Source organism: Tauraco erythrolophus, chromosome 7, assembly GCF_009769465.1.
Source record: "Tauraco erythrolophus isolate bTauEry1 chromosome 7, bTauEry1.pri, whole genome shotgun sequence".
Classification (NCBI taxonomy): Eukaryota; Metazoa; Chordata; class Aves; order Musophagiformes; family Musophagidae; genus Tauraco; species Tauraco erythrolophus.
The window spans coordinates 49,588,629-49,713,390 of record NC_141471.1 but is presented as its reverse complement, the minus strand read 5'-3'; the positions used below and the strand labels follow the sequence as shown (position 1 = coordinate 49,713,390).

General features: G+C 42.4%; 4 protein-coding genes across 4 annotated transcripts in view; 3 read left to right on the top strand and 1 right to left on the bottom strand.

Annotated features, from left to right (window-relative positions):
- Positions 1-43,353: 43,353 nt before the first annotated feature.
- KIAA1143 (KIAA1143 ortholog) lies at positions 43,354-59,703 on the bottom strand. The gene is made up of 3 exons (XM_086614684.1): positions 59,590-59,703; positions 57,488-57,647; positions 43,354-44,048 (listed from the first exon to the last, which is right to left on the bottom strand). Exons 1-3 carry the CDS (start codon positions 59,695-59,697, stop codon positions 43,837-43,839), a joined length of 480 nt encoding a protein of 159 aa, XP_086470810.1. The 5' UTR covers positions 59,698-59,703; the 3' UTR covers positions 43,354-43,836.
- Positions 59,704-60,021: 318 nt separating this feature from the next.
- On the top strand, positions 60,022-96,280 carry KIF15 (kinesin family member 15). The gene is made up of 35 exons (XM_086614609.1): positions 60,022-60,055; positions 61,713-61,755; positions 63,048-63,231; positions 64,338-64,414; positions 65,542-65,579; positions 66,548-66,645; positions 67,035-67,214; positions 67,790-67,999; positions 68,101-68,226; positions 69,480-69,602; positions 70,323-70,446; positions 72,144-72,235; positions 72,973-73,182; positions 74,285-74,462; positions 74,891-75,032; positions 77,372-77,513; positions 77,845-78,042; positions 78,948-79,055; positions 79,820-79,925; positions 80,455-80,620; positions 81,978-82,128; positions 83,133-83,218; positions 83,652-83,727; positions 83,991-84,077; positions 85,434-85,538; positions 86,414-86,536; positions 87,978-88,124; positions 89,090-89,194; positions 89,473-89,637; positions 90,089-90,195; positions 92,788-92,860; positions 93,464-93,501; positions 95,176-95,341; positions 95,765-95,896; positions 96,197-96,280. The coding sequence occupies exons 1-35, from the start codon at positions 60,037-60,039 to the stop codon at positions 96,278-96,280; spliced, it is 4,209 nt and encodes a 1,402-aa protein (XP_086470735.1). The 5' UTR covers positions 60,022-60,036.
- A 1,687-nt stretch (positions 96,281-97,967) lies between these two features.
- Positions 97,968-104,155, top strand: TMEM42 (transmembrane protein 42). The gene is made up of 3 exons (XM_086615022.1): positions 97,968-98,075; positions 102,669-102,815; positions 103,553-104,155. The coding sequence occupies exons 1-3, from the start codon at positions 97,968-97,970 to the stop codon at positions 103,694-103,696; spliced, it is 399 nt and encodes a 132-aa protein (XP_086471148.1). The 3' UTR covers positions 103,697-104,155.
- A 5,153-nt stretch (positions 104,156-109,308) lies between these two features.
- TGM4 (transglutaminase 4) overlaps positions 109,309-124,762 on the top strand; it is a 20,871-nt gene continuing 5,417 nt past the window's right edge. The window contains exons 1-9 of the mRNA XM_086615167.1: positions 109,309-109,385; positions 110,042-110,204; positions 114,955-115,153; positions 120,320-120,565; positions 120,705-120,811; positions 121,120-121,249; positions 121,906-122,024; positions 123,443-123,550; positions 124,084-124,258. Of these exons, the coding sequence (XP_086471293.1) occupies positions 109,309-109,385; positions 110,042-110,204; positions 114,955-115,153; positions 120,320-120,565; positions 120,705-120,811; positions 121,120-121,249; positions 121,906-122,024; positions 123,443-123,550; positions 124,084-124,258 (1,324 nt within the window). The remainder of the gene's footprint in view (positions 109,386-110,041; positions 110,205-114,954; positions 115,154-120,319; positions 120,566-120,704; positions 120,812-121,119; positions 121,250-121,905; positions 122,025-123,442; positions 123,551-124,083; positions 124,259-124,762) is intronic.

Here is a 124,762-nt window from a genome sequence, read left to right as displayed (position 1 = left end):
CTTCCTGCTAGCCACCTGCCAGCCATACCAAGCTGTGCAGCGCTGTGTCTAGCCAGTAGCACTGCATGCACCCCCAGAGACCTAATTTGCAGAGGCTGCAAATAATGAAGAATACCTCAAGGAAAGGAAAAAAAAATCCTATTAAAAATTTCTCTTTTTAAAAGCACTTCTGCAGTCATCCTGATTCACATCTTCAACCATGACCTAAGGGTAAGAGCCAGTTTCACTGCACAGGCATCCCCTTGCAGTAGTTGCAGTGTGCCAGAACTTCCACCTCTCTTCTCCTGCTTCTCCCTCGTGTCAGTAAATCCTCTGCAGACTTTCCCTGAACTGCCTCTGTCTGCGGCTCCTGCACAGCACAAGCAGATCTTGACATTCATCAACAAATCCACCAGACCTCACTCCTGCTATCATCCCCAAGACTTCATCTGCCACCCTCCTCCACCAACAGCCACCTGCCTTTGCCACGAGACACCATCCCATGTCACTCGGCAGGATGGATTTCTTTAGCTGGGAAGAGTCTGCCATTCCATGCAGTCTTTTCCCCAATCCTTGGCAAGTAGCAGGCAAGGTCTCTAAGTGCCTCTGAGAGGGGACAACCAGAGAAAGAAACAAAGGAGCCACTGAGACAGTTCTTCGTCTGTTGCAGGACCCAGAGGGATTTGGGGACATGCACAAGTTGAAGGGAAAGCCTGTGCTGGCACTCGTGTGCTAGTACCAAAACGACTGCCTGCTCCTCCTGAACACAACTCTACGTGCCCAGCTTTGGTAACATAGCAGGCACCTCTACAGTGGTCATGAAGACGGGCACTGACTCTGAAGCCAGGGCTCTTCCAGGCTTGGACCTGCCACACAGGTTTGCGGGGGAGTGAACCACAGGACCTTCCCAAACTTCCCTGCCTCTCCACTGCTGACTCAAGGCAGACAGTGTGCAATGCACTGTGTCAGGCACCAGGCTCCAGCGCTCTGAGCACTCGGAGACATAAACCCGGAGAGACTTCCAGCTGAAAACACACAAGGAGCGGGGTAAGCATGCCACAGATACTCCTTTTTTTCCCCACCATGCCTTTCCTACCTCTGTATATGACACATGCAGCTAGTCATGATCACTCCCTTTGACAGCCAGTTAGTGATTTGCATCCTTTTGGTAATTATCCGATCACCTGCACAGAGCAGATAATTCAGTGGGTTTGCCAGTGCCGTTCTGCAGCCACGTCCCCAGGTTATAAAGTGAAGTGCTGAGTGGAAAATTTTAATGACTGGAGGCTGGTGAAATCTTAAATTAATGGCAATATATGGTGAAGTCTCTTAAATAATGTGAAATGCCCTTTTGGCTGGAAAGGGCTGGATGAACCTGTGGTTGATAAGTTGTTAAATTACATCCCATGGCTGGCTGCTTGTCTTGGGAAGGTACCAAATGATAAGTGCACAAATTATCATTACTGCACAGAGCGAAACTATTTCCAGCAGAGATGATCTGATAAAAGAGAAGTTATTTATCATGATTAAAAAGGGTACATTTGTACTTCTCCACGTTGAACAGATCCTGAACTGGCAATCATCTTCCGAAAAGGTACCTGAGCCTGATTTAAAGAGCTTTATGACTGTTCTAATGGATGGGTTTTCCTTTCATGGAGAAAGAAGATTTTAATATCTAAATAGCTATGTTTCTCGGAATTATTTTCCCATTCATTGCAGATAGCTTGATTTCTTTTTTTTTTTTTTCACACTCTGTTGTCATGTTTGACTTTTCCTAAAAATACCAAAGAAACTTTCTTTCACAAACAAGGAGGAAACAGGCTGCTGTGTGCAATAGTAGAGGAGAGCTTTGTCTTCTACACCTTCACTTTGGGCCATGCAGAGACAGATAAGGCTTAAATTAATTTCCAGTGGTTGGCTGTTCAGTGATAGGGGGGATTAGGTGGTAGAGTCAGTTTTGTTGCAAGAGACAGAGTGACTTGAGTTAGCTTTAACTACCACAGCTGGTAACTAACCATTAGCCACTGCCTGGTGACCTTTTGAATCCCTCAGGGTACAGCTCAAATGAACTTGATACGAGCTCATATGAACAATTATTTGAAATACGAGCTTTCCATACGGCTCTACAGGGGACCAAAACCACACTGGGCAAGGTGAAGCTGGAAACGTTCAGCAGGTTTAATGGATAAACAAAGGGTGTTATTCTCCAGTACCATTACTGCAGGCTTCTTTAGCACAGGTCAGTTAAATTAAATAGATGGGACTACCTATAGAGTACCATGACTGCCATAGGAGCTGGTGAGAGCCGTCACTAGCACCATTACAGAGCAGCCCTTACATGTGGAAGAGCCCAATCGTATTCCCAAACCATTCCCTTTCCCTTCCCCCGGGTCACAAGGGATTTGGCCATTTTTCCTTCCCTGAAACAGAATGGAAAACCCCACTTCATGATAACGTTAAGCTTATAGTCCAGCAAGGTAGCTAAAGATGTCTGGGCCAAAAGACAAGAATAAATCCTACAACGTCAGTGGGACTGCCTCATGTGCATAGAGTATGTGAAGTCTAGTCTGCGGAACTAAAAACTCTTTCCAGTATTTCTTGAGGTCTTCTGAGGAAGACGTCATTGTTGACATTTTGGCATTAACTTACAAGCCTGCTACCTTCCATTGATGCAGTAGTAGCTCGTTTAGGTTTGATTATCAAATTACCTAATCTGACTTTCCATCTAAGATGGGCCAAGGGCTAATACAGGGTGTGATATTTACCCTCATGCAGTTCAGTCAAGCTCCCCTGCATCTGACTACAGTGCCCCTTTCAACACAGTCTTAGCCTTGACCTGAAGTCTTCCACAGAGACGATTCAAAACCACTGCGGACATTTCAAACAAAAGTACCTTTGAAAAAGGGGAAATCCCACCCATAACTATATAACAATAATTCTGCAGTACTTAGAGCACCAGTGCTTTCCAGAGCCACACTAGTGCCATCACCAAAGGGAAGAAAATGACACCTTGCACTGACATGACCCCTTCATGCAAGATCCACATCCAAGGACTTTGTAAAGTTTTTCCTCTTCTTGTATTGCAGGAGCTTCAGTGCTATTCCAGATTACTCCTTTCAGTACTTTTTCCTCTCTTTCTCTGTTCATTTATTTATTTATATTTCAGTAATACTCTGTGCCCATGAAAGTTAGACGTTCTTTGAGATTTTTCTGATGCTCGGAACAGGTAAAGCCCCAATAAGAGTTTATTCATAGGGAGTGTGTTCAACAAGACAAGCTTAAAAGAAGAGAGATGGAATTAAAGATCAATTGGAGAATCAAAACATTGTACTTTAAATCTGCATGCTTGCCAGTCAAACAAGGACAGGGTAGCGGTAGGATTTCATAATTAGGTTCTCACAGGACTCCTTACGCAGCCCTGACAGGAGACAGAATGGAATATTTTTCTACAGCTGCATCTTGGTATCAAACTCAGCTTCATCACGCCTCAGTAGAGTTGTGTCTTCTCAAACAAGGGGCAAATTTGGCCAAGAAGCTTCAGTGGGAGCAGTACATAGATAGCCCTGAGCAAAACTCGGTCCTGTCGAAATGTCTGTTCTCCATCTCCATTAAAAAACATGTCCCAGCGTATAATCACGCGACTGGCAGAATGTGGATCTCCTTTAGCATGCAATTCATCACAGACCCATTTCTTCAGTCCTGACCTCTTTTATTTGCAGTGAGAGACCAGATCTCTCAGCTCAGCCGTGGCACACCTGGGGCTTGTGCAGGAGTGGGACCTTGTCCCCGGGAGCTTTCTATGCCACACGGACTGAAGGACAAAGTGGTACCTGGGCCCTTGTTGCCCTTGCTGACATCAGTGAGAAAGGAGGCAGATGCTAAGAGCAGAAATTGCCAAAGGGACATTTTTGGTGACTCCTCTGCTTTACTGAAGTCGAAACGCTTTAAGGCAAATTACCTTCCATGAGAAAAGTTTCATGAGAGAGAAAATACTGGGGTGCTGTCATGACTAAAATAACTCCTGGTGTGCAACAAAGATCATCGGGTGGCAGCGAATTAAAAAAGCACCTGTTCGGTGTACATCAAAACAGGGCAAATTCTATATTCCCTAAATCGGGTGTGGAGCAACACTGCTTACCTTCAGCTATGCCCCTGGGAAGGAAAACCCAGGGTCATCCACAGCTCCAGACAGGAGTCAACAACCCAATAACCTGGCTGTCCTTCTGTGTCCCAGCTGGGCACCTCCTCATGCACCATCGTCACCATGTTGGATGGGAAGAACAAAAACAAATGGCAAAACTCAGAAGCTGCTCCAAAATTGGAATTATCCACCTCCATCTGATTTCATTAACCAGCACTTTATCAGACTCTGGATTCCTTACAAAGACATAACAGTCTCAGAAATATTAAAGTAATTCCAGCTGTTTAATTTCTAACAGTGCTTGGAAAATTCACTCAGGCCCGGTTGAGTAAAATACTCCCCTACTTGCTTAGCTTGAGGTGCACCTAGAGGAGTGGGCCTGGATTAAAGCACATGCTTAAAATAACACATGTGAATAATTAGTCTGTTAATTTGTTAATTTGTGGTCTTAAAGTTGAAAAAGTCCTTTTGTAAATTCAGGGAGGAGATATGTTTCTGATTTCCAACGGCATCGCTAAATGTAATTGCTGTTAGATGTTTCTGTATGGTGAATATATGTGCAGCAGATGATAACCTTAAACTGCATTGACTCAAACTATACACCATGAGTAACAGTTTCAATGCTCATGGATGAAAAAATCCCACGCTCCATTTATGCTTCTGCTCCCGTGTCTCCCTTGTAGTAACCCAGGGCAGTGATAGAAAACAACTTAACACCCACCCCATTTTGCTAGGATTCCCTTTTCAAGACCCCGGAGGAAGAGGGCAAGCTCTTGGTGGCACTCTACATTAGTAATTCTGCCCCTGCGGGGGACAAAATGAATTTCCATCGTCTTGACTCACAGAGATGGAGAGCAAGGGCCTTGACCTCTGCCCAGGCGTCTGCAGTGCTACCTGCAGCAGAGGGAATGCTGCAAAGCCAGAAGCATTGAGTATACTCTAAAATGGATTAAGAAGGCCACATCGCATCAAAACAAAGGTTCATTTAGCCCAGCAGCCTCTCTCTGACAGTGGTCAGAGCCAGATGTTTAGAAAGTACAGAAATAGGGTTTGCATACAAAGCTCTTTTCCTGATGTACCCTCTCAGCTGCTGCCTGTCAGCAGCTTAGGCACTCTCTGGGTCTCAGGTTGTAATTTAGTTATCAGTAGATCCATCCTCCCCATTTCTACTGAAAACTTGGCTAAAACTATTTACACTTTGGGCAGCCACGACAATCTGGCTGTAGCTCCACAAGCCGTTTCTGTTGTCAGTGAGTTACTGGCATGCAAAACTGAGGACTTGTTCTGCCATTTCAGGGAATCCAAAACAGACTGATGCAGCTGATCAAGAACAAGATAAACAAAAGATGCTTGTTACTTATCCTGTTGATTTGTTACCTCTCTGTTCTGCCAACAGACCTTTGCCAAGCAGCCATGTTCTCATGCTGATGCCCATGTTCCTTCCCTTCCCCTACAGCATCTGGTGTCAGCTCACAAGGTCCTGAGGGTGGAGAGCAACGTAGTTGTCCCCTGAGGGGTCTAACAAGCTCTCAGTAACTGGAAAATATAAGTGCCGATAGCACTATTTAGTCTATACTATTAAAGTATATACAGCTGGCTAAAACTCACCCATATTCTGCTAGGCAATTTACTTGAGATGGTTGACAACCAGCACGTAAATGACAAAGTTACTTTGCTGTAGAGGAAAAGCATGTGGGTACTTAAGATATTGATGAACCAGACTATAAGCGGATTATCACAACACTATGAGTAGAGACTAATTTCCCAGTAGAAAAAGCCTTTTGAAATACAAGACAAAATGTCAATTCATTTACTAGTCACACATATTTAAAGCATTTCTCTTATTTTGCTCCCTGCTACCAACTCCCAGCCTTCAAATGATACAGAACTGAGAGGAACATCCAGCATTTAAATGCCACATAACTTTCAGACAATCCGGATCTCAAGATTTGGAAGTTTGGAATTTAGTGGAAAGGTTAAAGGTTCGTACAGTTCCACAGTCTATCCAAACTCCCTCTGGAGTCTAAAAACACAAACACACAGATTTTCCTTGGAGATAACTGCTTCAGGGCAGGAGGATTTCTCCTGTGGACTGGTGGGGGAATCCAGGACCTTCTAGCTATACCTTGAGGGCCTCTTCCAGTACCTTGTTTTAGTCACAAGCAAAATTTCCTTTGATTTTTGTGTGACGCAGAGAACATACAGCATGAAACCCTCACTGGAGGGACCCCATTATTTTCAGTGGAAGTACAATGGCCAAAAGAAAAAAAAACATAAAACTGGAAGGAAGCTGTGGAGAAACCCTGGTGCATATTGTAGACATGCAGAAGTCTCTATAAGAAAAGATCTCTCATTAAGGCTTAGCGGAGAATTAAGAGGGACTACCTCTTCTTTGGGCAAACCACAGCTCACGCTCAGCAATCTGCAGCTGGATCACCTAAGCCATGGATTCAGCATCTCTTAGGGTGCATGAGCTCAGTGCCACGCCATTTGTGAGGCCGCGCGTTCGCCCCTCGGACTGGGCTTTACACCTCCTGAAACCCTGCTGCTGGGCAAAGAAAACTTGAGGGTTCGGGGCCAAAGAGAGTGCACGGCTCTGTCATCTCCAATTGCAATTTCTGCCTGGAAGGAGGGAGACCTGGGAAGAAGTTCCTGGTGTTAGGACTGGTTCTTTGTTTTAGCAAGTACACCTTTAACTTAAAAAAATAGGTCCATGAGCAGGACCCGCGATACCATGCTCTGTGATGGTGGCCCAGCCACTGGTGAGCAGGAGCCAGGCACCCTGGGGCTGCCATCAGCCAAGAGCCAGTAGATGCGGGGAAGGGGCTAGAATCATACAGGGAGGGCTGAGCTGTGAAAAGTCCGACCCGGGGGGGTTTTAATGGCACAGCTCAAAGGGGCGGCTCCAAAATTAAGCGAAGACACGGGGAGTATTTCCACCCATGTCTTTGGGTCAGATTTGGGGGTCATTTCAGGAAAATGCATCAGCACATGATAAATCCAACTGAAGATGATGACACTTAATCACATCCTTAATTCTGACCTCACACTTACAGGCATACCTGTATAGGAGGCTGACAGCAGCGCTCCCATTAACTTCCACTTTTCAGACCTTCCAGCTGATCAGATCCTTACGTCACCAGGGTCATTTTAATCCCAACTCAGCTGGAACAATACACAGGTTGCCTGTCTAGACATAAAACTATTTCTGAAAAAAAAAAAAAAAAAAAAGAGAGGGAGAGGGAAGAGTGAAATTCTTTTAAGCCATTTTCAAATCCCAGACCTTCAAACAATGCAATTTCACAGCCAATTTTGGGTTCTGGTTTTGGTTTTGCCGACAAAAGCAGATATATGATTTTTAAAGTAATGTAAAGGGTCCCACTGAGGCAAAACTCAAACTCCTGTGCCTGGCTGCTATGGCGAAGGATGGGGCCCGCCAGCGGAGCAGGTGGCATGTGGGTCACTTGCGCCTGGGTGACAAACTGTGATAATTGGATTGTTTGGGGAGCGGGGGAGGGACGCGACCGCTGTGCGCAAACCTCAGAAGGGAATTAAAAGCGAGCCTGCATCCCACCTAATAGCACTCTATAAAAATGCAAAATATCTAATGATAAGCAAAGGAAGTTCCATTAAACCATGCGCCTGGCGTGAAGGGGCATCATTGACCCCACGAAGGATATTTGCTGGGAACGGTCAGATGGCAGAAACAGGTGCAGAAATAAAAGCAAAAAACCATCTCACTTTAAATTCCTCGATCTGCAATGTTAATGAACACAAGGGCCAGGGACAGCCAAAGAGACTGATGTGGCCAGAGCGCAATTTTTTTGTATCCATTAAAGTCCCAGGCGTGCTCAAAACCAGAGGGAAATCGGGAAACAACTTTCCTAGTGCTGGCCATCCACTGGTCCTGCACTACGATGCACCAAGAGCTTGCCGGGGTTATTCGGGGTGGGGTGGGATGAAGGGCAGGGAAGGAGCAGGGGGAAAAGTTCCCCTCAGCCCCAAGCACTCGCCAAGCTGCGATGCGGTCAGTGGGGAAAGGGACTCTCATCAGGCCGATAATGAGCTGTCCTCATTATAAGATTAGATGCCGGCGTGAACAACACCCTCTTAATAATGCACACATCACTATGACAACCACAGAGTTTGATACCCGAGGACAACTTTATCGTGCTTGTGAAATATCCTTATTTTAAACCCACTATTTATAGTTATCAGCCATTGTTTCACCCATATCCACCCTCCTCCTCCTCGCCTCTTCACCCTCCTTGGTTCCAAGGCAGGATCGGCCAAAGTGTGTAAGCACCGCTCCTAAGGTCAGCAAACTGCTGTCAAGTACCAGCGCCAGAGCCTGCTGACGTAATTATCCTGCTAGCCCCTACATAATTAGTAAAGCTAAGCCCAAACAATATTAATACCAGGATTAATTACGGTGGAAGCATAAACAAGGATATTAACGCTATGAAAGTAGCAGTAGGGATATTCGCGAGCCCATATGCTTGTCTGTGGGACCGCAAGGGATTGTGTTGAATCGGGAGCTGCGCGGTGCCCTGACTGTAATGAGAAATGAGAAAACTGCTGAAAAATTGATGCCGCCTGCAGATTGCACAATCCGCTGAACAGCAGGGGGTCGGCTTCTTACATCTCCCACTCTCGGTACAATATGCTAATTTCTGCATGCATACGAGTGTAAAAGGGAAGAAGAAAAGATTTCACAAAAGGAAAAAAATGCAAATGACAACCACAAAGATCACTGCAGAGAAATCCATGAGCTTTATATGGATTAACTGTGTTGGAGCTAGTGCTCGTCTGAGTTTAACCCTTTCTGTCCTAGACCCTTTGGCAGGTCCTTTTTGTGGTGCAGAGGAATACTTATGGCTCCTTTGTGGGGAGGGAAGGAGGGAGGGAGGGAGGGGAGGGCAGTGGAGAGCCAAAAGGATGGAAAGGATCTTTTTTGCTCTTTTCCATGGCTGTATTCCTTTTGCTTTAACATTGACAAGGAAGCAAGTGTCTTGAATGGGGGATAAAAAGGGGACTGGGAGGGGAGTTTAGAAAACGAGGCTTCCCAAATTTTGGTAGCGTTTGAGAGAAGACCACCCCGGCCCAGCCTGGTCCAGCTTTAACTGGAGGGGACTGGCAACAGAGACCCTCCCTTGTCCTGCAGGAGCTCCCCCGGCACCTTTGCCCTTTACAGCATGTGGCCAGCAATGTCCTCCTAATAACATGCTACAAAATCCTCATCAAGAAGACAATTATCCCGTGATTATTTTCTACTCCCAATTCACCACCGCCTCCTCCCAGGCGAAAGAAGCAGATGCACTGGCTTGATGACAGGCCCATCTCTTCACTGGAGACAGCCAATGCGCCGGCGGTCCTGTGGTTCCCCGGCGTGCCCAGAACATGCAGCACGCCTGCAGACAAGCGGGCTCCAGCAGTTTCCAGACAATCCTGCTGCCATTTGCATTCGCCTTGCTCCCAGAAAGAGCCTAACCCTGCCCTCAGCCTGTCCCCCTCTGCCGCCCATGGGATCCGGGAGAATTGCTCCCACTACAGCTCCAGGGAGCATATCAGCCCCTCTGCCTTGCACATTGTGCTGCCACTCTGGGATAAAACCCATGTGTGCCGACTCCCGTATAGATAATGGAGAGGTGGGCATCCATACAACCTCGCTTTTCCTTCGGGGCCACCCACCCAACAGTTTAAGCCCCTCTTGCAGCAGATCAGGAAGGCAAAGAGCATCTCCTCCCCAACTTGCAGGGAGGAAATACCTACATTTCTGCAATAAGACAAATCAAAGCCCTAATTCTTCTCCAATAATTAAACAGATTAGTTGCTCTCTCTTTAGTAGCAGCAGGAGCAGCAGCAGGTGCTGTTATGCTCAGTCCGATGTATGCATAATGTGGCTTCTGTATGCAATTGCTGTGACCAAGCGTGAACGGAAACCTTAGGAAATATTTGTCATTAACAAGTTGCCGCTGGGCCTATGTGATACAGTAAGTGCTTAGCAAAAAGAAATTGTTTCCTTGTTTGTTTTAAACAGTTTTGGAAAGAATTTAGCACTCCTGGAAAAAATATTACTGCTCTGGCAGCCCAGAGCACGCAGACCGGAATGCCTATCTCACACTTAACAGGGGGAGAGACGTGCACCATAGGAAGCCCCAAGCTGGACACACACTTGCAGTGAACAGGAGAGGTGGCAGAGGAGAAAAATATGAAGAAGTTCATCATGCCTCCCTATCTGAATGTGGCAGAGACTGTGAGAAAGGAAGAGGACAAACATTTTGGGTTTTTTTGTGGCATAAATTTACCACCAGAAATTGGGACAATATCAATGACCACCCTACAGATTTCACGAACCTATAGGAATCTTCAACCCACAAGTGAAAAAATATTTGTATCTCACTGGAAAGTCTCCTATCACCTTCTGAGTGTCCTCCCATTCACCAGCCTTCTCCTTCAATATACCATCTTCTCTCCTCCTCCAAGCCTCTTTTACCCTCTGCGCTCCTTTCACTAATTGCTGGGTTTTAAGGGATTTTTTTTCTTGATTATGACTTATCAATTTGATTTTAACCTTTATATCTGTGATCACTTGTATTCGTTCTTCTTCTCTAACTGAGTATTTTTCTCACCAAACAATATCGAGTCTCTTCCCTGGTCTGATACTAGAACCTGTAAAAGTAGGTGAGATCTCACCTGGGAGATCTTCACAGCAGACCTTTCTTCCCATATGCTTGTATAATGCCTTATAGATCCCAATTCAGAGCATCACCTAACTCAGCAAGTCGGAATGGCTCTGACCCAGGTGACACATGCAGGGATCATACCCTATCTGAAACCTTCTGACTCCATAACAATAGCAGCAACAGCAGCAATGGACGAAGAAGAGCAGCTGGCAAACAATGAGGAACATGTGTGTCTTGCCTCTCATCAAAGACTTTTGCTTGCAGGTGACCAGGGCATTGGTACAAAGAACAGCCATTCCTCTAATATTCGTGCAAGAAAAGCCCCTTAAGGTAGATGAGCAAATCACAAGCAAATAAGTAAATGAAGTATGAGTTCCTGTTGAGTAGAGTCATTATTTGGAATAGCAATGAAAATTCGAAAACAATCCTTCTACCATATTTGATCAGCTCTGCTGTTACAATAATCTTTCTGAAGTTACAGGGGAAGCCTAGGGCGGCATGAAAATTTCCTCTTTTTCTATTGCTCTGTTTGCACCAGCCTGACAGACTAAAAATATGAATGCCGTGCTTTACCCTTGTTGGAGTCAAAAGGTGTTTGGGGGAAGGGGGAAGCAGTGTGTTTATAACAGAAAGGCTGTCCCCCTACATGATGGAGTGGCACAAGAGGACACTGTTATGAACCCACAACTCAGGTGCAAAAATATCTTGTTGGTAGTAACTTAGAGGTACTATGTTTCAGGAATAAGCTGCCCACTCCTGAAACCCCTCTGTCCAAAGCTGTTAGCCAGAGCCAGCCAGCTGGAGAAAACATGGTGAATGGAGAAAGCAGAGAAAATCACCAAGTCAAATGGGGCAAGTGAGAACCCCCTCCATCCAGGTATCCTTGCAGCGACTGCAGGGCACGCACCCACACAAGACACCAGCACCCAGGGGTGCACAGGTGCTGCGGTGGGGTACAGCACCCTGCCAGATCTGGTCCCCCAGGCAGCGCGGTAACACCCGTGCCAAGTCCATCACAATCGGTCAAACTACGTCAGATTAAACCAGCTCATTAAAGTGGCCTCTCAGATGTATAATGAAGGCTTCCCCTTTATATAAGCCAAACTGGCACCCCTGGCCTATACATGCATTTGAAACAGAAACGACGTCTAATTCTCCCAGTCTGTGCCAGCTTGGCTGATGAGCAGTTTAATTTTGACTCCCACTGCAATTTAACACTGTGGTGGTAAATTTCAGTTTAAATCATTTTTACCCCTCTTCTTTTCGCTTTTTTGCATCCCTGCATCATCTCCGGGTAAAACTGTTCGCACTGTAAAACCAAACTGCCTGATTTATTACTTAAACCTGGATCAGCTCATTCAAAAGCCCAGTGCCACAAGCAACCAGATCAGCTCTACTGAAGGAGAAGCACAGAGGCAGGGACAAAAGCCTTTACACCAGGATGGTCACTGAGAAGAAAGTCAGAGGAGCCGCACACCATCAGAGTCTTCTAGAAACAACAAATGCTGTTTCCACCAGAGAAACCAGTGTTTTGAAATCTGTGGCAGGGCAACACGGGACATATTTCATCAGAGCATGTCCATCTGCATTTGTGCTAAGCTCAGGAGGACCAGGTGAGTTTGCATAATTAACAACCTGACCTTGCAAACCGAATGCAAACGCAACTCTCAGTGAAGTCAACAGGAGATTGCCGTGTGTGAAGAACGCAACGCTCATATATGAGCTTCATACACAGCAGTGATGAACTCAGCCATAGAAATGTTTATATCGTGGCAATATTTCTTTGCTTTTTTTTTTTTTTCAGAGACCTTCTAAGGGATTGGCGGTGGCAGTGAAGTACAGAAAGGCTGTGACCATTCCTGTGACAACACCTTGCTGCTGGTGCAAAATTCCCATGTAAATCAGGCTTTGCAGAGCGCTCACGGCAGAGCATCTGACTGCCGCAAGCCCCACCAAAGACTTTGAAGAGGACGACAGCCAAGGAGAAAAAGCAGCGAAGCACCAGCGAGATCCCCTTCCGGAGGCTGTGGCAAACAGCTCGAGCTGTGTGGAGACACATCAGCCCTACCTCAGATGTGCTAATGCTCTGGCTCCCGTCCAGGGAAGCCACGGCACCACTGAGACTCCCCTACCCTCCCTCTTGCCCGGAGAGCCATGTAGTGCCGCCGCACGCGCGCTGTTGGACGGATGCTCCTCGCTGCTCCGGCCCAGGGGATCGCCGCGCGGCATGGGGACGCGTAGATGTGCACAATATGCTTCTGCCTGTCGCGTGGCTGTGGCGGAGCTTTGAGTATGTGGGTTGTTTGGTTTTTTTTCTGGATAAAAGGGGCTGCATGAACATAAGTCCTGATCGCTACCCTGGGTTGCGTGCAAGCCCTCTGAGTGGGACTGATCTGTCACAGTGGGCAGGTCTCTGTCTGGTGTGACCTGAAGTAATTAAAAGCAGCCCAGCAGGCTGATGCTTCCCTCCGCCATCTCTCCTCTTGCTCCGTTTTCTGGCGTTTACCCAAAACAACAGCGACTGATGGCTCTGAGAGGGCTGTCGCTGCTTTCCCTGCCATGATACGGCCATTGATCCAGCAGCATCTGCCAACTCATCAGCACTTACTCTAATTCCCTGCCTCCAGGTTTGGTGTGGGATTTTTTTCCCCCCCAGGCGATAATTGCGGGGAAAGAAGAACTCCCTTTTGACCAGCCTGATGAGATCTGCCAATTACCACTGTGTCAGTGCTCAATTCTGGCAATGCTCATGACCACGCACTGACCATAATCGAGTATGTTCATCTGGTTGTGAGGGCAGAGGGCTGATGTAAGAGCAGAGGGTCAGTGACATAGCTCAGCCCCTGATGGCCACTTTGGGTCCATCACTGTCCCTCTGCTTTGGGTCCATCAGCTAGGAACCTGCCTCGATGTTAATTCATGGTATGGGCCTAAATAGAGAGCCTGTTCCATGCTTCTCCTCTTTTTCCCCACCTCTCCCATCTACAAGACATGGAGAAACGACATTAACCACCAAGGTGGAGTTATACTCTGGAATTGCAATAATCGCACCAAAAGTCTATTATCAAGAGCCTGGACAGGCCCTTTTTGCAAGGCATGAATAAAGTCCAGAGTAAGGAGCATCTGCTGTAGCTTCAGAGATGTGAAGGAGGTCTGCTCTAGGTCAGTCCAGGGTGTGCAAGTCAGTGTGAGCAACTGCCTGCGAATTTCCCAGTAGCAAAACAATCTTTGTCATCGAAGCTGAAAGAACCACGACCATCGATACGCTGCCTTTCATGTGGAGGGTTCATTATAAATTGGCCTGGCTCCAAAGGACTCAACACAGCCTCATGGGAATCATTGCAGCTTCTGAGGACCAACAACACCTGAGGGATGCAAGACCCAGAGACAACACCAGTAGAGATGTCAGTCTCTTTTCAATGGTGTTCAGGACGACCTTTTCCCTCTCTTCCCTGTTAATCCACAATATAACTATTACTACCCACAAATAATGAATATTTCACCATGGTTTTAAATTCAGCACAGGGCCACACTAACCAGAAACCTCATAGCACTTTCTGGTTTCCCTTTTTTTCATCCTTTTTTTTTTTTGTCCTGGCTTCTATTTTCAGATAGAGGTGCACACGCACAAAGCAAGTGATACCTTGTCATGGTTTGAAGTGGGGGGGAGGTCCGGGTGGCAGAAGCTGCCCATCAGACCAGACTCCCGTCCCCCTCGGGGCTTGAGCCAATCGACGCCTCTGCGAATTGCCCTATTTACGTCGGACAAAGGAACCGGAAAGATGTGCCTTTGCCCAGGAGCAAGGAGACGGGAGGGGGGCACGGCCCCCGCTCCCGGCGGGGCCGGCGGCCCGGGCCGGGCCGATGTCGGCCCCGTCGAGGATGGCGGCGGCGGAGCTTCTTGGGGAATTCTGGGAGAGCTCCGCTCCTGGGGCGCCCACCGGGCCGAGTTCACCCAGAAAGGACTGAAATCTAAGAGAAACGGCCACACAGATAAGAGGTCAGTGAAGATGGAACGGGACAACGTGTGCTGCAGCTGAGTCCCCCTTGCCAGCAGCCCCTTTGCAACAAGTCCTCGGTGGAGCAAGCAGAGACCCACTCACAGCCCGTGGAGGATCCACGTCGAGAAGAGATGCCAGAGCCTGAGCACGGTACGCATCTAGAGTCCGTGGGATGACCCTCGCCGATGGGGAGGTGTTTCATTAAAGGAGATGCCTGAGCCTGAGACTGTTGTGAATCATGGGCACAGGTCGAGGCACATTTACGCATTTTGCATTCACGCATCTAAGTCTGTACGGAGACACATTTCAGGTCGGTATGACGACCCACGCCGGAGCGCATTTGAAGTCTGTATGATGACCCACGCCAGAGCGAGTGGCTACAGCTCCTTAAAAGTCCAGGACTGGTAAAGCCCGCACTGGGGGCAAATCCGATGGGGTAAGGATTTGCCTCCTGGTGGGCAGGATTCACGCTTTCGCCGTGAGTAGGGGAACCACTGGAGCAAGGGACAATGGTGTAAGGACTCCTTTTCCTTTAAGAGAAGCGGCAGTAACAACTTGGAATGAACTGATCTGCACTCCCCCATTCCCTGCCCCCTGCGCTGCTGGGGGGAGGATGTAGAGCCGGGAAGAAGAGGCAAAGGGGCGGAGTGGTGTTGTTTTAAAGATCTGGCCTTGTTTTCTTATTATCCTCTCAAGTAACTGTTTTTGTTTGCTTTTTCTCTTTCTAGATAGCTGTTAATAAATAGTTTTGCTTTAAGAAAACAGCCTCTTTTGCCCGGGACCGTGGTTGGTGGGTGCTCCTCTGTTCCTGTCTCAACCCTCAGCTCTTTTATTACATTTTTCTCCTCTCCATTTTACTGGGGTGGGAGAGCTGCGTGGGGTTTAGTTGCCGGATCGGCCTAACCCACGACATACCTCTTTCACGTCATGTAGGTACATGGGTGACTGCTCCACCAGGCACCTCGCTGGCCACTCACACGTCCTGGGATGCAACCCGCAGCCTCGCTGGCAGGCTGATCTTCTTTACACACTGCAGTATGCCAGCCTGCCCAAACTGGGCTAATACACTGTCACACACTCACCACTGGCAACCGTGTTCATGAGCTCCTCTGCCACAGGGAGAGGGAAAGACCTTAAAGCAAGACCATAAAACACTTTTGGTCCAGGTCTTTCTTTGCTCAGACTCCGCTCATCCGTATGATCAGCCTATCAACTTCAGCTGAAAACATCTGACCTTTCCGACCACAGGCATTCAAATATCATCAACCGGATACTCAATCATCTCGAGAGCACCTTAAACATGCTGGGATTTGAGAGGAATACTGCAACGCTAGTTTGCTACCTTTTGGCACCTCCTTTTTTCCAGCAGGGAGGAGAATCGGGGTGCCGGCGCTGTCTCCTCTGCTGCTTTCGGCCATCCCTCCTGCCCCATGGTACCGTACGGAGTGGAGGGAAGGAGGCGAGGGCACATCTGGCTGCTGCACTTCAGCCTCGCTGGGGGTTTTCACCGAGCGCACGTGCGGCGGCACCAGATGCACTCGGGAGCCGCGTGTGGCCCCTTGGCTGCCCTTTCATCCTCCAGCACCACAGCTCGTGTTGAAAGGAAACGTCAGCCGTGCCATTTCATCTCAGGCTCAAGAACGCCCCACGGAATCAGAAACTCATGTTTCATCCAGATGCACGGCTGGCGCGACTGCGGCAGGGGTGGCGGAGGCAGCCCTGGGAGGCTGACGCGACCCCGCAGGCATCCCGCCCGGCTCCAGCTCCACAGACCTCAGCCTTCTGGGGCCGGGCAGCGGGCTGAGCACACAGGAGTCGGCAAGGCAGACTGCTCTTCAAGTGCAACACGGAGGTCTAGGGCAGCAGGCAGGAGGAACCCTAACCGGCACTGCCCTCTGATGAGCTTTTTGATGAAACTTTGAATTTGGAAGCAAGTAGAGAGAGATACACTTAAAGGAGATGCAGGAGAGAAATGTATTTCCTTGCCCACTTTCGCTGCAGAATGAGACACGAAAAAGCCTTTCTTCTGCTTGCAGGTTGTTTTTCTATCCAAATGTCAGGGCAGTCCAACATGCTGCCACACTGGCAGGACTTTTGAAGGGCTAGGAAGCACCATGCTGTCAGGTTCATCAGCCTTCGGTCAAAGCATTGACCAAATTTTGTTGAACCTGTATGACCATTTTCTCCTGGCAGTGTGTTCTGGCTGTTAGACTAATCTGACCTAAACGCAGACAGCCTCCAAAAGAGGTGGAGGGTCCTGCCCTAATCCTGGTGTCCATGTTTCCTCCCTTCTGCTAGTGCGTGTGGCAGCAAGGTCACCTGGAGCGAGGAGCACTACACCTACCAAAAAAAAAAATAGCGATGGCTTTTCAACCAGATCAGTCCTCCCCTGGGCAGACTGTGCAGCCACTCTTACACTGCTTTCAACTGGCTGTGAAAGCACGCGCAGCCCATCTCTCAGCTGTCGGGGCAAAGTACACCATGACATCGGCAGCGATCTCCGTGTCACGTTCACGAAGGAAAACTACATGTGCTGGGAAATGAAGTCAGAGTGAGCAGTCTGGCAGCAACACTTCTTCCTCATCCCAAATGACTGTTGCTACAGAGGTGCAGAGACACGGAGTGGGTGGCAAAATCTCCCACATGCACAACTTGGAAATAGGAGAAGCAAAGACCTTTTAAAGAAGTCTGGGCTTCCACATGCACAACTTGGATATAGGGGAAGCAAAGACCTTTTAAAGAAGTCTGGGCCTATTTACCCAATTTTCTTTTTAATTAGCACCCTTTCGCAATCTAACTACTCAAGCGATAAACGCACTTGTTAGGATTATGTGTTTAAGTCCCTTATTCAGGGATCACCAGTGTCCAAAGATGGTATCAGTTTCACTTGGGGAAAAAAAATATTCAATTTATTTTCTGTCGCTGGGGCAGAGGCTGCATTTTTCATAAAGTTCCCAAAGACTATTCGAAGACATCCCCAGGCTGGTGAGATTACAAGGCAAACACTTTGTTCAGAGCTGCAAGAAGAACTCTGCTGACTCCCAAAAAATAACTTGGTAATAATGAATAGCAAATGTGGGTCAGATGCTCAGCTAAGAAAAACGGGCATCGCTCGTCAGCGTTCAGCAGAGCTCAGGTGATTTACACCAGTGAAGGACCAGGGTTTCTCGCTCTACCTCAGGATATCTGTAGAGGATTCCTTATTTGCTGGGGTGGCATAAAGCTGTTATTGACAAGAGTTTGGGATGCCTGCTCCACTCATGATTAATGAGGCCACAAGTGAGTTATACTAGTCACCCTGGCAAGACTGACACTTGGATTTTTACTGTGCCACACCACTGCCTCTTGTTTATGCCAAAGGATTTAGACGCAAGCCCTAACTCTGAGACTTTATTAACGGCTGCTTTCTTAATCCCTCTACCTATACTGCTAATTTGCCTTCGCAGAGACCTAGGAGGGAAAATAAACACAAATGGTGCATTTCAAAATGTCTAAGCAGCTCCCTAAAAGAACAGTCCTGTCAGTCAGTGTCACGATTTTAAAATCTTGTGTTTCCAATCTGCCATGGTTGGAAACACTTGCTGTATTCCTCTGGAAAGGAGGATTTCTCAGCCATCCGGAAGCAGAAGGCCTGCCTTTCAAGCACTCATAATGATACACATTGGTATTTGTTTCTCACAACTGCTACCATTTGAGGGACTGTGTATCGTACATATAGCAAAACCAGCTGGCAGACTAATTGATTGATTGGTTGGTTGATTTTTGAGTGGGAGCAGAATTTTGTATTTGAAAAGGAAATTTTTGCTGTTGGAGAAGCTTAAAGTAAATTGGCTGAAGTATGAAATGCCAGATATATGTTCTTATTTACAAACGGATACGTTTGTTTTAATTGGAGTTGAGATTTCCAGCTACATAATCCCAGGGGAATTTGCAACCAAGATGTTGTTCTCAAGGAAAAGTTGTCTTAAGCAACCAAGGCCAAAGACTGAGGTGATCAAAGATGAAAGTTAGATTAAGTACAATTTAGCACTTGCTTTGGCACCTTACCACATGGATATATGATCACCTCATAGGGTATAAATACGTGCATGTGTGTGTATTAAATACAGATATAAATCTTGGAATAAATCCACTGTAATATTTAAAAGCTTGGCTCTACAGAAGAATTACACTGCTACAAACCCTAAGTGTGAATCTAAACTCATATAACTACTCGGGCACTGTCCTCTGCGGATATCCTTACTCCAGAGTTGGCCATGTACTGTGGTGCAAGCAGCTGGTAAGACTTTCTGCCACAGTCAGTTCCTAACTCTCTACCTCAGCTGTAAAAGACAGCTTAAGTAATCCAAGCCACAGGCACAAAACATCTATTTATTTACACTGGCTGCATCATTTCCACCACTACATGGAGTTAGTTGAGGCTGAATTGAAAAAGCGACGACTGGTATCTATGGAGATGATAGTTCGATAAACGTATATTGCACCCACAGCCACAAACCCATTTTCACTCAGGAGGTGAACGCGCCCAGGCGAGTGGGTCTAAGAGCAGTCTTGACATTTTCATTATGTTCAGTAAAGGGAAAGGCTGAAGAGAGAGGTCGAAAAGCCTGAGGAGGTGGAAGTCATGTAAAAGCCACTTCCAACCGTGTGTAAAATGGTTAGCGACTCCGGTGTCGTAACAGTTCGACACCGAGTTGGCGGCATATGCTCTCCTGTATGCCAGTTTCTCATGGGGCAAAGGACAGCTTTCCTTGAATTGCCAAGCCTGCTCCAATGATCGGATATTATTGAAGGGGTGACAGGGGCTGGGACTGGCAGGGCTTGTTTGTTTTCAGAGGTATTAGAGGTATTATATTCAGTTCCAAGTTAGTGACATCTGCTTGGACTCAGATCCTCATGAGGCTCCTACTCCTGTATATTATTTACAGCGTACTTCTTTTCCAGGGGCAAATGTCTAAAGATTTTGTAGTTGGCTTTTTTGTAGAGAAACAGCTGTAGCATATAGAATGATCTCAGTGAAATGAAGGATGGAAATAGAGGCAGGAAGGGTTAGAAGAAGAGCAGCTAGCAAAATATCAAACTTAGCTAACATTAAAACAAAGTGTCCAAATGATTTCTTTTCTTTCTATCACTGACACCTTTTGCCAACAGTTAAACATCAAAAGAGGAAATGGACCAAAACCTGTGATATGAACAGTTCCTCCCTGCTCCTCTACTAAACTTCAGGGAAGTTCACCTCCAAACTTTGTAGCTTTCTCCTGTTTGATATTAAATAAAAAATCCCAGCATTTGCCAATGATTACATTCCTCAGCAAATCCATCCTCTACTGTGCTGTTTCCATGGAGGAAAAGGTCTCATCAGCTTTTGCACTGTTTTGATGCTCATGCATGTTTTCAGCCAACTGGAAGGCATACCTGAAAAACCCAAAGGCCCCTTTTTGGGAAATCTTTCATAGCTTGATACCTGCAACCTACAGAGCTCGTTGCAAGGCTGAGTCCCAAATGAGTAACTTCAGCTAGAGAAGAAGAAGGGGCATGCCAGGGCGGAAAGAGTTTAGGTAAGGAACCCACCCTTTGTTAACATGCAAGCGCATCAATGAACTTGGGAATGAAATTCTAAATCGGTAAACTCCCCACCTACTCTCATTACCAGAAGAGGACAAAAGTCTCAAGATGCCAAAAAAGTGATGTGAGCTGTCCCTCCCCAGGTTCATTTATTGTGTGCTTTAGGGAATGGTCAGCCTGCTGTCCTGGCTACTGGCACCCCGTGCTGCCTCGCTCAGCCCCCTCCAGAGCTCACTTCCCCCTCAATTTTGTCAGCATAATTGCACATGAAAGGGCTCTCTAACCCAACTGTTGAAGTGATGAGAGCTACAAAAATAGATGTAGTACTGGAAGTGTTGAGGTTGACCCAGATTACTGTGACAGAATTGGGTTAGGGAGCACCTCCAACCTGCAGTTACAGATACGAAGCGGGGATAATGTTTAGCAGGGTGGAAAAGGACAGCTGGGGCATGGGGGTGCTCTGAAACTGGGTTCATCTGAGGCCAGGAGATCACATTAACCCCTGCTTTAAACAGCACCTGCTGCCAAGAGAGCATCTCATTTCTTAGCCGTGTGAACTCTTCCCTATGGTGCAAGAATTCAGGAGCCTTTGCAGTGACGACGGGGGTGAAGCTAAAAGCAGCAATGAAGACAAAGAGGGACAGGGTGAGAAGCTGGTAAGAGGCAAAGGTTGTCCTTGATTTAGAGTCTAGGCAAAAGACTCTTCTGAATTACACACAAGTAACAGAAACGCCCTCTTCTGTCACCAAAACTTTAGAAGGGGATGGTTTATTTCCAAACGAACAGAAGCTCCAGGCTAGAGATGAACTCTGCCGTCTCAGCAAACACCTCTGAACTGAAGTCCATCCCTCACTCAACATTAGCATTTCCCCCTCTCTTAGCACTTGCTACAGCAGCCACTTGAGTCAGTGAACGTCAGACCCTTGCACGTCCCTGCAGCCTGACTCTGGTCATGTGTTACAAAAGATTATTATGAAGATATGAACAATTATTACAAAGCAAATATGTTTCAGTTTCTTGGAAGCCCTCTTCTACAGGTTGTTAATCAAATGGTATCAGAAGTAAACTTTTTTTCACAGAAGTGGAGAAAAGGACAAAGCCTCTGTCTGTCTTATTTGGGATAGGGCTGGGTGAAGAGCAGGAAAACTGAGAGTGAAGAGTAACCACCCATTCCCCTCAGTAAAACTCTACGTCTTTGTAGAGAGGGCATATGTCAGACCCATCCCAGAAGGTCAAGCTTAGGAAAGGGAGAGAAGGTATGGAACAAAAGGCAGAAACACTAGCTCTGTTTTTCAAGACTACCTGTTGCTTTTCTGGCAGGGTGCCTCTGGTGAGAGAGGTGTCCTGCTCAGAAAGCCCCATTCAAAGGAAGTCACCACAGGCAGGAGATGTGGCCAGGGAAAAATCTTCCTCAGCACTGGAATGGAATTAAGATATGATATTGAGTGGAAGCTATTTGTATTTGGTAAAGAAGTTTTATTAGCTTAATAAAACCCTGCAATTATGCTATATATTCTGGACATCACCTACTGATGACCTCTCTGCAGTTCCTCATGAATAATGTGTATATTTGGTGATACAAAGCACTCCTTTAATAGCAACTTGAGATCAGTTTGAAGGTGTTGGTTTTGTAGTAACCCCTGGGGAGACTGGGCTCTGGGTCATATCGCAACAGGGCCACTACCCTGTAACTGATTAAAAGCACCTCTTATTCTTAGCAGCACTCCCTCAGGTCTCAACTTCACAACACGAATCGGGTAATGAGAGCAAGGTGATCAGAGATATTAATAGACATCACATTGAGATGGAAGCTGGGAAGCTGAGTGTGAAAGTGAACGCCTCCCTTAAGTCAGTTTTGTCTGTGAGCTTGGTGAAAGAATTGAAGTGCAAGGGAGAGAGTCATTCTCATTTCCAGTAATATTTTATCGATTTACTTCACATAATGCAGTTCAATAACTCATCCCCCAAATAGATGAAACTTCAGCTCCATCTAAATAGGTATTAATCTCAAGTAAATTACTGACGAGTCTTAATTAAGCAATAAGATGGAACAGCCCATATAGTTGGGCTGATTAATGGCACACCTTGGACATGCACCGAGGCACAGGGAGGCACAGGGCAAAGTAAAGCGCTTCCAGTACAACCATGGCGTGAAATAAATCAGTAGAATGGTAACTTCAAACCCACCCTCAGGATATTGGCATAGTCAAGGGTTTGGCTGTTGCTCCAGCCACGACCATGCAACTTCCAACTGCTTGTTTAAAGGAAAATATGGCAGAAAACGAGTCCCTCAGATTCTTCCAAAGCAGTAGACCATGGGATTGCATCACTGTTTGCTTCTCTCTCATACATCCAAATAAAACACACCAGTAAGAGCAGCAGAAGCATGGGAGAAGGTGTACAATGCAAGAAACTCATCAAGTAGAGAGATGCCTTTGCAAATCCCTGGAATACGCTGCGTTCATTGGTGTAAGCCGAAAACAATTCTGCACATTTCAGAGGGCATCATTCCAATTTTGTTTATGGTGCTGTAAATTAGGAGAGACTCCATGGAGGTCAACAGAACTAAAGGAGTGTGAAATTGATGTGAGAGAGAGATGAGGAGGGAAAAAAGCTCTGTATGTGTCTCTCCTTGCACACTAGCATCAGAGTCTGCTTCCTGGTTTATCGAAGCATGCTATAGCCCTTTCTATTTCCCGCTAGACAAGTAGACCATTAGCATACAGCTGCACCTCTTAGGAGAGCAAAACAGAAAGAACTGGAGTTTTGGGGGAGTGTTTTTCTGGGTGGTGTGTTTTTTTCACAACAGGCAATATAAAACAGAAGAGGGAGACACGACAAAGCAGGTTCTCAGCTACAGTAATTCAGTGGACCTCATTGTAGTCAGTGGAGTTATACAGATTTACACTAGGTGGTTAATTTACATCAGTCTCCTCCCACCCCCTCTCTCCCCCTGGGTCCAGAGAGGTTGAAAGCAAGCACTGAAAACAACATGTAAGGCCAAAGAAATTCAAGTGGCAGAGAACCTGATGGAATGAGAAAGCATCAATGTTTAACAATGCAAAGACTATGGGCCAGAGAGGGAAAAGGGAGACAGAGGACGTTCCCAGGAAACTGGGAAAAGTTTCCAGTGGAAAAGGCATTGCAGCTGGACAGTCCTGAACTGCTAGCACCACCCCTAAGCCTCTGCTGAGAACGGGGAAAAGTGTGTTTAAGAAGTGAGTAAATGAAGGACTCCCACTCTACTCTACACGCAGAGATTATGGGTTGGTAATTATGGGAGCCCACTGATTACAGATTCCCCTTCCCTCCTTGCTCAGGGTCTTCCTACTCTCTTGTATCCTGGGGCTCTGCATCCCCCCATTCCCACTGTCCTCTCTCTGCCTCACCAGGATCCCTCCCTCGCACCACCACAGGACCTGCCTGGCATCTCCTCTTGGCATTTTTTCTCCTTTCCTCCTATGTCCCTTCACGACCGATTTTGTGGGCTCTGCATTCATTAAAGTGGGATGTAGGTGATTAAAAGAGCCATTGGCCACTGATTATTAGCACTAAGGACTTCAGCCCCAAGGATAACTGTCCTTGCTGATTAAAGTGCTGACTGTGACTATCGAATCACTTTCTAGCTTAATAGTACTTTTCCTGTATGCTCTGTCCACCCTTCCAATCCAACTGGAAAAGTCCAGAGCAGGCTGGAAGCTTTGGTAATGAAAATCTTATCTTTTACAGGACTGTTACGAATAAAGCCTTTGTTAGGAACAATCTCTTTGAACCAAATTAATACAGTAGATTGTTACCTAGGGCAGCTGAGGAACAACCAGGTCAGTTGTCTACCGTGGCCTGCTTCTGACAGCAATAAGCTCTGGCTGAGGTGAGGTGGGCTGGCAGAAGTCAGCAACCTCTTCAGCCACCTCCACTGAACCCAACAGACAGCGTGAGTCAGCCGGTCTTCAACGTGTCAGGATGCTCTGCTAATTTTTCTCCAAACTTCAGCACTTCGGGGGTTTTCACCCAAACACCGGAATAACAGATTGCGTATTTGAACTCCTTTTTTCTTTCACTATTCACCCTGCACTTCAGCTACCCTCCGTGCACACATGCACAGACACACACACCCCATCCGAGCTACTGGCAGCATAGCTATATCCGTCCTAGCAAAGCCCCATAGGGCAGATGTAAGTAATATCAGCCAAAAGTGCTTCGGGCTAGTGCACCTTTTAGTTTGGTTCACTGATGTAAATGAACTCTGCCAGGGAACAAAAAAAACACATTTGTTTTTATGCTTGATGTTGGTTTAACTGCAGCTGCCATAAAAATATAGCTGGAAATGTCACAGCAGAATCACACCCTGACTGACAATGAAATACCAGCCAATGTTTCTAGCATAAATCTTGCACAAAGAAAGTACCAAAGTTTAATTTCTAGGGCAAAGGGAAGCGGGCAGACCCAGCAGGCAAGAATTTAAAAGAAAAGAAAGAAGAAAGGCACCTGAGGAGAAAACAATTCTATTGTTAAATAGATATTCATTCATGTGCATTAGCAGATAGTGCTGCATCCCATTAGCAGTCACTCTTACAACAGCAAGAATTTTTCTGTCTGTTTAAGGCCTCTGGATAAAGCTGCCAATTGTTGAATGGAAAAAGCTCCAATGAAAATATTTAGTTTTGGCGGAGACAAGGCCACCTACGAGGCTTTCCATTTCCCTTTTTTCTCTTCGTTCTCCCTCTCCCAGCCCCCTTGCAGCCATTAATTTACTAGCAGCAGCTGTGATTGTCTGAGATAAGCACAAGACGACCATCCTGTGCCTCATGCCAATGCTGTTAGTTCAGGAATATTACGGGATTATTTTTTAAGATGTGCCTCCTGTTGTACACAAGGCTGGAATTGAAAAAAAAAAAAAAGGAACTTAAGAGGATTTTCATGCAGTGTGTTTGTTATTCATTTTGTTGTTGCCACAGCATGTGGGATTTGTGTGCATTTAAGATACCAACTTAACTATGTTCCCTTCACTTCATTACTTGTGTTTGCCAGCTGATGGGATGCCAAGGTGAAGTAACTGAATCAAAGAAGATTTAAAGTAAATACCATTTAGAATACGAGGCAAACATTGTAATACTAGCGAGGTGGCTAGAGAAGGGGGGAAGTGGAGGGGAGGAAAGAGAGTATCATGTGCTGTTTTAATAGAGGATGCCTCTCCAAAAGACTAATGAGAGGAGAAACCAGCTGTCCTGACAAAAATCATCTCAAATGTTGCCAGAGACTTCTGTTGTCATCAGTCCCTGCTGCACTCAGGTTTTATTTGGTAATGTCTTTTACTGTGTTCTGAAAGGCATTCTACTCATTAGTTATCCTTAGGAGGATAACTACAAATAAACTACTGCATTGTGCAGTAGATTGATTTTGTCCCATTTGCACTGTTTCTTCACCAGACAGGGCCTTATCAGTGTACACCCAACAGATTTTGCCTTCCATCTTCTCAATCCCTGATTTTTGCCTTCCATCTTCTCAATCCCTGATTTTTTCTTTACAGGTACCAAGAAGGTAAAGATTAAAAACTAGATGCTTGGAGTATAAGCACTGGCTACATACTCCTTGCCCTACCTCCTTTTTTCGGAGAGCCCTATTAAGTTAGATCCTGTGATATTCACACAGTAGAGCTCTATCCAAGGGCAAGCATGTGAATTACTTTCCTTGTTTTTTAGTAGGGAAAGTGGAATCTACTGTCACGCACCTATCTAAAATTTCACTTGTCGAGGAGACTGACAGTGGTCAGTAGTTAATGTTTTAGAGAAAGGAATGAAACATGCTGTTCTTGAAAATAAAGAACGACCGACTTCTATCAGGAACTCTCATTACCTGCACTTAAAGCACTTCAAGGTTAGGATCACCTATTTTCAATCTTTTAAACAACAAAACAATAGTTTGTCAAGGAAACATGCTAGTGTGGAAAATTCAAAAAAAAATTGCTGCATGTACCTCTCTCTCCTCCACCTGGATTTTGGAAAGCAGAATATTTACAGTGGCAAATGGGAAAAGATATGGCCCAGTGAAGGGGAAAAGTCATTGTTACTCCTTGCGAAAACCTTTTTCCAGCAGCTTCAAAGTGCATGGTCCTGCCAAGACAGCCTTCATTTGAAAGGAAACAGTAGTAACAGAGGCACAGCTGCTGTCACCCACACTACTGAGAGTGATGCAGGACATGATACAATCATAGAATGGTTGGGGTTGGAAGGGACCTTAAAGATCATCTAGTTCCAACCCCCCTGCAGTGGGTAGGGACATCTTCCGCTAGACCAGGTTGCTCAAAGCCTCATCGAACCTGGCCTTGAACACCTCCAGGGATGGAGCATCCACACTTTTGTTCTTCTCTGAGGCTTTTGGTCATTGCTCTTGAGTCACAGCGGATGAGATGTTAGAAAACCTGACTACACATGGCTTGAGACAGGTCATTCCACTTCTGTGGCTCTACTTCTCAAGGTTTTACAGCCCTAATGATTATTCCTACATTATCATTGAATCTTTTCGTTCTCCAGTTTACAGTACAGCTTACAAGGACGCCATGTACCGCTCTTACTTTTTCAACCTCTACTGTTTACAAAACTCCACTTAAAAGGCTGAAAATAAAATTTCTCTATTGATTTCTCTACTTTTTCCATTTGGTGAACATTGATTTTTTTTCCTTGTGTTTTTAATGGAGCTTGAAATTAACATGAATCTGTTTGTTCAGATCCCTGTTTGAATTAGTGCAGTTTTAGTAATAAAGTTAGGTAGCTGTTACCTTGGCAACAGAGCTCTGTTTTAGCAAACATTTTAATAAACATTAGGGCCTACACAAACAGGAGTAAAACCAAATTCCTCAATAAGAGATTGGTAGATTTCGGTATCAGCCAGCACCTTCAGCCCAGAACATGCTGCCTGTCTGGCAGCGATCGTATAAAAATTGCGTTAACTCGGGGGCTTTGGCTATTTCACAATGTTCAAGTTTTTGCAAGTGCTTCTTTTTTTTTCCTTTGCATCGAGTAGTGCCATGTTGTCAGTCAGCATTAAGGATTCGCTGCCTTTCGCTATCCCTTAATTGCCAAGCTAATCTGAACTACTCGGCTTAGCTGTGTGATCCTGTAAAGGTGCAGACGTACTGTGCATACCTCTGATTCCACAGCAGTATCACATCCAAGGTACTGGGCACGATTGTCACGGCAAGATGGCCACAGGGAGCGGACAATTAGTTGCAGGGATATACTATGCTGCTACAAATACACAGGTTTGAACAGTAGCCCACACACTCAGAAATGTATTAGGCCTTATCTTCTGCAGAAGTGCAGGAGAGAGTCTCGAGACAAAAATACTGAAATGCATGTGACAATTCAGAGAGTGGTGGCACAAACACAGAAGTAGACTATATTCCACAGCCGAAATTGGAAAGCGGTTGTCCATATACAATGACTTCACTGGACAGAACAAGAGACAGAACAGCCTGAGCCAGCTGTGTTAAGCTTTATCACCTGAAAACTGCTATTTATACCAGTTAGCTAAGGTTCCTTTTTCCCAATTTCCAGTAACATTCAACTGGTGCACCAGGATAGGACCGCTCCCTCTCTTTCTCGACCCTGAAAGAGGAAGCATTTAACAAAGACCAAAAAACCTCTGGAACAGCAGAACTGTTTCAACACCTCCTTCAGAGGTACGATTCATGTACACCCAACTTTCTTTGACCATGAAGTTAAAGGTGTCTCAGCCATGCTTGCTCAGATTCCAACTAAAAATAAATAAAAATAAAATGCTGAAGCAGACATGACATGCTGTTCTGCTGAGGTTTGTTGTTTTTTGACTGCTTCTAGCTTCCAATATCACCTTAAAAAAAAACAACTTGTAGCTTTGCAAAACACCAACTGGCTGGTTGCTTATTTAGCTATGTGTATCTTTTGTGGACAGCCAGCAGAACAATGAAGAAGGAAGGATAATGATTAGTGTAACCTCAGCATTAACACACACAGCATAACAGATGAGTAGCCACTGCATTTGAAGAGCAGTTCATGAAGCAAAGCAGAAATGATGTGTGTGCAGGATATAATTACAGCAGTAATGTAATAACATTCCATGTTAGATTATTAGGGGTCTATTCTGCCCTTGACATGCCTACACAACTCCCATTAATGTTAATTGAGGTCATGCACGTGAATCAGCAGCTGAGCAAATCACTAAATTAATTACATGTAAAGTACCTGTGTCAGTTTTTTAAATCCACTGATACGTTTGGCCAGTGCAAACGCTTATAGTCCAGGAACAAACTACCACAGGGTGGAGGAGAAGGGATGTGGAAAAGACTGCGCAGATTTAAAAACCTCATTAAACAAAATTGAGTTTTGACAAATCGGTAAGGGATAGTGGGAATATTAATTCCTGGACAGAGCTTCCTGTACATTCTTCAGGAATCCTGGGGCTCTGTTTGAATAAGCTAGGAGAGACTCTTGCTTTTCTGTAGCACCTCCTGCAGAGGAGGTTATCTGGAGCTTTTGTAAACAAAGGTGTTAAATTCTGGCTCTGCAGGCAAAGACGCACCTATTGTGAGTGCAGCCATAACAGCAACGGCAGGCTTGAGTAAGGCATACAGCTACTATTTTTTTTTTTCTGCTTGGCAATCACAGCCCCCGCTTTCTGTCCAGGAATGCTTTGATCAAGCAGATGTGATGACAAGGATCAGTGTGATGACAAAGTCTTTGCATATGGTAGAAGAAATTTGGGCTTCAAATTCAAAGTGTGTGTTTCACTGAAGGGTCTCATTCTGCAAACGCTTATCCTGGAGTTTGAAGGGTGGAGATTGTTATACAAGAAACTGAAACAACCTTCTCTCTTTCTTTGTTTCATTTTTGGTTTAAGCACCAGGAGCTCTCGAGCTTTCAGTACCCCTGAGCTGCTAAAACTGAGTGCAAAGAACAGAAAGTGCTTCCTGGAGAAAGGAGAGAGGCAGTAAATACCCTCCATCATCTGTACCTCTAATATTGCCTCCTTCTGATGCTATAATTAGAGCAGAGCTGGGTTGTCAGCCTTTTCCACAGCAGGAACCCCATGGAATCCCCTTCTCAGCTGGGCAGGATCTGGAAGGGATTTCCCCACCCGTTTAGCAACCTGAGAAGACCCGGATGGTCATAAAACCCTGGCACCTGTTTGTGACCCCCCACTGGGAGGGGGGACATCTGCCCCACATTCAGACTTCCTGAAATAGAGCAATATCCACATTACGACCAACAGAGTCCCCCTTGCTACAGATTAGAAAGGACATCTGAGCTTTTTAAACCTTTATTTTGCATGAAGTAAACGGCCTCTCTGGTTTCATCTGGACCTCTCTGAAAGAGCAGCTTCTGGAGTGGCTTTAGTTACAGTGAGCTCCGCTGCCCCTGCAGATAGTCTGTGGCCTGGCTCCCCACGCCTGGTGGCACGGGAGCACATTGGACATGCTTAGCCATGTAAAGAGCCCTGGCTCCAAAGAGTTACACTCACAGGCTCACTGCCTGCCTCACAGGCAAAGGGGAACCTGAGTTTCACCTCAAGACAGTGCAGGCACAGCCGCAGAAGTAAAGTGAAGCTAACCCTGGGCAGCTGCCCTGCAGATGGGGTTGCCCATTTAACTATCGGTAGCGTTATTTTCTGTAATCCTTAATAGATATTTATACCCATTTACTTGTAATAATTTACAGTTCGGAGTCGCTTGTTATCACTGAGGGTATAAAGACAGCCAACTGGAGGCTTAAGGAAGGTGAGCAGTAGCCTAGGCTGGCAGAAAAAGGAGAGAAGGCAAAATTGCAGCTTTAAATGAGATCTCATCACAGCGGCCATGGCATCATCCCTGGCCTGCAATGGTTCAGTGGCAATGGCATAGCTATTCCCACGGGTCCTATCCTTCTCGAGGAATAACGAGCAGTGATGGCTCTGCTGCCTTGGCATCTGGCTTACCACTGTATCCCTCCCTCACTGATGAAGACAGACAGCCTACAGAGAAATTATCCTTCCCAGTGCCAGGAAAATGAAGACAGGACAGAATAAAGGTGTCTAGAGACAAACCATGTTTCCTCCTTCCCTCTCTCTGCTCTCTGGCGTGTCTCAATGTTGTCTTGGTGGAACCCACCAGCAGGACCACAGCAGCCAACTGTGGGGCTGGGGAACCTTTGCTCAATGCCTTAAAATGCTCAAGGGATGTGATGCTTAAAGAAATTGCTCTATTGCAGCAAAGGAACCCCAGTGCAGATGAGATGGTGTCCTTTACCTTCCTTGCACCCTGCACTGTGTACGCTGCTGAGAAATTGGAAGTTGTCATGGAGAAAGGATCGGCCTCTGCCTCAGAAAGCTAAAAATCTATCATCTAAAAAAAGGTAAGAGGACAGAGAACAGATATCCAGATGCCAAATAATTTTGATGCTTAACTTCAGACATTCATATTTAATAATACAGACATATGTATTTGCTTGAGAAACAAAATTACTTGTTCATCCCTTGCTTTCATTCAGTTAAGTCTACAGAGCTCTCTGAAAAGCATTCAAGGTTATGGCACTGGTAGCTTAAGAAGGAAAGGTGGACCTTGTGGACGTAGGACTGGCGTTCCACCTATGCCTAACATAAGCGTTTGGCTCAAAATCTCAGTTGCTGCCCACTTCTAACTAAACATACCTTTACAAAACAAAGAGAAAACAGGATGTGAAAATGCTCACCAGCAGGTCTCAATGTTTTTAAAAGGACAGCTATCTTGCTGTCCTTATTTCAGAAAGCAGGGGACTGGCACTCAGAGGAGAATCTGTGAGTAGTCAGGCAGCCACCAAATGGCAGATCCATTTAAGTGAGCTCCCGTCCCATATCGTACTGTGCAAATTTCACTACCTGATGTGTGCATGGATCCTATTCCCATAACAGGTCAGATTCTGAGTTATCAGAAAACATAATTCACCTCCAGAATGACTTCTGTGTCTCCAGCACATAGTGCCTTTCTAAGACATCGTCTATGCATACAGGCTCAGTGTAAGCACAGAATGATTAAATATCCAATGATTAAATATCCCTGTTATCAAACATCCAGCAGTCGACAATTTTACTCTGCAATTCCACACATACCAATTAATTGACCTGAACTCTTCAGCCCTTTATGACATATTAGAAACCACACCTTACTAGAGCCTCTCCTTTTGCATTACAGATTGCACTTCAACCTAAATATTCAACTCCGGTTTCTTTTGCTTAATGTAAGTTCTGGGGACATCTGTTCCGGGAGAGAAGCCATACACAGTGCGACCAGACAGCAGGTCAGGCGCTGCGAATAGAGCCAGCGCGGTGGCTGGGAGCACCGAGGGGGACGGGCGGGCACCGGGGTGCGGGGGGTGCCCCACAGCACAGCTCCCGATGGGCGGCCAACACCGGCAACGCAAGAAACGCAGCTTCCACCGGAGGCCTCGCCGCGATGTACGGTCGGGCAGGGAAGGGCGGCGGGGCGCGGGCTGCGGCGCGGATCCCGCGGGCCGGCAGCGCCGCCGAGCCGCGCTCCGCCAGCGCCAGATGCCGGGGGCCGCGCGTACCGGCAGCGCCGGCGGACCCCGCGGCAGCACCGGCCCGCCCCGCCGCCGGCTGCCGCCCGCCCCGCTGCCTGAGGCGCGGCCGCCACCTGCCGGCCCGCCGCCGCGCTGCAGCCGCCACCGCCGCCCGGCCCGCGGCGCCCCGGCCGGTGCGGGCGGCAGAGCAGCGGCGTGTGCCGCGTTGTCGGCTGAAGGAACTGAGTTAAGGGAAGCGTTTCCCTGACGGGAAGCCGGGCTCGCTGGAGCAGCTGGATTGCCTTGGCCCTGGCGGCGGCCCTCGCTCAGCGCGGACAGAGCCGAGGGGACGGGGCCCACACGGGCCCCCGAAATCGCTGCGGAAAGTGCCGCCGGGGCCCGGGGAGCGGCGTGGCTCACGGGCAGGGTGCTGCCTGGGGCTGCCGGGGCACCGGCGGCCTCCCGATCGCTCCGGCGTTTCTTTCGCACATCCCGGGAAAGGACCAGCTGCTTGAGGCGAAGTGAAATTGAGCTCTGACGTTCTGTCAGCCCCCAGCTGATCTCAGGCAGAAATTAAGGCAGAATCTGGCTGTGCGTGAGTGCAAATCTCTGGGGTGCCTTTGAGGAAGAAAGGCTGAAACACCACGAACGGCACCAACGATCGGTCAGGAGTCGCCGGAACTGGCCATGATGCAGGCCAGGAGCAGGGCAAACCCACCACTTTTTGCTATTCTTTCCCCTTTCCTTTGCTTTTTATGTGCTGACAGTACTGGTTTTGCAGAGAGATCCGAGGCTGATCTAAACCACATCATCATCATAACCCCTCACATCCTCTCTCTTCAGTAGCCACAGACTGCTGTCTGCCAATCCCAAGCCACTTAAAGTAGGGATTTGTTTCTTCTCCCCTGTTTTGGGGGTAATACATCCATGAAGGACAAATCATCTTCACCACTGCAGTCAAAGAGTGGGCACAGGTTGTTACCAGTGAGTGACCGCTGAGCTGGAGCACAGAAGAAAACAAGACCAGGAGAGAAGTTTCTCTCTCTCATGATCCTTCTTTGGTAACAAGATGTAATTGTTGTTGCCTCTCATTGCTTTGTTCACGCATACAGTAACCAGGATACAGTCCTGTGGGTTTTAGAAAAAGGAAATAAGGCTAGAGAGGATGCTTACTCGGTTAGAAAATATTTATTCCTCTGTACTTGTATTGATTACCTTTAGGTAGGAATAGCAATGGCATTCTTATCCTCTAAATGTTCGTTCTAGTCAATAACAAAATTAATTTGTATACCAACAAATCCGCAACTATCCAGGAGGGAAATGAGCTCAGTATATAATAGAGGGGAGAGTTTTGGCAAAAGGGAGAGTGTAGAAAGAAGCCTGCTTATAAGAATTATTGATAAAAGAATTATATGTTTATAGAATCCAATTCTGTATCTTGAAGCGTTTTATATGCTCAGTCCTCTGCGATAACAGCAACCATTTCAATAATTGCTGTTTGCTGAAGAAAATTGATTTTGAAATCTCCCTGATTCATTTACAAATTAGTATTATTTTTTGTGCTAAAGTAGCACCCGAGAGTCTGTAGCACAGATTAGGGCTCCTCTGGGGTAGGTGCTTTGTAAACTCATAAAATCAAGGAGTGTTGTGCCTTCGAACCATCACCCAGGAACCAGCTTCCTAAACTGCACAGCTCAGAGAGATCCATGGGCATGTATTTGTGCATGTGGTACTGAACGACTGCACCACAGCCCACACCTGAGATAAAAGCATTTATTTATTAGAGCCCACACAGGCTCTCAAGCACCAAAAAATGCCTTAAAAAAGTCTCTTAACTGGCTCAAAACCTAAATTCATCCTCCAGCAGCTGGTATTGCAGCCACCGTGGACTCTCTGAGCTCCTCAGAGGTGCAGAGGAGCTGGGGGAATAGTGGAGCACCATTCACAGGCACTTTAGGCCTCTGCCTGTGCCAACCCGAAGCTGAGAGCAAAGAGGACAACATGGGAGGTTTGCAGAGGTGGGGTAGGATGCAAACACCTTACCTCACTGACTCTGAGAAACAGGCTTGCATGGCAAATGCTCGCTCCAGTTCTGCTCCAGAGGTGCAGTGAACAGGCCCCCTTCCCTCCGCGTGGGGAAGATTTGCTGGGTGACGTGTTAGCTTCAGTGCTGGGGCTGTAGGGAGGAAGAACTACAGAGCAAATGGCCCAAGAGGTACAAGGAAAAATGCACTGGGGCACTCACAATCCAAAAAAAAAAAAAAAAAAAAAAAGCCACTATATGTAAATAGTGGCAAAAGTGATAGGAAAAAGTATTATTCTTATGTGATAGCTTATGGTGAACTGTCAGTATGGGAAACCAGAACGTTAAGAATCTGTATTACACAAGTGACCAGGTTTACCTTCCTCTCAATCTCAGCATTAACCAGTGGGCAAAATGAATGGAACTGCATTTCAAGGTCGGTCAAATGATTTCTTGCTGTGGCCTGTACCCACTGGGGAGAGAAAATGACTGTTCTGAGCAATGCAAAACACAAAGTAGAAACAAGTGATGTGGGGGAAATGGTCCTCAGGCAAAGGCCTGTGCTGAGCCTATGCATTGTAAGATGAAACACAGGAGCACATGGGTTCGGGAGCACCGTCCTGGAGGTCCACTTTCTCCCCCACACACACAACCACAGCAGAAGCTGGGCAATATGCACAAAGAACATCTTGTACAACAAAGACAAGGAAGGCAGCCATGATCTGGAGGGGCCAGACTATTTGCGTTCTTTGTCCATCTATCTCCGAAAGACGTGAAGGGCAAGTCTCGAGTGAAACAGATGGGAAACCACAGCAAAAGCTACTCCTGACTCTGATCCAAAGCCCACAGCAACCAAGGGAAGTTCTCTACAGCAAACCTCATGCAGTACCTGCATGAGTATGGTCATGCAGTGAATATGGTCAGTCCATAACAAGGAAATATCAAAGATACATAGAGGAAAGGGTGTCTTACAGCACCCTGATGAGCATTTCATCATAATGAAAAACTACTGATAGCATCCTTCGCTCTGCTGCATGCAGTAAAACAATTTAATGGCCAAACATCCAGTCATAATGTTACCGGTATATGTTGAATTTTTTCAAGTTTCAGCTTCTGGAAGCATTCTGTGATTATGTGAAAAGCCCAGGCTTTTTCAGTTTTTGTTTTTACTTTAGTTTCTATTCTCCATGTAGCTGTAGAGAAAAGCTCAAATCCATGAACACTGAAAAGCCAAATTCAAATCAAATATATAATATATACATACATATAGATACACATGTATGTGAATGTATATATATTATAACCTCACTTCATGGTTTGACATAGGATTTTTTAGAACCTGAGGGCTTGGCAATACTGCGATCATCAATGGCCAGGCATGGCCTTTGGGGAGAACATATGGGATCACATCACTGAACACTAAGGTCCCACCAGTCACAAAAGTGTCATTGCCAAATTCTTGGCTGTTCCAAACTGGCACAGTTCCACTGAATTACATAAATCAGCAGCTGGGTCATGAACTAAAACCTGAAACCAGGGAAAATACAAAATTCTGGGAATGCAGACGTTTCAGCTTGCTTCACACCCCACATCTTTTGTTAAACTTTTTTTTTTTTGGCATTTACACAGAAAACATGCCAGCGTGTCTTTTACAGCGCTCTGAGGAAGAAAATTCAAGCTGCTCTGCCTGATATTAAAAGCTGTGGCATTGGTAATACTTGGATGCAATCCAATTGCTAAACCGCTGGACCGCAGTCTGTAACGCAAGCACAGCTTGAAGGGAACACAGCAAAAGACAGATGAAAATGAAATTTATCAACAGGAATAAACGAACATGCGAGCAGAAAGCAGCAGGAGGAACATCCAGTGTCTGAGAACGGAGAGAAGCGTACCAAGCGCGTTAACAGCAGTACTAGTGATTTAGACACAGCCACGTAATGAAGCTGAGCACTAGCGTCATGATGAACTGGGGTGGAAGAACAAGCTCTGGAGTGAGCGAGTGGAAGCGCAGCACGCAGCCAAACGTGTGATGGCATGCGAAACGCGAGTGACCCCACCTGGAGTACGTTAGATGCTAAAGACCAGTGCTGGCTACTCACTCAAATGACGAAATGGAGGTTGCAATACGTAAGACTTACACACATTAGAAGAAACAGATTCTCATGCTGTTAAAAAGGTCACAGTCTGGTCATAAAAGACTCAGTTGTGTAACCTCCGAGTATTTAGCCTTTGAACAAGTCCAACTGTGTTACATGCATTCAAGTGCTAATAATTAAGGGTGGGATATCAACCTTAAGCTTTGAATTTTGCCAGATATCGTCAGTTTAAATCTGACTCTTGGCATTGCTTTAGCATGGTTTTGCTTTTAAAAGGAACGATAACATCCTAGGAATATCACATCAGCCTTCCTAATGAGAGCACCATAGAAAATAGGGCTGGAAGGGACCTTGCAAGGTCATCTAGTCCAGCCCTCTGCCCTAAGGCAGGATCAATTATACCCAAATCATTCCTGACAGATGTTTGTCTAACCTGTTCTTAAAAATGTCTGGCAATGAAGATCCCACAACCTCCCCAGGCAATCTGTTTCAGTACTTCACTACTGTTACAGCTAGAAAGCCTGTCCTAATGTCTTCCTTCAATCTCCTTTGCTGCAATTTTAATCCATTAGTTCTTTTTGTATTCCCAGTGGACACAGAGAACAATGTATTACTTTCCTCTTTGCAGCAAGCTCTACATATCTGAAGACTGGTATCACATTCTTGTCCCCTCCTCTGCATCTCCTTCTCTAGATGTATAAACCCACTTCTTTCAATCTGTCCTCACAGCTCATGTTTTCTAGACTTCTGATCAATACCGCTACTTTCTGCTGGACTTTCCAATTGGTCTACATCTTTCTTTTTTGAGGTATAGTGCTCAGAAGTAGACACATTACTCCAGCTAACGTCTGAAGCAGAGAATAAGTAGGGTTGGATTACTTCACATTTCTTCTCCATGACACATTATTTATAGAGCCGAAATTGCATTAGCTTTCCTCACACCGTTGCCCGTGTTCAGTTCTTAATATACAGCAGTCACAGATCCCTTCCAGCAGAATGACCACTGAGTCAGTTGCTCCCATCATTTATATATGTTGTTGGCTATAGGAATTCAGTGGTAAGGTCCTGGAGTGTTCAGCACTTCACTTCCTTGAATTTAAACCTATTAGTCTCAGACGACCTTGGCCAGGTCTAGTAAGGAGCTTATGTGTCTATCAGTGCCATTTCATTGAGTAACATGGAGTAACATCAGAAAACAATTTATCCCAAGCTGCCCATCCAGAACAGAGGAATTCAGCAACAGTTCTTCCCAATAGTACCATGTTTAGCATATTCAGTCTGCAATAACCTGAAACACGATTTCTTTTTAGAGAAGCTGGAGTTTAAAATACAGAAAATTAAGCACTGAACATTATAGCTCAGAGGAACCCCAGTATGATGAAAGGTCTCCAACCTGTCTGTATCCTGATGGGCATAATGCCCAGTGAGGGGAGGGGCTTTTTCAGTCACCAGTAATACCCAAATTAGGAAGAAATGGGAACTCCATCTTACCAGCTCCACCTTGATTAGTTGTCCAGAAGGAAAATTGAAGCCCTATTCATGTCTGTAATGTATGAAACTGTATTTGTCTTGTTCTATAATCTTGAAATGTGCTATGAGGAACCGGGTATTGTTTCTCTTTCTGCTCTACAGGCAGATCCCTCACTGTAGCAGCTGGAGTAATTTGCTGGTACAGCCTCAAGCAGAGAGAGAACAAGGTTAAATGAAATTTTTAAATTGCTCTGAATTTGACTTTCCTCTAATTTTGATTTTTATCAAGTATTTGAAACAATTTGGCATGATTAAAAATTAACAGTGGGATACTAAGTAGCTCAAAGGAACAAGTCTCCTAACTCCCATCAAACTCAATGCATAATTCCCACAGGTGCCTTTGAAAATCTCTGTTTTGAATGTTGTTGTCCATTGGATAAACAGCTCCAACATCACCAGCTTTCTACACAAACATGATGCCTGCAGTAATTTATGAAAATCATAAAATTGATTTAAGTTCTTCTCAGTGCTCCATAAATTTTATGCAGCCCTTAATTTATAAAACTGCTGCTGCGGCACTGATCAGAACAATGCTTAATCTCTTCTCTTGAGACAGCTGGCATGTCAGAGGAGAAAAGAAGAGACTTGGGCAGCTGAATTGTTTGTTTCAATTTAACAGGGCAGAATAAAACAGTGTAGGTGCCAGGGCTCTAGTCCCACTGAGACCGTGTGCATCAAGTTTTTATTGCCAAAATAGTTGTTCTAACCTTCCCCTGCCTTTCCTTGGTTTTAAACCAGAAAATAACTTTTATTGATTTCACAAGGACACTTTTTTCGCACACATCATCAGATTTGTGCTACTTGAGATGTTCCCTTTCTAATTTATCATCAGCATGTTCCTGTTCTCAGATACATGACAACAAAATGCTGCATCTGCCCAATTACACATTGGTGCAAAAAAGCTCTGCAAACCTCACGACATCCTTATCAGATAATCTCCCTCTCAGCCCAAAGCTGTTCCAGAACAAAGGTAGGCTTTTTGCGTTTACTAAAATTAGAGCTTTCAGGAGTGTGTTGGTTTTTTTTTTTTATCTCTACCTTCTTTGGCAAAAAATATAAACATCATTTTTGGCACTGAATCTAACACCAGGTGAAATTAAAGTCCTAGCGTAGGGAACCTATGTTTGAACCGGCTCCTTTACTCTTAAATTTGGCCTAGCCACATATTAAAACTGCAGGCTGCTTTGGTTTTATTGAGCTTTTGGTTTGTGCTAGCTAACTCAGATGAAGAGCATCCTTGTTTTTCTGGTGAAGTCTCATCTGGAGTAGCCCATTTTTCAAAGGCAAAGTGCTTAGGACGTCACAAGAATCACTCTTTTCTGTGTTTCATCCTGGGGATCCAAAGTCAGCAGCTGCTATAGTCTTTTTTTCAGCACTGACACTTTCCAGCTCTTTCCACTCTCCTGATAAGGCTTCCTAGTCTGTCATTCAGACAGTCATCATTTTTAAGGGATGCGTTTTCAACCTTTCTATACTCACGCTTTTCTCCCACGTAACCCTGTGAGCTGCATTTTTCTTCATACGCTATGTTTTTGCTCAGAGGTATACAAACCATCTGTGCCTCTAATACAATGTTCTTAAATAGCCTCCAGGCAGATCTCTACGGTTTTTAAGTACTTCTCTTTGCCCTTCAGCCTGCTGTTAACCATTTTCCTCATAGTTTTATAATCTGTCCTTTTAAAGTTCGTTGTTACTGTGTTGTCCCTAAAGGAACAACGCTTTCATTATATCAAAACTAAAAGCGTGCAGTGATCACCGTTACCCCACAGAGGCTTGACAACACCTTCCTCTAATAACTTCTGCCTATTACAAGGTAGCTCCCTCTTGCCCATGGCCTTAACTGATCAGGCATTGCACTGAGGAGCGCCACGGGAGTCAAGGAACAGGAATCCTGTGCCATATGGATTGGAATGGCACCAAAGCCACTTTACATCTCCTGATAAAGGAAAAACTGCTTTTGCCAGCTGTTGCTTTACCTCCAACAAAAAACAAGAAGTGATAGCAGGGTAAAGACCGTAGAATTCAATCTTGTGTAATTTTCCTGACTGGTCCCATCCATTTTCCCCAGGAGGAAGTTACTTCCCAGGGGCTGGCTCTAAGATTTTATAGATTCTCAAAATCTTGAAGAAGTCTACAGGAGGTTGCAGTCGCTCATGGAAAACCCTGTTTCTCCACTGGTTTTAATGCACTCTTGTGACTGCTGCCTCTGGAATGCTCTCAAGGAAGTGGAGTGGAAGGAGAGGTCTACAACATGAAAAACTTCTTTGCAGATGAACACGTTGCTCTAGGAATGGGAATAAAGGGATGATACTGAAGAGGCAGTTGACACACCAGCCTGTTTGCTGAATGCACAAAGGATTGATTTATGGCATCTTGCCACGAGAGAGGGCTATAGGTTATTAAGCAACTTCAATGGACAAACACTTGCTGAGGCTGCATATCATACCTCTTGTGCTGTACTGAAGGTAATGACTCATCTGCAGGCATGCCTGATGTCCTTGAGGATGCAATTGGCTCTACACAGCCAAGCGAAGCATTACTTAGTTAATACACTACAGCACAAGGGAAACAATCAGCTGAAACGATGACATTGCTACTTCCTGCTTCATTATAAATCTGCAGCTTCCTAACAGGATTATATACTGAAGCATTGTAAAAAAAAGACATTAAGTCCTGTGATGAAACTTAAAAAATGTGTAATTAAAACAGCTAAATACAGGCTGCTTGTGTTCAGTGTCTGCAAAACATAGCCTTTGATCTTCCAAATGATACTTCCTGGAAAAGTGCTGGACACAAAAACTATCAGAATAGAATTCTGATTCATCCCTTCCTGTTTAGGCCAATGAAATGATCATTTGCAGACCAACAAATTTGTTTTTATTTGAGAAAAATTAACCTCATCAGACAGGCTAGAAATATAACCAAGGGTAGGAACTCCTGGACCACTTGCTGACCCGTGCATTTTCTTGCTAATTCTGTTCCATGTCTTTGCAATTTCTGTCTCAATAATGCAGCATCCCTGATGATTCACCTTGATTTCTATCATTTAGAGAAAGATCCTGTTTCTTCCAAAGGAAGAAAGGTGACAGAGTATCTTGCCTTTCCTGATGACATCCAAGCAGCATTGCAACATAAAAAGCCTCCACTATAAGCATCCATTGCTGCAACGCTACTACAGTTCGCTAGGTTTGTTCCAGCTTACTGCTCATCTAGGAAGAGCAAGAACTAACACCACCACCAATAAATGTTTTGGAGTCTTAATGAACTAGGAAACATCAAAGATTTTATTAAGAAAAACTGTACAAGATTCCCATAGTAGGTAACAAGCCTCAGCTACTTTCACCTTGCTCCTCCACAGTGCTTCTCTCACACGTAGCTGAACAAGATCCACAAGAAAAAAAATACATATACATTCCCCACCACAGGAGGGGAAAATGACTGGGGTGGGGGCAGGAGGTGAGAGAGAAAGAAAAAGCCAGGTAAATTGTCCATTCCAGTCCTAGCCCCACAGTCCATGTGCTCACTTTGGCTTCCCCTTTATTAGAAAGTTCTTGTGATTATTATTTTCTCCATGGCCCATTGCTTAAGGCAGGTGATTGCTTAAGACAGTTTCACATTTCTTTCCTAAATGAACAAGTAATTGTTCTCTTTAGTCACAGGTTTCATGGGGAGTTGATGGCGTGTGTAATTTTCCTGGTGTGTCACATTAAGCACACTGAATTTTCACATGACTACTTGACTAAAATGCTTTTGTGCATCACTCACACCTCTTAATAAATATATCCAATTAGTTACTGTTAGGTGAACTGGGAGTGAAATACAATGAATACAAAGGTCTCCTCCTGGTCAGAGCACTACAAATCACAGTCAGAATAAAGGAAAGAAACCGGGTTTCCGTATCCACCTTTCCTTCCCCTGCTGTGTTGCCTGAAGAACAGCATGCCTTTCATTATATTATTTCCAAGTAAACTCAATCAATTTATTTGCATTCCAGACATCTGTCATGAAGTTGTAGGGCATGATTAACCAAAAGTACTGCACCCAGTGTTTTGAGGTAGCCCTCTTTTTACTGGACTTAGTCTCACAAGTCTTTCACTAGAAATAATGTTTTTTGTTTAAATGCAATTACTGACAGGCTTCAAACAAGATCTCAATCTTATTTTGAACATGCCAAATCTGCTGCGTGTTTGGGAGGCCCTCTCTAATTTTAAGGTAAATGCAAATTCCCTCTGATCCTTGGCAAGCATTAATCTCTTGATAGCCATGTGTCTCGAACTGCCTCACAGCTCAAGTGAGGAGCTTTCAGGCTGTGCAAGAAAAATGTAAGCAAGTATATTTTTGTGCTGATGAACAAAACAAAAAAAGTTTAAGTAAGCAGTCAATGGTTAATTCATTCTTTCACATGAGTCTTAGCACGTCAAAGTATTTACTCAGTTGTTGAAATATGCTCAAATATTCCTTCAGTACGCTGTAATGCTACAAGATTTCTCATGGGTGTACATATATATTATTAATGGATTCAAACAAGTTTTAAATATACAAAATAAATTGAAAGATTAACCCCTGGGAACATTTGATTCTATATTTCTTCTTCCTACACTTGGCTTTCTTTTTATATATGCATAATACAGACAAATTATGTATTTATGAATGTAACGTCCTCCTGGGAATAATCAGGTTGTCACACAGCACCTCTCTGGTCGTTCTAATATCAGACCAGTGCAACAAGACTTTAAAATCCATTCATAGGCCTGGTTTTAATTTTCTGTAAGAACAACAGATCTATTCATTCTCAAAATGAGGGTAACATGCACTTACACAATTACTGTGAAGTAGTATGCAGACTTGCATCTGATCTTATGCTGCAGGAAGTTGGTGTGTATTGAGAGATGTAGCAGTCATAAGAGGCTTCATTATCATGTGACAAAAAAATCCCATTTTATGCACTGAAACTTTCATTAAAATATCTTTGGACTACTTATAGAAAACATAATTTATTGTCTAATACCAGATTAACAAACTAAAACCAGCTGTTTCACACAGCAACTTCAAATTTGCTCCCCAATGAAGCTTTACAGCTCTAATAATTTTGAATGTCCCATCACAGAGCAGCAGAACCGGTTTCATTGCCTCACACCCTGTAATTCTACAGCAGTCTCAGGTCTTGCTTAAATATGCTTAAATATTGCTTAAATATTTCAAAGTCACTAGTCCCATTTCCACCACCTTATTCTCCCCAGTCCCATCAGCTCTCAGTGTTATTTTGAATTTCAGCACATCCTGTTACACAGATGGTACAGAAATGGTCACTTTCAGTGTACTGTACATGGGCAACTGAAAAATTTTAAAACTTTGTATCACAGCTATGACATTTCTCGACTTAAATTTCCTGTTTACAATTACCTACTTGAAGAAAACAAAAACAATGCTTTTCCACAGCTTAAAGATTAAATGCATTTTTTTAAATAAGCTGTTTGAGATCCCAAATAATTATGAACACATATGTAGCCAACTGGAACAAATATACCTCAAAAAAACCCACCACCAAACCACTGAGCCCATCAGTGTGATAACCAAAGTGCACAGTCTCCAAGGGTTTAGGCATCTTTCTTATGCATTAGTTGATACCATCAACTGCAATCAAAATTTTTATATCTTGCTAGCACAATTAATTCAAATGAATTTGATGCTGCTTAGACTGCATTCACCGAAGACAGGATTAAGACTACGTGATTTTAGCAACTGCAGCCTCACTTCCTGCAGCTGCTCTGGAAGAGCGCATCTGCCAAACCACACATGCAAGTTAGTTGCAAAATGCAAGTTAGTTGCAAACTTTCATTAAGCTATGAAGCAGGAAACTTCAGTCTCTGTTCCACAGCAATGGAGTCTCTCTCTTTTGAATGTCATGTCAACAATAACAGGTAAAAACCACACAAATATCAACTAAGGCCAGTAAATAGAGAGGAAATACAGTTTCAGTAATGGAGGACATTTTAAAATGTATTGATTGAAAATTTATATCGGTTGGATACGTACAGGTATATTTTGCCACTTATTTGTGACCTCAAATAGCTTTTACATACATTATTAAATTCTCTTTTAAAACAAAGACATGACATGCTGTTCATACAGTTCCATCTGTTCAGATGCAAAGACTTAGCTCTTGCTAGTTTTGTAGTACATTTCGCTAGTTGGACTATTACAAAGTAAGAGAAGACTCAGATACCATGCTTCAATTTCTAGGAAACCTCTCAATCTTACTCAGATTCCTAGAAGGGTAAGTAAAGCATAAAAAAACACAACTCCTAATCATCATTTTCCTCATCATCAAATGAGAGAAGACTGCTATTTTTTACTTGCTTAGCTGCACTCTGAGGAGTAGTTGCTTCTCTCTTAGTTTTCTTTGCCTCTTTCATCTTCTTACTTGAACTTACATTGAAGTCCAAAAGCTTTTCTGATGAACGTTTGGCTGGTTTCCTGAACATAATTTTTCCATCAGCAGGTACTGGTTCACCATCTATAACAAAGTGAATAAAATCAGTACTCATCTGCACATGTTCACACACATACACAGACCTTCACTATTATCTTTTCTTCTTCCCCGGAACCAAGATCAGTGAGACACCTGATAGAATACAACAATCATGAAAATGTAGTTTTTGGCCACAAAGTCTGTACTGATGACTGTCAATGCACACACATCTGCTCCATGGCAACCAGCCCTTGAAGATAGTTCTCCTGCAGTTTCTATTAGAAATGAGTTCTCACTAACCAGAGCTTTAACTTAGAACAGACTGTGACCAGTAGAGCTTTCCCCACACAATCCAGCTGCATCCACTTACCAAAACGGAGAGGACAACTTTATAGGATCCTATAATTCCACTTCACTATTTGTAAAATCCATGACAACAAATGCACTTATTTCAGAATTATGGTATCTCTTTAAAGAACAAAATGGCACATATACAAGACAAAGCTTTTCTTTTTCTTCTACTGTACACCCTGTCCTACTGAGACAGCTAAAAAGACCACATGGCCACAAATCTGCCTTTTTTTCTCATATAAAATGAAAGTTTTAGGGTCTTTTTCACCTCTGCAAAATCATCAAACTATTCCAACTGATTAATTCTGCTCCTCTGAATGTACTAGAGCAAATTACAATTTTAAAAAGACAAATTTTAAAACAATTTTAAAAACAGGATTATCAGGCAGAGAAGGAAAGGTACTGCACAAGTAACAGCATCAAGGCAGTATTTCTGAGGAAAAAAAGTGTAATTGTAAAGTCATGAATCAGACACAAGGGCTCATGCTGCAGTAGTTTGAAATTTTTGTAATGTGTATGTGACGGGATGTTAAAGAACCATAGGTTCTGTGCAAGATATTTTTCCTAAAGTATTTTTGTGAAATTCATTATTCAACAGAAATTCCATAACAATATGCATGTGTTTGACAAGACTATGTGATACTTAATTATAGCCAATAAATGTCTTTTGTCTTTAGCACAAATTCTTTTCTCAATTCCTACGCATTATAGCAGAAGACTAACATTTCAGTGTTAACCATGCACAGCACTGGCTGAAACACTCTTCAGTGCACATTCCAAACAACACAGCTATTAAATCTGGTGTCTTAAGGGTTGTGTGGTACAAATGAAGACCATCAGCCTCAATAGGAAACTTCACATATAATTCCTGAAGTTTCATAGACCCTTCTTAAGAAGAAACCTGGCTTAAAAAACTAATCACCGATTCCATCGATGACTTCTAACAGAACACATGCTTCTGCAGTGGTTTATGAGAGAACACTGCTATGCAGAAAATAATCAGGTTTGGGAAAGTATTTCAATACTGGTGCATTAGAAAAGCTTTACAGTTACAAGGAATTATCAGCAATAATAAACTGTAGATGTGATAAGCATACTTGTCAGTGGATCCGTTGTGAATTCTGCATGGAAATCTTAGGCATTTAAATGCTGTACATGGGATACAGAAGTTTAAGAAGTTTAAGCAGGATTTCTGATAAACACACTGAAACACACAAAGTAAAATATGTCCAACATAAAAGCATCACAGGAGAAATAATAAAATCCATTTCTGGTAAGAGAGTTAAAAAAAACTACACTAGCAGTTCAAATTCTGACTGCTCCTAGTCAGAATTCTGCTGCTTCTTTTACCTGGATCACAAACCTTTACACAGTCAACTAAGAGGGGCACAATCAGATGCTGAGCTGAAAACTCATTTTACAAGTGACATCAATTTAAGAAGCCACAAATCCAGAAAGTTTTTTCTTCTCTTTTAATTGCAAGTTATATATGACAATAAAAGTAGAAATGAGGGTCCGAAAAAGAAACACTGCTCTTCAGTTTACCCTATTTTTTATTTAGCAGTCATTCGTGCAGTTAGCAGCACCATTTTGCAGCAGTTTCTGTCCGCATGGGTCAATGAGGCTACAACTGGTAACACAAATGCCACTAAACTGGCAGGAACAACAGGAGGAGCAGCGCAAACAATATTTCAAGATATATGTCCATTCAATGATCAAGCTGGAAAAAATTTATGATAACCTGGCAAATTTCTGAATGGTTTCTAAGATTAGCAGTTGAGGTCAGCTGTTTCAGATGCTCCTATGCTTTCTGGCCACCCATCTCTATGCATGCCTTTGGAAGCATTTACTACAGGAATTCCACACACTGGTATCATGAAGATAAAAAGGCCAGTCCCTCAGATATTCAGTCTCATTCGTTTATGAGGACAATTGGGAAAGTTTTTGTTACTTAAATACTGTAAAATTAGCTTTGATAGAGATTCCTGCTGTTCACATGATGAAGGGCAGCATGAACTCTGTGGTATGTATCTGATGTAACAGCTGCTTAAGCTAAAGAAGAGCTCCAACACCCTAGAGAGCATGGACTGTATTCTCCTTGCCTCTCCCCTCTCCTGTCCTCCCCCAACCCCAGCATATAGAATGAGACAAGAATACTATTACAAGACTTTGAATGAATAAGGACACTTTCTGCCAAGTTTGGTCATTTGCATGATCTGAGTGTCCCAGAGGCCAGATGAACTAGAAAAGCAGTAGAAAAATCAATTCCATAGACTATAATGAATGCTGGGATAAAGTATGTTGCAGTAATTGCCATCTTTTCTTTTATGCAAATTTGATTTCTCATAAGACCATTTTTCTTTGTCTCTGAACCAACAGTAACAATTTGTAAAATGTTGCATAACAATATTAAGCAAAATGACTGTAGATAAACAAATTACTTCTTTTTTAAAAGCCTCTAAGTCAGTCTTTGATGGATAAAAATACTTCAATATGGAAGGGCATTTTCTCTTATAGGAAAGGTTCAGTACTAAATAAAAAAGTTCCCTGTGACTACACTTGCAAAAGCCAATGTACAAGCTTCACTAAATTTTGTTACACCTTAGGAGGCAACTAAGTGCATCTAGGACATTAACCAGCTGGTTTTGCCAAACTAATGCAAAAGTGTTACTGTAGTCAGTTCATTACTGTCTGTAGATGAAAATGCAAGTCACAGCAACTGCTGGTGCCTGAAATTAAAAAAAAAAAAAAAAAAAGGTGTATCTGTGTCAAACTGGTTGTAGAAGAAAATGAAGGAGAAAGGATGTAAATGTGATATGGAAAATCCTAGAAACCAGGACAATCCCAAACCAAAGCCTGAAGACAAAGACCTTCAAATGAAGACAATCACTACTGTTACCCAACAATAAAGGGGTTAAAGTTTTGTGTAGCAGTTTCATGAAGGGTTCAGTCGGCAGTAGGTGATTTACACATACCTAAAGAAACTAACAAGACGTTCATCCTTGAAGCTGCCAGCAGTGATTAAAACAGAGACTCTTTATCAAGAACTGTCTGCCCTTGGAGGGAACATCCCAGAAACTGCAGAAACTGCATAAACTTTGTTATCATGTTTTTCTAAACTGTGAACATGCAGTGACTTGGGGGAAAAGGTAATTCCGGCAGGGGGAGATCGCGACCACCGACTCACGGACCACCTACCCTAATTACACCCCAGACCCAAAAGAAAGGGGCGGAGGAGGAAAACTGAGCATGCGAAGTGATTTACATGAAAAGCGAGAGAAAATTAACCAATTGTTTAAGAATATGTAAATATGTTATGAATTATGCATGATTGTAGTGTATAACTAATTTTCTGTCCAGAAGCCGGTGTGCACGCTAGGAGGAGAAATCCCCCGTGCACCCAGCGCTGCAATAAAGAATACCTGCTTTCTAAAACTTTAAAACAAGTCTTGGAAAGTTCAGTTTCCTTTTCAGGTATCAGATTTGGCGACCCAGATGGGACTCTCTCTGTTCGGCTGCAGGACCCGCTGAGAACAGGACTCCCTTGGGTACCCCCGGGGATTTCCCCGGAGGGACTCCTCGCCTCAATCGGATCGCTGCGGGAACAGACAAGGACCATCTTCCATCTTAGAGAAGGTATTAAGGTATTCTTTTGATTCTTTTGGTTTGGGGACCGGTCCATTAAGGTAGCTCTCTGTAAGCCGTACGCAAGATAGCGTATACCGGGCAGCTAGCGCCTCAAAGGTATACTTTGGTTATAGTTGTGGGAGCAATTACAGTTGTGGGTTCCAGTCCCACTCGGGGTAGCTTTCCGTAAGCCGTAAGCTGAGACTTGCGCAGGACAGCGTATACCGGGCAGCCAGTGCCTTAAAGGTATACTTTGGTTACAATTGTGGGTTCCAGTCCCACCAAAGGCGCCTTAAGAACAACAAAAAAAAAAAACCACACTTAAGTGACTACAATTGTGGGTTCCAGTCCCACCGGAAACCATCTGGAAGCTGAAATATTAATCCTGTATTGAATTCTATGTGTTTGTTTGTGTGATTCTAAGAGTTGTATTAATTGTATGGTTGGATTTTTTTGTGGTTGCAATTGTAAGACTTGTTTTTGTTCTGTGTGTGTGTGACTGAAATGTACTTTTAGTACAAAGCGAGTGCGGAGTCTTGATCCGTGGTTCTGTCCTCCCGCAGGGGAAACAGCCGGAGATAGACGAAGCAATAGAAAATAAGAGTGAACGTGTTATTTTAATTTTAATTCCAGTTGTTTGTTTGGTAACAACAGGATTGGGATAATAATAACCAACAAATAATGGGTAACCAACAGAGCGGGGAAATTTTAAAAAAGAGTCCGTTAGGATGCGTCTTAGCACATTGGAAAGATATTGGGGGTCCCCCAGGAGGAAACGTAAATAAGAAAACTTTAGTTAAATACTGTAACCAGTGGTGGCCGTTATATAAATTGGAAGAAGGGGAAAAATGGCCAAATAATGGAACTTTGAATTATAATACTCTATTGCAATTGATGCTGTTTCTCAGAAGAAATGAAAAATGGGATGAGGTGTTATATGCTGATATGTTTTTCACTTTAAGAGATCATCCTGAGTGGCAAAAGGAATGTGGTATAAATTTAGTCCCTAAAGACCCCTTTGTTTTGGCACTAGAGAAAGATAAAAAGAAGGAACAAGGAAAGCTGAAACGATGTTGTTCAGCATGTAGTATTGGAGAAAGGTGTTTGAAAGCAAAAGATCGGGAAAGTGAGGAAAGGATTGAATCTAGGGAATCTACCCTGGCGGATCCACTGGTTAAATTAAAGCTAGGGAACCAGAATGAGGAGGTGGAATTTTTAATAGATACGGGTGCCTCATATTCTGTATTGAATCAAGAACTAATACCTGTAGATCATGATTTTGTAACTGTAATAGGAGCCACTGGCCAGCAGAAAAAGGCTTTTTTTTCTACAGCCAATTAAATTTCAGATTGGAAAACAAGTAGGGATTCACCAATTCCTTTATTTACCAGAATCTCCGAAACCTTTACTTGGACGGGACCTATTAGAGCAATTGGAAGCACAAATAATTTTCGAAAAGGGTAAGGTAGAATTCAAAGTAAAAGATGATCGATTAATTGAAGTTTTAAGTTTGGCTATGATCCAAATTGAAAAACCAACTGAAGGTACCTCAGAGATTGAAGAAATCCTAGATCAAGTGTATCCAGGGGTATGGGCTTCTGAGATTCCAGGTAAAGCAAAGAATGCTGCACCGATAAAGGTGGAAGTAAAACCTGGTTCTGGTGCAGTTAGAATAAAACAATATCCTTTAAGGTTGGAAGACCGAAGGGGCATAAAAGAAACAATTGAAAAATTCCAAAAATTTGGGTTACTGATTGAATGTGAGTCAGAATATAATACCCCAATTTTACCAGTAAAGAAACCAGATGGGAAATACAGAATAGTACAAGATTTAAGAGCAATAAACAGAATTGTGGAGGATCTGTATCCAGTAGTAGCAAACCCGTACACTTTGTTAACCAGTCTGAAGGAAACGTATGAATGGTTCACAGTTCTGGATTTAAAGGATGCATTCTTTTGCCTCACCTTGGCCCCTGAAAGCCGTAATTTATTTGCTTTTGAATGGGAAAACCCCGATTCGGGACGTAAAACTCAACTCGCTTGGACAGTGTTACCTCAAGGATTTAAAAACAGCCCTACAATTTTTGGGAACCAATTAGCAAGGGAATTGGAACTTTGGGAAAGGCCTCCAGGTAATGGCATTCTTTTACAATATGTGGATGATATTTTGATAGCTACAGAAAAGAGAGAAGAGTGTAAAGAATGGACTGTGAACTTACTGAACTTTCTTGGATTAAGTGGTTATCGAGTGTCATTACAGAAAGCCCAAGTCCTGCAGAGGGAAGTGATCTATTTGGGATACCTGATTTCCAAAGGACAACGACAGCTCGGAAATGAAAGGAAGGAGGCCATCTGCAAGACTCCAGAACCAACTACGGTAAAGGAACTTCGAACTTTTCTGGGAATGACAGGTTGGTGTCGTTTATGGATTCATAATTATGGACTGTTAGTTAAACCTTTATATGAACTACTGAAAGACAATCAGAAACAATTAATTTGGACTGATGAGGCCAAAAGAGCCTTCAAAGAATTAAAATTAGAACTGATGAGAGCCCCTGCTTTGGGCTTACCAGACGTGACAAAACTTTTTTGGCTGTTTGCATATGAAAAACGAGGAGTGGCCCTGGGAATTTTAGCCCAAAAGCTGGGACCCTACAAGCGAGCAGTAGCATATTTTTCCAAACAATTGGACGAAGTCAGCAAAGGATGGCCAGGATGCCTCCGGGCAGTGGCGGCTGTCGTCGTAATCATTCAAGAGGCTCGCAAGTTTACCCTAGGGCAGAAAATGATCGTTTATACTTCCCACGCAGTAATTTCTGTCTTAGAACAGAAAGGTGGACATTGGTTATCACCGTCAAGATTCTTAAAATATCAGGCGATCCTGATGGAGCAGGATGATGTGGAAATCGTTACATCTACAATAGTTAACCCTGCGTCTTTCCTGAGTGATAAACAGGAAACTGACCCCATCGTACATGACTGCATAGAGACAATTGAAACTGTCTATGCAAGTAGACCGGACTTGAAAGAAGAACCACTGGAAGAGGCCGATCATACCTGGTACACAGACGGGAGCAGCTTTGTGAAGAATGGAGTCCGAATGGCCGGGTATGCGGTAACAACAACTGAGCAGGTAATAGAAGCAAGATCTCTCCCAAAAGGTACGTCTGCACAGAGGGCAGAAATAATTGCCTTGGTGAGAGCGCTGGAGCTCGCTGAAGGGCTGCGAGTAAATATATGGACAGATTCAAGGTATGCCTTTGGTGTAGTACATGCTCATGGAGCGATCTGGAAAGAACGAGGACTTTTAACCACACAAGGAAAAGGTATTAAACATGCCGATATGATACTGCGACTTTTAGAAGCAGTTCAGCTTCCAGCAGCTGTGGCCATCATGCATTGTAAAGGTCATCAAAAAGGTAACACTGACAAGGAGGTGGGTAACGAATTGGCTGATCGTAAAGCGAGGCAAGCAGCGGAACAAGGTGAGGTATTAAGTTTGATCCCAGAAAAATCCTTATCGCTACCTGAAAAGGTAGAATATGATGAAAAAGATAAAAAGCTTATCAAAGATTTAAAAGCTAAGGTTAATCCATCAGGATGGGCAACAGTAGAGGACAATCGAATAATAGTTCCCTTTAGAATACTATGGATGTTGATAAAAACTGAACATGGCAAAACTCATTGGGGAACAGAAGCTTTATACAATTCTCTCTCTAAGCAAATAATAGCACGAAGTTTATTTCAAACTGTAAAAAATGTGGTTAGTAGATGTGAAACCTGTTTAAAGAATAACTCAAAGGCAGACAACCGGGTAAAGTTTGGAAACATTGACAAAGGATGTGTTCCAGGTCAGAATTGGTAAATAGACTTCTCGGAATTGCCTAGAAAAGGCGGGTATAGATATCTGTTAGTATTAACAGATACCTATTCCGGATGGCCTGAAGCATTTCCCTGTCGAACTAACAAAGCTCGAGAAGTGACTAAAGTTTTGCTAAGGGAAATCATCCCTCGGTTTGGAGTCCCTGAAGTAATTTCTTCAGACAGGGGGCCGCATTTTGTATCACAAGTAGTGCAATCTGTTAGTAAATTTTTAGAAATTGACTGGAAATTGCATACACCTTATCGACCCCAAGCAAGCGGGCAGGTGGAGAAAATGAATCACTTAATAAAAACACAATTAAGCAAGATTTGTCAAGAAACCAACTTGAGATGGGATCAGGCCCTTCCAATTGCCTTATTAAGGCTTCGAACTAAACCAAGAACTAAGGAAAAATTGAGTCCCTTCGAAATCTTATATGGGAAACCATTTCAAACTAGGTATCAAGGGCAAGATCTCAGTCAAGTTGGAGAAATGGGCTTACAACAATATCTGATAGCATTAGGAAAACAATTGGAAGAAGTAAACAAAGTAGTAATGTCCACCAGGGCACAGGGATTAGATTCTCCAGTGCATACATTCAAACCTGGAGATTGGGTTTATGTTAAAACTATTTCAGGTCACCCCCTTGAGGAGAAGTGGAATGGACCGTTCCAGATATTGCTGACAACCTACACGGCGATCAAGATCAGAGAACGACCTGCTTGGATTCATTACTCCCGGGTGAAGAAAGTGCCTGAGGAACAATGGACAGCAGAAGCCACAGGAGCAACTACAATAAGACTGACCCGGTGCTAATTGTCACCATTCTGATAAGTATGATTGAAATGGTAAACACTTCCACTCTAAGTTGGCCATGGTCTCACGCCTACCTTAAGTCCACAGGAAGTATGGGACCATCTTTGAACTTAAATTTAGCTACTGTGGTTATGCATGGAATGCAAATATACTCAGAACATGAGTGGGGCTGGGACAAGGACAGTGAGGCTCCCCTCTTGATGGGAACAATCGGAGAAGGGATCCAAATAGGTTGCCGGATGACCAGTGGAACCATCCATGAGAAAGCAACTCAAATTACTGTAGAAGGAACTAATAATTCTGTGCTCACAAAGAATCTTTGTGCCCTCGAAAATGAAAAACTAGAATGCTGGAGCAATTTTACATTAACCCAGCCTGTCTTTATAATTTGCCTCTGGAATACTCAGAAAGGTGACATGGCACTCACATTTAAATTCCATTATAGATGCATTTGGTGCAGCCCAAAACAATCTCTCTTTAGCTCTCAGCTGCATCCAAGCTCAATCGTGGATTCAATCCACAACAGCTCTGATTATAAAGGAAGGTGAAGAAGGCACTTTACCCAATGAGATTCGGAAAGTGATATGGGATAAGGCAAATAATTTTGAAAAAAGATTCCAATCTTAGTGGCAGTTAGTTAATTTTACTTATCATCCCAAAAATGATATGGTCACAGCCTTTGTGTTAACTATACACAATGCTTCGGTATACACAATATACCCAATCATTGCATTAGGATTGAATCACAATGGAACTACACTGTATCCCTTGGAACACAGAGTGGGGGCACGAAAGAGTGAGAATAAATGGCAAACAATTGACGTTAGCACATGCATTGTGCAAGGGCAACAAGGATTCATTTGTGAAAGCAATACCATCAGAGCTCAAGGCATCTGTCTTGACACTGAGCAGAATGTTTGTCACTTTGAGATACATCCTGACGAAAAACCTAAAACTGTACTTGCATATATAGGTAATGGCTGTGTTTGCCTAAGAACTTCCTGTAATTCCATTTTGGTAGATAACATTACTAGAAATATGAATGATCACCCTAACCTTTGTATCTGTAATTTTGTAACTATCACAGGATGCGATTTTACTTATTTAGCTCCCATCACATCTTATCAATTACATTGTATCATGACCTGCGGCCTACCCCTATTGGAATGAACTCGGCGCTGCTGAAAAGACTGGTGCAACATGAACACTTAACGACGATTGCTGAAGCAAGTCCGAGAAGATGGACAAAAAACTCTGATAACTGTCCATCACGACGCTGAAGAAATACACCACGTCCTGGAACGAGTGAAGAAAGATGGAGAACATCATTGGTGGAATATTTTTATAGGGTATTCACCATCAGCAACTAGAGTGCTGCACTTATTAATACATCCTTTGCTTGTAGTATTAGTAGCAGTAACAATACTAACAATTGTAAACTTTATGTTCTGGTACCAATTAACCAAGTTGACTAGGAGAGTTTGGGTACTACTCACAATTCTTAAACATGAACAATATGAAATTTGCGAAAGAATTCGCAAGGATAAAGAAAAGGGGGGAATTGTTACCCAACAATAAAGGGGTTAAAGTTTTGTGTAGCAGTTTCATGAAGGGTTCAGTCGGCAGTAGGTGATTTACACATACCTAAAGAAACTAACAAGACGTTCATCCTTGAAGCTGCCAGCAGTGATTAAAACAGAGACTCTTTATCAAGAACTGTCTGCCCTTGGAGGGAACATCCCAGAAACTGCAGAAACTGCATAAACTTTGTTATCATGTTTTTCTAAACTGTGAACATGCAGTGACTTGGGGGAAAAGGTAATTCCGGCAGGGGGAGATCGCGACCACCGACTCACGGACCACCTACCCTAATTACACCCCAGACCCAAAAGAAAGGGGCGGAGGAGGAAAACTGAGCATGCGAAGTGATTTACATGAAAAGCGAGAGAAAATTAACCAATTGTTTAAGAATATGTAAATATGTTATGAATTATGCATGATTGTAGTGTATAACTAATTTTCTGTCCAGAAGCCGGTGTGCACGCTAGGAGGAGAAATCCCCCGTGCACCCAGCGCTGCAATAAAGAATACCTGCTTCTAAAACTTTAAAACAAGTCTTGGAAAGTTCAGTTTCCTTTTCAGGTATCACTACAGGTATAAAAAAGGAGAAGGCAGAACCTTAAAACTGAGTACTTTCCATGTTTCGAAAAACAGTCTCTATTCACAACAGAGAGTTTGCAGCACGTTATGTACAATCTACCAAAATGCCTTGGCACTGATGTCAACATAGTGGAAAGGAAGATCATCAGTTGGGAAATTTACTTCCCTGCTACCTTTTCAGCTTCCCATAATTTGGGAAATTTGGGGTTATACATTATGGTCTAGTACCTGTTAAATTAATTTCACTTTCAACTCTTGGATAATCATCAAAGGAACAAGAAATGTAATCAAACCATGCAGCATCAAACTTTCTTTATGCTTCCCATTTTCACAATTAGCAATTATAAAAAAAAAATAACACATTATTCAAAAGTCTGTTTATTAAACTGGAAGTAACCAGCTGTCTAAATAATTGCCTCTGATTAGAAATCAGAATTTAAATCTAGAGGTCTGACCGACAGTGCAGAGATGGACAAAGACTCAAAGAAGCCTTCAGCAAGCTGTGGCATAGTCACCCACACCTTCATTGAAAATCTCACATTGAGTCCTCTCTGTAGCAGAGGAACATAGTGGCGCTCACCCTGTTTATTCCCATAAGCCAAAAAAATGAAAAGGAGGCCAAGACCTCATAGTAACAGCAAAGGCAGATGAAAGAACTGCAGCACAATAAGGTAGAAGAGGGCAGCAGTCCCCACAGTACAGTGAGTGATTCAACACTCCTGTTAACCTACTACTGTGGATTTTTTCCTACAAATGCAAGTTATTACTCAAGGGCTGAAAGGGTAATAAGCAGAGGTGCCAAAGTCCTACAGGGCCTCAGTACTGCTATCCTCGCTACATACAATTGTGTCTTAGGAATGTCTTTTTCCATGAAAGAAGTTCAGCTGCTCTGTTCAAACACACTTCCAGTTCATACTGTGTATTCAGCTTGGTAGCTCTTTTGGACTTTTTTCACAGCATGGACTCCACCTCAATAGATTCTCATGGACAACTACTTCTTTTTGCCCAGCCCTACAAAATCATTTTTCCTCCTACTGTGACCATTCAAAATTCAAGTTGCTTATACGAAAAGGAAACCAATGCTTAGAAAGTATCGTGCCATTTCTTTCCAATAGGTTGAAATTTCTCCCAATACTAGGAGGGTGATCCCGCTTTTGAAAAGAAATCATGTGACAACTTTACAAAGTGCAACACCAAGCACATGCATTACACTTCAATAATAAGAGATCAGGAAGTAAGCTGGAAGCTGAACACATTTTCTCAGAGGACTTTAGATTATATAAACACAGCCTTCAGTTCACTACCTGGTTACACCTTACATATACATATCTACCTGCAGAAACAAATCAGACAGTTTTATTTAGTTTCAAGCTAACCTACATTTATAAAAATTAGGTTTTCATCAATTTCCTTTTCAAAAATGCAAGACTCTCAAAGTATTTTCTCCCACTATTGTTATTTGACTTCTCCATTTATACCTTTTAAAATTTAGCACATGCTTCTACATAGGGATAGCACAAACCTGAATTTTCGAATCCAAATGGCAGAAAAAGACAGAAGCTAAGGATGTCATATTGATAGCCATGTGCTAGCCTCTCAATTTGCTCTAAACTCTATTTACAGCCCTTGTAAATAGCAACAATAGCTAAGCAAGGAAAAGGTCCACCGCTTCTATGAATCGCTTTTCTATTTTATACTTGTGAGGTTCCAGTTCTATATTCTTAATTGTCAAGACATTTCTGCCAGAGACAGTAATATCTACCTTTAATCTGTCATGTCTTCTGTCAGCAAAAAATAAAACTAAAGCTACATTTCATCACACCCTGTGTGATGATGGAAGTTTTTGGACTCTCAAAGCATTTACATCGACCATATCAGAATGATAAATATTGACAGAAATTCTTAATGTAACTGTTTTCACCAGCTATAGTTTCATGTCTTTATTTTCTAACTGCAGCGACATCTCCCACACCACTTCCATCTTTCCATTCTTGAAAAGCCTGTTAAATAACTTGGACAAAACTTTTTAATTCTTCATATCAAATATTTTTCCTATACCTTGCTGTTTGTTGGCACTATTTTATCATCTGTTATTTTCAACTAATCAATTTAGTTTTGCATAATATATTTGCAAGTCACAACATATACTGAGGATTATTTTAAGCAAGTGAAAACATGGACCAGTCAGTTAAGTGAACACATTACCAAGATTACACATCTGCCATTCTTTCCACTGAAGCACTAACCTGAGTTTCCTCCTTCTGCCCAGCCTCTTTCATGAACTCGTACAATTACCTTTAAGACACTCCACTGTCAAATTTGGCTAAATTAATTAATTAATGAGTTCAAAGTCAAAAGACTATGTACCAGGACAATGACATGCCATAACAAGGAAAAAAAAGAACAAAAAAATTAAGGTCGTATTTGGAGGTAGAATGATGCACAATCAAGCACGGAACTGCAACACTATAAAAAGCCAGACAGCTTTGATACATACTCAATGACTTCAAATTAGGACTCACAAGTGCAAATTATTTAGCCAAAAAATTCAAAACAACTTATCAAAGGAAATATTAAATGGTAGAAAACTGAGCAAATATCAAGCTCCCCTTTATGGGTTTTCTCTCTTTGGCTATACAAAGCAAGAAATTAGTAGTTTGAAATTCACCTGATTCATTTGATTTTAAGGCTTCTTTGATTTCTTGTTTAATTTTCATCGCTTCTTCTGCAGTCAAGTCCCCTTTTTTCAGTGTTACCACTTGAGGCTGTTCATCTTCATTGTCACTGCCGTTCTCACTGTCATCATCCGCAAGCGGAAGCTGCTCTCTCTAGACAGGAGAGAAATAAAAGAAATTCTGATCACTACACCAAATCACAACCACTAAGGGTGCACTAGTTCCCTTTGGTTTCATTTTTGCAGTAAGGTTAGTGAGGAGTCTTGGCACAGCTGTCGGTGCCAGGCCCTCCCAACACACTTTGCCCAAATGACACTCCAATTCTATCAGAGACATAGCCTCCCCTACAAAAAAAACAGTATGGGCTCTTTCAATTAAAGACCAAAACAGCAGGAACATAGAAGGTAAGAAATTCATTCCTTTTGTTTGTTATCTTTACTGCACAAGCACTGTCTGCCATGCAACACTAAGAAAATCTTAAATGTGTGGGTCCAAATTTGAATTTTCTACGCTGTACTCAAAAGGGTGCAAAGGGAAAGGGAGTCCGTGCTGGCTTTGTTATTAAAGCTGCTTAACCAAATCATTGTAAGCAGGAAGACCATGTCCCTGTTTCCGCTTTCTCAAACTTGTGCTCTGAAAGAGAAGACTCATTTAGTATAAAAATTTATAAACTTTCTGGCATGGAAACCTCAGTGCAACAACATAAAGGCTGGCAACATTGTAGGAACTGAAAACTTCACCTTATAAAGAAAATTATATATAGTATTACTATAATCTATTGAATTTAAGATAGAAAAAAATGCAATCTTCCTGGGGAACTGAATGTTTGTACTAAATTTACTAAAGGCATACTTTCATCTCAAATTCCAGCTTATCACAAATTTATTAACAAATCGTTGTGACTATTACTTTACTGACCATCCTGGAGAGGTTAGGTGATGAAGGCCTCTTTAGCTTAAGATCCACATTATACTAGAATGAACCTTAAAAGGTAATACAGGTGAATGGAGCAAGAGGTGAATGCCAATACACTGATGCTTTGTAATAAAATATATTTTCACAAGTAACTTGTATATCCACACAGCGACCACTATGATTCAAATCAAGGCCATAACAACTAGGCACTGGTGCAGGGCATTTTGCTAGGTTAGCTTTCAGATGCTTACAGGTCATGATCCAAAACTTTGTGCAAGCCCAAGTAAGTAACAATGTATCTCCACAAACAGCACTACCAGCTAATGTTAAAACATAGCTTAAATTTAAATTTCCTTAGTCATCAAAAAGAAACAACTTTGCATGTACTATATGATGATAATGATGGGCCTCTTTCTTAAGGCATCCTGTAAAACCGTGGCAGGAAACACATGCAAAAGCACACTGGAAGCAGAAAAAAACAGTGCCTTCAGAAAAGGCTGCAGTTTAACTGGCTCAAACCCCTCTGCCCCCACCCTGCCTTCCTGGCCATCACATCAGATTTCATGTCTGCTGACCTATGTTAAGATGATGGTAACCCCATTCCAATATATTTTCTTACTATACTCTTAAACCAGTTCTTTTTTCTTCTTTCCTGCCTGGGCTTTATAAGACCAGTTAAACTTGGGACATCATTGCTGTTTCCCCCGTTACCCCACAGAGCACTCGGGCACTGCCTGGCCAGCACTTGCTGCTCTGAAAAGGGCACCACGACCACCATGGCTGCAATTATTAAAAACAGCAATGGGGAAAGGCGCTGCGATTTTTTTGTAGCTGTTTTGCATCTCTAATACAGAAGCAAAAACAATTTACAAAGCCAGATCCAGTTAATTTTAAGCAGATAACTACTGTTCCCCCTTGTCCTACAGGGGCAAAGCCTGGAAGTGCTGCTTCCCCACCGCCTGCTAAGGGGCCTGTCCCTCGCCTTCATTTTAGGATGGGAAAGGGACACCGTGACGGGGGAGGAGGAGGACATCGTGGCAGGGGAGGCCTCGTGGCGCGGGCGCTGCCCGCTCCCCGCCCTGGCAGGGGCCGGCCGCGGCGGCTGGAGGGGAAGCAGGGCCCGACACGAGCCCACGGGAAGGGAGGGCCGCGCCGCCCGAGCGCAGCGCCGGGCCGTTACCTTGGTTTCCACCGTGGGCCCCTCCCGATACCCGACCTGCCGCTTGAAGCGGCTGAGAAAGGCGGGCTCGGCCGGCCGCACGTAGGAGACCTGGTTCCTTTTGCTCATGGCCGCTGCCCGCGACCCAGCCGCGCTGCCGCCTCCCCTCACACGCTGCCGGGCCGAGCGGGCTCGAGAGGACGGCGGCCCTGCTGGGACACAACTAACACGCGCCTTCCCTTCCGTGACCTTCCCCGTCACGTGACGAGGGCCAGGGCACCTTTAGCCAATGGCAGGAGAGAAGCCGGCGCGGGGAAGGAGGATATAGAGCGAAATGGCAGCGCCTGTGCTGGCTTCGAGAAGGGGGCGGGGCTACGCTGCCTGTGACTCTTAGCGCCAAATTCAAACGCTCCGCCATTTTGGAGTGAGGGGCTGGTGGGTGAGGGGGCCCTGGGGTCGGCAAGGATCATGGCTCCCGGCGTGCGAGGTGAGGGGGGACGGGGTGGCCATGGCCTGAAGGGGCGAAGGGATGTTCCCCTCTGCGCGGGGAGCGGGCGTGGGCGGAGGCGGCTCGGTACGGGAGGCCGCGCTGCAGGCAGAGCCCCCGGCCGGCTGATGGGCGGCTCTGCCCTCTGGGGCTGACCTCCTCCGAGGGGTATCACCCCGTGTAAGAGCGGACAGGGTCAGGTAGCGGTGTGGCCGCGCTGGGCGGGCGCGGTGCCCCGCGGAGGGGCTGATGGCGGTCCCGCTGTGCCCGCAGGGCAGCCGCGCTGCCCGCGGTGGGTGTCGGGGAAGGGCGGGGGCGGCGGAGCGGCGGCACGGAGAGGGGCGACCCCGGCGCTTCCAGAGGCGCTTCCGGCACCGGCGTTCCCCGGCGCTTCTCGTGGTGCGTGTGCGCGGCCCTCCCCAGCGGGGCGGCTTTGCAGACCTGCTGCTCTCAGCCGTCCCGCGTGTGTCAATTCGTCTCCTGTAATTTTATCGGGTTTTAATTAACTGTGCTGTTTGCAACTGTAGTCCCTTGCAAACGTCCAGGTGAAAGCAGCCCTTTAAACTGGGAGCTAAGAACAGCTGGCTTCGAGCCGGTCACTTCCCAAGGAGCAGGCTGCGCGCGTATCTGTCCGTCTGATGTCAGTGTTAAAACGCGCTGCTTTTCTTGCCCCGGCTCGCTCTCCTACCCTGCGTGTTTGAAGGATAAATAACTGAGTTGGAAGTTAGCACGTTCCCCAAACGTTATTGTGTAAACCACAGCAGGTAGGCTTGTGTAGCAGGAGCAGGGTGTTTATGTAGGATGAGTGTTAATGAAGATAGTGCCTTTACACATCATTATTAATCCTATTTGTAAAGGGATCCTCCTGCAATAAAAGCTGTGTGCTTTTTGAGACTTTATAGGTCTTTATTATCGGACTTTATAGGTCTTTATTACCGGAATATTTTGGTAAATCGTCTTTCATTGTAATGGAAGTTGGTTATGTTGCTTAGTTAATATTTTGACTAACCTATGTGAAATATTTTGATGTCAGATTCACCCTTAAGTAAAAAATAAGTCACCGTATCTATCTGTGGGGCAATACGTGCCATCTCCTTGAAATGTGAAGTGTGCAAAATGATGCTCATGCATACAGGAAAGCTGTGCATTACAGAGTGGTCAATAGTACTTCATAAAAGTGAAAGTAATATAGCTACTGAGTTGTGCAGGTTTAGGAAGTTGAATTTTTGCAGTCGTGTCAGTAAAACTCCCATGTTGTGGTGGTGTTTTATTTGCAATGAGTTAGCAATTTTTAAAATATAATGGAAATATATAATACTATTAACATTTATGTTCCTAATTCTCTAAAACACTTGGAAAACCTTATATGTATTAATTTAAGAGATAACTCATTGCACATATATTTACAAGTGTATGCATGCTTACACTGTAGGACTGGAGCTTTCTCTGCCTTTGCCAGAAACTGCAAACTTTCTGCCAAGGGAAGATAATTCCTAATTATTTTTACGCAGTTCTGGTTCATGCATGGAACGAGTATTTATAAGGCTCTCTGTTTATCTCCCTTGGTACTGCTTATACTATTTTCTATTTAAATGAGGAATTTTGAGCAATAATTTTATCTTATTTAATTTGTGTGCGTTTCACTTTTATTTTACAGGAGACTTACGTGACTCTGCATTACCTCTGTTGAACTCACCAAGGTAATGTAATATTGGCCAGTTCCTATATATGAATAATCACATTGCACAAAAAGTGTGAGCATAACCTAGTATAACTGTAAAATAATGTAGAGTTTTTTCTTTCCACATTTTACTGCACAAGATTGTTGCCTTTCTCTCTTAACTTCCTTGTGGGTTTTTTAAAAAAAAAAAGTTCTCTTAATAAAAAGAGTTGTTCTGAGGCATCAAATTCCCCTCGGAATGCTGCCATGCAGTAAATTCTCATTTGTCCGTTAACTCTGCAACTGGACTCTAGAATTTCTCTGAAGAGATATTCCATGAGCAACTTCAATTCTGTGAGGAAGTCCTAAGCTAAACCAAAAAGCCCTCCTCTAAATATGAAGTTTCTGCCACAACTCAGAATAATATTACCTGATGAAAAAATACTCAGCAAGTTAGTGTGGTGTGTCTTAAATCCAGTATAACATCTTCGCTTTCTCAGCTGTTTCCTGGGTTTTTTAACCCTTTCCTCTGCTACTTCCCAACCCTGCTTTTCAGTCATGAAGTCCTTCCTGCACTTTTAAAATTATTCTGTTCCTTTCTCTTGTTTATCGAAAGTAAAAATCAATAACAGTTATAACACCCAGCTATAACTGCCTTTTGGGAAAGAATGAAGTCAATCCAAGTTTGCTGCCACTTCATGTAAGAATTTAATTCCTTGATATTTATTGGTATTGTGCCAGAACTCCTTAAAGCTTTAATATAGTAGTCATACACATTTACTTATTCAAGCTAAGTTTACTGATCCATCCACGGATAAATGTGATTAAATAGGTTAGGGAGCTTTTAGATATAGGCATTGTTATACTTTATTGGACTTAGGATCTACAATTGCTTGTTCTTTCCCTTCTTGTAAGCAGCAGTGAAAAATGCTAGTAACTTTCTTGCTGGAATGTAGCATCATCTGCTTCATTTGCAAAGTCTTTTATAGCTTCCAGTAGTAAGAAGGATGCTTGAAGCCTATAGTCTCAGAAACTGCCTTATAACACTGGTTTTATATATCTCAAGTTCCCTCTGAAGTGTGTTCTTTTAGAGCTACATGCAACAGTAATAAATTCCAGTAACTTCATGTTCCTTGTTTTTAAGTCTGCCACTTTGTTACCTTTAACAAATCTGTGACTTGTAATGAATTGATGTGTACAGATAGAAGTAGTATATTTTCAGGAGACACCTTTGTGTGACTTCACATGCTTAATCTGATTTTTGTGATTTAATTTTATCAAACAGCTGATAGATCTATTTTGAAGTAACCTAATGCATAAATATTCATTTAGTGTTGAAGGTGATGCTATCAAAGTTTATGTAAGGGTACGTCCCCCTTCAGAGGCAGCTGCGTTAACTGATGGAGATCAAGGCTTGTGTTTATCTGTTCTCTCATCAAATACCATCCGTCTGCATTCGAAGCCTGAACCAAAGATATTTACTTTTGATTATGTTGCAAATATGGAAACAACACAGGTAATAACTTCCGGAATCTCATAACAGTATTGCAGTTTTTCCCCTGAGTTTTGGCAACTGCTACACTAAATCTTTCTAAAGATGTAGTGCTTTAGGTCTTTTTTTTTTTCTGCAGTGGTCAGATTGATAATATGTAGTTATAGTACAGAAATGTTGCACTAAATTCTCCTGTCTAATAGTTTGAATGTGTTTTTAACTGTTAATTTCTTTAATTAAAGTTTGCATTAAAGTCAAAGCTATTTGTAAATGCTACAATAATACCATAGACAGAAAATTAACCCCCCTGTTGAGACAAATGTATGAAATTAGCTGGCAGTCAGTAGCTGATATTAAAGATGTGATCTGTATATTAGGAAATTATAAGTTTATATTCTATTAGGTATATTGCCTTCTTATACATTTGCCTTTTAAACAGATGCATTGTTCATCTGGGACAGGTAATACTGGAAAGAAAATCCTTCAATTTAACTTTTATAATATTGTGTTTGAAGTTCCAATCATAATTTTAATTAATCTAAATGAATGATTTAACATTCTATTAACAATTCTATTTAACATCTGTTTTAAAAAACTGCAAAAACTCAAACAAACAAATACCAAACAAAACCCATGTTCTGTAGGCTGTTATTTGTAGCTAGTGTCTTCTTGCAGGTCTGAGAGAAATATATGAAAACAGATGAGGCTAACAGTTGTGCAGATTTGTTGAATATGCCATTGTGCACTGGTGAATGTTGAAAGCTAAATAGATTTGATGAGTGTCTTAGGCTCCATTTTGACCTACTCATAGTATAAACCACATAGTGTAATCAAAAACACTGGACCAAAATTAATATAATATATATTTGAAAGCCCATTACTATGATGCTGAGTTTTATTTTTTTCTTTAAGCTATCAACAAGGAATAACATTTTTTCAGAGGGGGCGATTCATGTCACAAAGACTTAGGATTAATTGTTTTGCTGTAAGAACTCCAGGAGTCATAATACATGTCTAATTTTAATGAACGTCTCTATTTTAGTTGTGATAAAGTTATGGCATAGAAAACACTGATAGAAGAGATACTTAAATGACTGGTGCCAAGTGCCTTCTCTTTCCCTTGTCCCCAGGAGTCAGTGTTCTTGAGCGTGGCCAAAAATATTGTTGAATCTTGTATGAACGGCTACAATGGAACCATCTTTGCATAGTAAGTAATTTAATGTTATTTCATAGCAATTGGAACATTTGGTGAGGTTGTGTTAATGAGTAGCTGTGGTTTTAAGTGCCAGAGCCTGCTTAATGTTACAGCAAGCTTTGAAAATGCTTCTTTAGTGCAGCACAACGTAGGGAATGTTCTTGCGATATTGAAGAGTCCTTCTTATTCCTCTTTTGGAGGAATCTGCTTGTAGGTGTTATGCTTCTAATACTTATGGCAAATAGTGTGGATTGTAAACTCATTTCAATTTTACTATTGTTTGTCTTAAAAAATGAAGTTTTACTATACTGTTAAAGAGAAAGCTAGTTGTTTTCAATATGTCCATAGCAAAATGGAATGAAAATCACTTTGACTTGGTATTTGGCCAGCTCAACTCTTTAGTGAGTCTTGGCTGCCTGTGGGAGAGCTCTTGAATGATAATTTTAACTTTCAAAATGTTTTCAAGGTAGAAATATACCCATGGCTAGCAGCACGAATATCATTATATTAACTCTCAGTATTCTTTCATTTTGAAAACTGAGTAAGCACTTTGGTCAAAAATGCTAAATTGAAGGACGGATCTAATCAAAACGTTACTGGGTTTTTTAGCCTAGCACTGCATTTGCAAAACTGTGAAGGGAAGTCTGCTTTGTTACAATACACAAATGTGGAAAAATGAAGTGAAATTGCCCTGAAGTTTCTCTAGCATGATTAATAACTGCTGTTTGAAAAGATATATTCATTTTAAAAGTATTTTCCTCATTTTAGGCTTATGTGCACTACTGAGCGACTCAAAACCCAAAAGATTGAGCCAAAAATTAGTTTAATGCATATATTTTAAAGACTTCATTTTAACGCTAAGTTCCGCTGTTCCCCTTTCCAACAGAAATAAGGAAGAAAATAGTGGGTGGAAGGGGAGAGAAAAGGTGATTTATCTAACAGAATTTCATGGTTGAATTTGCTGTTCTATTTTTATACCTTTTTAGCTGACTGATTTCTCAGCTTGCCTGTCTTTTTTTATCTTTAATTTAGAAGAATATTTTTTTCCATTTTAAGCTGTGAGTTCTCCTTAAAGATACAGATTAATAAAAAATTCAGAGCCAGAATAAAGCTTTATCTCACTTTTTTTTTGTTGTTAGTGGCCAGACTGGGTCAGGAAAAACCTTTACTATGATGGGTAAGTTCATGAGAGAGTTTAATCTTTCAGTAGTTGCTTAATCCTTTTTGTCTTGGATTGAAATGTCATCCTGCTCAAACACTAGAGATGATTTAGATTTTTGTCTTCCTGCAGATAACTTTAAGGTTTAATAAATGGTGTAGCACTCAGTGCAGTCGTTCTTGCTTTATATGAAAACAATGAAGTACAGGTACTCTCTATCTTTTTGAAGATGTTGATTTTTTTTTTCTGGTTTTAGCAGGAGAGAAGCTTTTCAAGTAAATCAAACACTTTTACTAAATTTTCCCAAAAATGAATGTTCTACTGGTTTCCCTGTTTGGCTGATATCCCTTGCATGAGTAGAAAAATAATCTAGTATGCAAAGGTCTTCCATATTAAAATATAGTGAGGTTTTCAAAGTAACTGCTTCCTACCCAACTAGGAATTTAAAACCTCTCTGTATATGAAGGGATCCTCTTGTAATCTTACTCTTCGTACAGTGATGACTTTAAATGCATTAATATTGTACTTGTCATTAGAAAGTTACTGAAATAACCAAAACCAGTTTGGCTGGCGTATTTTCAGGGACTACGTACAAATTAACTAAACGCAGGGACAAACCCACCTTGTCTTTCTGGTTCTTCAAATCAGAGTTGAAGTGGCTGTATTGGCATACCTTCACAGCTTTACATGTGAAAGAACATGTTTTCTGTGGACATCCATGTAGTTTATGCTGTAGTTTATGACATAGGTAACCTATGGACCGGTAAAGTAAACTTTCACAAGCATCATTTAGACTACATATTAATCCGATTATAGAATATTATCTTATATCTTGAAAGCTGATTTTATTACATTTCTTCTGTGTTTTTGCCATAAGCTGACTAAAACCAAGTTTCTGAAGTCATCTGTAATGACAGCTTGAAAATATCAACCATTACTTGAGTAGTACTAATTAATTATTTTTTTAATTAAAAAAATCTCTTTAGGACCATCTGATTCTGATAATTTCACTCACAGTCTGAGAGGTGTAATTCCACGGAGCTTTGAATACTTATTTTTTCTAATTGAACGTGAAAAAGAAAAGGTAACTTATTTTATACTTATTATTGCAGTGAAAGTAATGTCTTACATTAAAGATTAGCTAAGGCTGTTTGGTAAGCTGGGTGTGTAGCAGGAAAGTTTCCAGGATTATTGCTATCTTGCATCAAATACATTAATGAGAAATGCTTGCATCTAGTACTCTACCAAATTATAGTACACTTTCTTCAGATACAAGTGTGCTTATGTTTTGAGTCTGAAAATGCATTCAGGTTTCTGGATGTTGGTTGTCACCTGGGCATCAGAAATGTATAGTATGTAGAATATATATGCAAACTAGTAGCTTCAGATATGTATAAAAAGAGACTAACTGCCACACAATGCCAGACTTAATAAAACCAATCTGTTTATAGTGTAAATTACTGTGTTTTTCAGGCTGGCAATGGAAAGAGTTTTCTCTGCAAATGCTCATTTATTGAAATCTACAATGAACAGATATTTGACTTGCTAGATTCTGCTTCAGCTGGACTCTTTCTCAGAGAACACATCAAGAAGGGAGTCTTTGTTGATGGTGCCGTTGAACAGGTGTTGTCATCTGCTGCTGAAGCATACCAGGTATTTTTTGTCACTTTTTAATGTTTGGACTATTTATCTTGATGCTTATTTGGTAAATATTCCTCTTTGATTAAAGCACATATTTTTTCGCACAGTGTCTGTGACACCCTCTTCCCCTATCTGTGTCCTCCAAAAAACAGTGTAAAAAGCTGTTTCTAGACAATGCTTCCTGACTATCCCACACATGTAAGAAATCGTGTAGTTCTGGAGTTCGGAATATATGAATTGCAACTACAGTAATCTTTCCATAATGGTTGCCCTACACATCTCTGAAATAGCAATAGAAAACTGCATCTCCTGCTAATTAGACGCTGTGTGTGTGTTCTAGAAATTAGCGGGTTTATTTCTCCATGAATGAGACACGTGTATATAGTACTACTGTGACTTTAAATATTTTTTTTTCCTTGTACACTGCTAACATAAACCAGTATTGGAAGAAAGTAAACAAGTCCTTGTCCTTGAAATTTTTAAAAGCCATTGCACTGAAATATGTTTACTACTTTTTGTCACCTGTATGCAAATACTGGATATGGTCTGAGATACTTGATGTTATTTGATGTCTTTTTCATGCCTAGGTGTTAACTATGGGTTGGAGAAACCGTCGTGTAGCATCGACCTCAATGAACAGAGAATCCTCAAGATCACATGCAGTTTTCACTATCACAGTGGAATCCATGGAGAAAAACAATGAGATTGTTAACATTCGGTCTTCCTTGCTCAACCTGGTAGACTTGGCAGGATCTGAGAGACAGAAAGACACCCATACAGAAGGACTGAGGTTAAAGGTTAGCTCTGTAATACCTATGGCATCTTTCTCCTTTCAGATGTACTGCCCTGTTCCGTCCACTAAATGTGTTCACCTTTTGTTCTCTTCTCCTTTTTTTAGGAAGCAGGTAACATAAATCGATCACTAAGTTGTCTGGGCCAAGTAATCACAGCACTTGTTGATGTTGGTAATGGAAAACAGAGACACATTTGTTACCGGGATTCCAAGCTCACTTTTCTGTTACGGGTAATATATATCCTCTGGATTTTGTATGCTACTTGGGGTGTAGAAAAAATTTGGGGGGAGCTTGTTTTTTTCACTCTAAAAAGCTGAACTCAGGTACATTAAAAATTTGTTTCAATATTGGGCAGCTGGAACAAAGCTTCAAAAATGTATTTTTACCTAAACAGACTTCTAGCTGATTTATTGCTGTTAACTGAAGATAAGAAATTTTATTGATGCTTATAATCTCCTTTTACACATTTGCAAGTTTTAAAGAAAAGGAAGCATGTGTTTTCATCCCTATAACTTGGGAAATGTTTTGTGTGATATTTAGGGGTGTGCCGAAATGTTTGACAGGATTTCCGGAATTACTCTGAACAGTAATGAATAATATCTCTAACATATTTTTGTATTATAATAACGTACATAATGTAGTATTTGTGTTACACCACAGTATTGTGATCACAGCAAAATTTCCTAATTGTTCCATCCCTGTTCCATGTACATGTTAGAATTGTGAACCTGTGAAGAATTATGTTCTTCCAATGCTACCCCAAATACGTAATAGAAATCGGAAGAGAATTGCAACTGTATGAGCTGTTACTGAAGTGGCTGGGTTTTTTCAGGTGGTGGTATTGCAAACAAGTCTACAAACATGACCTTCTCTACTAGACAGAGAAAATGCCACTGAGGCTTGTGGGCTATTTTATAGCACTAGGCTTTTAGAGTCTCGGATGTAACTGCATCCTTCTCCAGAGATTTGAGAGCTACTTGTCTAACAGCACGGAGATATTTGAAGACATGCATGTAAAAAGGAGAGGTTCTTTTTATATCCTTGTTCAAGAATCTGTTGTTTTGTGATTTTGTTTGTTTAGCAATTGCCACCAGAAGATAGGTTGGAAAAATCAACAGGCTAGATGATATTCAAAATAGTATGAATATCAATCTGCTAATGACCAAGATTAAAGTGAAATATCTACTTTATTCCCTGATATTTTTTTTCCCTCTCCCTCCTGTTCAGGTGTAACAAATATCTCAAATTGTTGATTAGTAATATAGAATGAGGGTTTTAAAAACCCAGATGAAGTCTTTGTTTACAGTCACATCCTTTATACTTACCATTGAAATAAAATTTCAGAAACTTCAGTAGCATGGAGATTTGTTAAATAAAATCCCTTCTGCAGTTTGTTCAAAGTGATACACAGTAGCTCTTCAGTCATGGCTTCCTGCTGTAGCCAAAAACATGCAAGTAAAACTACTTTTGTGTTTTTAAATAGGATTCCCTTGGTGGTAATGCAAAAACATGTATAATTGCGAATGTTCACCCAGGATCCAGGTGTTTTGGTGAAACACTGTCCACCCTTAATTTTGCTCAGCGAGCAAAGTTGATTAAAAACAAGGTAAGAGTTATTCAATGTCTTCATTGTTGCAACAAATAGTTTATTGTCATTTAAATTACACATCTGCAAACAGGATAGCTTAATTGAAATGCACTTTTGGTTTCACCAATTTAAATGACTAGAACTTACTTTAAAATCCTAAATTTGCTTTCCTAAGTGTTTATGACAAAATATTTTTGAAAAGGACTCTTTTGCTTTTGATTATGAATCGAGTACAACAGCTGGGGACTAAGTAACAGCTGATAATTGCGTTCATTGCTTGTTCTCTGAGCACTACATTGGAAAAAGTAAGTAAATCTGTACTAAAACTTAAAATTGTCATTTAATAAATTAGATTCAATAGCACTTCAGTGCATCTAGTTTTTATATATGCTAATTCCCAAAACATAGTTTCTCATGAGTGGATTTTGAAAGTGTGTTGGCATCTGACTAGAAACTACTGCCTTTGATATATACTGCTTAGCTTTGTTGGTCAAAAGCTCCAGAGAAGATTCTGCAGAAAACATTAAATTTTTTAACCAATATTTTTAGCTAAAGTGCAACTTACTGGTTTCTGAGTAAATTGAACATTGCTTTTCCCATGAGTTCTTCCTTTCCTAAGACGGAAGACTTCTCAGTAGTTTTGTTGTTCTGCAGTCTTTCACTTTTCTTTTATCCTATAAAATAAAAGATTTTTTTTTTGTACCTCTTGCTAATTTTCTCTTAACATATTTATGAAAGGCTGTGGTGAATGAAGATACACAAGGAAATGTGAGCCAACTGCAAGCTGAGGTCAAGAAGTTGAAAGAGCAGCTTGCTCTACTTACTTCAGTGCCATCTATGCGTGATATTTCTATATCACAAGGTAAGAGTTGGGGGTGAGGGCAGAGAGAACTTGCTACTTTTTTAGCGTAGAGGGTTCAAGCCTTATGTAGTTCATTAAGATTCTGAGCAATTAATATTTTTGTAGAGACTGACCTACAGAGGCTGCACTTGTCTTATGGATCCCTTTGCCCGTGCCTGTATCTAATATTTTGCAGAAATTATTAATGTGATTTTTTCTTCCTCTCGTAAGTTTGTGTACAGGGCTATGTTTCTGTTACAGAGTACTTAAAATACTCTTCCAGTTCACAGGAGGTATACTGCCTAATCTTTTAAGTAACCAAAAGTTTACATGTGATTGCTCGTACATTTAGGTTGGAGGGAGAGCACTAAGGTGTTGATAATGCCCATTGAATCCACATTCTTTGTAAGCTCAGCACTGGATTATTTTCCCCCCTCTCTTCCCCTTTTGCCCCTTCAGGAAGATCCTAAGAAGGATGTTTGCCTTTCAATAAAAGATCGGTTTCAATATAAGATGGTAATGGGGTTTTATCAATATGTAACTTTTTTTTCCCCGGTAGCTTTTCACTAGACCACTGTATCTTCACTATAGATCATAGCATAGCTTTTTACTTATGTATACTTCTCACTGAAATGTGCTGCCTTATAATATTTGATTCCAAGGTAGTAAAATTCATCTCTTAACTCTTACTGTATCCTTAGTCAACTCTTTCCTGACCTTGTCAAGAAGTAGAAGATACAACAATAGAAGTTACTACAGAAGTTAGAAAGACTTGTTTAATATGTGGTTGAGTTTTCCTAAGGAAAAATTACTTCTCTGAGTGTACACGTTTAACCAACAAAAACAAGTCAGTGATTATGTCAGACACTGAATCACAGTCTGTGAATACATAAATATTGACAGAGGGCTCAAAAATATTATTGGAGTTGTGATAGAGTTCTGAGGGGGAAGGCAAATAATGATGCTTAAACACTGAAGAGAGGTTTTTAAACAACCTAATTTATTAAAGCTGTGTTTAGTCTATGCAGTTAAATGATGTTTGTAATATTCAATTGCACAAATATGAAATCTGCTTACTAGCTGCTTTAAAAACATGATGGCATTTTTTAATATATTAAATTACAATAAATATAAAAAAGTAGTCTTGCCTACATGAGGGTATTCAGGAAAGCTATTTTGAATTAATTTCTTAAGTGGATTAGTTAAACCCTTTTAATCCTTTGTGTGGACACTTTCCTCCCAGATTAAATCACTAATTGTCCCCTTAATTCATGCTTACTTTTCCAAATTTCCTTCTCATAAACCAGTTAGTCTACTTTTAATATGTGTAAACTGTAATAATAATGCCAATAATGGCTTAGTGTTATCAAATTACTTTCAGAGAGGGGTTGCATTTTATAGATATATTCAGCTGAACAAACTGATTCTTTTATTTTATTAAAAGTTAATCGTAAAGCCATTTAATGCTTGAACAACTTTATTAATTATACAGTTATGTATATTGACTCTGTTTTTTTTTCTTGGTCACCTGCAAGTGCTGATAATTACAGTCTAAATGTCTTTGCTCTGGGTACGGCACATGATCTTAGAGGAATTATATTGTTCGAAGAATTTTATTTAAAAAATTTTTCCACAACTGTCAAGTTATGTATTTAGGAAAATGAGATTAACTAGTATTTTAATAAATAGAGCATTTGTTTCATTGACTTACCCTACAGGTGCTGTTGAAAAAGGGAAGAACAACATAAATTACATGAACAACTTTCTTGAAGCAATGTTGTTCTGGGAGAAATCAGAAGGTGAAAAGAAGGTAAGAAAGCACTAATATTTCTAAGTGCATTCTGTGTGCTATCTGATGAGACCATATTGAAACTGACTCTTTGTGATTTTTTTCTTTGGTTTTGAATAAGAATACTCTGTCCAAAGATGATAAGGTTTGGTAATAAGGGAACTAGTCAAATGACATTTAAGAGAAAATCTTTCAAATTCAGATAAGCCATAGGATAGCTTTCATAGTATGTTTAGTTTTAGGGCGTGGGTTTTTTATTTGAATTTTCTAATAAGAAATTTGAATGGAACAGCAAACTTCTGTTTTGGTTAATTTTGAGGGCATCTTTGAGTGTTTGGATCAACAGTATGTTTTTTTTTGAAGCAAACCTCCCAGTCATCCCCATTTTATTGTGGTTTGGTTCATGTCATGGTACAGTGTTGCATCATCCAAAATGGACTTTTTCTTTTTTTGTGGAAGAAAATGAACTGAAACAGGCACTCTAGGGGTGCATCTGATGTTCTTAACTGGCTGCTTAGTCTACATGATCATATTTGAGCTTCTAAGTAAAGTTTTTGCAATATAGTGTGTAATTTGGCTTCTTGGTATGAGCTATATTGCTCTCTACAGATCTGCTCCAAATGAATGATAGTCCGTATTCGCAAAACTATTGTTAGCTGAGTTTTGCATGATTTGTGTCTGTATGTGATTTATGCACCTTAAAAATTCATCTAGTGTAACTGTCACTTTTCCACCAATCTGTATATATACTTTCTAAGAATTTATTAGAAAAAATTGCTCAACTAGAAGATCTGTGTGCCAAGAAGGAGAAATTTATTCAGTCCAATAAAATGATAGTTAAATTCCGTGAAGACCATATTGTTCGCTTGGAGAGATTACATAAAGAGGCGGGTGGAAGCTTATTGCCAAAAGAGCAAGATGATCTCCTCAGTGAATTGAGGGAGGAATTGCAGACACTCAGAGAACAGGTAAGTCTTTAGTTTTTCCTTTCTAGAAAATTTTTCTTTTGTGAGAATAGCTCATGTGATGGAGTTCTGTGATGGGTGTTTATGGGCTTTTTAGGAAAGACAGGCAGGTAAAAAGTGGATGGGTAGTAGTTCCCTTTATAGAAGCATCTCAAATGCATGGAGTTTCCGTATGGAAAGGGCAATGGGTGGGTTTAGAGTTTGTGAGTTTGCATAAGGGGAGAGGCTAGTGAGGGTGATGTCATGGTGGGAGCTTGCCACAGGCCACCTGATCTGGGTTAGGTAGAGGACTAAGTCTCTTTAAGCAACTCAAGAAAGCCTCCAAATCACAAATCTTCATTGTTGTGGGAGACTTTAACATCCATGACATCTGTTAAAAGGGAAAGACAGCAGGATGCAAGTAGTACAGCAGGTTTCTGAAGGATGATAATAACACAGATGCTAGATGGGCATGTAGATGCTAATCAGGGGTGATGCTGTCCTGGAGCTGTCTGAGGAAAGCAAGTAGCAAAGTACGTACCTAAGGCTTTATAAAAGGAGGCTTCAGGTTATTCAGGTATCTGGTTAAGCGTGGTATTATTAGTGAGGCAGTCTTGAAGAACAAAGAAGCTCGAGAGAGAAGGCAGATCTCTAAAAACAATTTCCAAGCACAAGCAGGAAGGAGGAGCAGATGTATTAAAGATGAGATTGACTCTAGCTCATAACTGAGCTCCAAAGTGAAGGCAGGAAAAAAAAGTACCGAAGTCAAGACAGTCATTAAAGGACTAATAGAAACGTTACTATGGCATGCAGGGACAGTGTTAAGCCAAAGCTCAAAGCTGAAACTGAAAAGGGATGTCAAAAGCAGAAGCAAAACCTAATTCTTTATTACCAGTAAAAGAATAAACACATAAAATGTAAACCCACTGTCTCTTTGAGAGCAGATTCCAAGAGAGTAAGAAAACTTACAAAAACTAAAACGGAGCAGTTCCAACCATGGTAGAGAATAAATTTTTTCCTCTTCTATTACAATTTAATGCATATTAAAGGTAGTAGAGCAACAGATAGTTATGTATAGCATTGTCTGGAAAATAAAAACTGTTAAATAAAATACTGCTTATCACAGATGGAACAACACCCACGAGTTGCAAAGTATGCCATGGAGAACCATAACCTCAGAGAGGAGAATAAAAGACTTCGTTCTTTACAGTCAGTTAAAAAGGCCCAAGAAATTGATGCTCAGACTATTGCAGAACTAGAAAAAGCTTTTTTGGAAGCTTCAGCCACAGAGAAAAATACTGGAGGTAAAAATATGCTAACACTTTTCAGCTAAATAAGCTTACTGTGTTTCTGTTGTGTGCAGCGTAGTGTTGAAAATATTGTCTGTCTTAATGTATTTTTGCCCCTTTCAAAGTGATACCTGAAGACTGATGAAACAGGTTTACTTCGTTTTATTCATGTTGGCCTTCAAGCAAGTACAGCAATAGGGAATTTGGCTTCTTGTGTGTCTTGTGAACACCACACCTAATCTCATTTTATTGTCCTTAGTTGTTACAAAGACTGCAGTAATATTAATTATTCTACTGGTTTTCATGTGGACTGTTGCTAATACCCATTATCTTCAATTTCAATTGCTTTTATGCTGTTCAGAAGCCTACAAATGCTTTCATTTTAGTAAAACTTAAAATATTTGAGCTACTCTGATTTCAGAGTCTATATGTTTGTTCTTTAGGTCATCATTTATATCCTACCACCATATCAGTAGAAGGCAACTCACTGGCATCTGTTGAAAGGCTGAAAGCACGCCTGCTACAGACTCAAAGTGAACTGGCAAGTTCAAATCAAGAATATGAAGAATTCAAAGAGCTAACCAAGTGAGACAAAACAGGATACACATGCCTTTATATGTCCTGAAGTAATTGCTTGTATTGATTTCTAAAAGTTAGTCTCAGATCCTGCATATACAGTCTAAGTATGTTCTTTGCATGTAAAAGAGGGCCAGGTTAAGAAAAGTAGCATGCACACAGCATATGTTCCTGTTGAACTCTGTTACTCCAGGACTAGGAAACAACCGCAATGCAGTCTGAAGGCACGTCTGCACTGCTGCAGATTTCTTTCTCTTTCCGAAAGCTCTTTACACTAAGATGCAAAACAATGCTTCACAACATGCAGGAGACGCACATACCTTGAAATTCTGATAGTCACCTGCTTAATGGGACAGGGAGAGTTCAGCTTAGTTTCCATGTTGAGCAAGTATTTTTCAGTAACCCAACTATTGCAGATGGAAGCGGTGGCAGGAACTAAGAGTTGATGGGTTTTGCGGGGGGTATTTTGGAATTTTTATTTCTTTTAGTGCAATAGTAGTTTTTAATACAACCTCTTTCAAGATTGCAAGTTTGAGTCACTATAAATGCAGAATCCAAGCACCCCAGAAAATTTTGGTTAACTTCTTGGTTAATTTTTTGTCACCACTTCAGGGTTTTTAAGAAGGCAATAGTACCACTGTCTTGAGACTTGTTATTGGAACAGATTTAATTCAAATTAGAGCAAAGACATGGTGTCAATAGTTCATTCGTGTCCATTTGCTTCGGCATCTAAACACAAGATAAGAGTATACTTTGTCCTTACTAACGTACTAAAGAATTTACTGTCGTTGTTTTCCTTGAGGGCAGCACAAGATAATGCCAAAGGCCTGAGTAATACCTTCGGTGTATATGTGTGGAGGCAGAGAGAGGGAGATTGATATGGAAGTGAATAATACATGGCTTAACTTGGTCAACCCTGTTTCTGAAATTCAGGTCCTGTTACTGGAGATACAAGAAAAATAATTACACTTCCAGCAAATGTAATGTAAACCTGGAAGGCATGAGAGACCTGATTTTTTTTCTAATTATATTTATTTTTAGCTTATACCTAACATTGTTGCTTTTTATTGATTTCGGTGAATCTAGAGTATAATTCTAGAAGCATTGGGCACAAGATACTTCCATTTTTGCCTCCTTCCTTTTTTTTTTGCAAAGGAGCTTTGTTATGTCCTTTTTGCTCATTCAGGCAATTGTACAAATCTGTATTTTTATTCTTAGATTTCTGCTGTGTAACAAATGCTATGAATTTTATGAATAGTAATGTTACCTTCTACTGAGTTTATCAATTCAGCAATCTATCTATTGTCCTGTATCATTGGTTACAATGGTTTATTTATACCTTCATATATTTATTATATTTTCCTGCCCATTCGATGTATTCCTATTCTATATATTCCATGTTTTGTGCATGTCCTGCTTTCTTGATAGTATGCCTGCATTTTTATTATCAATTACTGACATTTTCTTAGTGGAGTGCAGTCCAACAGAAGTATGCTTTTAAGTCTCTGGATTCACCTCTGAATTTCACTAAATTTTAAACTGGTTTCCAGTTTGAGTAACTGGATGCTTAATTTTACATGTAAGTGTAATGGTATGCTGTAACTGAATAAGTAGAGTAAAATTTAACAATTTCACAAAATCAATATATGCTAATTTTTCTGTTGTCCAATACAGTCGGAACTAAAGATCTATTCTGTTCCATAAGCTTTGTTGCAAATGCTAAAAACCTGAAGGAAAGTGATAGCGTTAAACTGCCAAAAGATGAAATATGTACTATTTCCTGTTGTCTGTAGACTTTGACCCTACAATTATGTCAGTAAGGCCAACTGTCACAGTAACAGCAAAATATCTAATGAAAATGATTCTTAAATTTCTGCTCAACTGTTTTATTTCAGTTAGAGTACTTTTAGAGGGCAAAATAATCTTAACAGAGCAGCACTAAAAAAAAAAATCTTTAAAGGATTTTCTTTAATCCTGGCAAGCACCAGTTCAGACTTCTTATATAACTGGATAACATTTTTAAAGCTTAAAACCATATTGGTATGGGTGATATCACTTTCTCCTAAAAGGAATTGCAGAGCGCTCAGCTTATTTCTTACCATGTAATGGATTTTTTCTGACACATTTAGTTATCCATCTTGCTTCATTATGCAAGCACAAATAAGCTTCTTAGCTTTTTTTATTTTTTAATATGGCAGTGGGTTTTTTTTCTCAATATAATGTATTTCAATGTTTGGGCAAGAGTTCAACTTCAGTCGACTCATTGGCAATACTGCAGCTTATTCTTACTGACGGGAGGAGTGTACTGATGGAGTAGTTTTGACAACAGTAAAATGCTTCCTATACAGGAAAAAGCATATGGAACTGGAATCGGAGCTTCAATCCCTTCAGAAAGCAAACCAACATCTTGAAAACATTCTGGAGGCAACTAAAGCACACAAGCGCCGAGAAGTCTCTCAGTTACATAAGCTACATAGAGAAACTCTTAAGGTTTGAGAATAAGTTTATTTAAAACCATGTGTATGTATTCCTGAGTTGTGTGAGAATATACTTTCATTTTTATGATCCCTTAACCTCACCAGTGTTCTGCTATGTAATCCATATGTGATAAAGCAAATACACTGCTTTTTTGTTCTGAAATACTCACTCAATGACCGCTACTGTAATCGGATGACAAATCTGAAAGGGTGTAGTGATTTAGAACAAACCCCTTTGAGCACTTTATTTCATTATTCTGCTTATAGAACTATGAAATAAAATACCAGACAAAGTATTCTGTTTTACAGTTAAAATAAACACTGCTTTGTAATCTTTACAACAGAACATAACCACTCCAACAAAAGCTTACCAGCTAAGATCTCGCCTAGTACCACGAATAAGCCCAGAAATCTTAGATTATCATTCTGAAGATTTTCAGTGTTCCACGGAGATGATGGATGACATTTTGAAAGAGCCAGTCCCCCCAGAGATGAATGAGCAAGCATATGAGGCTATTGCTGAGGAGCTCAAAGTGGCACAGGTGAATGTTCTGAATAAAAACTGAGGCGTATGTGTAACTTTATTATAAAGCAGGTTTTGGCATGAAATGCTTCCTTCTCCCCATCCTCAAAGATATTTTAATTTACATGGGAAACTGAAGCTTTTGATGAATACTTAAGGCTTCGCTAAACAGTTCTCTAATTATACATCGGACTTAAGAGGATTTACAATTAAAATACTGAAGGGGATTTGAGAGTTGAATATCGTAAGTAGTTTAAGATATAGAGGGCATTTAAACTTTTACTATTTTAACTTGATAAAGAAGTTTCCTCAGAAACAATTTAAGTCTCTGGTGACAGCTATATTTGAAACAATACCCAAGATTAATATGTAATGCTGCTTTATTTGAAGAAACCTGTCAAATGTTGCTTGTCCACCATTGTAACTTAATTGTCTTGTATCTTTCCTGAAGGGTAGGGAAGGTCTTTTGTCACATACAAGAGTGCTACAAAGTTATCTGAACTACTCTCTAGGAGCCGGAACTAACCTCAGTGCATGTAAAACCCTGGCACAACAGCCAAAACCCCTCTTTGGTGCTTACCATATTGCAAAGATCCTGTAAGGAACTTAGCTAGTATATATTTTGAATAACTTCTTTTTAAACCCTTATTTCTCCAAGATAAACGTGTGTCTGAAAACTGTTTATTGGATTCAGTCCTTGTATTCCCTGACGGATTTTCTTGTATTCTGGCAGTTTACTTAGCAATATGAGAAATCGGCTACTTCAGATACCAGTTTATTTTTGAGTGTTCTGTTTTCTGTTGGTTCAGGTCATGAAAAAAGAAAGTAGTTGGTGTTTTTATATTTAATATGCACAGACTGCCATATGGCATGTGAAAATAACTGGAAGATGTGTTCTAATTTTGACTGTCTGTTGTGTCACAGGAGCAACTGAGCACAATGCAGACAAAGCTGGATGAAGAGGAAAGCAAGAATATAAAACTCCAGCAGCATATTAATAAACTGGAGCATCATTCTGCACAAATACAGGAGGTGAGAGAAAAATATAATATAGGTCTATATGTAAGTGTATATATGACCAGGTGGAATCTACTGCACTCCTATTACTGCGTTGCCTAGTGAGGTCTGCAGTGTTACTGCATTTTGACTTTTGAAAAATTTACATAGCATCATAGCTCAGGGCAGTGCAGGAGGACAAGGACTTCATTTAACATAACACTGCAGGTTTGGGTTTTTTTTTCCATTGTTTTAAATGTTGTGATTCTGAGCCTACTTGATCTTAAGTATAAGTAAATAGACACTCAAGATGTCTGTGCTTGATTTTGACCAACTTCATGATTTCTGACAGCAGTAGTCACAAGGAAATTTTAAGCTTTGGAATACTGAAAATACTACTTGCCTCATTTGGAACTGAACTGAAACAACCATACTCTAGAAAATATTTACAAGTCTTCCTTAATTGCTATGTTTGATTTAACATAGAAAAGAAAATAAGGCCTGGTTTCTTCCCAGGTCAATCTCATTTCTGATAGCTCTGTTCTGAAGTAGATTGCAGCTCCTAAGCTGTGGGTTGCTTTTAAATGAACTTTCTAGATAAGGTAATGTCTTCAGTTATATTGGAAAATTTTTTTCTTGTCCTTCTGTGGATTTCATATTTACCAAACATCGAATTTAAAGAAAAGTGTCTTGTATTTGTGATTGGCTGATGAAATACAGTAATACATTATTATTACAACTCTATGATTTAGCTGCTCCTACATTTCCTTCCTTTTAAAAATTTTACTTCTCTTCTCAAGCTTCTTTCATCGGAACGGAATGACTGGAGTAAAGAGCGCCAGGAGCTCCTTGAACAAATAAAATCGCTTGAAAAGCAGTTTCAAGACAGTCAAAGCAAGACTGATAGTAAGTCTATAACACTGAAATTCCATATGAAGTGTTGAGGTGTCTTAATGTTTTGAATCAACAATAACACATGCTGAGTGACTATTTGGGTTTAAGATGTTGGTCATAATGATTTGATTATTTTTTAAAGAAAAAAATTTCAAATAACTTGCAGAATAGCTTTTCTCTGCCCAGTCTTGCACGATATACAATATTGAAAATTGTTTTCTGTTTACTCTGAATGTTAAGGGAGTACAGGATACAGTATTTTAAAAATAAAATATTAACTAAAAATAAAGGGGAAATCCTCTATTGGTCTATGGAAATAAAGTGATGATGTCTGGAATGTTTTTTATTCTGCCTGTACTCTTTAGTTCTTAGAGTTCACCTTTTCTATTTACAGATCCTTTTTGTACGTTATCTTCAAGGTTAATTCCACTGAAAATGGGTAAAGTTTTTTGAGACTTTCCCAGGATGTTCTGTAGAGTTACATGTCCTGTATCTAGCACTGTATTCCTAATACGTGAAATATTTGTTTGCTTTTTGACAGTATTAAAAAGTGAAGTCTATGACTTGCGCATTGTCCTGCAGTCTGCAGACAAGGAGCTGTCTGATGTAAAACTGGAATATAGTGCCTTTAGGGAAAAGCAAGAGAAAGAAATGAGTCAGCTTTCTGGTAAACATATGGATGTACAGTTCCAGCTGGATAGCGTCAGGTATGTTGGCAATCTGGTAAAATGCCTTAATCTCCCTTCTGGATGCATCCAGTGATTTAGTTGTTCTTTTTTTTGCATGTGAACTTGCACTTTACATCTCTTATTTAATGTTGTTATTTTGTCTCTCTTTTCCTTTTTTTTCCTCAATTATTTTTATGCCAATTTCAGAGCCATGAGGGGGGAACACTGTGAAATCAGCAAGAAAAAAAAAAAGATACTTAATTTTGGTTTGCTATAGGATTTTCCATTAAGTACAATATACCTATAAGCTTATTGATCTCCAGAAGTTAAGTGACTGAAGGGGTAGGGTTTATTTGGGTTTTTTTCCAATTTAGTCTTAAAAATTAACTGTTACTTCTCAGTCTGGTCACAAAACAGGTGACATAATGATGCTGCTCTAAAAATACAAGCAGAAAGAAACCATAAAAATAAACTGAAGCTTGACTATTGAAGCCTGAAAAGCTCACAGTGTTATATGCAATAATTGACATTATTATTGGGAGAAGAAAATCAGTGAGATTTTCTTAATCAGTGCAACTTAGCCATGTTGGGTTTTGATGGTGTTGGGATTTGTTTGTTTTGTTGGGTTTTGGTTTTGAAGGCTGTGTTTTTTCCTGGAAAGCTTAACTACATTATTGCATTGTAGCACGTCATGGCTTAGCTGAAGTCATTTTTTGTGATGCATTGTGAGATTGGGAACTTGGAATTGAAATTAAATATTGTGGTTTTGATGCCTTCTGTGTTAGCAGAAGTACTGACTTTTTGGAAGATGTTCTTTCTATAGACTTTCCATTAGTAACATGATTCATAACATTTGTCTAGCAGCTCTTTTACTCCTTTTTGCTTTTCACTTTTGTGAAAGATCAAACGAAATAAGTTTTCAGAGCAAAAATTTAGAGGAAAATAACCTAGACTTTTTTTATATAAAAATCTTTTATGTATTCTGGGCTAAACTCGGATACCAACTAAGCAGATGTAGGTATTCAGGATCATTTCTAGCAGAGTCTTTTGACCACCAACCGGCTAAAAATAAAAATTTAAAAATATGGGTGAACACCATTATCAAGACAGTGACTGAAATTGCTACAGAATTTTGTAAGTAAATTATTTCTAGGGATGAGAAGTCTGCCTTCTCTGCCAATACCAGTTAAATTTCCTGTGCCCATCATAAATTTGAGGTGTCTGAGTTTAAAAAAAAAAGAGTTAGCATTTATGTCAGTCACTTCTTTCTAAAATAACTGTACTTGTATATTACCTGAAGATTATAAAATACAATTGATTGGAGTAGTTTTATAATGAAACAAACCCTTACATTAACATTGTGGGTGTTTGTTTTTTTGTTTTTTTTTTTAAAAAGGCTAGAACATGAAAAGATTCTTGAAGAAAAAGCAAGCCTGCAGGATGACTATGACAATTTGCAGGAAGTAACGAAGTTTGAGACAGATCAACTGAAGCAACAACTTGAGGACAGAAAACAAGAAGCAGAAGCAATGAAAACTGAGCTTTGCGTAAGACAGTCGAGGCTTTTAAAGGACTTTATTATACAGTAACTCATGTAGCCAGATTGTATAATTCCTATTACTGTATCATCAATAATAGATTCCACAGTAATAACAGATTTTCTGGTGATCTCATTTGGAAGACATACCCAGAATCTTTTTTTTAAAACTTAGTGCAAGATATTTGCAATTGCAGGCTACAAGAAATATCCAATAGCATGATGAAGTAGTAGGTTTTCAGCTGAAGAAATTGCTCTGGAAATGTTGAAGGAGATGGGTTAATTAGTAAAGGAATAAGAAACTGGTTTGGAAAAGAATCCTGACAAGGAAATGCGAGTGACCTTGCATCTCGGTGCTAGCTAAGACTAGCTTTCTTATTTTATCTTTACAGAGCAGTTTCTTAAAAATTTTCATAGGGGATGTGATCTTGTTAAAATGATCCATGCCTTTTTGTGGTGGATCACTGTCCTGCAATTTAGTTGATGCTATTCTTGAAAGCCTGTCAGACTGCAGTGACTGCAAAACAGCAGTAAGGTTGCTCAAGGGCTTTTGCAAATGATTTTGCCTGCTTTTCTGCAGTGTACACTGTGCCTGCTCAGCAAGTTTGCTCTAAGTTTTCCTTTTTAGTGTTTAAAGGAATACTGACAGATGGAAAATTATTATTTTAAATTCCTGATAGACTAATATCTTAGAATTTGAAAAATCCCCCCAAATTAATCTACAGTTGAAAATTGTGATTTCTCCCTTTAAAGCCTTGGGCATTGAGGAACATTATAGCTATATGAAAACATTATCAGGGGCAAGTGAAAACAGCTGATTTCTTAATATGAATAAAAGTTTACTTTTCAACTTGTCCAGGACAAAGCCAAAGATCTTTCTGGTTCCATCTGAGGTTTTGTGGGTCTTTTTTTCAGTCATCCTAGGAGTTAGTTTCAGATTTTTATTTTGATTTAAATTTTTCTAAAGATCTTATATTGTAACTTTTTATAACAACATATATTTTAATATTCTAGAACCTTTTGAAACTCCTGAAAACAGAAAAAGAACATAATGAAAAACTGACATTACAATTGCAAGAAGACAAAGAAAACAATTCAAAGTAAGTTTTAATTAGTGGTGGGATTTATTTTCATCTGACTTGATTGGCTTCTTCCTGTGCTAGGTTTGTATTCAGATGGGGATCCTATTTGTAGAGGTGTTTTTCCCCAGCTGAGTAGAGATAACTACATAATGGGCTTTTTTATTTTATCCAACTTAGAACAACACTTCATTTTAATGTATTCAATTAACATGATGAATGTAGTTTCATTACAAGTATTGTTCTTCATGTCAAAGATAAAGTTCCACTACTGATAGGAGTGTATGGCTAGTAACTAAACTGTTAGTCTTTTGTATAGCACTGAGAAGGTGATAGTTGAAAAAGTCTTAAAAAAAAAAGTGCAAATAAGAATAAACTTATAAGACTTGATTCTTGTTAAAGCTGTCTTATGTTCTGATTATATTTCTCACTAGAAATATGTTTACTTCTCCAGGGAGCTCTTGAAGGTACTTGAAAAAGCACAGGTGGAGAAACCATCCTCTGAAACGGTGACACAGCGTGAGCAGCAGGTACAACAACAGAACTGAATGACTAAATTGTGTGTTCATGGATTTCCTTGTGTATTAATAGCAATTTTTTTTGTGAAGTGAGTGTTCTGTAGAATACCAGCAAAATAAGTGTAGAGTTTCAGATTGTTTTGTTAACCTACTGCTTAATTTTTCTGTTAAAGTAAACGATTTCGTTCCTTCCATGTTTTTTCATGGCTTCATGCTTTACAAAACATACTTCAAAAGTAATTAAGTCTCTCCTTCACAGTTATTATTTCTTCTAGGAAGCAAAACTGCAGAAATTGGAACAGGAGCTGGCTGCTGCTGAAGAGTTTATTGTTTCTTTGAAGAAGACAAATGATGCGGATAAGGTTTGGGCTTATTTCTGTTACTGATACCTGGTTTTGTGGGTAACTTCTGTAGTAGAGTTGTAAGCCCAGAGCCTTTCTATGATACTTAGTAATTCTGTGATTCTAGGCAATCCTGGCTGTGTATCTAGGTAAAATAAATCCTACCTCTTACTATCTTGGAGTTTGCAGTGTGCATTCAGAGAAAACACAAGATAACTGCAGATTAAATGAAAAAAAAAAAAGCAAGGTAAAGCTGTCTACTGGACAAAACATCCAATGAATAGATGATGTGTAATTCCCCTGATGATTAATCGGCCTTCCAGTCAGTGTCATGTTGTAATGGGCTAATAGAAAAGGTAAAGAAAGGTGATGTAAGAATGTACCGTGGATATCTTTATTAATAAAATCAGAGCACTTTTACATGAAAAGACAGCTCCAATGTTCTGAAAGCTTGAATAGCAAAAGTTGCCGTAGTACGAGTGTTTACGCTGTATGTAAAACAGGCATAAGAAACCACAGTGTCTTTACTATCCAGCATGAAATATTGATAAGTCTTGCTTTTTTCATGCTAAAACCAAAAATTTCACATGTATAAGGTCAGAAGAATCTGCTATTGTCCATGCAGTGGTGTTTCTTGAATGTGCCTTTCTCTGTTACAAACAAATGTGACTTTAAATGGTAGTGCTCTTATTCTCCTACTAGAAACCCATTACAGCCCGAGACTAAATCAGAAGGCTGGAGCACCTTTCCTATGAGGACAGGCTGAAAGATTTGGGGCTGTTCAGCCTGGAGAAGAGGAGGCTCCGGGGTGACCTTATAGCGGTCTTCCAGTACCTCAAGGGGGCCTACAAGAAAGATGGGGAGAGGCTGTTCAGGAGGGCCTGTTGTGATAGGACAAGGGGTAATGGTTTTAAAATAGAGGGAGGTAGATTCAGGTTGGATATTAGGAAAAAATTTTTTACCATGAGAGTTGTAGAACACTGGAACAGGTTGCCCAGAGAGGTGGTGGATGCTCCATCCCTGGAGACGTTCAAGGCCAGGTTGGATGAGGCCCTGAGCAACCTGATCTAGTTGGAGATATCCCTGTTCCTTGCAGGGGGGCTGGACTAGATGGCCTTTGAAGGGCCCTTCCAGCCCTAACGATTCTATGATTCTATGATGAACTCAGCAGATATTTAATTCTTTATGTAAGTGCTTAGAACAAAAGCCAACAATTTAACAACAAATTTCTTGTTACTCCTTTACATGCGCGTATTAAGGCCTCATTTTCAAATGACTGAAATTTGGGATTGACGAATTATACACCAAAGAAAGTCCAGTAATAAAATATATATAATATATATATAATGTATCAGGGTTCACTTTTTTATGTTGCAGGAAGTTGTAACTGACTTGATGAGACAGATCCAGGAGCTGAGGTCTTCAATTAATCATAAAACTGAGTCCATAGATGGGATGACAAGAGAGCTCGAGGATATAAATGTATGTTCTGTCATTTTGAAGGACGTGGTATAGTTTTTCAGAAATGGAAGGCAATGACATGTCTTATCATGAGTCTGAAACAGTGTAACTTGCTGTAGCGTTTTAGAAGGAAGCTTCTTTGTTTTGACATGCTGAAATCTTCTCAACATTTTATGCCTAAGGCTGTCTTGCAAACTGAACTGTTTCCACATGGTGGGTAAAGAGCAGTGTCTCTAAAGGGACCTATTCACATCCTGTAAACTACACTCAGCTGACAGTCACATTTAGATTTTCTCAGAAATTGGCAATTTAAGACCTCAACAATTGAAGATGAATTGTAAATTCATTTTTGAGGGAGTGAATTTTTATGCTGTTGATATTAGTATGTTCTACATCTGAAAACATGAGTAGAAAGAAGTAAAACTATGTATTTGAATAACTATGAATAAATATGATACATCCTCTTTGTTAAAATAGGTCTGGTTTGCAAACTGATAGAGCAACTCACGAAATGCTTTAGGTACTGTATATGTATGAACTATGAATTCAAAAGGTCCCACAGACAAAACATTCATGAGACAGATTTCTACATATGGTTATCTGTTTTTTTAATAATATTTTAGTGGTTAATATGTATTGAGTTGGCTAATACATATTAAATTTTTCATGGTTCCAACAACTCATTTCTAATAACATAGTTTGTACAATTAGCAAGTATGATCGTACTATCATGCAAGTACTATTGTTCTGATTTTAGTCATTGACACTGAGATTTTAAACGTTTGTAGTTGTCATCATAATATTTGTGATATACATTTATTTATATTATGTTTGCCAACTTTCTTTGATAACGTTTTCCTAAGATATTCTAAAATTTAATTTAATCCTTTCCATAGTGCAAGTATAATCTTGTTCTGGCTGCAAAAGAAGAAAGCAAAGGAATCATAGAGGACCAGGAAAAGATGATTGAAGAACTGAAGGAAGCCTTGGAGAGAAGACAAATAGCTGATAACATTGAGGTAAAAACATTAATTTTGGCATATTATTATTATTTGTTTAACGGATGTGGTTTTGCTTAAAATACTGTGTAAAACTTAACCTCATTTTAGTTCAAACTAAACCTAGTTAAGCTGTTCTTAACGGAATTTTTCATGAGATACCTGACAAATTCTGTTAAATTATCATATTACTTGACATAAATATTTTATAAGCTACTTCATAGAAACCTATGCTAAAAGCCTGGTTTAATTTTGTTAAGGCCACTAAGGAGTCATCTGAATTTAATAGCAACATTAGATGATGCAGCTGAGAAATTAAAATAGGTAGAAGAATATATTATGCTGAATATTATCTCTTCCTTACTGGTACTATATTCAGTAACGTCTTTTTTTACTCATAATTTTAACTAAAAGCTCCACCTGCTGGAAACAGACCTAGGATGCATGGTTGATTCAACTGCAGTTTTGCTTTTTTTAAATTGTATCTTTCTTTTTTAACTTTGTCTTTCCTGTTGCTGCTCTGACCATTATTTTGGTGAACATGTCCATCAGTCTAAACCATTAGCCTCTCCTTACAAGTTACTTCTACAAGATCTTCTACTAGTCCAATCATATAGTACTAATAAAGTCTTCCCAGAGTAGCGTTTGCTTCTCAAAAACCATTCTTGAATAGATTTCCACTATATTTAATAAACAGACTACTTTCATTAATAATCATATTTAAATTTGACATTATGGAATCCTAAACTGAGTTGCCTGCCAAATAGATCACTCTGGTTTGTTTTGGTTTTGTTTTTTTAACTGAGGTAACAATTCTTATTACATTGTCATCTTTGAGTGTATCTGGCTCCTAATAAAATCATAAATGTTTTTCCTTCTTTGACTTTGTACATCAGTTACTAATTTCCTTCATGCTTTCTTGACTGGACAAGAAGAGCTAATACAAGGGGACATTTAAAATACCCTGTACTGTTTCTCCTTCTAGGTTAACACACCTTGTGTAGGCATGATACGTATCAGATAAGGTGGGAGTCTCAATCCTAGAATAAATCCAGAGATATCTACAGAATAGCAGTGCACTAAAAAAGCTGTAATCGCTAATTCACCATGGATTAAAATCTTTATGTTCTTTTCTGGTTTCTTATTTAAAGAAATGTATCTAAGTATACATTATACTTTAAAACAGTGGTTGATTCCAAATATCTCCCACAAGTATTTAACTGTAACTATACTCTAGGAAAGTTCTTGGATTTGTTCTGCAACCAAGACAATGGATATGGAAAACATGCTAAAATAAGAAATTTATAGATGAATGCTTACTACAATTTATGATGAAAAAATGGAGGGGAAAGGTAGATGCTTGTAGCTGCCAGCAATCTTAGCAACAAAACATCATGAAACAACTGTTTTAGAGTAGTGACTTTAAGATTTCTTTCTTTACTCATCCAATGACTTAAAATAGAGAGACCTTCTATGTGAAGACTTGCATCATACCACTGATCAGCTGATAAGATTGACAGAGGCCTCTAAGAAACATGATTCATTGCTTCAGTGTGCACAGGAAGACATAGCAAAGAAAGAAGCTCTAATCCAGGAACTCAGGGAACAGGTAAAACACAGAAATTCTTCTAATAATTATCTCCGTGGGAGGGAGCTGTGGTTAATTGTAGCTTATGGAAAGAGTTTTACTTGTAATTTTAGAGCATCTTGTATGCAGTATTCTTGTTGAAGAGCAATGCTGCTTCATGTAAAAGCGAAATGGTAGTTCAAAAGCTTCTGAACAAAGGCCAGATAACTTCTAAATACTTTGGAAATGGTGTCTGGACATCACGAAAATGTTTACTCTGAAAGCAGAGTAAAATTATCAGTACCTATAAAAACAGCAACCTGAGGCTATAAGCAGTGTAACCTAGGGGATTACTTTTTCTTCTGCTTAACACTTATCCACAAACTATGTCATTATGTAATGGAGGTAACCATTGAGCTCTGAATTATGAGGTCTGAGAGCGATTTGGAGCTTTTGCAGACCAAATAGCTATGTTAAGCTTTTGTCCAAATTTTAGCAACTGTCATAGTGTTTAACATACTTGTGTTGGCAAAAACTCTGATAATTAGAGATAAGTTACTTTGGAAAGAAGAGTCCTTTTGTCATGTTCGCATATTCTCTTTGAGGAAACTAATTAAATCTATACCAGTAAAATCTTTGTATCAAATCACGTTTTGACCAGTACTGTTTGCCAACAAAGTTCATAATAGTTTTTCTGTGTTAGCAAGCCCTTTGAAAGGTAGATTGTGTTAGCAAGGCAAAAAATCAAGCACCACCAAGAACACCACAATTCAGATTAACTACATGGTACACAGTATGTAGTGTATATACGCTTTCAAAAAATGCTCGTTACATGCAACTATTAACAATTCTTAGGTAAATATAGAAAACAATTACGAAAGTGAAGTCTACGGTAATCTAGCTTGTGGTATACTTAAGCTTGCTCAAAATTATGATCTCACTGCTGTTTTCTTTAATATTTTGTGTGTATTATGAGCTAATTTAAATCTAATTGGGGTTTCTAATAGTTGGACAAAATGACGGAAGAACTGGAGAAGAAGAAGAATGAATATGAACTAAAAATGAAGCAAATAGATTGCTTTGTGGACGCATCTTCAGTAATGTTTCCTCAGGTATGGCATTTGTGAGGAACGTTTTCATTGTAATGACTTAAAACTCACTGAAAGAGACTAATAAACTTTACTGCATGACTTCAGGCTGGGATTAGAAATGACAACATATCAAGAATTGTCAAATCCCGTTCACCTTGTTTGTAACTTAAACGTATTATTGATTTGTCTGCCAGGAATTTATTAATATATGTCTCTAAGTATTAAAACATGTAACCAATACATAGAGGAAACTGTTGTTTACTAATAGTTTGTGGGTTTTATTTCTTTTAACTTGCCAGTGTCCAAAAACCCCCCCTAATTTCGATGTGAATTTGGCAAAGCTCTTGGAAACCCATGAGCAAGAAATAGCTGATCGGAGGGCGTCTGCAATAAATCTGGAGCACCTTGTACATGAACTGAATGAAGAACGAAGAGCTAAAAATGATGAAATTCTAAGGCTGAAGGTACTATGAGTTAATATCTACAGGCAAATTGTAAGGCTAAAATAAAACAGAATAAGACAGAGTCCAGATTTTTAGTGAGCTATGTTTAGTAGTCTGTCCATTAAAGCAGGAAGGCAGCTCTTGGTCTTCTCTTTACCTAGGCTGGTAACAAATGGTGACAACTTGCTTGAAATGCCCATATGTCTTGTTTTCCCAAGGACTGAGTTGTTTCGTGTTCATGAATATCAAATGGTACCATCATTTTTGCTGGTGAAACTGTAGACTTATTCTAAATCAAGTTTCTGTGAAACTGTAAATGGAACAGTGATGCAGATCTTTGCCAGAGAACTGTGCTTGTTTTCTGAGAAATAGTTTTGTCTTCTATTTTACTCAAAACCAAGTTCAACTGGAAATGAAAACAGGAATTGCAATTTGGTCTTCAAATAAAATGTTTCCACTCTCTCTTGCTTAGGAACAATTAAATGAGTTGGAGAATTTGCGCCTGGAAATGCAGATATTGGTGGAGAATAACAGGAATTTACAGAGCCTTGTAGAAGCTCAGAGACTAAGCAAGAACAGGTAAAGTAAAGCAAACCAATAAAAACCTGTCTTAACTTGAAGCAATTAAGATAAACAAATATACAGTTTTTTGAAATACAATCTTATGTATTGTTCGTATAATTAGAGATTGACTCAGCCTTTTCTATGAAAATTGTTTACTGGCTTGTAAACTTTATTGCCTTTAAATCACAAGCTCTTAAATGTAACAAAGTTTTTATACAGGAAATGGAAGTAGAATGTAAAATAATTACATGCATAGCCATTTCTGTGTATTATATCTTGCCATATCACTTGTGCTGTTATGGATTCATTAGATAGAAAATATCCAAATGAATTCAACACAAGTTTTAACATGGGTATAAATGGAACCAGTTCTCCATCTTGTGTTTTTGAGGGTAAGGAATGAACTTCTGAAAAGATGGTACACTGCCATACACCTCAGATTGGAGATATCCTGAGGATTGGTTTGAACTGTAAACTGTACACCTTAGTTTTGGACATAAAAATATTTTATTTCACGGCTTACCTTTTTTGTTTTAATTTGTTTTCAGTTTGTAAATAATTAAATAATCTGCTGGTTTACATCTTGTGAAAAGAAATCTGAACTGGCAGCAAGCAATTCTATTGATAATTAATGACAATTTTTAAGGGGCAATTTAGTAAGCAGTAACTTAATGGTAGGTAGGAGTTTAATCTTTTTTTTGCCTATTAAATATTTTCCAGAACTTTTATCCCTATTCAATGAAGTATCAGTGTTGTCAGTTTTAGAACTGACTTTTTAGTAAGATAGGTATTTAATGTAAAAGAAGATTATTAAATTTGCAAAATTAAATATTGCAATTAGAACATGCTGTAATTGCAGGTGTCTGTGCAACTCAAGTTTGTCCTTGTGTTATATGTATTATACAGTAATCTTCAGTTATGAAGCGATTCATTTGTGGAAAATATTCTGTGCACAAGGTGGGACAGATCAGGTGGGATATTGAAGGTTGTCTCTAGGGCCTTCTGCTTAGTTTGCAACAGACATTTGAAACTGTGCATGAATTGAAATGGGAATCACAAAAAACAAGCAGTGGTTACCTTGCTTTTCGCACAGTTTATGGAATAGGTTACTTGGAGCCAGGTTTTCCACAGAGAAGCATTACTTTTAATGCTCCTCATTTGCTCTATTCCTGACTTGAGACCCTGGGATATCATTTCGATAAGCATTAACAATTTTCAGCTGTTGTTATTTGATAGGAGTTGTGGTCTGAACAGACCAAAGACTAATAGTATATTGCATGGTCTCTGAAAAATCAGGTTTAGATATCTCAGGTGGGGATATTCACAGCAGACATGCCTTGTATGTTATGGGAGCAGCTGATAGCAGCAGCAGGTAGTTACCTTTTGTGGGGCCCAGCATTAGAGAGAGATGATTTGATCATTGGTGTCACATGTGACAAAGTAATGAGATGTGACAACTTGGACTGCACTGGAGGATGATTGGGAATACAAAATGAGACCAAGTGCCTGCTGTCTTTTAGTATTTAGTGTTAGGGCAGGAAGAGCAAGCTGTACAGGAAAGGTCAGCCTTCACCGGTCAGCCTTCACCTCTGTAATGCTAAGCTGGAGCAGGAACAGTTTGCTACTTTGGAGCTGGTACAGGCTGACAAGTACTAGAATTTGAAAGGCACAAGCCTAACCAATGATTCTAAACTTGGAGGTTTTAAAGTTCATGTAAGTATCCACAAAGAATAAGTAAACAGTGTATTGCAGTTTTGTCCAACCGTTTATTAGCTGGATGAATTTGGGTGGATTTTGGAAGTGGGTGGTACCAAAATTAAACAAGGAAAATATATGATTTTTATTTTAGTTCTCAGAAGTTGTTAGACTTTTTAAGCTGGCATTTAATTAACGTGAACAAAAAACACCCACACATACACACACTTACTGTCTCAGACTGAGGCTATTTATACCAGATATGAAAAATAAATCACCCTAGCTAGGTATGTTGACAAAGACTAAGTTTTCTGAAAATAGCAGTCTTTTATAACTGCATCAAATTACAATAACTGTTAATCAATGAAGTTCTTCCCTTATGGCACACTACAAGAATGAAGTGGTCTCAATGGTTTGTTGGTTTGGGGGTTATTTTAATTTTATAGTGTTTGCTTACTTCTATCCAGTGTCATGTTTATTGGAAACTTTCTATTTTGTTAGTTTTTAAGCCTTCTGAATACAAAAATCTTTTACCTTCTGAACTTGGCAAGACCACTGAGCAACTTGTAGGAAAGAGTTGCTTTCTGCAGTCTATATGCACGTGAATATCATGAACTAATAAAACATTTACCTCAGTCCCGAAGCTGTCTAACATACGATTGCATAGTTGTTACATTTTAATTGTTTTCATTAAAAGATTAGTTTCTCTACATTATAACAGACGAAAATGTGATATTCTTGGAATATAAAAGTTTAAACCCTTCCAGACTTGTTTCATGATGTTCAGTATTCTGATTACAAATGTGCCAAGACAGCTAGACATGTTTTTCTGGTTTAATCTGGATAAGATGTTGTTTTTAGAACTTGTTTCCTCTGTTTATGAGAAACTTTCTGCATTCTTGGATTTCCTAGTGAGCAGAAACATCCTGATGTTCAGTACCTCAAAGAGAAAGAGGAAGAGATTGCTGAAGAACGGCTTGCCAAGGTATGTCACCTTTCTCATTTCAGTTGCTGTTTTCCTGCTGTGAAATATTAACATTAACTTCTCTTTCATGGCAGTGAAACAAACTCTGATTTCTAGTGAATTCAAACAGACATGGAGCCGGATTCTTATCTCTTAAGGTTTCTGTCTTGGTCCAACACCAATGAACCAAGTGTCAGATTGCACAATAAGCGAAAACAGATTCAGGTCACTAAATCTGACTAATGTCCACAGACTTGGAAAGTGAAGATTGTGCCACTTGCTAATGTCAAGACCCTTGCCAAAAGGAAGTTACTGTTCCAGCAGAGGTTGCCACAGATGTCCCAGACAGAAGAACCCTTTGTTAGAGCAGAATGTTAGAACATTCACCCTGCTCTATGTGAATGGGCAGAGATATTGCTGTGGGTCATTTGTGCTGGCATGAAATTGGAAATATGTGCATATAGCAGAGATGAACTTACAGTGAATATTAGAGGTGTCAGTTACTGGGCAGTAGGATGATTTTGGTAGCATCTGGAATGAGATAATGTAGCATGAGTTAAGTGACAAATAATTTTAAATATGCATATTAAACATTAAGAATTTAATATTTTTGAACTTTTACAGAATAAAGTGATGGAGGAGATGCTGAAAATCAAAGCAGAGTAAGTTTACATACTGTTCATTGAAATAGAGACTTGCATTTACTCATTAATACAAAAAAGATATATTTAAGCAATAGAAGTTCAAGATCTGAAACTATAAAAGATGTAACTTGGAAATATATATATTATATATATATAAAAAAATAAAAGATAATTCTGCAAGACACATTGTGTTCTTACTCCTTCTCATCAGTAGGTGGTAGTAGCACCTATTACTACATTCTCTAAAAGGGTAGCATTGTATCAGGAAAATACTCTGAAATAAGCAGAACTGTAGAAAAACTTAAATTGGGAGAGACATTTTGAATTGTTTAAATATATCTGGTTTTAATTCTTTGAGGTGAATTCTAAGCACATTTATTTTCAAATTAAATGGAAATACTGTTCATTTCTTTATTAATATTGTAAATATTTTATAATTTTAAACTTGGAATCTAATTCTTTGCTTTTTTATGCTATTTGTTTTATTTTTTGCACTTTGGCTTGAATAATGAAAATTGTTTATTGTTGGAGGATTCCTAGATTGTGTGTGCACTGTTGTGCAACTAGTCCTTGAAATTCAAGTGGTTTGCACCTTGGATGGACAGTAGTCAAGAAATAAAACACTGAATTAGTAGATAAAAAATATTTTGAAAATGTTGCTCCTGTTATTCTTTTCCTAATCTGTATTGCTTCAGGATTCCTAGTGGCTGAATCTCCTAATATGTGAGTTACTTACATAGAAAGCATTCCATTAAATGTAATTAACTTCTAAGGATGAAGATAGTTTTTACGCACATGGTCATTTCTAAAGTAATTTATATCATGTTTTCCAGAAACCCTAGTTTTGATTAGGGGTTATTTTGCTATTCAATGCATTGTTTCTTCATACCTGTCTGGTCTCTGAAATACGCTTTATAACAATGCTACAATGTCTCATACAAACAATGTACAAAGAAGAAAGATTCTTTTGTCAGCAGGAAAATGTCTTGAGAAATGCTGCAAGTAAATACTGTTTTCATACAATAGGTCTTAAACACCAGGCTTCAGTCAAACAAAACTGATGACAAATATTTTAATTTATGCAATATTTGAATAGACATGCACAATTACTAAAGTTCATATAATCAGTAGACAGGCTGCTAAGTTTGGTGGCATGGTTTAATATTCTGTGAGCCTAATAGATTTAAAACATTTTCAGCATACAAGATGTTTATCCAAAGTGGTGGTCCTGTTACCAGGCCTAACAAGCTCAGGTCATCTCTGAGCTGTTCAGAGGTGTTTCTGAGCAACAGGGCTGTTGGGGAAAAGCCATCTACAAACAAGCAACTTAAGGAAAACTTCAAGAGCAGCAGAGTTCATCTGGCAAATTTACATGCCTTAGATGAATTCTTAGTATTCTTGTGGGTGAAGCTTCTGGTTTCTTTCATGAGTGGACTTGTATGGAAACGACATACTTCCCCAAAAAAAGAGCAACTCCAAAACACCAACTAGTTAAGAGATTCTATCAAAATCAAGAGCTGTGAAGTACAATGTAATTTTTCCTTCTGTTAGCACCGAGTTCTAGGAAAAATAAGTTGTCTTAAAAGGATGTTTTTAGAAGAGGCTGCCTATGTATCCAAGGAGGGTTTACTAATTCAGTTGTATGCCATTTATGTTGTTTTTTAATATTCTTTGATGCTTTTATATTGGCAGATTAGAAGAGACCAAAAATACCCTCAAAATCAAAGAGAATACTTGTCTTGAAATGACTCTGGAGATGGAACGAACAAGAGCTTTGGAGCTGAAAGCATTTCATGAAAAAGAAGATATTAGATCAAAACTGGAGGAAATGTATGAAGAGAGAGACAGAATTGCAAAGGTTTCATATGTGTAATTTTTTTTGTTGTCTTTACAATACATCTTATTCAGCAGAGGTAGAGCTGTTGCTAATTGGGCAATATTCTGAATTAATTAGCACTCAGAGTGCCTCTGAAAACGTTTTGTCTTGCAGTTTGGTTATATTTTAATGCTGTTTCCTGCACTAGTGGAACTCTGAGTACAGAAATCACTGTTGCAGTTCATAATACAAATCCAATGGTGCTTTTGCCCTTTAGAGGAGACCCAATGTAGTACCTAAGGAGATGTGAGACAAATATATGTTTCCTGAATGAACCAACTCTTGCATCATATGTTCCAACAAACTTAAATGTTAGCATGTCAGTAGTATTAAAGAAGCTATGTGTTCTGAAAAGAGGAGGAGAGGCTACAGTTAAGAGGTACACAATGTATTTATTAATTACAGGAAATGGACTTGCTGAGGAAGCGAGTTGACTCTCTTGCTGAGGAGAACGGGAAATTACTTGGTCATCAAAACCTAAACCAGAAGATTCAGTATCTTGTGAAACTGAAGAAAGATTACGCCAAACTTACTGAGGTAAGTTGCAGGGTAGAATACAGATGAAGTAATGGCCTGACGTAGAAGAGAGCTAAGCTTTGGGAATGACAGCTGAAGTTCTTGCTCTTTTCTTGGACATGATAACCTCTCCTGTTCTGCAGTTGTGTAGGTCACGGCTGGTCTGTCCCCTCACAGACCCCAGACAAGAATCGCTGCGTTTTATTTCCTCCAGTACACAGTGTATGAAACACTTGAACAAGTGTAGATACCACTTATTTAAAAATATGAAAGAAGCACGTTCATTTCCTTAATACACCCATGTTTTTTTCTGTCTTACAGGAGGCTGAAAAACTACGCGTTGAAAATGCTTTTTTGAAAGAATCGAAAAAATGTGACATATGTAGACACCATGATCAGTTATAATGACACAAACAAAACTGCAGAGCCTTATTTTTAAAGTGTACGGAAAATAAGCAAAAGGCAGTTGTCAAACCTGACTTTTGCTGTGGTCCTGGAATAATCAAGTATTTTGGTTCCTGGATTTTTGCTGGTAGTAACTTTTAGTGAAGAATTTTATTCCAGCTAAGTGGGCAGCTTTTTAATGTTTTATTAACACCTTCCTATAATTTTTGAAAATGAATTTTGTATAGGTGCTAGAAGATACTTCCTTGAAACTTTTGTACCTTGCCAAGGAAAAGCTTTCTCACTAGGAACACACCTGGAAATTTGTTTCCTTTTGTGCTTTTATTCAGGTTCTTACCTCTTTTTAAATGCTGTGCTTTCCACCAGAGCCAAATTTTAAAAAGCACAATTTCTTTGTGAGATTTTATTATTTTATTAGTTTTTTTAGCTAAACATCAGGTGTTTTTACTGGATTGCTTAAAAGTAATTTTCATGTTGAAGTTGGTTCAATAAAGCATGAATGTGAATTTAGTAATAGACTTGTAAATAGTACTATAAATATCTTTTGGCTTTGTATTCTTTTCTTTCTCTATTTGAAATGAAAATGTTTTTTAAACCTTTTTTTTCCCCCAGTATAAACTTACAGCATACTTCTATTTAGCATTGTAGGAAATCCTTTTTAAGTATTTTGCAACCATTCTTATCAAACAAAAATTAGAAATGTTAAGAAACAAGATCTGAAAATATGCAGAACATTTTAGAAGTATAGCGTAAGTTCATTTATTGCACTTAAGATTTATTGCAAATAACAAACTTTTTTGTTAGTGAAATAAACCCATTGATTTTATATGCCAATATCAAACACTTTTTTTAATTGTCAGTAAAGTTATTGTTCTGGTTTTGGCTCCTTGGTACAGTACTACTTTTGCCCACAAGTGATGGGGCAAAAGGGAATGAAGAGAAGGATGTTTGTCAAGTAAAGGGCAGGGCACCTAGTGAGTTTCTTCAGTATTTGGCTGAGGGGAAGAAAAGTTTTCCCCCAGTTTATCTATGAATTTTAAAGTTGCCTAATCCTGCAGATTTGTTTCCACTTCGAACTTTGACGTGGAGCACAGAAGTAAAAAACTAACCTTAAACTGGGGAAGTTTCTTTTTCAGTAGACAAAGAATAGTAGAGAGCAGAAGTAACTAACAATGGTTACTAGCACTCTAGAGACCAGCCTGAGGAGTTTGTCTGGGACCACAAACCTGTTGTCTCCTGTGGTCTTTACTTGTTATTGCCGTGTTCGAGGTTTACAGATGCGCCTCCGAGCACCTGTCTGTCTCGTGTTGACTGTTTCTGGACTATTTCCAGGCAGGGTTTTCTGCCCCTCTGGAGGGGGAGGCACGGTCCCTGTTGTGCGCTTGCTTATTTCTGAGCCTTTCTCTGTTGTATGTCTGCAGTAGGACTTGTGTTGTTCTCATGCTCCATCCTTTTTTTTGTTGTTTTCTTTTTTTTAAATAAAGCCTTTGTACATAAATGAACATTGCACACGTGCGTTTTTCTCTCCCCTTCCGCAGCACAGCTCCGCCGCAGACGGCCAGCAGCCTCAGCACGGCCGCCTGCTCCGCCCGTCCCTCCCCGCCGGCCCCGGCGCAGGGGCGGTGCTGCGGCGGGGCGCGCCCCGGAAGGCGGCGGCGTCGGGCTCGCAGGGCCGCTGGGCCCCGGCATGCGGGCGGGCTCCGCGGCGGCGGCGGCTGCCGGGCTGCTGGGGGCGGCGGCGGCTGCCGCGGCGAAGCTGGCTGTGGGTCCGGCCGGGGAGGCGGCCGGAGGCTGGGTAAGGCAGGAGGAAATCCGTGTGGCGAAGCGACTTCCATGAGTTAAGGCGTTGCCGTGCGTGTGGCATCCCTTGGCAGGCGTTATTCAGCCGTCAGGGCTTCTACTGCGTCTGCCACGGGGAGGAAACACGCTGTTTCTTCCTCGTGCTCTTCCAGGCGGTGCCGCGCGCTTGCTTTCGGAGGGATGTGCTGGGAAAGCGGGCGGTCTCGGAGGGCCGAGCCGTGACTCGCCTCCCGAGGGAGCCCGCCTGGGAGCCGTGCGGGCTGACTAATGCATTGCGTAATGTAAACAGAAAGCAAGCTGATGAAGCGAGTCTGCAGGTGGGTAACAGAGAGCAAGCGTGGGACGGGAATGCCCGGAACCAAACCCACCCTGGTGGCCCGTGTGCAGTGGGCTTGTGTCAGTTTGACTTGAAAAGCAAGGTGTTGGCGTGCTTGAGTATCAAACGCTACTTCTCAGCCCACTGTTTTGCTGATAAAGTCACATTCGCCCTTCTCCCTCTCTTGTTCCGTTTCTGTTCGCTCATGACGGGCGTGGAGAGGTGGAGCAGTGGATTCCCCTTGTGCTGTTCAGCCGATGTGCTCATCTGGCCTGGCAACTCTCCCGTGGGTGTTCGTAGGGGGTGATCCTTATCTCGGTTGTGTTTCTCGAACCTCGTTGTGCTGAAGGTTACATGGGGCTGCTGACTTTTCACCTCCGAAATGCGGTGTCCTTACCTGCAGAGGTGAACTCTCGCACAGACACGGCAGAGGTGGAGACGTGCACAAGATTGTGTGTGAATGGGGAGATGCTGAGGTAGACGGCACATGCGTATCATGAAAACACATTGTGGAGACTCATTTAGGTGTAGAGCAGGGTGGTTATTCATATAGCAAATGTACATTTGGACTTGACATCTGAAGGAGAACCCACAAGAGAAACTAGGTCTGAAAAAAATCTAACCTTGCATCAGGAAGAAAGAAAAGGGACTCGTGTGATTACTAGAGATGGTTAAGGAACCAAAAACTCAGTACTTGCCAATCCTGTTGATCCTTTCCAATATATCAGATAGGGTGGCAGGAAGGAGAATCAAAAAAATTAAATCCTGATATTCTTCCCAATCCCCCCTGAAAAAGATTAAGCTCTGCACTGATAAAAAGCAGAGCATGGAATTACTGAAAATATTGACAGCAGCTTTTCTGAGTATTTTTCTTCTTTGGAATTGACAGAAATATTGCCCATTTGTTGGGTGTTTTTTGTTTTTTGTTTTTTTTTTGAAGGTGCTATGACAAAGTGTTTTGTCATTGAGGCGGAGGGTTGCCAGCAATTCGAGGGAGGTGATCCTTCTCCTCTACTCAGCACTGGTGAGGCTGCACCCGGAACACCATGTCCAGTGCTGGGCTCCTCAGTATAAAAAAAGAGATGGAGCTACTGGAGAGAGTCCAGCGAAGGGCCACAAAGATGGTGAAGGGACCAGAGCATCTTCCCTATGAGGAGAGGGTGAGAGAGCTGGGATGGTTCAGCCTGGAGCAGAGAAGGCTCAGGGGAATCTCATCAATGGGTACAAATGTATTTGAAGGAAGGCGCATACAGAACAGAGCCAGGCTCTTTCCCGTGGTGCTCAGTGACAGGACCAGAGGCGACGGGCACAAACTGAAACACGGGAGGTTCTCCCTGAACATCAGGAAACACTTTTTCACTGTGAGGGTGACTGTGCACTGGCCCAGGTTGTCCAGGGAGGTTGTGGAGTCTCCATCCTTGGCGATACTCCAAAGCCATCTGGACATGGTACTGGACAACCTGCTCTAGGAGTGGCGAGGTTGGACTAGATTATCTCCAGAGGTCCCTTCCAACCTCAACCATGCTGTGATTCTGTGGTTGTCCTTCTTTTTCCTGGACAAATTAGTTTCTTCAGTTACTTCTTTCAGGTCCATTCTAGGTGATAATTATGAACTAAATTAACCAGTTTAGCTGTTCCAAGGTTTAAGTAAATGCTGTGATCTTCCTCATAGCTTAAATTGCACAGGACCGTAGATGTCAAGTGTTTCAGAGGGCTGCCTTGGCATCCTGTGTTTTTGCTGCAAAGGCATTTCTGCAGAGCAGCCACAAGGTGAGAGAGATTCAAGGAGTGTCATGTTTGAGCTAAAACTACAGAAATCCGAACATAAGTATGAGAGCAGCCATCGCTTGTGTCGCATAGAAAGCAGGAGCAAATGTTACAAGTGTATTGATGCTTCACAGAGGTTATGACGTAGGGTAGCAGGATGCTCAATGACAGCACCGAGGTGGATTTCCCCAGCCAGAATGATGTGTTGTGATGGCCCAGCCTGAGAGTGGCCTGACCAGGAAGAGTCATTTCACTTGAACAAAAGTGTTGCTTTACTTTCCTCTCTCCCCTGCCAAGCTTCATCTAAAGTTACTTCTGCCACTTCAGGAGTGATTCTGGATTATCTGAAATGTACACTGAAGTTAATCTCCTCTCAGAAAAGCAATCAGAACAGTAATCCTTGACTCACCAAGCTGGCTTGGCTGAGCCCTTGGCGGGGGAGAAATTTATACCTCCCTCCTTCCTTGTGGGGAACACCTGGGGATGTTCCTACCTCTGCCTGCGTGCCATTGCCATGACTGCTTCTCTGCCCAGGATGCAGAGGGACCCTACCTCTCTCTGGAAGACCTTCTTTCTGGGCATATGCCACCTGCAGAGCACACTGCAGTTGATTTCCCAGGCTCCGCAATAGAAGATCAGAAGAAGAACCTGTGGGTTCGGGGTCACTTTTGAAGATAGCATAGCAGTTGTGATGGTAGGAACCAGCTTTGCTCTACCAGTGATAGACTCACAGACTAATTCAAGTTGGGTAGGACCTCCGGAGGTCTCTAGTCCAACCTCTGCTCTGCAACAGGTTGCTGATGACCTTCTCCAGTCAAGTTTTGAATACCTCCAAGGTTGGAGAGCCCATGACTTGTGTTCCAGTGTTTGATCACCTTTGGTTTTCCTTGTATCAGATCAAAATTTTGCTTCTTCCAAACTTTAATTGCTGCCTCTTGTCATATCCCAACAAACCTCAGAGAGGAGCCTGGCCTTCAATCTCTCTACACCCTTGGATGGATTGTTGAAGACAGTAACAAGATCTCTTAAGGCATTTTTTCCCCCAGCAGTGTACCTTGGTAAGCTCTTTCTGATCTGGAAATATTCTCAATTTAGATGAAACAGAGAATTGTTTTCCCCTCTTATCTCTTTACTCCCAAGTGTGCCTACCCACTAGAGGTCTGTGTGGATGCACACAACTGCCCCGAGCAAGGTAAAACTGTCTGGTCACACAGACAGAGGGTGAAGCCAGAAGGCAAATCCTCATCCCATGGTGAGCCATAACATGGCAGAAGGTTTCTTCCCCAGTGGACTGGTAGCAGCTGGGCATGGGTGTCCCTCTTACCTCTCTCCACAAGATTTGCCAGGGCAACAATGGGAAAGCAAAGTGCTTCACTGGTGGGAATCGTTTTGTATCAGTTATCATTGTTCCAGTAAAGTTGGAAACCTTTGCCACAAGTGGGGAAAAAATGACGCCAAGCACCTGAACTGTCCCTCTCTGGAATGGGGTTAGCCTCAGAGATCTTGTTTTGCCTTTCGTTTGAGCTTGATCTTGAGCAGGGATTTGCTTTACAGCCTTTCCTTTTTGACTTTGTACTTGCTACATCACTTGCTTCAGAAATCCCTGTGACCTCCCCTAGCTTACAGTTAATAATTTTTTTCTTCTGAGTGGGAGCAGAACACAGTTGGTGGCCCTCATTGAAATGGGCAGCTGGCAGGGGGTGACAGGGCAGCTGTTCCTCAGGACAGGTCCCACCTCTCAGCTGTGTTTGTTGGTGGCTTCACACCTGTGTTTGTCTGCTTCGAGATGGATCCCTCCAGGGACTGAAAGGTGACAGGCTATGAAAGTGTGATTGCTACAGGCTTAGACAAAGCCTGGCTTTCACTTGCCCTCGTGTGCTCCCTGCATGTTTGTGAGAGTTGTGGTCTGCCTGTGATCTCCTCCCTTGGTGTCTTCACGTCAAGTACATGGTACCCAGAGGCTAGAAAGATGGCTGCAGCAGCTAAAGCTATGGATGTGTGGGGAGACCGTGAATGGCGAAGGCTTTTTCGGCAAAACTGTGCCCTTTTTTCAGATGGAGGCTGTTGCATGTCTTGTCAGGATGTCTAAGGAGGGAGATCTTTCTTAAGAACCTAGAAGTCAGAGGTAGTTTTGTCCCTTTTCCATACATCTAGCCATGCGTGAAGGGTATTTCACTGCGTTGCATGTGCACCACGTCATGAGCTGGAGAGCTTGCTGGAGTTTGGCTTCTGGCATGGCAGCTGCTGGACATTGTCCTGGCACTTCTCAGCTTGTAGCTCGGGGCTGAACTCATGGCGGGACATGCCAGGGTCATGCTCCATCCAGGGCCATTTCCTTGCTTCTGTTTCCTTCTGCGATTTCATATATTCATCTTCATGTAACAGCAGCTGTAATTTAGCTTCAAAAGCCCACGCCGTTGGGTTTTTCTCCGAAGTGCCCATGAATTTGTAAGGGTGAGTGAGTGGTGAGTGAAAATACACAGTTTTTTCCCTTTCATCCTGCAGCTGCCTGTGCTGCTTCGCGTCAGCTGCGTTGGCCTGGTGTTGGCATGCAACGCGGTGATGTGGACGGTCTTTGCAAAAGCCCTGCGGCTCTCCTCCTCCTCGGCCGCTGCCTCTGTGACGACGACAGCCTCCAACTTCATCTCTTCGGTGAGTAGATCTCTTCTCAGGCACTGAAGCCTGGAGGAGCACAGCGATGTGGGAACAGTCGCACCAGATGCGACTGGTCGTAGCTGATCTCCCAGCGTGACCGGCATCGCTGGCCACAAAGCGAGAGTTACCAGCAGATGTGAAACGATTGTGTCGGGCCTCAGCTGCTCTGACAGTTGTTCACGGCAGAGGCTGTGAGACTTTTCTGGGTGGTGCAGGAGGAAGGGTGCTGCTGCCCAGCGCAGTGCCTTGCACCAGCTGTATGGTTTACTGAACTTACTCTAATTGCCAGTGAGAGTCAGAGCTGGGAGCTTTACTTTGTTTTGTTTTTCCTTTGCAACACCTCACCTGTGACAAGCCAAAGCCACCCCAGCTGGGTGTGAAGACACGTCCAAAACTCAAGTCAGTGAGGCCATTTGTTTATCGACTGGGATTGCCTAGTCGACTGGAGGTTTGGCTCCTGAGAGGTGCTGGGAAGGCAGCAAAGCACACGCACATCTGCCAAAATCCTGCTTTGGGATCGCAATATGGCTGTGCTTCCTGGCTGGATGGTAGAGGGTCATCTCTGGCATCGCCCGCAGCAGCCATTCCTGTTGCTGGCCCCAGCAGGAGTTTCCTCAAGCAGGTTTTTTCCAGGGCCTGCTCTCCCAGCAGAAGTCTTCTCAGCTCTGGCAGCACCAGGAGGCTTTGAGGCGGCTCAGCCCAGCAAAGCTTTGTCTCTGTCTTTTTTCCTTCAGGCCATCCTGGGCAAGCTTCTCTTCGGGGAGACGTGGACGCCTCTGTGGTGGATCGGCCTTGCTGTGACACTCTGTGGCCTCATGCTGCTGCACACAGCTGCTCCCCAGTTGGCGCATCTTCCAGCAGAGAAGAAGGAAGCGTGATGCCTGCCAGAGGGAGCATGGCACCATGCCACCCCTCACCAGCCTGCCTCGTGACAGTGTGCCCAGTCCTCGACCAACTCCAAATGCACCCGTCCACAGACCTGCTGACCCCTGCTTGACTGCCGATCTGCCAACATGCGAAGTCATGCCGGTCGCATTTCTCCTGCAGGCCGGCAGTGGTATGGTGGCAGTGACAGCCTTGGAGGGAGCTGGTCTGCTCTGAGTCAGTATTGTGGAGGTTGGAGCCAGGGAGCCAGAGGCTTATCGGCGGCTCCTCCTCTTCACGCCCTGTGGCTGTGGAGCTTTCCCAGTTTGAGGAACGATGAAAGTAAACATGGTGGCTGCGGAAGGTGCCCCTGCATCAGTACTTTTCCATAAAAGGACCCATCTCAAAATAGAAAAGCAATCACAAGTAGATGCTGAAGGCAACTGATATTTCTGCTCTGCTGTTCTTTACTTTCCTCTCTGCCTCTTTAAATGGCCCCATGCCTGCCGCTGCCTGTAAGGCTGTGGAGCCTTTCATTAATTCCTTCAGCTTCCCATGTCAGTCACATACACCTTTTAACTTGCCATGTGTGTCTGGTGACTATCATTTCCACTTACCCAGTCCTGACATATTACTCACTGTAAGGCTGCTGCTCTTTCCTTTTAACTCTTAACCAGGATGGGGTTTTGATCACCATTCTGTCATCTGTAGGTCCAACTGTCGTTTTGGGAGAATACAGGAAGCTACTTGTGAATGGTCTGCAGGTTTTACTGAGAGCGTCTGTGTTCAGCACTTCCTCCCCTCCCCGCTTCAGTTGGCAATTGCTTTAACATTTGGTAAAACAGAGTTTCTCAAGCAATGTTTTTTTTACACCTCTGAATGATGCTCATTCCCATTCATGCGATGTAGTCAGCCAGATCATTGGGCACATGTTACCGCTCAAATTCCAGTGAAATACACTTTTCTTTGCTAAATTTTGGGTCAGTGATGACTCTGTCTTCAGGATGAGATGCCTGTTGACACAGTGCTTGTGTCAGGAATCATCATTTCTCAGGTATTGACTTTTTTCTCTTGCCCACACATCTTGTTTTATTGAGAAATTTTTTAGTTGCAGTCCTAGAGAAATATAATGGTGTCTGTAAATGTATGCGTCATGCTGGTGATATCACTTGTTTGCTCTGGGCTTGCCAGGTTGTCTCTGTCTTCTTGTAGCTATAGAAAATGAGTCACGGTTGTGGCATGTGCAGAAAACCTAAGGACACATTTCTGTGAGCCTGTGTATCAGAACCTGTAAGGTTTGTCCTGACTGGCAGATCTGCGCCGTGTCCAGCAGAAGTGTAAAAATAGACTTGTAGGTGGAAATGCCACTGGAGTTGGGTTTGTGCCTATTCCTTCTTTGTATCAGAAAGACAAAAAGTCAAGTGTCCCCAGAAGAGGCTGGGAGCTGTTTGCTCCAAGTCCCCTGCTTCAGGAGAGCATCCTAGCTCATCGCATCTGGCAGCTGTGTCCCAAGAGGGGCAAAGCCTTTGCCTCTCCTCTAGGTGTGCTCATAAGTCTTTCCCTCCAAAGAGGGGAGCTGTGTATGTGGTGGGGAAGAGGGCAGAGCACTTCGAGTGCCTCTCCTCTGTACCAACATGGGTCTTTGCACCTGCGGAGCTCTTCGGTTAGCAGGAGAGATAGAAAGAGTGGGACACATCTGGTTGCCCAGGAAGCGGAGATTTGATGCCATGACCTGGCATCCCTCATAGGTCCGCAGAGATGACAACCAGGAACTATGCGTTTCTAAGTACATCAAGTCACCTTAGACCTTTGTATATGATGGAGAAATAATGAAGGCTGCAAGCCTGATTTGTTTGCCCTTGTTATTAACTCTCAGCCAGCTGTAACCTCTCAGCCAGCCATGGCCACCTTTGTGCAAATGTCAGGAGAAGGACCAGGCTCTCTTCTCTCTGGTTAATTTGGCTGTTGCCTCTCTTCCTAACAAACCTATTGGAAAGTTTTTTAACATGGACTATCTCAAAACTGACATTTCTTTGTTACAGTCATTATTGGAGGTCAAGGTCTACGAGATGTTTGCATATGTGCAGAAAGTGTCGGCAGCATTTTACTTGATGCTCACTTCTAAGGCGGAAGAACATAAACTAGGGCTGTAAATTCGCTGTCGTAAATACTTGAAGGTGGGAACAGAAACGAGTTTTGCTCCAATTTCTGTGGGAGGAAAAGACTGACAAGTAGGGTGCGCTTTTTGGCATAATCCTTCTCTATGTACACAGAGTTTGGGCCACGTCTGCCAGTGTTGCTTGTCAGTGCGGGACCAGGGTGCAAGGAAGGCTGCAATCACCATACAGCAAAACCGTGCACTTCTGATAAATGATTTGTGTGTGGTCATCTAAAATGCGGCTGCAGGTGATCTCAAAAAGGGGTGCTGGCATTTCTGAATTAAAACATTGTCCAAAGCTCAGTGGCTGAAACTTAATACTTACAGATATTTTAGACCCCCCCACAAAAAAAATGATGTGAGACTAATGAGCGAGCTGTGTTTGAAGAATGAATGGTTCAAATGTGGTAGACGTGTAAGGTGGCTGAAGATCGCAGCCAGCTGTAAGACCTTGGTTTACCAAGGCTGAAGATGGGTCATCCTTATGCAGGAACTGTTAGCGTGCTTGCGTGGAGTATTTACACACTTTTGCTGAGGTATGTTTAGAGAAGAGCCTTGGGCACATGTTACCGCTCAAATTCCAGTGAAACACGCTTTTGTCTGCACATCTCCCAGGCATTGGCTGTAAGAAGTCTTTCCTGTGCCTTCCCTTCATTCTCAAACACAACCCTAATATTTCAGCATCCCATTCATCAGATTTTCCTCAAGCGGGGCTATACCTTGTCACGCTTTGGACACTAGAAGCAGCAGGTGCATGGTTAATGGCAAGGCTCATAATGTTGCTCATGAAGACTGAAGTAAGTATTTTTGAATTAATGGTGGGAAGCATTTTGAAAAATCTGTTGTATAAACAAGGTCTGAGAGTATTATATTCTAAGGTAAATAATACCTTGTGTACCTCTACAAGGAACAAAGCCAAATGAAATTATAGTTGCAGGTGAACCTTAAAGCATAGTTTGACTGATTAGATAAGGTACTATACATAAAACCTGAGAAATGTCCCTGTTGTTGTTGAGAAGGAGCCACTGAAACTTGGAAGGTTTGTACAACATCTCAAGTTACAGCATATATCTAAATAACTTGAAGGATGGTACGTTCGCTTGGGTTATAAATAGTAGAAGTAGATGCAATAAAGACTGGTAGATTTTTCTGCCGAGTTTGATATATTTAAAATTTTCAAGGAATTCGATTCAGTGCTGACGCTTCAGAGACTTTAAATACTGACCACATTGCAACGGCGTCACGCACATGCTTAATTCCACTGAAATATTGCAAATGGTGGGGTGTTTTCGAAGAAAGAAGTCATGGTGCCTCAACAGGCCAGAAGAGCGGTGCTGTGGCCCTGACCTGAACTGACAGAGAAAAACCATGCAGTTACAATAAATGGGTGCTAATCCTGATGTTCTTGTGATGCCAGCAGCAAGCCTTTGTCCTGGGGGTCCGTGAGCTGGAGAAGGGAGTTACACTCATCCACAGCAAACGCTGCGGTGCCTGCAGCTCACGCAGTCTCGGAGAAAAATCTGAGGTGAGCTCCAAGCAGTGGTAAAAGCCTTCCCAGAAGAGCCGGGGGTTTGCCTCTAAAAATCAAGTGTGTGGGGTGTTGTGCCACACCTCTTTTTAAAGGAAAGGGTGGCAAGAAGACAGCATTTCTGAAAATGTGGTTCTGAGGAAGAAACAAAGTATTTTAGACTGTAAAGCAACACTTTCTAGGTTCAGGCAGCAGATAGTGGTTGGGCTAGGTTCTTCAGTCCCCTTTCTTAGGCAAGACTATTTCTAGATACTTTAACACCAAAAAAAAGGTCAGCGGCTCGCCTCTCATTGACGTAGTCGATGGCAGTACCCAGGGTGTTGCTTCCAGTGCTGGACCCCTCCAGTTTGAGAGGGATGTGGAGAAGCACGTCTAGCAGAAGGATACCAAGATGGCAGGGTCCTACGAGGAGAGGCTGAGGGATGTGGGCTTGTTGAAGATAGGGAGGCTCAGGCTGACCTGATAGCAGCCAACACGCGCTTGGGGAGGAGTTATAGAGGCAACGGAGCTGAGCTCTGCTCCGTAGCAATGACCAGAACAAGAAGAGACAACAGGCACGAGTTATGTCTTGAGAGTTTCAAGCCAGCCGTTGAGGAAAAAGACGTCCCAAGAGGTTGGTTGCCCAGAGAGGCAGCAGAGTCTCCACCTGTGAAGGTTTTTGAGGCTTGGCTAGCCAAGACCTCAGCTGACCCAGTCTGGTGTTGGTGACCATCCTATTTGGGCAGATGGTTGAACTTCCTACGATCTGCAGGTGGATTTTATGGGAAACACCATCTGTAACTGAAGCTGGTTTACCCTTTTGTAAGGGCAAACACTGCGAGTGTGGCAGTTCCCATTAAATACGGCTGTTCTGTAGAAAGGAGCTTCTTCCTTGAAGACACCATACAGACCATGGCTCCCAGGGCAGGGTAAGGCTGACCAGCTGCAGCAGCCCAGCGCGGTGTCACCAAAGGACAGGGACACCCGGAACTTGCAGTGCTCCATCCTGCAGCTGTGTGCACCACCACAGTGACCTGTGTCCGGTAACAGCACTTGACATACACAGGACGCTTTTTACCCTGCTGAGCAACCAACCAGCCACTCTGTTCACTCTCCAAGGAAACCTTTTGGTTTCTGACTGTTCAATAACCTTCTTTGTTGTTTTCATTTTTCCTGGGGGTTTAAGGAAAAGTGGCTATGAACAGCTGTGCTAATTGCCAGGACTTCCGAAGCAGCTCCCAGTGCTGCTGCACACCCTTGAAATCCTGAAGGGATTGATGGTGTTGGTTTAATGCCTGGGGAGCTCCTGGGTTGGGCCTTCCATTCCCATTTTGCCAGGGGGAGGTGATGCACACCCCGCTCACCCCTGTGCCGGTCTTGCACAGCACTGAGGCTCCCCTGCGACAGTGGAAATAGGTGGGATGGGAGGGCTGGAAAGAGCTTTAGCAAGTGGGGTGTGGTGGCAGATGGTACCACCGCTTTTTGGAGGCACGTACCTTTTGAACCCGTTGCTCAATCCCGCTTGGCTCAGAGGCCCCTACAGACTGGGGTTTTGTCCCAACTCTGGGAGTTGCGGCTGAGGCTTGGCCGCGTGAGCAACTCGCCTCCTCCCCTGACACAAGTGGAGCCTCTTCATTTTTGCAGCAAGAGATGAGTTGAGCAACTCTGCTTGGCACCCTGACCTGCTCTTGGTGCATTTGCACAGTCTGAACATCAGCCAGGGCTTCCAAACTAATTGCTTTCAGTCAGTTAAGGCAACAGGTAGAGAGAAATGAGCAGTGCCCCAGGGAAGGACGAGGCATTACAAATGCCACATCTCCTGACAAGCTATGGTTTCCTCATCCGAAGAGGAAGTATTTTGAATGACTCGTTCTCTTCAGGACGCTCCTGAGTTAAGCAACTCAAGGCTCTGCCAGGAACCAGGGGTGCATGAAAATGCCTTCTAAGAAACCCTGGTGGGCATGGTCCAGCTGCCCACCAAGGTGAGAGCATCTTGTGCTGCTGGGAAGGACAACAGCCTGGACACTGGAAAAGAGGGGTAAGCATGCTGGCTTGATTGCTTTTCAGGACAAACAGCCACAGATCTCTCCCCTCAGTCAGTCCCACCATACCAAGGAGACTACCGCATGTGACATCCACATGTCCAGGGGTGGGCCAAAGTCTTTGCACCCACCGTGCTTTGGGTCTGCTCCCATATGACATGTAAGCTGGATCTCCAGCACTGCGCAGGACCATCTCCTTCCTGCAAATCCTCCTGGTCTAGGCAGGTTCTCCCTTAACACCACGTAGTGATTTCAGTCACACTGCTGGCTGGTGGGGATGTGGCATGGCATGATCTGACCTGTAGTCTGTAGACCATGTACATCTATATGTATTTAGACACATGCACCCCCACACAGACAGGTGGGAGAAGGTGTGACACCACCCCTGCAGAAAGAAATGTTACTTGAAGACACTGGCATGCAAGTTTCTGTTTTCTCACCTAGACGTGTGCAACCAAACACATATCCTGTAGGTGGGAAGGTATTCTGTCAGTATTTTCCTTGTTCTCTGAAGCAGTTTTTAATATATGAATAAACTATTTCATCCCTGATTCAATATTTGCGCTATTGATTTGCTTGCCCTTACCATTTATTTTCTGCAGCCCTCATTTGCTTTATTTTTTCTTGTACCTTTTCATATTGTTTGCTTTAGGTGTAGTCTGTGGCTGTGTGTCCACACTGCAGTCAGTCAGTGTGGTCACACATGGGCCCTCAAAGCTAGCTCATGGGTCCGTGACAGCAGGGTGGATACGGCCCTGGAGTCACTGCACCCGCCCCGTTGGACCCTTTCCAAGCACACGCTGCGGGATCGCATGGTGTGGGGGGTCCTTCTACCCATCTCGGGTCTCTTGATAGGGTGTGATGAAGGTGTGAGGAGCGAGTTAGCAGGCTAGGACTGTTCAGTGCGGAAAAGAGGCAGTGGTGGTTCATAACAGGAACTGAGAAGACCGTGAGTTGCATGGAGAAAGTAAGCTGGCATAGCTGTTGGCTGTCTCCTCTACCACAAGGACGAGGACTGCAAGGGAAGCTAGCAAGCCACTGCTTCAAAGCCAGAGGAGCTTCGTTTTCCTACAGTGTGTCATTCAGCTGAGGAACTCCTGACCGCAGGACGCAGCAGACACTGGTAAGTTCCTCAGGTTCAAAAAGGAGGCAATTTTATTTAAGAAAAAAAGCTGCTGTCTGGAAGAAGTGACACAATGGAGATCTTCTTTTGTCATTTCTTGCACAAAATTTGAAGGAAGTGTTTTGCCGAGAAGCAGAAGTACCTTGTCCTGAGTCATTTAATCCAATACATAACATAATCTTCTCAGCACTGGAGCATGGCTATTTTGGTGTTTCCAGTGCAACAGCTGTACCAGAGTTGAAGGTCAAACAGTCATAGTACTGACATCCCAAGTTCAACCTTTACATGTAGTTGCTTCCCTGTATCTAGGCTGATTTTGCAATTTTGTCTCTTGCATCTCAGCCAGGGAAGGAGAAAAGGGGGCTTAAAAAATAACCAGAAAAGATATTTTAACATTATGATGCTTCGAGTTGCTCTTAAAGCAGCTCTGTATTTTTCCAAGATGACCTGGCCTAAAACCTCAATTTCCTGTGATGGCCACAGGACTTCTCTTCCAGGGCAGGGAAAGTGCTACGTAAGAGCATTTTGCCTGAGTAGGGACCGGAAGGCCATAAGCCCACTTTTGGTATATCTGTTTTATCTTTGTCTTTGCCTTCTTCAGGAGCAGACTCCCTGAGTGGTGCTGGCTCCGGCACAGAGCAATATGGCTTTCATTTCTTCTGGAGGTAAATGCCCAAAGCTAGTCACCTACATCCTTTACTTTAGGTCCAAAAACCTTTCAAGGCTCAGTGAGAAGGAAACAATGGAATTTCTGTAATGATTTTATTGGCTTCAATCATTTCTCTGGTATTTGCCTGTGAAAAACTCATTACCAGGTAGCTGGGGCCAGATGACTTGGAATCAGTTAAGATCTGGGCTTGGCAAACTTGCATCAACTCCTGACACCGATTACCTGCCACAAGTTGGCTCATGCAAGATTAGAAGAGAATCTGCCTGGTGGGAACACAGGATGGCTTCAGGCCATAGCTGACAGGCCACTGCCTGGGCCCATAGTTGGTGTACATGAGTGAGAAGCGATGAGATCAACGCTCCTTTCAGAGTAACTGGAGCACAACATGTCCAGATCATTACATGGATGAGATGCATCTGACTACTCTGAAATTCTTAATGACCAAGATACAAGTGTAATGAAATGATGAGGGGAAGACTAACATAGCACCTCGAATAAGGTCCAGCTCAAAAGAGATGAACCAGACCCTCAGCTGTTGTCCATCTGTGAGGTGTTTTTTTTTTCTTTTTATCCCCCCAAGATTTTTCATTACTTACCATTACCTAGGCCGTGATTCAGGAAGGACTCAACACATACTAGATGTTACATGTGGGAGCTGTCCTGCTGTGGTCAATGGAAGGCACCTTCTCGCCGTGGTGCCCCTCAGGACCCCGACGTGGTCTGTATGTATGTGTACCTTGGTGGATGCATCACTCATTCCTTGGCGCCTTGGAGCAACGTTGCAGGGTAACTGGAAGGATTAGTCCACCTTTCCAGAGTGCCGAAAAGGAAACCTGTGGTGCTTTTGATCTGTATTTTGAGTGTTACTCTGACTGGATGTATTAAAAAAAAAAAAAAAAGACAAAACAAACAATGTGAAGACTTAGATGGTTATAAAACATGTAGGTCAGTACCCTACTGTTATAAAAGGCAACTTCTCCATAACTAGATATGGGGTCGCAAGTGAGTAAAACCGTAAAGCTAAGGATTGGGTTGCGCTTCATGTCCTTCCTAGTTGGCATCAGTATCTGTGTCATGCTCTGGAACTTTGACTTGTTCTTGTCATTTTGATACACAAAATAAACAAAACCTAAGACAAAGGGCAAGCTTGTAAATAGGGGAGCAGCCACTTGGGAATTCTGATTTTATTTGTTTGCATTTTGTTACCTTCTTATGCCAGCTAATAAGGTGACTTACCTTGCAGCATACAGATGCAGATAAGGCTGATAGCCTCTGGTGTCTGATTTTGCAAGCTGGGAAGTGAGTTGCTGAAGTTACTGCTAATAGGCTGGAGATTGCCTGTGAAAAAGATAACATCTCCTGTTTCTTTTGATTAGAAGAGTATACTTTTATGAGATGGATTGAAGTGATTAACTGTTGAAACTGTTTGGGGAAAAAAAAAAAATCAAACGGGCTGGTATTTTTCGTAGCTTTCCAAAGGAGGAAGAAAAAAAGCCACACTGCTGAACCACAGCCAGCCACTCTGGCCACTCTAGCCAGCAAAGACAAAAGGAGATTTGCCTGCAGGCAGGACAGAGATCACCTGCTGACATCATGAAACAAGCTAAACCCATGGTGATGCAAAACATTCCTGCAGTTTTAGGTTGAAATCCCTTTTCTTAGACCTTGCCAACAAGGCAACCCTTGTCCTGGAGGGTGTTACAGTTCAATGGCCTTTCCTGGCAGGGCGAGCTTGTACGAGGCAGGGGAGGAAGCTCTTGTAGGGCTGTTGTATCATATGCCAAGTTTAGTGCGGTTGAATTGAAATACTACCAGTGCATAGGAAAACATAATGGGAGCAGGCAAGACCAGCAGCTGTGCGAGGTGAAAGGAGAACTGAAAGCTAGATGCTGTCTGCTGGCATAAACCAAAAAATCCTGTAGACAGTGAAAAGGTCAGCCACCTTCCAAGATGGACGAGGTTCATGGCAGGGCAGAAGGTTCACCCTGTAGAACTTCTACACTCTTGAACTCTGAGGTTCGAAGTCAGGGTCAGAACATGCACACTGTTGAAATCAGCCTTTTGCAAAACCCTATAGGACTGGAAACGTGACTGTTCCTGGTGAGCACACACCCTGCCTCCTCTGCTGACCCTCCAGCATGCATCTACGTAAATTTTTTCAGGAGCAAAGCATTACCGACATCAACCCATTCCTCTTTGCAAAAATCTGTAGTTTTTACTGTAGGACTGTAGTGTCAACACAAAGTAAGCTGCCTCCAACCAAGCATGGAATGATACATCTATATAACAGGTTGAGACTAGATTAGAAAGCTACTGTCAGTGACTTTAGGTGAAGTGGATTACTCAGTTGCTGCAATGAAGTGGAAACCAGTAATATACATCGTAAATGTTCAGATTACATGTATTATTGGTTATGTGATTGTACCAACATTCTATGTATACTTTACTTCACCTCATGCTGGTTCTAAACAATAATGTCTTTCACCCTCCAGGACGAAAGAAATGCAGAGTGAAAGCAACACTGAAAGGTAAATTGGGGTTGTCGTGGTTTGGTCAATAGTGAAATATGTAATTGCCAGCACATTGTCCAGTGCTGAATGGTGAGTGATGCTCTGTCTGCTAAGAACATTGGCAGTTCAGATGTTCATACAGATGTCCTGTGAGATTATAGATGTGTACTGACCCCTCAGTGCCCTGGGATGTGCCAGTCATGCTCTCGAGTAAGGACATCTGACATACCCCTGCTGGCAAGCACTGACATGCTCGAAGGGTGGGATCTGCTAACTCGGCACCCAGCTTGCGCTGACGTTTCAGCACCAAATGAAACAGTCCTAAAGTAAATACCTAGCTACCTGAATTGAGGGAGGAAAGTCAGTGCCTTTGAACGCTTCCACAGGGACATCTTGTTTAGGGAAATCCTCCATTTAGACTCACCAGTCTTGCAGACTGAACCCTACCTTGCTGGACCCTGGGCTGCTGCCGTGAAGGAATGTGCCGGGGCCTGAGGCTGCTCCCACAGCTGAGCCACCTCTTCACTTCTGAGTATCTGGGGACATGTTTCTGTCTCTTTCTGGCCACTGTGCTTGTGTTGCTGTTGGCCTGTGTGCCACCAGCACTCCCCTCTGTGAGGTAGACTTATCTCTCCATCTTTGGTCACCTTGAGGATGGCAGTGGAGTATGTGGGGTCCAGCCATCTCCTGGGCAGAGACCTTTGGTGCAGCTGTCAGCAAAGAGCAGCCAGCAAACAGCTCCTGATCCACCCTGTTTCTTGCTCCTCCTGGACATGGCTTGTTTCTCCTCTTTCCCACCCGGTGCTTCCAGTGGGCTATCCCCCCTGGCATGCGCCTGACCCCAAGGGGAGTGGGCCGGTGCCAGGGTCCTTGGGCTTTCCAACCCACACACGTAAATGCTGGATTTTAGCCCACAGCTTCAAGTACTGCTGAATCAAATGCGATGACAAAAATCTCATTAACTTCAAAGAAAGTTAGACTGGTCCTAATGGGAAAGTGTCTTCCTAAGGATTAAATGTTTGTGGGCTGCCTTGTAAAGTTAGCCCTCCAGTTGCAGTCCCAGTAACCTGGATCTTAGGGCCCAGGTACATTCTTGTTACTCATCTAGCCCATGATTTTACAGTTTGTCAGTGAAGGGTCTGTCCACTTGTCATCTGATTGTGCAAATCCACCTTCCATGTGAGTCGGGATTTAAGTTTCGCTGTTTTTCAGAGTCTGACTATGTGCAGAGGGAGTTCTAGTCATTTTTTTTTTTTCCACAGGAACTTCCTTTCTCTAAACACCACCCCTTGGCAGTGGACCTGCTGACACCTCAGAGCGAGACACTGATAAAAAGGGCAGTCTCCCTTCCTTCTCCACTCTCAGAAGCAAGTGGCAAAGGCTACTCAGGAGCTCAGAAGCTGCTGGCATCGCAGGCACCTCGGGACGCAACGCTGACAAGAACCATGGGCGATAACGCTGGTAAGTTTTTAAAGCTCGACACGATAGCCTGTGTTAGTTTGGCAGCACTCCTGTGGGGAGGATGGCAGCGGAGTTGGAGGGTTTCTCACACCTCTGACTGCCGTGGGTGACACCATGGCCCGTGAGGGTAAGTTTGCTCTGGATATGTGAATTCAGGTTTTGATGGATCGGTAAACCAAATGAAAAATGTAACTCACTTTCATCAACCTGTAGACATCTGGCTCTGTCAGTGATAATGAGAAAGAAATGCAGCTTTTCTAAACTTGTTCTGTGTTAAGGTGAAAGGAATTTTTTTCTTTCTAGCTACTTAATTGTGTAGATTATTGCTTTTTAGTGATGGCTGATACCATCTGACAGAAGTGTCGAAATAACTGAAAAGGGGATTTATTTGGACTTGAACTCCATCCCACGGCCATCCTGCCTGCCCTTTTGTCAGGCAATGCCACACGTACCTAGAAAGGTGTCTGAGTCACTCCTGTAGCAGCTGCTGAACCACCGCTGCTGGCTGTACTCCTGAGGCCAGCCTAACCTCAAGGATACCCAAAACCCCTGGGGTTTGGGGTGTAGCTGAGCAGCTGGATGGTGCCTGCAGCAGAGTCAGGAGCAAGTCTCTACAGCCATCAGCAGGGGAAGAGTGTCCTTCGACATTGCTCCGAGCCCTTCCATTTCACACCTCTGTGCTCTGGGTGTGGATGAGCTGAAATTTTCCGGGAAGTTTGAACAGCAGCATCTTTGGGATGTGATCTCATGTCTCTAGGATGTGAGAGAGTGTTTGCTGGAGGTTGGGTAAGGATGAGGAGTAAATGCAGGTGTCCAAATTTTGCTCTCTGCAGAACTACAGTTCCCATCTCACTTCCCTCTTGTCGTTCTGAGCAGCACTTGTTCCCACTGAAGTCAGGCACACTATAAATGCTCTGCTCCATATTAATATATTTTTTTAAACACCATCACCTCATCCTCATGGAAAAAAGGCCCCAGATCCTTACCAGTGCAAAGTAACTGTATGTTATCATGTCCCCATTTTTGTTCTGGATGATCGCTGTGCTCTCAAAGCTCTGATTGTCTTCCCATTGAGGTTGGAAGCGATGGGGCCACTGGGTTAGTGTAGGAAGGAGCTCTAGAAGGGATAAATCATGGAACTAGGAGATAAAAATAAAAATACTGTCTTGAAATTTCTTCTAAAAAAAAAAAGGAAAAAGTTATCTGGCAGGACTTGGGTTTGTTTCTGGCCTGCCCCAAGAGCAAGCGCAGCCAGGGCTGCCTCTTGCACCTCGAGCCTCCGTCCCGCGGGTGGACACGTTCTTGGCATGCTCAGCGCTGCTATAAATCGTAACTGACGGGCGGCGCTGCGTGGGGACAGGTCTTTGGCACCATGCTCTGCACTGTCAGGGCACATTCCAAGGCAGGTGTTTTCTGCGGTTTTTCTCTCTGCATCCTCAACATCAGTGATGTCCAGAAATAGGGGATGGAGATGCAGTCCCTGAGCTAAGGAATGCCAGAAGGATGCATTCCACAGGGCCCTTTCCCACAGCCATCCTATGCATTCAGCTCCCGCATCCCTCCATAGCCGTCTTCCATCAGCAGGGCTGTTTTCTGGTAGCTTCTCAGCCCAGCTCCAGGGTTTCTGTAAGGAACAAGGTTGAGCTGCTTTGGTGGCTGGAGATTTGTTAATGCTGACAAAGACGTGCTTCCCTTCATCCTTCTCAAGAGGCTTAAGCAATTTCAGCTGAAATTTTTTGGCATATACCCACGCACAAACCCCATTGCGCAAAACATCAGCCTGAGGTTGGCATCTGGCAGGCAGCAAGCAAACAAAAAGTGCTCAAAAGTGAAATCAGTTGATGAAAGGTTATGGTCAATTTTAAGTCTATTTGCTGTACCACTGATAACTGTTATGTAATACGTGATTAAGATGAATACTGTTTATATAGTTACGAAGAAGAAATACACTCAGGTAGTAACCTGGTGGGGATCCTTGGGCGGTCAGGTCAGTTTACTCAACGACCCGCGCTGCCCTTCACAGGTCACAACGGGAGGCATGCCACCAAATTCAGCCTGCCCTGGCTCCAGCCCTGCCTGCGGCATCTCATACCACAGCAGCTACCAGCAGATTTCAGCCTCTTTGATGTTAGGGATGGCTCTTGTTGATACTCAAGTTAGCACGGTTGCGTGGTACCGCAGGAATCTGTCAAGATATTTTGCAAACTAATCCCTTGAACCATTATGCCTTTGACTTGCTAATTTCTGAGTTACCATAAGCAGTTTTAAATTTCCTGACTCTCCCATATCTTCATCTGAATCACTCGTGAGCCAAGTGCTTTTGTGGTATTGTTACTCCCTACTCTTTACATGGAGTTTATCCTTTAAGGATATTTAATAGGCAGGTACAAGACAGGTTAGACACTTTGGAAGAAATATAGCTTGGTCATGTTCTGGCATGCTCCAGCTTTCCCCGTCACACCTGGCCAGCCTGCCAAAGCCTGACACAGTAACCCCCAAATCCCCGTCTTCATTGAAAGCTGAGGGCTTTCTCTTTGCTTAGGTGTATCACCGGGTTGTGCCTCTCAGAGTTCCACTCCTACGCCCAGCCCCAAGCCGTGAGCCACAGGGCACAGAGGTGCCAGGGCTTTTCCCAGCCCTGCTCCTATCCGAAGTTGCAGGAGCAGAGAGCAGCCCGGGAGTCGGTGATTTTAAATGCCATGTCTTACAAAATCAGCTGCTGTGTTGGGAATGAATGGGAGTGAGGCATCTGGCAGGGGCTCTTGCTGGAGTCCAAAACTGCTGAAGTCAAATGGTAAAAGCACCAGTTGGCATGAAGGGGGACAGTGCTCTGTGGTGAGCGTGCTGCACCCAGAGCAGGGACGAGCACTTGCCTCAAATCAAATCGTATCATATCGTATTATATCATTTATATTTCACTACATTACATTACATTATATTATATTACAGTACAATATGATATGATATGATATTATACTGTACTGTACTATACTATACTACACTATACTATATTATACTATACTTTATAGTGCTCTGCTCTCCACATTTAGCATCCCCCCCAGACAGGCAGCACCTCTACAGCACAGCCGGCTCCCAGCCCGAGACGTGCCTTTGGTTACGTGGGTTGTTTTATCCCAAGCCCTTGGGATAAAAAAAACAAAAAAAAAACAAAAAAAAACAAAACCACAAAAAAACCCCACCACAAAACTTGCAAAGATTCACATATGCAGATTTCCATAAGCAGTCCATTAATGAGAGTTGTGATATTATTTGGGACTAATTTTTGAGGGGAAAATACAAAGAATCATCCTCAGAGTCCTGAAGAGTTCCATGTTCCAGACTCACAGCATCCCAGAGACTGAGGATCTCAGCAACCGAGAGGAGCCAAATTTTGGCATATTCAGTTCACTTCCAGCTTGACTATGTGTGCTACATCTTGCAAGGAGCAATTAAAGCTACTGTTCGTTATTATTCAATAATCATGAAGGATGTGTTCAATGCTAATATAAGGCTAGTCTTTGATCAGAGGGAAATAAACTGAGATAAAATACCAACAGTGAGGTTTAATTTTTAAGCTGCTGTGCCAGGTGGGGACTGCTTGGGAATGTCACCTCTGAACGTGCCTTGGCAAGCAATGCTTTCTTCACCTGTCCATATTACTACTACTAGGACTACTACTGTTACTACTACTGTTATTTTAATACCTGCAAGACTGCAGAAACATTTGTAATACTCAAGGAGCTGATGCATGATGCGCTTGGCAAGGCACAGGCATGCAACAAACGGGAGGTGCTGTCACAGCCTTGGCTTGGATGAGGTGCCACCAGCAAAGCAGCTGAGCAGATGGGGGCAAGGAGGAGAGGGCTTAGAGACGTGGCAGGACCATGGGCACTGCCCACGGGGATGTTGTGGTGGTCAGGACCTTTGGTGGGCTCCCGTGCCCCGCAGCAGCTGTGGGGATGGGATGTGGATGCACTATCCCCACTCCACTTTCAAGGGAGAAGCAAGACTTTTGCAGAAGCAAGACTTTCAGTATTGCAACAAAACTTTCAGCCATGCCATCTCCCTGGCCCGTGGCATGCTGTGGAGCTGGCTCCCAGCTGCCGGTCCCCACGGCCAAATGGCAGCGTGCAAGGGCAGGCAGTGGGCCAGCAGACGTGGATTTCCAAAGCAGTGAGATCCCATTCGAAGCCTTTTGGCTGCTGAGGAAGCAGCCCCAGGGGAGCGCCGTGGGCAGCTCTGATGCCTGGAGGGGCTGGATTGCCAGCTGGGTGCCCAGCTGCCAGCAGAGGCTGAAATCCTCATGCTATGTCTCCTATCACTATGACAGTCCTCAAGCTGCTCATTCCCCACTCACACAAGGCCACCTCAGAGCTCAAACATCCCTCAGACTCCCTTGGCAGCAAAAGAGGGAGGCAGAGGCACGCCCCAGCCACTCAGGCAGGAGCTCGTCCCTGCTCCGGGTGGATCGCTGCAGCATGCTCACCACCACCAGCCTCTGTAACCCAGCCCAGCAACATGACTGTCTCTATATCTCTGTATACATATGCTAAGTGTTTATGTTATGTTATGTTATATTATATTACACTACATTACATTATATAATGTTCTATTATATGATACCATACTATACTATATTATATTTTTATATATAGAATCATAGAATGGTTTGGGTTGGAAGGGATCTTAAAGATCATCTAGTTCCAAACCCCCTGCCATGGGCAGGGACACCTTCCACTACATCGGGTTGCTCAAAGCCTCATCCAGCCTGGCTTTGAACATGTTCAGGGATGGGGCATCCACAACTTCTTTGGGCAACCTGTTCCAGTGCCTCACCACCCTCACAATGAAGAATTTCTTCCTCGTATCTAATCAAAATCTCCCCTCTTTCAGTTTAAAGCCACTGCCCTTTGTCCTATCACTACACGCCCTTGTAAAAAGTCCATATATAGCTAGTGTAGTTGTATAGCATATGTGTATATACGTATAGTGTTTATATATACATATAGTTAGTATAGTATAGTATTGTGTGTGTTTGTATATATATACACATATATATATAAAAACAGTTGTACAATTCAGTAGCTCTGGTAATCTTTGGTGTGATTCCTTGTGCTAGACCACTGAACGCTTTGATGTTTTGATGACACACAGGGCTCCATTAAGAAGAAGCAATTTACCATCAACTCCATTCTCTTTTTTCTCTCTCCATCTCTGCTAACAACTTTCCAGGGACTGATCTGAAGGTCACTGGGATTGACTTTCTCAAGAGCCAGAACTGCCGCTTGCACCACACGGATGCGTACAACATCAAGAAGCTGGTGGTGCGGCGCGGACAAGCCTTTAATATCCAGCTTGCCTTCAGCAGGGAGCTGATGGCCACTGACAAGCTGACGCTGCGTTTCGGCATCGGTGAGTCCCCCTTCTGTGGCCATCAGGCAAAGCGGGAGAGCACCAGCAGCCTCCGGCTGCCTGTTCCTGCCACCCGATGCTGTGCAGTTGTTGCAAACCTGTGCGACCCTCCTGCATCTCATGTTGGGTTTGTTTCCAGGTGAAAAGCCGATGAAAATCAGGGGGACCCTGATGTCGCTGAACCCGAGGCGTGAGCCAGACCTCAGCGGGTGGCAAATCTCCATTGTCAAGCACAGCGGCAAAGAGGTAGAGCCTGTGGGCTGTGCTCCCGCACCGGGCAATGGTTGAGGGCGGCAACACTGAGCCCATTGGGAGCAATAGAACAAGTCCTCATAACTCCACTCTGCTTTCCCTCAGCCCTGTAATTTTCAGTGGGCAGCAGCCTTGCCCTGTTAAATTCATTGCTCTCCCACGGCACACGCAGTGTGCGCACCATCCCTCTTCCCCCACGTGCACTCCCGTGGCCACCACCTTCCATGCTCGTGCTGTACTTGTGCTGTGCCTGTGGCCACGGTGGAGGGTCCATCATGCTGTCTCTTCTGTCGCCTCCCCAGTGCCTGCTGTCTGTCACCAGCTCGCCCTGGGCCCCAGTGGGAAAATACACCCTGAACGTGAAGACTGGGACTAACATTTACAAGCCCGAAGACGGTGCCGTCTACCTTTTGTTCAATCCTTGGTGCGAAGGTGAGTGGTCCAGCAGACAGGGGTGATAATTACTGCTGCCAGGGATTGTCCTTGGGAGGGCTTCTTCTCACGTTTTTCCTCCTCTCTTTCCCACATACCTTGCTTTTTCTCCCTAGAACACCACAAGCAGTGTTCTCACGGAGCCAGTGGAAGTTAGACAATAGCAATAAGCCAACTCCTTGCTGAGGAGTTCTCCATGGCCGGTTAAGGGACATCATTGTCTCTGTCACCTCCGTTTGCACCTCTGTGGCACCCACTCTGTTTTCCCGGGCCAGCACAAAGGTTACCTGAGAGGACTGGGTTGGCTTAAAATCCAGGAAAAAAAATAACCAGACAAAAAAAACTATTTATTGTTGGTTGGCATCAGCCCCCCAGTTCTCACTGCTGTCTACCTAGTCCACTAAAGTGTTTGTTCAGAAAGAAGCATTTAGCTAAAATAAAACAATGGTTATATAGCAGTAGTCAGTCCTACAGGGGTAAAATAAAGAGTAACCTTATAGGAAATTCTTCCACTATAGAGAAACAAGTGAGTGCTGCACAGTCATCATTTGATATGAATGTTGCAGACCACCAGCTCCCCGAGTTTAACTTTCCAGGGAAAATTTTGTATAGCGTGTGTGCAGACCACCTAACATCTCAGGGCTTTTTTTCTCCAGGTGATAGCGTCTTCCTGGCTGATGAGGCACAGAGAAACGAGTACGTGCTCAACGATACAGGCTACATCTATGTTGGGTCTGCATACAGCATATACAATAGACCCTGGAATTTCGGGCAGGTAAAACACAGCTGTCTTGTTGGTGTTATTACGCTCTTTCTCCCTTAGGCGTTCGTTTCCATGAATCAGGCCTATAAACAATTCAAGCTTGTGAGTAGCTCAAAGCACTCAAATAATCCTGCCAGCTTCACTGGGAGAACTCACCTGCTTGGAGTAATGTGCATCTGCATGCTTAAGTATTTTCCCCAGCCATAGCATGAGAACGGGGTTTAACGGCACGTAGTGAGACCCCTGGCAAAGGATATGGAAATTGGGGATGGAGCATTTCTGGTTGAAAAGACTCCGGTAAGGAGTCCTCCCCGCTGCCATGCAACAGCAGCAGCTGTCAGTAACCAGCTCATGAACTGTGGAGAGAGGGTTGAAAAATCTGATGATCTGCCTGTTGCATCATGATTGGGAAAATATAGAGGAAAAGTCCTGGCAGAGGTTGTCATTGTTCAAGCAGTGCCCTCACGGACTGCGAGGCGAGCTGCTGGGTGCAAGGCACCATCAGCCCGCGCGCTCAGGAAGGGTGTTCCTCTCTGCTGCCTCTGAGATAACTCCAGCGGAGTGGAACGACAAACTTGATAGGCTGGAGATAAGAGGTGGATGCCAGAGCAGGTTTATTTGTGCCCGGTACAAAGCACACAGGCACCCAAACAGAGCATCCCGCACCCTATCCAGACAGACTTCCCCACTAAGAAATGTTGGAGTCTGGGTGGTTTTTTTCTTTTTTTTTTTTCTTTCTCTTTTGTTTTATGCCTGCCATTTCAAGCTGCAAGATGGAGATAGCCCAGCAAAAGTGCTTGTGCTGATGCCCTTTCCATGACGGGGCCAAATGGCATTGTCCATAGGGCTGTTCCTATCCTAATATTTATCCTGCCATTAAGCAATGAGAATTGATATTGATATTCTGCCAAGATTCATCGGATCAGATGTTTGACATCTCTGTGAATTGGACCTAAGGGAGCTTTATCGATAATTGCTAATTAGAAATCTTTTTGCTGTAATAATCTGCATTTATGTTCCTTATTTTTTTCCCAGGGTTCATTTTGTACCTATGTCAATAGAACTGAGTATCTGTAGCACTCTTAAATTTTCATTACTTTTGTGAGTAATTTGCAAAGCTACAGGGAGAGGACATAGGTGACTTAGGACTACTCAGAGGAGTCAAGATTGCTGGGTCAGGTTCCAGCTGTGTTTGCATGACACGTGAGACAGACTTTTTTCTACCAAGGTGGGTTTTTGTTTAAGCCCTTCTTTGGAGAGAACAGCTTTGGGAAGCCCTGTAGGCTTGAAAATTCAATATCATGAGGAAAGTTTAGAAGTTAGGACTAGTCAGACAGTTTCCTCCAAGTACGTAGGTAGACTTTGTAGTGATTGAGCTAATTCTGTTTTAGAGTGGTACCTAAAATGTCTCCACTTTCTCTCCAAAACAGTTTGAGGAATTAATTTTGGACACTTGCATGGATCTGCTGGACAAAAGTAAACTCAAGCTGAGCAACAGAAAGGATCCTGTGATGGTGTCCAGAGCCATGTCTGCTTTGGTATGCCTCTCTCAGAGAGGGCTTTGCCCCTCCAGCTTTCTCTTCTACTTCTTACTTGCTCTTCTTTCCTTGGGGCCTTGAACACCATTTCAGGATGCATCTGAAATGGATTCCTTTGGGAAACTGCAAGGAAAGAGCCAGAGGCATTTTGGGTGAAGGGGAGAGGCAAGTGAAATGCAGCATCTCTTCATCTCCAAAACCTGCAGTTGCCCTGGCGGTTGTCCTTCCCCAGGGTTGTGTTTTGGGGAGGGCAACTGCTCTCTGCAGTAGGGCCGTCCTGGGAGTTCTGGGTTTTAGGATACAAGATGCAGAATGTATTATGGCTGCCCCGAGTAGCAGTGCCACCTCTCCTGAGATATCCAGGTGGAGGGTTTCCAACGAGGGGCGCCGCCAGCCAGCACCAGCAGCCTTGCTGGGTGCCACAGGGCTGTGAAGCACCTGGGGAGCCACAGGGTGGGCAGAGACCCCAGGGTTTAAGCCTCATTCAGCCTCATCCCCTTACTTTTCTCCTTTGCCTGTGTGTGTGGCCACAGGTTAATGCCAATGATGACAGCGGTGTCCTGCTGGGGAACTGGTCAGGGAATTACATCAACGGGACCTCCCCTATGGATTGGATCGGGAGCGTCGCGATTCTGCAGCAGTATTACAAAACGAAGAAGCCAGTCTTTTATGGTCAATGTTGGGTCTTTGCAGGAGTCCTCACTACAGGTAAACAGTGAACTGTCTCCCTTCTCTGATATCCTATTTACCGCACCAATAAGCCAAATTGCCGTGCCTCAGCGCTCCGGAGGTGGCAGGGTCTGTTGTGTAAGGAGAGGCTGAGGGAGCTGGGACTGCCCAACCTGGAGAAGAGACAGCTCAGGGAATCTTATCCATGTGCATAAATACCCAACGGGAGGAAATGGTGCTAACAAAGCCAGGCTCTTCTCAGTGGTGCCCAGTGACAGGACCAGAGGTGATGGGCACAGCCTGAAACATGGAAGGTTCAGTCTGAGCATGGGAAAAAAGCTTTTGTTACTGTGAGGGTGATGGAGCACTGGCACAGGTTGCCCAGAGAGATGATGGAGTCTCCATCCTTGGGGATATTCAAAAGCCATTTGGACAGTCTTGGGCACCTGCTTTAGAGGACCCTGGGTGGGCAGAGGAGGGGTTGGATGAGACGATCCCCAGAGGTGCCCACCAACCTGAGTGATTTTGTGCCTGTGTTTTGTC

Coding starts and splice junctions, on each gene's coding strand:
- TMEM42 (XM_086615022.1), top strand. CDS start 97,968: ATGCGGGCGGGCTCCGCGGCGGCGGCGGCTGCCGGGCTGCTGGGGGCG. Junction 98,076..102,668: donor GGGAGGCGGCCGGAGGCTGG/GTAAGGCAGGAG, acceptor TTCATCCTGCAG/CTGCCTGTGCTGCTTCGCGT. Junction 102,816..103,552: donor CCTCCAACTTCATCTCTTCG/GTGAGTAGATCT, acceptor TTTTTCCTTCAG/GCCATCCTGGGCAAGCTTCT.
- KIF15 (XM_086614609.1), top strand. Junction 74,463..74,890: donor CACAGAGAAAAATACTGGAG/GTAAAAATATGC, acceptor TTTGTTCTTTAG/GTCATCATTTATATCCTACC. Junction 83,219..83,651: donor GACAAAGAAAACAATTCAAA/GTAAGTTTTAAT, acceptor TTACTTCTCCAG/GGAGCTCTTGAAGGTACTTG.
- KIAA1143 (XM_086614684.1), bottom strand. CDS start 59,697: ATGAGCAAAAGGAACCAGGTCTCCTACGTGCGGCCGGCCGAGCCCGCC. Junction 57,648..59,589: donor GGCCCACGGTGGAAACCAAG/GTAACGGCCCGG, acceptor TCTCCTGTCTAG/AGAGAGCAGCTTCCGCTTGC. Junction 44,049..57,487: donor CTTAAAATCAAATGAATCAG/GTGAATTTCAAA, acceptor ACTTTGTTATAG/ATGGTGAACCAGTACCTGCT.